Below are 100,978 nucleotides of genomic sequence, written 5' to 3' on the forward strand. Positions count from 1 at the left end.
AAGGCAGTAATTCTAAAATGTGACAGCGCTGTTGCAGCAGTGGTGGATCTGCACGACTGGTTATGGTACTGCAGGGAAGTAACTCTGTGCTTGTGTCTTTTGTGTAGGAGGTCCAGGCACAAACGGGGATACCCCACAGCAATGTAAAAAAAGATAAAAGTATGCATATAGCTATATGATTAATGCCAGTTTGTGCATGGGACCTATCTCTCTGAGCCATACACTAGTCTTTGCCAACTATGTCATGCAGACCAAGCATAGAAGCAATCTAAAGTAATGGGGCACATCTGAGGTGATTTTAGTTTACATTACAGCAACAAACTTAAGTGATATTTCTCAAACCAGAACTCTCAAAGAGTAAACGTTAAGCACATGCAAATCATTGAATTAACAACCACTTGTATGAATATGTAATTTTACATCATCCTAAGGTACCTCCACTCTGCCATTTGCCAAAAACACGTATTGCTTGGCCTGTAATTCCACCTTGCACGGCAGTTTACCAGGCCAGGTTCTGCACACGTACTGCTGTAACACCTTCTTCTGTGGGAATGCCTTTCTCCTTTCTGTGCATGGGGAGGAGGCACATATGGGCAGTGGTTACATTTCTGTTAAGAGTACCCTTTCACACCTCTGCTGACTGCAATCCTGAGAGGTGGGGAGTAGCTATCAGATATGGTAATGCTCCAGTCCTGCAAAGGCCTACATTATGTATTTAGTATTATAAAAGCTTGTATTTATCCAAGCACATCAAAACAGCAAGCATCACAGCCCAGGCCTGCTTCAGGCATGAGCAGTCCATGGCAGCACTTGGGCCTGGACCCGGCAGGGACTGAGAGGTTGGGATACAAGCAGCTGTTTTCCAGGAGGTCACTAACCAAACCCCAGCTGCTCCCCAGGACAGCCACTTTGCTGGCTGCAGCCTATGTCAGGGCAGTTAACAGACAAGAGCAGCCATGAACATCCAGGTAAAGAGGTGTCAGGTTCGGCAGTCAGAGGGATGCAGAAAGGCAGATTACCTGCAGCTAGGCAACAGTAATGCAACAGCAAGTAATATCAGGAATATGTCTTGAATCACCTGCTTCACCAACTATTTTGGCACATCCCAAGTGAACAGCTACCCACAGCCCCCCCACTCCCATACCCAGAAGTCAGCATAGATCTCTTCATGAGTGTACACATGCCAATTTTTTAATTTTCCCTCTTCTATGTTATAGCCCAATGATTAAGACTGGAACTCAAACCCTGCTTCCCCAGAGAGGATTTTATCACAGGTTTCACACCTCAGTGCACCCCAGCCACCAAGCCCCATGATATTGCAGAAGACCAGGGGATGAGAAGATGGGGAGAAAGCAGGGCACCCCTGTGCTGAAGAGACTTCAACCTGTAGAACAGAGCTGAAGAATCAGCAGCTCTTACACAAGGCTGTAGCCTGGTGGCTGGCCTGTTAGTTCAGAGAGAAGTTGGGATCCCAGCTCTGGCTCCAGGGACCATCCCTGCATTTCACGCTACACAAACATTACTTAAAACATTTCTGGGCAAACCGTAAGTCAGAAAGTGGGCTCCAGGTGGATTTTAAGCACAACGGATTGACCAGCAGAACAGTTTAAAGGTGGCTATATCTTTTGCTGAGTCTCCCTTAGTCTCTAAGCATCAGTTTGCCTATCCATCAAATATAAATTATTATTTCTTCATTTGTATCAAATACTAGGGCAACAACATCTGTTCTATGAGTAAACTATTAAATGTACAGGTGAAACTCAAGATACCTAGATTCTTTGTCGGACTTATAAAATAGACAAAGAAAGGATGGTGGAGGTAAAAAAATAGCTGCTCAGCAGAACCACGCAGAAATGAAGTGATGAAAAGGAGTCATGAAATAAATTTGAAAGACGGCACGTGTAAGATGAGCATTCATATACATAAGTAGCCCGGAAACACAAGAAAGATTTTGACTAATTCCCTATTTGCTTTGCAGCTTCACTGGTACAGGAGAAAACACACTGGTATGGGGGTACATCTACAACTCAGTGTGTTTCAAGGAGTTGTAGGCATTTAACAGTGCCATTCTCGGCTCTCCAGCACCCTCCTCTGGGCTTAAGCCAGGCAAGAACTGTCTTCCCTTTCCTATTGCTCACCACTGGCTGAATTATTACTGGTTTTCTCCTGCTGAGGCCTTAAAGAGTCTTTTTCTGGCAGAAATTCAGAGGATTCTCCCCTCAGAATTATGTCCTCTGCATAATTATTCTTTTGAACACCAGCTAAGTAATTGTATTTGTTTTGAAGCTAATCATCACTGACTTGCTCGCTATTTCCAATGCCAGGTTGTTAATCTTGAGCCTGGGTAGGAGACTGTGTGTTAAAACAATTTTACTTTGATGACTTTTTTACCTTGATGATTAGCATTCAGATCATGAGACGATGTGTTCATGTACGGGACATGATCCCATATCATAGCTTGATTCCAAGTCGATGAAAGGCTTGACAGTAACTGGGAAGCAACCACCAAGTTACTGTCATGGGTACCTCCCATAACAAGCCTTGCCAGTGTGAGCTCATGGCACACTGATCAAATGGGTGCTCCCTCGCATTTTCCTGGCTTTCTCCCCAGGTGGCTTGCAGCTGCACAGAGGGACTTGTCAGCAGATGCTTCAGACAAGTACTCTGGCATGTAAGAGGAACCTGCAAAAATCCCTTTGAAAAGAATATCTAAAATTAGTTGCTTCCAAAATACATTGTGTCACACATCACTGGATTCACCAGAGGCAGCACCTTATATACCTGCTGATGCCTAACTAGAGTTTGTCAACTTTATGGAATTATGTCCATTCCCCACCACAACAGACTTCAGCCAGCAGCTGGGCTCCTTTCCAGTCTCACTTTTCAAATCTAAAGATGCATGAACTTGAATATGAAAACAGTGACAACTTGATGTATGACCTTTTCTCCATAATTTCTGGGATAGAAAGTAATTTTGAAGCACAATGACTCCCAAGGTTTTGTGTCATCTAAGGGAAGATTCATTGGCATAGAAAATTTACTTTCTCCCTCCTCCACCTTTCCCCTGAAAAAAAACCAAAACCAAACCTTTGAAACTCTGCTTGGAGCTAGTGTTCAAAATCAAACAGTTAGAGCTGTAGAATATCACCAGATTTTAAAGTACCTTCTCAGAAAACTATGCTCAGATGTATCCATGGTTTTTGATATCACAGTTAATGCATTGCCACTCTCAGTTCAAATACTCCATAAAGCGCCTTCCCCTGAAGTCAAACTGCCTATTTATTACCTCTTTAGGTACAAGTTAATATTCCTTCCACTCTATATTTACATGAACAATTGCACAAGGATTTGAGGGAGCATGCAGACACACCCTATTGCCTTTGGGTATCACAATGGGGCGAAGAAAGTCACGTTTGGCAAAGATTCTCATTCCTCAGATGTAAAGGAAAATCCTAGATCTGCTGTGCTTTACACACAAAGAGAGAGTCTATAGTCAGATTTGAAATTCCAGCCTGTGTTCAAAAGAGTATCTCAGGCCAGACTTCTCAGTCAAGAAGTACAGAAGAGATTACTAATTTACAAGTAACCACTTTATGTATCCCAGAATTTGTACTTGAATAAACTAGTCCCCTTACTTCCTGGCAAAAATCTGTTAGCAGAAGCTGCAGTTAAGTTTCAAATACATGTAAGCCTTAAATACATGTTTCATTTATATACTTTAGTAGTCTTAAATATTTAATATCACAAGGTTTAAAAACAAGCTAAACAACTGGTAAGAATTGTTTCCTAGGACACTATCCCTGTTGATGGTTTGCTTTTCATTTAGAGATACTATAGACTTGCTAACCCCAGAGGTTACCATTTTCAATTTCTGTTACTCACTACCAGACAGAGAGACAGAGAAGAAAAACAGGTCACAGTAAGAGGCTGTTAGTCATGCAGTCCTCCTGCTTCCTTCCTTCCTGTTGCACAAGCCCGTCAACTCTTCTGCTCTAAGGAGAGAGGTCGATATGAAGGCAACTGTCATCTTTATTACCTGACAAAAGCAGCCTAGGAATAACTACAGTGTTATTGTGACACATATGGGGGTACAGACCAATGCAAAAAATATTTTCTGTAGGATATTACTTCTCAATTTATCTTTTTTTCTTCCTTTTTCAGTGCAGAACCACAGCGAACACTGGTTAGAACTGCTCTCCCAGCGGCCACAGTCTCTACAATAGTCACAGAAAACTAATATCAAATAGGATTTCTCTTATACTAACGATTTATTAGCATTGGTTTTCCTTGCTGCTTATTTTCATTGGTGACAGAGGTTCTTAAAACATTTCCTCTAGGACAGAACTTGCATTAAAGATTAAAAACTCGTCCTGGTGAAGGCTTCACTTCTGTTATAAACACAAAACCTTGCACTGGGCGCTAGAGGGCACAACAGATATCCTTTGGATACACGATATTTTAAAACGTTAATATGCTACTCCAGAGACAGAACAATGTGTACAATAAACTTTGTATTAATCCTAGGGAAAAAAAGTAAGGAAAGCTAAAATAGTTCCTGCACTGTCATATTCTAATTAATTCCTTTTCCAAGATAGATGACTGTACCTTGCACCCTAACACATGTTTTGTAATTTGTATGAAGAAAACGCACACACGCACAAGTATGGTATTAGCATTTCCACATGAATTTATACCGCAGATATTAAGGATCACAAAATTGTGTGCTGTATAATCTGATAAAGTGAGGGAAAAAAGAAAGCAAAATGTTAATCTAGTTCAGTTGCTGAAGGAATCAATCAACCTAAGTGCTATATATGTATTTTACGCTGGCATCTATAAGGTTTTTTATTGTGTTGATGACTCAATTCATTGTTGGCTTGAGTAGTCAACAAACCTGATTACTTCAGAGTAGTTTAGTTCTTGAACTTGAGAGAGTCTTACTATAATACCCAATAACGTATTCTTATCATGCAGATTTTAAAGTTAGGCCATAAATGGAGATAACTTGGAGCAATAAAATGTGTCAGTTATTTCCTCTCTCTTAGATGTATTTGAAATGCAGGATTTTCTTATCTTTCTCCTATAATCAAAATTTTTATTTTAATGCTTGCAAGATATTAGAAGAGAATGTAAATAAAAGCACTTAGTTGTTTTTAGGTATTGAGATACTCTTGTTTTGACCCTTTTTTTCTTTTTTACCACCCACTGACAAACAGCTTTTCCTTTTTCTTACAGGATACTAGTGTAGAAAGTATTATTCAGACATGTCTGGGTCACGAAGGTCTCTGTTCACAAAGCAGTATGACATGTGAAGTAGCACTGCAGATGTCCCTGTATCACTGTGTCAATATATCACAGTTTTGACCTGGAAAACTCATTTCATTTCAAAGTGTAATCTTTTGGTGCCACGCCTGCTCGTGGCTCTAGCTAGTTCCTTCTCCCTGCAGCCACTTTGTTAGCTGCAGTTTTTTAGTCTTCCTCCAGCTTCTACTGCACTTTGTTTCCTGTATAAATTTTGCTGGCACTGTCACAGCAATAAGCACGAGGCACTCTCTAAATACTTCCCAGCAGAGGGCTTTCTGGTTTATAGCTTCTGACTCATCCTGAACTATTCTACCTCAGGTATTTTATAATGCTGTTCTTACAGCACCCAGTGCCAGACAGTAATTAGCCTCACCATGGTAGTAAAATATGAAAATATCCCTTATTTTCTTGAGAATTCATAAAGAACTCTCTGAAGAGCTCTGAAAAACTAATGGGTGCTCACAAGATTGCTAAGAAATTACTGAATGTGGCTGCTGAAATCTTTATAATGAGCCTTGGCCAAAGACAAACATAAAAGGATTTTTTAAAATTTTATAAAATTATTAGAGATCATTCCAACAATATTTGAGAGAAAGGTACTTTAGGACATATTAGGAATCAACACAGGAACTAATCCTGTAAACTTTTACAACCTTACTCAGAAATGGGGGGGGGGAGGTCACCTTTACAGTGAGATCACTGCTGTCAATCTTCTGTGGAGAAATATTTAATGATTTTATGCTCTTCAAATTCATAAACTCAAGGTGGAGACTACAGCTTTCATTTGTCTAAAATGACAATGAACACCTACAGCATTGCAGTATTTTCCAGTTTTAAAAGCCTACAACAGTAAAATAAACCGTATTTCCCCTCGGACACCAGTGAAATATTTCAACATAGGTGTCTATCTATCTGATGCATCATGAATGTGTTATCTGAAGTCCTTCCTCCACAAAATATACTCCCTTTCTAATGCTGTTTTTATATTCAGGTAGACCTTTTCAAACATTGTTAACATTAATAATATATATGATACATATTGGGGAGGACAAAAGTATTTTGTGCTCCAAAAGAAAATTGGCCATTTACTTTATACATGTTATGCTCAGTCTTTACATTAAACCTCCAAAAGAGACCAAGATAATTGTCAGACGAGGAGCTATGTCAAAACCTGGGTGGGAATCAAGGAGTGTTTCTGATACTCCATGTCAGGATAAGACCAAGCATGTGTCAGCTCCCACCCAGCCCACAGAAAGCTTTGGACACACGGACTGGACAACAGCCATCATTCGCTCTGACCAGGCTCCTGATAGCAGGAGATAAGGATAGGAGGGGAAACAGGACCCCAGAGGAGGCTGCATGCCGGCAGACAGCCAGCCAATGCCCAGGCAATGTGCAGGCAGAAACAATTTCCAGTGCAGGGTGAACGCTGAGGAAGAAAGCAGGAACAGGGAAAATAAAAAAAAAAAAAAAAAAAAAAAGACATCTTGGAAATACTCTAATACTTTGAATGAAGAAAAGCTAGCAGGAACAGTGTAATTTTTTTCTTTACTGTTTCTGTGAGGTATCACATTAAATAGACTGTCAGATAATACGTAGGTACAGTATATAAACTACTAGCATTTTTCTTTTAGTTTCCCATGTCTTACCATAAATAGACTTTATGCAAGGGGGGGAAATGAAGGAAAACACATACTTTTGGCTAGGTCATTTGTATGAGCTATTAAAAACAACTCTATAAAACAACAGTAAAAGTCAAAGTCTTTGGGCTACACCCATCCCAGCTTCTTTCCTAGTTTTTCCCGGATTTCACAAAAGTGAATTCTACTTGCTAGCAGTATGCTAATACCAACAGCCGTTTAAACACTGAGTGTTTTGTCAGAAGGACTCATTATTTCTGTTACCAGAAGACATGGGAACTAACAACTCGAATCCGGGTTTCTGGAGTCCCTGCCCACCTCTTTATCACGCTGCTTCCCATATAACCAGGGGAGTGCAGTCAAGCAGAATTTGGGCTCATGTTTTATACTTAACATACGCTGGTGAGGGACAGCCGCTGCCCCGCTTTCCGGGGCTGTCGCTGCCCGTTTCCATCCCCGCGCGTGTCACCTTCTCCCTGGGAAGCCAGCGGAGGGCTGCGTGTCTCCCCGGACCCCCACACCATGCAGGGCAGTGGGTGAAAAACGCAGACGGTGCGAGGTTTGCACAGAGTTTTTTCCGCTCACCCCCCCCGGCAAGATGACACGCGGAGCTCGGCTGTTTATTTCCCGGGCCGCTGCGCCCAGTCACTTTAACTTCTGCCTCGGATTGTCCGTTTGCAAACCACAACCGACTGAGGACTCTCCGAAGGCGTCGGGCACCCATGGACGAGCCGCCCCGCTCCCCCTGCGGCGGCACCCGGGGGTGAGCAGCACCCGTTATAAGGAGACCCCGGTCAGTACGGGATACACCGCGTGTCTAAGTCACGGTTATCGCGTGCAGCGACCGCGGCGGGGGACCCGCACCCAGCGGCCGCCAAGCCTCTCACGGAGCCGCAACCGCGGGCGGCGCCCAGCCCGCCCCCACCCCCGCCCCGGCGCAGCCCTTGGGGCCGAGCCGAGCCGGGCCGGGTCGCCGGGAGGGCCGCTCCCAGCCCCGCCGCAGGGGTACGCCGGGCCGCGGGCAGCAGGTAAAAGCACCCTCGGGCTGGGGCGAGCGGTGGGGCGGCGTCACGGCTGCGGGTGTCCCGAAAAGAGGAGCAGCGCCCAGCTCTGCCCCGGGAGGCGGCGCCGTGCAGCAGCCGGTTCAGCCGCTGTGCGGCGGCGCGGAGGCCGCCGGCGCTCCCGGCCGAGAGCGGGCCAGGCCGCCGGTGGGGAGGCGCGCCGGGCTCGGACCCCCGCCGGCCGTTGGGCCTTCGGCCGCCGCAAGGCAACCCTCACGGCCCGGCCCAGCCCGGCCGCTGCCCCAGCACCCATAGGTGCGCGTCCGCCCCCTAGAGGCACACACGCATGGGCACTCGCACGGTGCTTTCCCCTCGCAGCCCATTCACAGCCACCCAGAATGGCACCTTTCCTACCGAAACAGCGGTTCGCCTTGTACCTTTTCCCGATGCTTCTCACATCAGCAAATCTGTCATTTGGGTTCACAGGCCGTATCCGATTCTCAAGACAGAAGCTACTAAGTGCTTCCAGAAAATGGCAGGTAAGAACAAATACCGGTAAAAATACTGTTCACCTCAGGCCTGGGCATGCTGGTATATGGCATATCTGTAACGTTTAGTTGGGATACTGAGGTATTGCTTTTTCAAATGACTGAAACTACTTCAGTGATGCCTTTGAAAACCCCAGTCTTTCCGAGCACTGTGTCTGAGTGCCCTCAGCTCTGCTGAAATGGAAACAAACCAGCAGCTCGCAGAGTTCATCTTCCTCATCTGTGAGCTTGTGTCATCTCCAGCCACGGAACTGCTGGTTTGCTGAGAGTTAACAGGAGCAGCAAAGAGATAACTGCTCTCAATATTCCAGAATAAGTTATGGAACGGGGGTGTGAGTAGTTTATACACATTAAACTTATGATAGCATCTGACCACAAATTTTAATAGTCTTTTGGCAAAGCTATCATTTCATGGATGCTGTACAGAAATAATCATCCCTTATAATTTAGGTTAAAATTGAGGTATTGTTTCTTCAAGCCTTCAGCTCTGGTTCTGTTAATTATCTCTTATACCTGAAACTTACCCATCACCCTGGTGGTGCACTGGGCTGTACAGCTTCTGTGTCCCCTGGAGAAACTGAAATCAGGAGATGCCTGAGTTTTTGTGTTGGCGGTCAGGAACCAAGAGCTGCATGTTTTGCAGATCCAGTAATTTTCAATAAACCCTGAAAATTTCCTTCTCTGCAGTGTTTATGTATAAATAACTACTACCCCATAAAAGTATTTCACCTTTCCCTTGTGTCCACTGATGAATGATTTTTTTAGATAATGATTAAAGTTGAATGGCCTATGTACAGTAAAATTTTGAACAAGTAAGCTCTGATACACCTTGTTACATCAGTTTAAGAAGCTCCATCCCAACATATCCGTCTTGCCACTCAGCTTACCTTAAATCCGCTCTGTCAGCAGTTTGAGATACACTAGACAGCTCACTCTCACATCTAAGAAAAAATCATCCTGCTTTCTATTGAAGTCGCTGTGATGATGCTGAAGTAGGATAGTGGCATCTTAAACACCTACCCCAATGTTGTCACTTGTGCAGCACTGAAATGGAAGATGAGGCGATCCCCACATTGCAGTAGGAAGATGCGCTGAGCTCTCTGAACTTGTTTCCACAACAGTCTGAGGGAATCTAAGCTGGCGCGGCTTTGATCCCAGCCTGCCCCTCACATTTGCGCTGTAGCTTGTCTGACCCAGCCTAGGGAACTAAACCAGCAGACAGCTCTTTTTTTTTTCTGTTGTTGGGGGTGGAGGGGGGTGGGGGTGTGGGGGGGGCAGTGGAATCCAATGAACACAAATGCTGACTCGAGGAGGGACTGGATTGTGCTGATGTAGGACAGTGTGACTTGCTATGCAATCGCGCCCACTGTCCACTGAATTTCACCTGGAAAAGCCCAGTTTAGCACAAAATCGCTGGGTGAGGGGCATTTACTGATTAGTTCCTCATGAGTCGCTCATTGCTGCCGAGCAGGAGTCAAACGCTGCCACTGTCATTCTGTTTTCACTAGTTTTGTGCTGCTTGGAGAACACACTACAGAAAAATGAAGGACCGGTTCCATAAACTCTTTCGTATCTGCCTCCTGTACTCAAGGTATCTTCTTGTTTTCTGTCTGCCTCCAGGGAGAAAAGTCCTGATAGTCTATGCACATCAAGAGCCCAGGTCCTTCAATGGATCTATGAAGAGGATTGCTGTGGAAGAATTGAGCAAGCAGGGCTGCAGTGTCACAGTTTCTGATTTATATGCAATGCAGTTTGAGCCACGAGCAACAAGAAATGATGTTGTTGGTGAGACTAGCCAAAATTACACTTTTTTCAACAATAACAACAGGACAAACTTTCACCTTGTCTAACCTGCTGCATTAACAATCCAGAACCACGCTGTTAGGTGCACTCTGAAGAATAGTTGCTGTTATTTTGTACACATATCCCTCAACTAACAAGACACAGCTTTTTATTTTCTATTAGCACTAAGTGTAGGAACTGACTGTAGGAACCCTACAAGTATCATCTTTATTTAAATAACTGTGGTCACTAGAAATACCCCCTCAATCAGAAAAATTAAATATCTGTGTAGTGCAGATTTGTAAAACAGTGTTTTGCCTTTAGACTAAAGTGAATGAGGGAAAATTATTATTTTTACAGTATTTACAATCAGCTGAAAACATGTTCTAAGAACCACCTTCTCTTAATGAACAAGATTATGAATACTTTCTACAGGTTAGCTCCAGGCACTTAACTGCTTGGGGTTTTGAGTTGTCTTGGCACCTCTCAACTACCTTGGTATTATATGATTACTAAAAATTACTAGATGATGCAGTTAAGACTGGAGAAAAACAGCGATGCTCTTGTTAGGCTTATGTAATATTTTCACTATGCTTTTACTAGCGTTTAGCCCTGATATTTTTCCAGATTAAGAAACAAACAGTCATTACATAATTTGTCACAGCTGAAACTCTTTCTTTAAAACAACAATCAAAAAGAAATAGCATAGGTCCAGTGCGCTGGCAAAACCAGGAAGAAACTTATTAATGTCCACTCCTGAATATGAATTTTGACTCATAGTAACATTACTGAGAGGGAAAAACGCATTAGCACGTGTCCACAATCAATCTCTGAAGTACACTTCTTGTGGGTGAGAAATGCCTTCAGATACCATTCTATGAGTTCAGTTTATGAGGCTACTGTCTCTCTCTTCTGCTAGAGATTGATGATCTGCTAGTTGAATCAGCAGAATGAATGTGTATGTCTGATTCAGGCATACTTGAATCAGCTTACCCAACTGTAGTGGAGTCAGCAAAGCTGGCCAGTGCTGGTTCCCCAGCCCCTGCTGAGTTTCCCAGTTACAGAGGCTGAAAAGCAGCTACATAGTGCTTGTGACTGCGTGGTGGTTTCGGTAATCCCTAAAGCAGCAGCAGAGCAATTACCAAAATTCTCTTAAATCATCCAATCTGCATCACCAGAGTCTAGAGCCAAGCTTAGGTCCTCTTACTGCACTTCATATGTTGCTATAGAAAGGCAAAAGATTTAGTACTCTGAGACACTACATTCCTCTCCAGTTTAAAATCAAATCACCATCAGCTGTGATGATGCTGAATAGCCAAAAAAAAAAAAAAAAAAAAAGTGGGGAAAAATGGAAAGCAGTAACTCAATTTAGAACTGTAGATTGCAACATGTATTTAATTTGTACTTGCTATGGTGCTAGAAACAGGGCAAGGAACGACTTCTACCTGTTTCCTTCTACCCACAGGTTGCTTGCACAACTCAGAAGAGTTCAATTATGGTGTGGAGACATGGGAAGCTTACAAGAGAGGAGGTTTGTCCAACGATGTGATTGAAGAGCAAAAGAAGGTGGAGAAAGCAGACTTACTGATTTTTCAGGTGATTATTTTAAATGGTGTTAAAAAGACTCCAGTTGTAATATACAGGGTTGAACAAAAGAAAAACTATAGTGAGAAGATAGGAACATTGAATCTAGCCAGAGTAAAAAGAGGTAGTAGCTCTGCAATCAACATAAAACAGTCTGTATCCAGTGTAGCAACTTCAAGGTGTCAGGTTTTTCTGGTGTGATGTGGATCTTAGAAAATATCAAAAATACCAGGTCATGTGTGAGCACTATTCATGCTAGCACAGTACGAGTTTTTCACACAGATAATAGCTCTACACTGGCATTTTTGGATTGTTGGAAGGTACATGATATTAGAACCTTAAAATACCTGATTAAAATTCACAGCAGTGCTTCACTTAAAAATCAACATTCAAAAGTAGTCTGGTTATGTAGGTTTTGTGAAAACTGGTCCTCACACTACCTGCACTCCAAAATGATTGCATTTAGCAACTCTGACCACAAAGTACTGAGTGCAAAATAATACTATAATTCTCAATATGAGAACCATGCCATGTTATCAGGCAGCCCAATACTATCCCTTTGTCTTGGAGCTCACACAACACAAACACAGATCTACACACTGAGATGAGACCTTAAGGCGGCCCTGACGAGTTACAGGTTTGGGATATGGTAACAGACACCAGACCAAGAGCTTTAGGGATAAACACTTTATCTCAAAGTAATGGTACAGTAACAAATACAGATCAGTAGTAAAATTATCCGGGTCATTGCCACAGCAAATCCAGTAATTCACTAACACTCAGCCAAAGTTCATATCTTGGACGCACAAAGACGTGCATGCCCACGGTTATCAGGCAGGCTGGCAGAAAGCAGGGCACGGCTTGTTTTCTGGGTGAGCAGCTGGGAGCAGCCAGTGGGCTCAGGGAATTTGGACTTTACCAACCAGACTGTCCTCATTTATTGCCGAGTTGCAGAAGCACTCTCTGGACTTGCTAATGGATCATTGCATCCCATCTCTGCTCCCCACTGTGCCAGCTCTGTCCTCGGTGTCCACAAGTCCCAGAAGTACTGTATAAGGCAATACTAGCCCCACACTTCTTTTTGTGCCTGTGTGACTGTTGGCCTTAGGCATAGGATATATATATTCCACTGTCCAATTCTAGATGAAATTTTGGATATGACCATATCTCAAGCATTTCACTGTAAGTCTTCATCATTTTTCAACAATTGCTTCTGAGATAAGTACAGTGAAATAGCCCCTGAAGGAAGCAGTTGCTCTCTGTCTGTAGAATGCTATGAAGTTGAGTATGTTCTGGTGCAGGAAAAAAAAAAAAAAAAGCCTCTCAAAGACACCATAAAGTAATTTATAATTAACTGCAGACTAAACTTACCAATTCCAAAGATAATGGTGATTGCCTAGTTTCCACATTGTTTCCATCTTGAATTAAACCACATGTGGATAAGCTTTTACAGAATTTCTTCTGTACTGCAGTGTGTACAAAGGTTTAGGGATAGTGATGCATCCTAGAACAGGAGTCCATAAAGCAATCAAGATAATGCAAATGAGACATGATAGCTTTAGGCTGTAGTCCCATGGGCTAACTGGAGGATCTAGAAGCAGAGGGTCCTACTGTTAAAAGTTTTCTTCTCAATAAAGTGATTCAGGGTCATCATGTCAGCAGGGTGCGAAACTAAGTCTTTCTTAAGATCCCATGGCATTTGTCAGCAGACTGTCAGATCAGAACTGATCACCAGATGTCAGTCCTGGTAATAAGGCTCTATATGCATTTTGGCCACACTCTCTGTTAGATCATATGTTCCTTTTGCATTTCAGCAGTAGGAGATGCAATTCTGTACAGTCTTAAGTTTGAATTAAACAGCACCTTCCTGCTTCATCATATCCCAGCTTTAATTTGTGTGGAAGCCCTCACATTCACCATGGTGTTAGTGTGCTATAGATGCTCAGGTATGTACCTGAGACTATTACAAAGCACTTCAGTTATTTTTGCCAAGCATAGTTACTGCCTTTCCTGACAGAGAGCTGGAAGAAGGCCTGTGCAAGATCTGAACAGATCAGGAGAATAGGATTTGGCCTGTAGACCAGGCCTAGGGATGGCCCAGACTCTCTGTGCTAACAAGGTAATTTCCTTTTTGCCTAGTTTCCCTTGTATTGGTTCAGCATGCCAGCAATCATGAAGGGCTGGATGGACAGAGTCTTGGTCCAAGGATTTGCTCATGAATTTCCAAATTGTTATGATTCTGGTTTGCTCAAGGTATGTTTTTGAGATTCTTTTATTAAGATCAAGATTTGTGCAATGCTCTTGAGGGTATTGATCTTTCCATTATATTTGTTTCAAGCTCTCACTTTATGCCCTTCTGAAATAATGCTTTGTTAACATGTTGAGGAACTGTCTGGCTTGCTAAAACTGTCTGAAAGGTAGTACAATAAGGATAATGCAGTGGTTCCTAAAGATTTAAGCAGTCTCTTAGAGATTTTTAGCAGGCCTACAAAATGGGCTTTATGATTTGGTATGATTTTATCAGAGTGCACTGGGATGACCTACAGCTTGCAAACAGTTTAAATCGATCCATTTCCTAAAACTATAGTCTGTCATTCTTCCCACTGCTGTAGGACTGCACAAATCAGTAGAGAGTGACATACTAGAATAGGTGACAAGATCCTGTTCTGGGATTAGATGTCTAAATTTGGGATTAAACTTAATCAGAAACCTGAAATACCCAGTGCACAAGCCTCTCTCCTGACTATCTCCTTTCAACCTTTTCCTCTTTGTAGCTTATAAATTAAGCAAGATCAGTATCTCTCTATGACAATTCATAAATTTTTAATTCTCCACAGCACTGGGAATATCCCTGGAAAATTTTGGCCCACTGTCTGATAGATCTTATTTGCTAACAACTGCAGCATCCAGAAACAATCAATAATAGTTTCACATTTATGTTCACTGTGTATCAATCTCTAATTTCTGATCTTCTTAACAATTCCAAACATTTCAGTTTGTTTGAATTTCAGAAATGGCTGCCTCTCCAAGATGAATAGGACTAATCCCCAATGATCATAGCTGCATGCTGAGTGCAGGCTCAAGGCAGTTCAGATACTGCACTGAAAAAATGTTATTTCAATTACAGAAGCTAAAACTGAGAGGATAGAAGCTGAGCGCAAGCCCATGGCTAATACCATTGTTACAGAAACAGAAGAAACACAGGGGTTTAGAACACCTGAGGAACGGTTTGTCCTCAAATTATTCCGTGACAAGCAAACCCAAGTTTGAAGGGGGACTATAGCATTCAATTTCTGTATTAAGGAAGGACAGGAAAAAGGATATTCTCAGTAACAGAGTGCTTTCCAGCCCCAGTTTTCCAAACATTGCGTAGGGGAGAACAAGGGTCAGCCCTGCTTCATACAAAAGTCAGATTGTAATTCCTTTTCTTTTCAACCTGTCTCTGCCCAAAGCCCTGACATACAGTCTGCTGTCTAGTTGTATGTCGTCAATCTTTGCCTCGAAGCTGCCACTACACAGAAGGTCTGGGAAAGAAGAGGACACCACCTCCTCTAGAAATTTCTGCTGTCCAGGTTCCCCTGAATAGTTCTTGAACTATTCAGCCACTTTTCTTTAAACATGCTTAACTCAAGCGCTGCTTTCTTAATTCTAGAACAAATTAGCCATGTTTTCTTTCACCACTGGAGGAAGCGAAGAGATGTATGCAAAAGGAAGTATCAATGGTGACATTCGCTATCTCCTGTGGCCCATGCAGGTATAAGATATGAATACTTTGTTGTTGTTTGCCTTATTTTTTATTATTCCAATTATTTTTAACAGTTGTATTATTATTTTATATGAAATATAATATAATAAGAATCGTCAGTTCCAAGCATCTGCAGGTTATAAATTGGGCCCTGAAATCCTGACACTAGAAGTCCACAGTTTTAAAGTTGTTTTGTGCGCCTTCCTCCAGATTGGAATCTGGAGAAAGCTTATACTGTTGGCCTTCTAAGTTTCTCTGGTGTTATAGGATTTCCTTTAGCCCTAGCATGCAGGGTTTCTTTTCCCCATAGCTACCTGATTCATGTAGGAGGGGAGTCACACATTATCCTGGCATTAATGTTCAGCATCCCAAAGTTAGCATGTCCTTTCTTTTTACTACCCTTTTATCAGAAGTAGCAAGCATGCTTTGAGAAATTTAGGTGGCAAGGCAAACTGTGCCAGCTACTTCTTGATATAATGCAACAGATGTGCTTAAATTCTTTGGTCTCCTACCCATTGTGATTACTAGCTGTCTGCCCTTGTGAGGCTGCAGTGCTTGCAAGTCAACGTGACAAAGAATGTGAAACACAACTGTGAATTCAGAAATACACAGAGGGAAAATGGCAAGTTGAGCTGATTTGAAAGGCACTAGCCTTCGTTCAGGATCATTTCGCTAAGCCAGAGGCAAAAGGTTAAAAAAAAATACTTTGAAGCAGATGAGAAATACACTGCAGTTCAGGAACAATCGGTGGATATTCAAACAGTACAATGAACTTCAGGTTGTCTCTGATCCTTGCAAATTTAATAGCATACAGCAGCTGAAGAGAACAGTTCTGTGGGTTTAACAGCACTTAAAAATAAATTCTACAGAGCAGAATCAATGAAGAGGGCCTTATTTTTCAGTGTATTGTATGTCATTCTGCTTAATGCCTAGCCTCCAATAGTGACTGCCAGGATAGGTAATGAGCTTTTGCCATTCATTTCCCTACTGATAAATGGTAGGTTTAGAAAACCTACCTTATATTGGGTCAGAGAAACAGTATTAGATTTGAATCTTCCACATTCTTGAATTGAAAGTGAAAGACTATTTCCTGAGGCATTTTTTTCTTTGTTTTGAGTCCAGCATGGAATTATGCACTTTTGTGGTGTCAAAGTCCTTGCACCTCACATCTGCTTCGCTCCGGAGTATGTGTCTGAAGAGAAGAGGAAGGAGATGCTGATTGCCTGGGCCCAGCGTCTAAAGACTCTTTGGAAGGAAGAACCCATAAACTGCTCTCCTGAGTGGTATTTCCAGTAATGTTCAAGTACAAGACTGCAAAGAGAAGATCTTTTTTCTCCTCTTTCTGATGCTCTATCTCTTAATTCAAATGTTTTATAAGTATCTTGAGTACTACAGCTAGCAGCTTAACTGGCAATATAGCATTTATCTTCATTGATTCCTAGGTATTCTCTTCAATGATGGGTGCAAAACTCTTTGTGAAGAATTATCCATGCTCATATAAACAGTGACATCCTGCCTACAAGTGTCTGATAACACAAGCAGTATTTAATTGCAGATTATACCATTGCTGCTTATGAAACAGTAAAGTATATTGCCAAGCCTATTTTAACACTTTTTGTACCAGCTGCCACTTTTTTTTTTATTTGCCAGGGAATATGCTGCCCATACTCAACCTTGTTATGGCCAATCCTGTTCTTTTAAATGAGAGCTCTACACTTGCACCTTTGAGCTATAAAGCCAGATCACGAATAATGCAATAGGATGTACAGTTGCACAGTGATTTAGACAGCTTGAAAGCCTTGTGGACAGCCTTAGGCTTTTCCACATATTTACAAAGCAATATTAGAGTTAGGACAGATACCAGAAAAGGAAAAAGCAAATACAAATATTGTATAGCAGTATGTGCATGTATTGCCCTTCCTATAGAATGTAGTATTTGTACATAAAAATGCAGTTTCCTAAAATCAAAGGGAATTCTCTATTTTTGTTACCCTAAGTAGAGACAAAAAGGAATTCTATCTGTTCCCTGCCCCTTCAAACAGTCAGTATTGTTGTTTGGGCCTGGAGGGCTGGGTGCATTGTCTCCAGCATCAGCATAGGTGGGCTTCCGTGGAGATCTCCAGCCAGGCAGAATGCCTACCCAGAAGCCTGCAAGAGCACTGTCAGTCTACAAGCCAGGATCAAATGGGACAAAATGACTGACTGGCTCTTAACATCCATGATTTTTACCTTGAACTTTAGCAGGATTATTTTTTGTGTTTGAGAGCTGTTAACCTTTCTGTGCATATGGCACAGAGTAGGTTACTTACTTAGCTACACAATTTCTTGCTTTGATCATCTTACCTAACAGCTGGCTTTGCACTTAGATATTAAAAGAATGTGGCCTGAATAAGAAATGGTCTTCTGAGTCACTGTCAAATGACACTTAGGCCTCTGCATACAGAGCGTGCATCTGCCATACATTCTTTGTAGCAGCCTTGTCATGCCCCACCCTTATGTTTCTTTAAGGGCTATTTGGATAATAAAGATGCTGAGGCCAGATTCTGGAGTGGCAGCATAAGCTGATACACCAGACTGGGAATTGCTACTGCAGAGAAAGAGTCACATGTTCTGTTTGTCACCATATGAAGTGAAGGCCCACCTCTAGCAGAGACAGACTTCTGGAAGCAGTGCTGCCCTAAGCTGTTGCAGATGTCTGCTTCAGTGCGTATGAGTCTGTCTTTAGGTTACACAAGCAAGAAATCTGCTTTGGCTCAACAACTCTTGTATAGGAAAAAGAAAGTGAAAGGGAATAAAATTGGAAATGTTATACACATAAGTTGTGGGGAAGGCAGGTTCTTGCCTAAAAAACTTCGGGAAAGCAACTAAGTTACCTGAAGAGAGATTGAAAGATAAATGCAAATTAAAATCGTATAGGAGAGGAATCATCTTTATGCTCACTGTGTCCAGTTACCAGACTATTCAAGAAAGAAGGAAATGGATATGAAAGCAGAAGTTGAAACTGTCAAAGCAAATGTTACTGTACTGGATCAATTGCAGAGCTTAGTGGGTTTAAATGTTAGATGCAGAACCTCAGACTGACCTATACGATGAAAATCCACTTCTTGATGCTATTTGGCAGACACGTGCCAGCTCACACACATGGTAGCATTATGTGCCCGTATGAGATTGGATATTTGAAATGCAAGCATACAAGAGCGGCTGTGCTAGGTCAGAACAAGGATCCTCCAACCCTGAGGTTTTTTTCTCCACAGTGGTTATAGGCCAGGAAGAACAAGCACTTCCCCTGAATACTGCCCTGGGCTCCAACTATATTTAGTTTGGGGGATTTCTTGAGCTATATTTGTTTTCTGTATATATGCCAAGCCAAATAAATCTCTGCTCTGAATTTTGTTCAGTCTTCTCTTGAATTCATGCCTACTTGAAGCAGCCAGTATTTTTTGGCAAAGTTCAGCATGTCACCTTTTTCCTTGCATGAATCATTGGAGTCAGGAGGGATCCTGGGGAGGGTGAAGCACCTGGTTCCCAGTAGCTTCATTTGATTCCTCCCAGTAAATGATCAGTCCCATATGTTCTTTTACACAGTGCTTGGAGTTTTGTAGATGAACATCACCTCCCTTCCTAAATAATCTCCTTTCCGGGCCATGGAATCCTGTCCTGCTCAGCTGTTCTTCCAACAGAAAGCATTGGTCACCCTTGTTGCTCTTCTCTGAACTCCTCCAGTCTCACTATTCCATTACTGAGAAGAGGGGACCAGAAGTGCACAGAGTCAACTCCGTGACTCTTGGATTCATGTGATCTTCTCTGTTCCTTTCCTAATAATATCTGACATACAATTTGCTTTAGCAAATGTTTTCATCTGTTGTAGCCCTAGATCTTGGCCATCAGTGGTAATGGTCAGCTCAGGGGCCATTATTTTATACATCAATTTAGGGTAATTTTTTTCCTCGTGCACCCCTTTACATAACTTGAATTTCACTTCCTGTCTCATTGCCCAGTCACTCAGCCATTTTTTCGGAACTCTTCACAATCTGCTTTTCTTGTCCCCCCTCCAGGTAATCCGTATCATCAGAAAACTTTCTCAGCCTCCTTGCTCATATCTTTTTCCAGATAATTTTCAACAGCTTAGATCCCTGCACTTGTAACCTCCCTCTGAGTACTGACCATTTACTGTTGCCCTCTTTGTCCTATCTTTTAAACACATCCCCATGCCATGACCTTCTTTCTCATCTGCTACCATAAAATGATACAAAACCTTGTCAAACGCCTCTTGGAAATGCAAGTAGACTGTATCAGCCAGATCACCATTCTCCACATGCGTTAACTCTCCCTAAAGTAAATTCTTCAGGAATATCATTCCAATCTGAAAGCCACTGTACAAGGGGGTATATGATGGGGGTGAAACTAAGAACCGCTATTCATCAGTAACTTTCTGCAGTCAATCTCAGTCCTTGTCTGTGTAGTCTATTCTCATACAGAAATTGTTCCGCATGCATTGTAATTCTTGTCACTTGCCTTTATTTCATGTCTAGCTCTCCTATATCTATTCAGAGAAGAGGTAATCAGAGCTGTGAGCTGTATCTCAGCTGTGGACACATAATAGACTAAACTGCATTTGCTGAAGGGTGCTGCTCTTGCAGTGCTTTGGAAACCAGTCCGCTGTGCAGCGATGGTGGGTGCTGAGCCAAGAGTTATTGTCCTTGTACTGACGTGCTTCCAGTGCCCGCTGTGCAGTACACTGTATGTTCTGGCACATGCCTTTCAGAAATTCAAGGGAGAATTTTAACATGTAGAAAACTAATAGAGAGTGGTCTGTGTGGTTAACAAGGAGAGAGAAAGGAAGAGGCAGAATTAGTTTCTCAGTAGTACTGGAAATGTTACAGACATTTTTATCAGAAGAATGATTGCCTTGCTAAATCACATTACGCTAACAGTCAAACGTAGTCCTGTCAAAACAGCATTGATTTCATCAGAATAAAGCTATAATTAGCTGAGTAACTTGTAGCTGCTTTTCAGGCTGGGGAAAAGGATATAAGGCAACATGTTTTCCTCTTCCATTTAGTCTGGGGATTTGGTTTTTGTTGCTGGTGGTCCTCCTTTCCCACACACTTTTAGGTCTTTGACAATTCATTCCAAAAATCATAATTGAATTTCTTTTATTTGATGTTCTGAAATGGCAGGTGAAACATGCTTGCAACTTCAGGAAAACACAGGGAAACAAATAGATCACCATCTGAACGATGTTATCAAGAAGCCTCATAGCCTAGAGAAACCAAGACTGATTTCTTGCATTAAGGTGCTTTTAATCCAGGTTTCAAAAAATTAACATTTAAAGACAGGTGTAGATGGTTCTTTCTTTGGTTTAATATTTGATTCCTGAAACAATGTCACTGAGGTTAGCTGCCTGCTTCCAGAAGAATATGCTCTCCAATGGACAAGCTAGCAAAAGGTTGTGCTGAAGAGAGGAACAGCCAATAATAATACATGCATAATTCATGTACAAGTTATTTGGGGTTTTTTTTTTAAATCCTACTATGCTAGTAGATATCCTAAAGCCTAAAAAGCCTACACCCCACAGAAGAAATGCAAAAATATTAGGCTTAGGGTACTCTCAAGTTTTAGTGCTGGGTAATTGTCTCACCATTCTAAGGGTATTAAAATACCTACTGTGTCCATACAAAAAATGCTCCAAGATCCATGATGTTTCCTTTTAAGTCAGGTGAGTCACTACAAAGAGTAGCTGAGAGAGCTATTCCAGCCTTAGTCACAAAACTTGAGTTAAAAATGTTTGGGGAAGTAGAGGGCTTAGTCCAGAGCAGCAGCCTTGCATTTCAGCAGCCTCATTTTAGGTCCTTTAACATAGTGGCAGTAGTTGATCATTTCACAAACAAGTCAGAGATTATCTATTTCTGCAATGCTTTTGTTGCTTCCATCTTACTCTGCTGGTGTTCATATATTTACAAGAACATTCTCCACAGAACAAAATACCAAGGAAACACCTATTGAAGAATTTGTGTCACAGTGCTTAGTGCAGGCTGATGTAAAAAAAAAAAAAAAAAATTACAGATACGGGTGAAGTTCTTTTTTTTTTTTTTAACAGTAAAATTTAGTGAAATAATGTCTCATAATCAGTTATTTCCAACCATCCTAAGACATTTTTATACTCCTCCAGATTCAGCAGTATTGGTTTAATACAGTTTGAATGCACAGGAGGAGACAGAAGACCAGTTTCTTCCCTAGGATTGTGCAGCCAAAGTACCCCATAGTTGTTTCTGAATTACCAATTACCCTTGACAAAATGAGAAAGCACTTTGTTAACATCCAATGGAGAGAATAAACCAAGACCTAACCAGCATGTCCAAGCAACAGATTGTCACAGAGGACTGCCACACCTGCAAATGCTACGTACTCCAGTGAGATGTGCAGAGCAAAGGTCGTGTCTTTACTGGAACTTAATGTGAAGCCAAGGGGAAATGAAATCCTCTCAATATACTCGACATGTACACCCTTGTATTTCTGTCATCTGTTGCTAGGCCACACCTCAGCATCCAGGGGAGACTTCAGGTGGTCATCTTCTGAACTTAACTGCAATGAAAAACTGTGGCTGTGGTCAGTCACAAACAAGGGTGATTCCCAAGTCTCCTGGGGCATTCTGCGTTCAGACTCCCCAGGGGGATACAGCCCTTCTCCCCATGCGTCAACACTGTTGCTTGCACAGTGCTGCAGTTTCTCCCACCTCAGCCTTTTGGGGGCTCAGAGAAATACAATAGAAGTTTTGTTGCATTGATGAGCCAAAGCTAGCTAAAATCATGGCTTCTTTCTGTAAAATCAGCTCTACTACATAATATCTTGACAGCTGTTGGACATCAATGAGATCAGTCAGACCAAACAATACTTCAACTTTAGATTAAAAGGTAGATTACAGAAAGATTACAGACAAATATCTCAGCAATTCACAGGAGACACTGAGAGGGAAAAACCTCTAAAGAGAAATCCGGCAGCAAACTGCAGGTGGAGAGGAAGGAGTGGAAAAACTTAAATCTCTGTAGGCAAAGCTTACTACAATACAGTCTTCAAAGTTAATACCAGGAAAATAACCCCGTGCAAAGTCACTTTCCTGTTATGGCACAAGCTTTCTGTGATTTGATTTTAGGTTTTTAAGATTCATGAGATAGGTAACCATTCCAGGTAGCCTCGGTCTAGCACTGTGGAGTTCTGACACTTTTTATTTATCGGCCCCTACAATTTTTCCAGTGATTCAATGAAACCTGCAGATTTCACATACAGCAGTTTTCATTCTGCTGACAATAAAAAACAGCTACATGTTAAAAAAATATATATTTAAAATTCTATTTACTTTTTTTTCCTGTCAGTTTTAACAATATGCCTGAGATTTTTAGTACAAAGTAAGTGAAAGTTTGGTTGAGATTAGTGAAAGTTTCAGTTAAAGAGAGAACTTGTGGGCTTATTTTATTTTCATGAACACTAAAATCAAAAATTTCTGCTCACATAAATGCATTTTTGTGAAAAGCATTAAAACTGTACCAGCCTTATTGTCCAGTTCAGGATAACCTTCCTTTCTTCTCAAATGGAATTAAGAGATTTCTCCATAAATTCAGATGCATTTTTGGATCATTTTTCCTATTCATTTCGAAAAGGAATGTAATAACTGGCAACAGTGACCCATAAGCACCAACAACTAATTGCTAATTTCTGGGGGGTTTTGCCTAGTACTTGTTGACAGAGCACTACTGAATGAGACTGAAACCTTTTTAACCACACAGTTCTTACAAATTTAGCCATTTTACTTCCTGCCTTCAGCCCACGTCTTCAGCCACATACACAATGCAAAGCTCAAAAGCAGAAAAAAAAAAAAAAACAACCTCAGAAGTAAAATGTTATCAAAAGATTTCTGTAATGTTTGAGATTGCAACAGAAGACTAAAACTGCACAATCAGCCCACCAGAGATACCACATCTGGATTTGCTTTTGCTTTATTTAGTTGACAGATGTCCCAGATTCTCTGGACTGCAGGTTTAGTAACACCCTCCTTACGATACCCTCAGTGTGGATGGACATGAAATGTCTGTGTTCAGACTACAATGAGCTTAGTTTGGCGATGCAGCATAGCCATCCTGAGTCTTCTCATTACAGGTGTGATCAGCCCTTGCATCTGGAGCTGTCAAAGCGTTAAACTCCTGGCTCAATACCAGCACATCCAGATTCACTGGAAAACAGGGATGCACAGGGCACACACCAGTTCCATTGCCAACATTGGGGTTTTTTGAGTGGAAATGATGCACTTAGCATTTTTTTGAGGGTTCCTGGAAAGAAACCATTTGTTCAGTTTGTCCCAACAAGGTGCATAAAACTGTCTCAAGTCTCAGACAGAAAACTTGAGCTTGGAGGTGATCACCAAGGCTGTTCTACCTCTCCAAAACTGCAGCTGCCTGCATGCTACTGTTTCCCATCTGTCTCTCCAAAGAGACACCTTTCAGAAAGCTAGAAGGTAGGAGCCACCTGCCCCTTGCAGATGAATGTGCTGGCCAACAGAAGGCACAAATCACACTCTGTCTTCCCCTAGAAGGGCAAATAAGGGTACATGGGTGGTTTAAAGAACTCAGATACTACGTTGCTGACCATCACAGGAAGAAATAAAGGATGAGTTCTGTACTTGGAAAACATCAGAGACCCAGAATATGCCAACATTACACACCGGTGCACCCATGTAAATCTCAAAGGCCTCATAATACTGAATGGGGTTCTTTTGTTTGCTGATGTCATTTGTATGTGGCAGGAATAGGACAGGTATAAACACAGAAACAAAAGTTCTCCACAGCTGAGGAACCCTGACCCTGAAATCCACCATGGGGCCTAGCACAGAATTAAATCAAACCCTCTGTGGCCATTCTTTCAGATCTACGGCAGGCTGGGGCCTCATTTTCCACCAGGAAACGGGACTAGGCTCCTGGACCACTTTCACCCCCTCATCACAATCAGGCTTGCCCTCCAGCTTTATAGAAAGGCTCCCTTCCTTGAACACAAGTTGTGGGCTGCAGTTGCCCTCCCACATGGATCTGCTGCTGCTGCTGTTCTGGTAGTGTCTGGTAGCACTGAGCCGCCAACTCCACAGCATCTGCAATGCACTGTGGGGAACGTGACCGTTCCCCAGAATCTGAGAGGTCATGGCAAAGAGGGTAGACACTCATCATCGCCATTGTTTCGGAAAGGCAAAGGGATCAGTCTTTTGTAAAGCAGCTGATTAGACATTATTTCTATATCAGGTTTCCTAACAAAAATGATAAATACATTAGTTACGGAATCTTCGTTGCTGTTAGGACAATGACAAACTACACAAAATCTGTCAGAAATGCCCTAGACACACCTGACCTCCGCAAGAGCATGGACTAGATGGTTTACGACAGCCCTTTCAGGTTACATATTTCTGCAGGACTGTTACCTGTTACAGTTATTCTGTTGACAAACAGAAACCCCTGCCTCCGCCCTTCCTGAACGAAAAGCTGCCTCTTGGGTACCAAAGCCACCACAGAGAAACGCATTTCCACCACGCACCGAGCTCCCGCCTGCTGTCACTCTCGGCAACGTGTCCCGCGTTGCCGCGTTCACCGCCTGCCCCACGCTCCCACGGGCGGGCGGGCAGCGGGAGCCGCCTCCCGGCCTGCCTGCCTCCCCTCTCCCGGCAGCTGGCGGGGGGAGGCTGCCGTTCCGGGAGGCGCCGGGTAGGGCCGGGGCGCGGCTCCCCGCCTCCCCCGCGGTGGGGGGCGTGCGTGATGTCGCAAGGCGCCGCTCGCTCTGCAGCCCCGGCGGCAGCAGCAGTTCCGCGGCGCCGCTGGGCGAGCCCGAGCCGCCGGCTCTACTTCCGAGCGGGTGACGGGGCGGGCGGCGGGGCGGGCCGGGCCCTCCTCCCGCCCCGCGGGGGCCGGTGAGGGCGCACCCGCACGCCGCCGGACCCTCCCGAGGGAGCCGGCAGGGCAGAGGAGAGCGGCCCGCAGCCACGGTAAGGCACCGTGGACCGGGGGGGGGGGGGGGAAGGGGGGAGGGGGGAGGGGAGGGGGGAGGGGGGGGGGGAAGGGGGGAGGGGGGAGGGGGGAGGGGGGAGGGGGGAGGACACCCGGGACGACACACACGACGGGACACCCGGGCTGCCCCGCCGAAACCGAAAGCCCCGCCGCTGCGGCGTCCGGGTCCCGGTTCCGGGGGGTGGGGGGGGGCGGGTGTGTGACAGGCCCCGGGGCGAGGTGGCCCGGTGGAGTTGCGGTGCATCCCCCCCACCCCTCGCCCCCCACCCGCCTGCGGCCCTGGGGAGGGTCTCCCGGCCACGGGGGGAAGCCCCGGGGCGCCGCGGCGGGAAGCGGTTGTGTGCGAGGAAAGGCGGCCTCGGGGGCAGGAAGCTGAGGAGGAGGAGAAGGACGACATGTCAAGTCGGCCAACGAGGAACTAGGCCACAGCGAACCCGCGTTAGGGCTTCCCGGCCCCGCGTCTCGGGCCGAGGCCACGGCCAGCGGTGCATGAGGCGCTGCCGGCTGGGCCGCCCGGGCCGGGCTCGGCCTCACTGGAGGGCTCGGCCCCGGCAGTACGAGGTGCCTCTGCCGAGACAGCCTGTTCTCAGCCCCGTACACGAATACGCGGTTTTGTGGCGGCTGCTCTCCTAAACCAGGACCGGCCGTGACACAGCCGTACCGGTGCGAGGCACTGCACAGACCTGCCCCTCCGTTCCCCTTTCCACCCGCCCTCTCTGCTCTCGTCCTACCGAAATTCGTCTTTCATGAACACCTTTGCTTCCCTCTTCTTGGCTCCTCCTCGCATTACTACAGGATCCCTTCTGTAACCTGCTGCTGATCTGATGCAGGTATTTTCTTTGCTATTTCCAAAAGGAAAAAAAAAATCGTTCCTCCATGAAAAGTTGCAACAGCTGAAAAACCTTAGCAGAGGGGAAAGGTTTAGGTGGAGTGGGTTACAGCAGTAGAGTTGAGATGCACTGGCAGCTTTTGAAACGTCTTCCACACATGCAATATTTTTGCCCTCAGCTGCAGGACCTTTCCATTTATCTCCTGTCACCCATATCAGCGATACCAGCTCTGGTTCCCATTTGTTATTCCCTTCCGTTCCTGACTGATAACTAACTGGCCACGAGCTTTGGTGCTTGCAAACTTCATCTGATTATACCCTGCAACACCTCTCAAGAGCTTGAGTGCTGTGCGTATCATTAGACCAAAAGGGCTGCAATTACTATGTCACCTTTTTTCATATTACCCTGCTAACGCTCTCAGCAATCCTCCTTAATCGTGCAGGCTACACAAAGTCTACATCAGATCAGTAATGAATCAATAGATAGAGCAAACTTCTTTTGCATGGTGATCAGGCCCGATACAACCTAGTGACCGGGTCATGATTCTTGGGAGTTTGTGTGCCCTTTGGGGGTCAGAGGGGAGAACATAACTAGGGTGTTAAAAAGAGAAATGCCACAAACCCACTTATTACATTGTATTTCCCTCTAAAGAAAACCCAAACATATCAGTGGGAAAAAAAAATCCCTCTCTTCTAGCAACCAGTGTTCCAAATTTTCATAATACACATTGGCATTTGTTAAATATGAACTCACCTTAATACAGATGTTCAGAACAGGGTATTAAAAAAAATGCTTTATAATCAAGTATACAGATGAGGGCTACCTCAGAGCACAAACTAACTCATAGAAGTACGTGTAGCTTCTGTAAGGTTAGGCTAAACCAAACTACAAAATTTCTCTTAACCACAGATATGTAATATGTGCACTGGTGTATTATAAGTACTGAGGATACATTTGAATTGCCATGTATCAACAAAAAGCCATAAGCTTGGAATGAACTTGAGCCCTTGAGCTTCCCTCCTTGATTTATCATCTGACATTTTCAGGTAACATTAGCCAATACCTCATGTTAAATAGTATACTGAAATAAGTAGTCCTTGCTTAAAAACCTGTCTAGAGATTGCTTTCCTATGATATCCATCCTATGAAAAACTCTGTGTTTGAAATAAGTCTAAAGATCAAAGAGCTTTTACTAAGACTACCTCACTACTTAATAACAACGACAACAAAGTAGTAGCATCCTAATAGTAAAGCATGCCCAATGAGGAGGGTTCTCTCCCATCTTACGAGAAAATTCCCTCTCTTGAATGTTATCCAACTCATTTCAGCAGCTATCTTACGATTTCAGGAGTTATTACTTCTGGATTTCCAAGCCTTCCAGTTACAGTGATTACATGCTGCTTGGTAGGAACAGGTATTAGCAATATAAATAGGAACAGGGTCCTATATTGTTACAGTTTGAGGCAGGGCTGGTTTTCATCAGGTTATATGGTATTAAACATCAGCCCTGAGCTATCAATATTATAATGCAACTTTAGAGATTCAGCATTAAAAAATACATATCTAATTTGCATTCACAAGCAATGCACATGCAATTCTCAAAAGAATAACTACTACCTAGATGCATAATTACTGTTAGCAGTGAAAAATTTTCATAGATATGCAACTTTGAACCAATTCTTGAAAGGGAGACCCCAGATAAAGAAGCAAGATACTAGTTCATGCTGCGCTAGTCTCACGACTGAATTTAGGCCTTTGTACCTGTGACACCCACCCTATCTGCACAATAGTCAGTACCACTCAGGAAAGCCAGAGAACCATCACCAGAAACTTCCAGGGAGATACCTGTGGGAGGAGCAGTGGGTATTCTTGGCACCGCTATGAGTCATTTGTTACTCAACTGTTTAATTAGCTGTAAAGGAATTTAAAAACAACAACAACAAACAAAACACAACAGCAATCTCCTCTCCCCTAACAATTATTAAGCATAGCAGAGCTTACCTTTTTACTAAATGAACACAGCCATGTCCTCAGTCCTGTGCTCATAATGCAGGCTAGCACTCCAGCAAAACAAAATCTGCATCCTTGTGAAGTCAGGAGAGCCAAAGAAGAAAACTCTGAGGCAAGCACACTGCTCCAGATGAGAGGATGTTCCCTGTCTGTACAACAGCCCAAGAGTATACATACACTTGGAAGAGGAAGCTCTTGCTTTCTCTCTTCTAGAGGCACAACCTTTTTTTTAATTAAGTTTATTCTTCCCTATTTTGGCTTGTCAGGATTGAACTAACTAGCCAGTTTCCAAATCTGCACATAAACATCTCTCTTCCCTCAGACACCTACTTTCTGCAGACACTTTCACTACCTCCTTAGTTCCCAGGCTGTGGAAAGAGGCTGTGGTAATTAGGCTGCAGCTGATGATCATAACAACATTGAGCAATCTTTTCAATTAGAGATTTGATGATACAGGTGTGGAGTAGTTTACAGGAGTCACTTGTTGGTCTGAAAAATTTGGGAATCCCTTTTCTACACTATTTAGAGCTCTTAATTACCCAACTGAGCCAATCTTCTGTTGCTGATAGTGCCACTTTGAAATGGTGCCTTTCTCCCAGCTCTGTGTATCTGTGCCATAGTCACCCAAGAGGAATGGAAACCAAACAGCCCTGCTAGTCTCTTGGACTTTGACTTTCTCAGCAAATGCTTTCCTTACCTGATGTAAGGTGCTTCAGGTAAAAGTTCAGTGAGGAAGAAAACAGAGCTTGTGGCTTGCACCTGTGCTAGCAGTGCAGCATGCTAGTGTGTGCCAAAGGTACCAGCTGTTTAGCCTTCTTTTAAGGTTTTACCACCCAAGAGACACATTAGGCAAGAAAGCACCACAGCTTTACCAAAGGCTTAAAATTATTCTGGCATCCACTGGGGTTTACTTAACTACCCATTACAGAGGCTCCCCCAAGCTCTCTTTTTCTCTTGCAGCACTTAGGAGATACTGCAAACATTCACAATTTTTGTTCCTCTTCTTTTTGAGGGGCAGGGGCAAAGTTGCTTTATATCCCCACCACAGTCCTTCCTAGCAGTCATCTCCTTAAATTCAGTCAGCTGTAAAAATAAGTTTTCCAGAGAAGCTGGGTTCTTTGTCTCACCCTCCGGAGAAACATTTTGTTTGTTCGTTTTAAGCTTCGAGCAAACTCTTTAGAGCTGGATTTGCAGAGATACCTAAAACATAGCTTAGAGTTATGTAAGTATCTGGGCACCTGACAGGCCCCTGTTCAGGCAGTTTAGAAAATGAGATCCCTATCAGAATTGTTAGGCACTACCAGCCTCTGGGACTGTGGCCCTTGGTTTTTCTAGGCTTCAGTTTTTGCAGGTGTGAAGTGTAGGAACAGCACCTATATACTGCATATTATACGGCTAAAAACTATTTATGAACAGCACTTTGAGATCTTCAGGTGAAGAAATGGCTTTACATCGACTTAATATAACTCTAATGGGTTGACAGGATAAATCATTGTCATCTTTAGGTCTGATCCTGTGAGAACCACAGCATCTTTGGTTTCAAACTGAGACCCTTTGTTCATAAGGGTCACGAGAGTATACGCTTGTGTCCCACTCCTTACACAGATGCTTGTTTAGTAGAACAGCTGAATGCTTGGTGATGACACTTTCTTTTCCTCCTTTATACTACAGGTCCAGAAGCACTAGGGTACTTGATTTTGTTTTAATCGTGAAGCCACAAAGACTGCAAACATGTCACTGGAAGACATCCACATGAACACCCAGGATTTGCTTGAAAAAAAACATTTAGACGCTGGAGGATTTGGAACAATTTCTTTATGCTTTCACAAGAAACATGGATATGTAGTATTAAAAAAAGTGTATACAGGACCCCAGCGCACTGAGTAAGTTACAGATCTTAGTTTTGCTTTTTATCTTCCAGTTAGTCTAAGGAATCCTCTAAACTCAGTGGAGATAAATCTAAATAAAGTGTAATAATTTCAGATCTATGATCTCGGAGATACTGTATGTGGGGAAAATACTCTAAGACAATACTAGCAGCTGTCCTACAAATTTCCCTCTTTTCCCTCATGAGCCAACTTTTTTAGTTTTAAGTCATTGTTCCAGTGAAGTTCCTGTTTTCTATTGCAAGGTGAGCACTACTGTGAGTTGTTAAGAATCGAAAGGACTCTTGCACACACATAGGAAATGCAGGAATTCAGTGGGCATATGATATTTTCAAGCTTGCAGATCATTTTTCAATACAATTTTCCAATTGTAGATGCCCACAGGGAGCTAAACACTGCTGAGCTATCAGCAGGACTTCCAACCCCACATGTATAATATCAAGAATGTAACCCTCTCCCCCTTGAGAAAAAGCAGAGTGAGCCAAGCCCACTGATCTTATTCAAGGATCAAATTAGCTGTCAATTTCAGTGGATTCAGGCCATGTTGCAGCTCTACTACCTCACAGCCATAACAATCCTAAAATTCTCCCACAAGTCATCCACTAGAGAGAGACAAAAACCCATGTTCTTCTATTTTGGGTTATGATAAATAAATTGAGTTTTTATTTTGCCAGTGGAAAGCAAATTAAGAGATTCTAGTGGTTTGCAGACTGCAGAACACAGTTAAAATGGACAAGTGTGCCAGGTTTATTTTTGGGTTTGTGTTTTTATTTTCTCACTACACAGGCTCATAAGTTTGTTATCCCTTAAAGTATTGAACCAAAAGTTTTAAGCAAATTTATAACTGAGCCTAATGCAAACAAAACAACCACTTTCTTCTGTAGTAGTACAGAGGAACACAGAAGGAGAAAGCAGCTTCCTTTTAAGTCACAGGGTAGGAAAGCATTAGCAAGCAACATAGTCTCAAGATTTTCTTACATCCTTTTGCCTGATGCCTAGAACAGGACCAATAGTAAAAATACCACCCCTTCTATTTAATATAATCCTTCTTTAACACCCTTAGTGAGCTCCCAGCTGTGTGTCTGTGACTATTGATGGGTTGTACTGAGGCCCAAGGTAAAGAGTTAGGTTTTGAATTCATCCTAAACCAGTAATGATTAGTAAATGTTACCATCATCTGGTATGTGGGTGGATCCCCTGTAATAAATCCATTTTGAACATGAACATGAATACCAGCTCTTTGGGAAAGAGACTTGTATTGTTTCCTGTACAAGAGGTAATGGAATGTGTCTTGATCTGCCATGTCCAAAGGCTCTTTCAGCCCTGCCTTGTCCTGGTCCCACCCCAGTTCAGGGATTTGGACATACACAACCAGCAGTGCACCTACAAAAAGAATGCTTTTGCACTTTCTGAAAAGCAGGCCTTAAAATTGGGCTCTGCAGACAGTCTCTGTGCAAGGCCTTTGAGCAGAGACTTGGAGAATATAACCTGGCATGAACAAAGCTGTATCAGTTCAAAACCAGCTGAAGGTGTGATTCATCCTACAGTGGCTCTAGGAATGTTGACATTTTTGGCCATCCTTTTCATTATGAAACAACAGCATTTTCATCCCTGTGTTCCTTCTAGCCTGGCACCTAAGTTCAGTATAATTTCTGTTTACAGATACAATGCTTCCCTCCTTGAAGAAGGCAGGATTATGCGCAAACTTCAGCATGACCGTGTGGTAAAACTACTAGGTATAATTTTGGAAGACGGAAACTACTCACTTGTGATGGAGTATGTGGACCGGGGGAACATGATGAAAGTGCTACAGAAAGTGAGCAGTGAATTCCTTCATCCCTTGCCCTTCCTTAGGGTTGATAAGATGCTTGAAAGGAACAGGATGTTACTGCCATCTCCAGAGAATGGAGTCTTTAGTTTCTCATTATCCTTTCTGTATTAAAGAGCCAGTGGCAGCTCTGCCTTCTCTAGAGACAGCAGAGGACAACTATGGCTTTCCCACACATCACAAAGAAGCAGGCCACAGTTATAGATTGCAAGTTATAGGAGTGTTTGTAGAGGTATGTGGAGAATTTGCTAGAGAAGAATGCTTCTCTAAATATGGAATGACTCTAGAATTACTTTAATGCAAAAATTTAGATCCAAGAAAGACCTTAGTTCTTTTTTACCATGGCTTGAGCAGAGGTGCTCTTGGGACTGAGAAAGGAACTTTCTTAAAGACATTTTTTTAATTTGATGGTTGTAGTAGCATTTTTAAATAGATGGTACTTGTTCTTTGTTTTAGTTCTCGCTGCCTTTGTCAGTGAAAGGGCGTTTCGTGCTGGAGATCACAGAAGGAATGCTTTATCTGCATGAGCAAGGCTTCGTACACAAAGACCTAAAACCAGAAAACATCCTTGTGGACACTGACTTCCACATTAAGGTACTTGTTCAAATTTAAATGGAGAAAGCTGGTGATTTGGGTTGAAGAATCCAGTTCAGCTGCATTGGTTAGTATTTCTGATTGGTAGATGAACTTCACTGTAGTCTAGCCAAGTTATCGCTACAAGAGTGTTAGCAGTGGATCACTGAAGTGTGGTGGCCTATACAGTCTCTGAGACTGAGATTTGCATAATCTTCCCTCAACTGTGGGGGGGGAAAAAAATCACTAAGGGTATTGAAAAAATGAGTAATATTGTTGAGGATTAATGAACTACCAATAACAAAACAGCTAGAAAGAAGAAACAAACCTTAACATACAGAGATTGAAACAAAATAGAATGTCTTCTGTCCTTTATTGCTGTAATTTCCTCCTGCCTTTACCTTCTCCTTTTTATTCCTTTCCTTCTTTTGCCTATTATCTTTTCCTCTTTTGTCTCCTTTTTTCCCTTAGTCATCATTTTTAAATGAAAGACAGCAGCTACAAAAAAAGCAGCAGGACACTACTTCAAAGAATGGTTTATAAGCCTGTTCCAAAGCCCTTCTATTAATTTTAGTGGGCTTTTGGATCAGGATGCATAGATATAGAGCCTACTGCTGAATAAACCTGAGTAGAATTTGCAGCAGTCCTCATCAAATGTCCTGTCTCTGGTCAAGGTGAGTTGCTAAAATAATTACCCCATTACAGTTTGAAGCTACAGAATAATTTCCTCTCCCATTTGGTATTTCTCACACATAAATTAGTGAGAAGTTGTTTGACAAGGTTAATACAGTTGCAAGTCCTAGCACAGTACGAGCAGCTTGCAGGTACTAAGTATAAACTATATATTTTTATTTACCAAAAATTAAAAAAAAGAAATAATAATCTGCTTTAAAGGTAGGTTGGATAGTTTTTTGGGTTTCAGCTTGCTTATATGGACAGGACCAAACTAGGCTATCATCACACTGCATGACAAACTGAACTGGAACCCAGGATCAAATTTAGAATTGGATCAGACTTCCTTAAGCAGCTTGGTCAAAAGTATAATTTAAGGCAGCTGTTTTATGATATATCTGCTTGAATGTGTCTAACATTGCCAATATTTATAAAGGGAAATAGTTCTTCTAGGAAAGTGCAAGTGTAGGAAGATTTATATCATGTATCTTCCTCTATCATATTAGACCTCCTCTTACTTATAGATATGAACTTGGACTCCTACTTCCTCAGCAGGATGTCTCTTACATTTTCCTCTTCCTCTGAGTACATGACCTCTAAACTTAGCCCAAAGCTTCAGAAACTCAAGAGGAACAATAAGCTAGTTAGAGGCAACAAGAGAAAAGAAAAGCCAGTTAGAAGTGAGGCATGGTGTCACCTCGGTTTCGTCTGAAGTGATTTGGTTTCACAACTCACTTTGACAGCTGCCTGTGGCCAAGAGAGGCAGTCCCATTTTCTTCCATTTTTCCTCTACTGTTGATCTCCTGTTCCTTTGTGTTAGCACTGGTGCTAATCTGACCGTCCTACCCTGATTTAGGAAGCCAAACCAGCAGATTACTATTTACCTTGTTGGCAGTGCTGCCCTTCTGTTGGGGAGCACTTGGTTCAGCAAGCCAGCTGAGTGCCTTGCACTCCGTCTTCCCAGTGTCAGGTAAGTGTCAGTGCTGGAACAGGAGGAGCAGGAGAGGGAACACATGAAAGGAGACTCTGAGGAAAGGAGGGAAGGATTGCTTTTTTCACCATCAGCCGTTAGTCTTAGTTGTAAAACTGCACCCTAAGGTTTCAGTAATGCCACCTTGTCAAGTGCACAGTACCCAGGTATCTCTGCTTTAAATTGTTCCATGCTATCCTTTCCCATGTCTCTCTGCCATACACATCACATCATTTTAGATCCTCTTCCCCTTTCTGTAGGAAGATCTACGGAAGCTGAGTTAAATGGAATCTAAATGGAAAGGGCAGTAAGGGAGGAGGGATATCTGCCCATCTCATAGATTACTTTAGATTTGAATCTTAGCTCCTTCTCATACGGATCTTCTGCTGTGAGCACTGCAAACAGTTCTTGAACGTGATTGTCAATATGAGCAAAACCAAACTTTTTTCCTTACATTACGCGATTGTTCCAAGTGGAGTTAATAATGCAGGTTCAGCCTAATAGTTCCCAGTTGGCAGTGATAAAAAAAATTAATAAAAACACCCCAGTGATAAAAAAAACCCCATAAAACAGCAGATAGTTTGTTTTCCTTTCTTGTGGCTGCGTTTTTTGCAGTGTTTCATTTTTAGATAAGTTAAGCTATCAGATAAGTCTAGCTATTCATTATAAAATTGAACACTGCATGAAATACTTGTGTATCTTCTCTTCAGCACACTCTGATGTGTCTCATTTTTCAGATTGCAGATCTCGGTGTTGCCTCCTTTAAGAACTGGAGTCGACTGACCCAAGAAGAGACTGTCCGACAGAAGCAAATCAAGAGCACTTGCCAGAATAATGCTGGGACTCTTTTCTATATGGCTCCAGAGCATTTGCGCTGTGTTAACGTAAAACCTGTGGAGAAGTCAGATGTTTACAGCTTCAGCATAGTGATCTGGGCAACTTTTGCTAACAAAGAGCCGTATGAACGTAAGTTAGTTCCAAAAGAACTCTAATCACAAAATTAAATTACAAATGTTAAGCATTTAAAGTTATAAAATCAAGATTAGTAGATTAAATCACCTGTACCCAAGAATAGCACCTGTTAGGCACCTCATGGCCAGTAAGAGGCATTAGTTGCATCATTCCTGATTTCTAAGCATGGACAAGAACATCTGAATAGAAGTGCAATTGTGAGCCCAAGCTATTCACATCCACATAGTGTGGGCATAAACCTGTCTTAACTTCTGTCAGTGAAGGCAAAGGCAGAAGTTAAGAAGAGGCCAGGATGGAAGCTTTAATGTACACTCTTTCCTGAGGTGGACTAGTTACATGTGGGTTGTTTTTTTTTTAACAGGCATGGGCACACAGCCAGTTACCACTTCTCAGCTGTGTGGTGCTAATTTCTCAACACGCAGTAATTTGCTCATGTAGAGCAATAGGAGCAGAGTGTGGAATTCCAGAGTAATGTTTATCATTTTAAATTGATTTTTTGCTAACTAAATGGCTAAGTGTTGCCTGTGTGGTCATCTTTGTGTTTGTACCCAGTGCAAAGCATAACTGAGATTCAGGCTCTAGAGAACTAGATCTGTCACCCTTACTCACACTGGGCATGTCTTACATATAAAGGTAAATCTGTGAATCTTAAAATAAATCTCTAATCCATGGAAGTTAGGGCAGTGAACTCAAATTCACTGATGCAAGAGATGTGTAGCTGTAAATCAGTCATCTATCTTTGTAATCTTCTTTTACATATCCACAAACACACAGGGAGCTGCTTCACTATTTATTTTACCTACGGAAAGGCAGCAAAACCTATGGTCAGGATCTGATAGGAAATTTTATTTTTCAGATGGTATAAATGAAGCCCAGATTTGCTTTGGCATCATGAATGGAAACAGACCAGACATAAAGGAGATTGCCGATAAATGTCCAGTGGAAATTATTGACTTAATGAAACAGTGCTGGGAGCAAGAGTCAGAGAAACGGCCAACCTTTTCAGGTAAGGCATTGCTTTGGGATTCTTTTTGTTATGTGTCCATCAATAGTTTGTAATGCAGCAAAACAAACTTGAGTGTTTTCCTCTTAAAATATAAATTTTTGCTTTGAAAATAGAAATAGCAATTCACACACCCTGTGAAGCGTGCTCCCTGTACCCTGACTAAAAATGGGATCTGGTCCAACACTTACAGATTTGAGAAATATGAGTGGATAGAGCTAAGACACTTTATACCTGCTGATAATGTGTATTCAGCATAGTGCAGTCTTCCTGCTGAAATTTATAGAAAAGCTAGCATCAAGGGACATAGTATATCTTGGGTCTGACTGAGAAAATACCCTATCTAAACTAGCTTCAAAAGCTGTCCCGGTTTAGCCTTCCATGAGCAACGCAGCAGCCTTTGACTAGGTAATCATCCTTCGTATGGTCAGATCTCAAAACCTTCGGAGTCAGTAAAAGTCTTGACTGAATGGTCTGGGAAGGAGACTAAGAGCATTCAGCAAATAAATCAAAATTATCTCCTCTTGTCTCTTCTTTCTGCCTCAATATGTACTGCAAAATAAAAAAACCCAACCAAAAAAAAAAACCGAACCCAACAAAACAACAAGCAACAAAAAAAAAAACCCTACACATAACAGGAAATGGAGGTTTCAATTTAGACAGGGGCACCAAGAGCTTCATATACAACAGGCATGTACTTAAATACTTGGAGGAAATTCGTATACCAGGAGGAACCCATCTACTATTATCATATTTAACCTTCATAATCTACTGCTAATGGATTGAGTTTATGCTTGCGCTGGGTCTTAGCTTCTAATTTTCCCATATGCAAAATACAGGAAAACATTTACTGTGTTACTAGATGATTTCAGTAATTCAGTTTTTAGCAGAGACAGGGTAGTTTATCAAGTAGCTGAATGAAATTGAATGTATCTTATTTCTTAAAATGTGGCAACCAGTCTTTTGGCCAGTCAAGTCAAGGAGAGGTTCTGTCAGCCACAGATCATAGACAGAGAGCTTTCACCCTAAAAAGCAATACAACGACAACAAAAAAAATCCCTAGAAATCATCCTGTTCTTGTTACTATATTAAGGCTAAATGAGGCATGTGAACAGATTCCAAATGTATATGTAATTTTCCTGTTTCTGACTTCATACAAGTCTTTATTCAATCCTTATCCATCAAAATTGTTAACAGTATAAATCACTTGTTTTCCACTGAAAATCACTTTCACTTAGTTCTTTTCTTTTTGCAGAAATTAGTCAAAGATACAAGCCATTTTACTATCAAAATCTAGAAAAAAATATTGAAGATGACCTGAAGGAGTTAAAAGTGAGTAACTTTCTAAGCATTTTAAAGTGTCAGTTCCCCACATCCCCTCTCCCCAACCCCAGTTACGTTCAGATTCTGCCACTTTGAGACTGATCATACTTGACTGACCCAGTTGCCTTGTGTGATAAAATGGCTGGATTTATGAATGAGGGGAGAGCAGCACATGTCATTTACCTCAACTGTAGGAAGATTTTCAACACTGTATCCCAAAATATTTTTATATTCAAGTTTGGCTGTTACTGTCTGGATGGGCAGATGAAAACAGGTTGGATGGTGAATGCCAGAGGGTTGTGGTTAGTGTGTCCTACTTCACCTGGAGGCCAGTAACAACTGCAGTAGTGCAGGGGTCTACTACACTGGGACCTTCCCTGGTTTACTCCTTTGTCAAGGACCTGGGAAGTGATGGAGCATACTCTCATAAGGTGTGCAGATGACACCACACTAGGAGGACGGACCGGTCAATACAGTCACAAGGGCAAGGCACCAGCTGCAGGCTGGAGGAAAGGGGTGACAGAAACCTTGTGAAATTCAGAAAGGACAGATGCAATGTGCTGCACCTGGAATAACCCCTGACTTCAGTGCTGGCTGGGATCTGCCTGGCCAGGGAGTAGCGCTGCTGAGAAGGACCTCAGAGTGGTGGTGAGCAGGGACCTGGGCAGCAGCCACAGCCTGCCTGGCAGCCAGGAAGGCCGGCAGCATCCCTGGCTGTACCAGCAGCGTCACAGACAGCAGATGAAGCAGATCTGCTCAGCACTTGTTGTTAGTCCTGCCATATGAATGGAGCTGAGGGACCAGGGCTATTTCAGCCCAGACATGTGATGGCTTTGGGAAGACATAAATAGCAGCCTGCCCCTATTTGTGAGGAGTTTGTTGAGAAGATAGAGCCAAGCTCTTTACAGCAGTGCATAATACAAGAACAAGAGGAGACAGTGGACATAAACTGAAACAAGAGAGATTCAAACCAGGTGGAAGAGAAAAAAACTTTTCTGCATAAGGACAGCTGAGCAGTGGAGCAAGTTACCTAAGGAGGTTGTCCAGCCGCCGTCATTGATTTTCAACACCCAACTGCACAAAGCTCTGAGCTTCCAACTCCAATCCCGTAGGTGACCCTGTTTTGAGCAGGTGGTGGGCCTGAGGTCCCCCAAGGTCTATTCCCACCTGAGTGACACTGATTCTATGATAATACTTTGCAAAAGCTCTTCATATATCCATTAAGTCTCACTGATGAAATAAAATGTTATTCCTAGAGATTAAAAAGTGGCAGAATCTGATTTAGAGTAAGTGTAAAAAACTCTGTAAATCCTGAGACCAGGAAGCTAGTTTGCAGTAATAACAACAGGGAAAATTTGAAATTGTGTTTTTCCTGAGTGTCCAAGTTGTTTTCACTTACTTTTCTGGCTGTAGGTTTATAACTTACGATAAAAAGAATCATTTCCTGACTGAAGGTAAGAAAATGAGAACTTGTTGAACAATTGGGTTGATTATGGAACCTTTTCATAACAGATTTCATCAATTTACTCACTTCAGTAGTACTGACAGCTATTGGTGAGAACTCCTGGCATTAGGGGTTTAATCTTTGCAGTAAAGTGAGGCTCAGAAGAATACATACCCAGTTATTTTAACTAAGAAAAACAACTTCCTTTGTGCAACCATTCATTTACAGTTTTCTTTAAAGCACTTCCTTCTGTCACGAAGTCTACAATTGTGCAAATGAAAATTTCTGGTTTAGAGAACATGTGACATTTATGAAGCACCAGTGACTGTTCAAAAAAGCAGTAAGAGTTTTGCAAAATGAAACTGATGAAACAAATTTCCTGGACTGATTTGACCAAACTAACTCATGATGTGAGATATAGATGTCTAATTTATGGTAGTGGCCCCAAATCAGGATCATGGCCAATTATACTCGCTGCATTATCTCTCTGCAAATATACCTCTCAAATCATAGGGACCAAAGGACTACTTAGAAAATGGGCCACGAGTCTGTTGCTTTCTCAGGAAGGAAAGCATCCGTTCCAGTCAGGGCACAGAACGTGAATACAGCATCCAAGGCAAGTCAATGTAGTGAAGTACTAGTACGGCTTCAGTGGCAATGGGAATTAGAGGGTTTGTGCATAACCTCTTTTTCCCTCCTCCCCACCAGCAATCGTGGAAGCAGAGTCCACAGCCTCCTAACTAAAAGGACCACAGAGTGGTTAAAGTTGGAAGGGACCTCTCGAGATCATCTGTTCCAACCCCCCTGCTCAAGCAGTTCAGTTAGTCAAGTAAAATCTAAGGATCTAAGGTTGTAATGCACTTTAGAGTGTCAACTTTTGCTTTCAGAAGGAAGTAGATTTTGGGGTAAGACATAGTAGATGTTGATGTTTAATCTGTGAAAGTAATTCTTGGGTTTCATTAAAAAAACCCAACAAACCTACTTTTAGAAATTATTTTACAAGTGAGAAGCACTGGGGGAAATTGAGAAATAATTTTGCCAGGTAAAAAAATTTTTTACTTCCAGTGAAGTCTAAATAATGGGAGCATCAAAAGAATAGAACAGGAATGGATTTTGCCTTCACTCGAGTGAAGTGAGGATGAGGGTTTACAGAAAGGAAGTTGTACTGCATCTTTCTGAAGATTTGCTCCAAACTTCTTGTTCCTAATAGTCTTCATAAAAGTCAGTGTGGCCATACCTGAATGTAAACCTTCTTCCTCACCTCTTCCCTGTTAAGGTACTTAATAAATACAGATCCACAAAACAGGATGCACATTTGCTACCTTTACCTCAGCAGCATCCTCTCACCGAGATTGCTTGCAGAAAGTCTAGCTGTTAAGTACAAGACAGACAATCCAAAACCACTCTGTCTGGATTAAGCTCATACTTGTGTAAGCAAGGGTATTGTTTGGCCAACTCAGAGTATTTTATACTGCAGTTGCAGTCCTTCCTCCCTTCACTGAAGAAAAGATTTTGCCCGTCTGTAGCAAGGCAATGGTTCTTTTCTGTCAGGCTGTGCTCTCTGTAAGAGCATAGGATCTCTTTCCACAGATTCACAGAATCTGTTTATCCAGGTCACTTCACTGTGAAGCTCTGCTGTCTCCTGTTCTGCAGGTACTCCCTTTGGTTAAGCTTTTGCCTATAACTTGATCATTTGTTCTTTCTTACGTGCAGAAAATGTGTCCCGAGTCAAATGAACTGCTGAATAGGATGCAATCCCTTCAAATAGATGCTGTATCAGAAGATACCAGTAATGGTCAAGTAGGTAAGTCACTTACTAACACATCATTATTCTGTGTATTTTGCCAAAGATAAAGTTGTGTACATGTACAAAGTAAGTAATCTTACCATTAAGGGGTTATGAAGAGACTCAATTATTCAGTGCTTCAGAGAGAACTGTAATCACCAAAGAGATTAAATTTGCTCCCAAAAGTCATACTTACTGTTTTGAATTTTCCACAGTCCACGGTTTGAACCCATTTCATTTCACAGTCTTCTGCTTTCCTCTCCTATGACGAACATTTTGTTTAACAGTAGATTTTTCAATGGTTACTTTGATGATTACTTTTCACACTCGATCTTTCTTCCCATCCTTTTAGTCACGCCAAGTGCTTGGTCTGTAGGCTTTAGTTTTGTAAAGACTTCCCTTTTTCCCACTCCATCCTTTCTTATGAATGCTCTGAATACAGCCAGAACACACAATTATAACATATTCCTTTGATTATGATCTTGCTCTCTATGGCATCTATCTGAGGAACATTAATAGATGAATTTTCTCTCCTTTCACATTTTCTATCAAAACTTGGATGAGTTGCATGTTTCATGGTTTTATAGAGCTGTCTCACTAATATGTGATAATACAGTTACAGTTTTGGAGTATTGTATCTGGAATTCTTTTACCAAAGTTTCTTTATGGCAAAAGATACAGGATCATATTTGCAACACTGATTTACAAGCCACAAGATCAGATTCAGTAGAAATAAAATCCTGCTAAGTTTGCTCACACCATTTGTAAGACATTATTAAATGAACAATGTTAAACTGTAACATGCAACTAATAAATCTTCCCCAAGCTAGGTTTGCCATAACTGTTCTCAGTAAAACTGATGGACTTAGTAGGGCAGCCCCACTGCGATATTTTTAAATGAATATAATTACATTTTCCTAGCAGAAATAATCACCTATGACCACAGCTGATTACAGATGCTCTTGTGTTTTAAGTACAGAAGGCTTTATTGGGAATCTACACTGCAGAAAGATACTATCTTGACAACGTGTCAGTCAAAGTCATGTTTTTTCCTCCAGTCAGTGGGCATTACTCAGGCAGTGGTAGTGAAAGAAATCCCGCAGGATCTGTTCAGACATCTCAAGCTTGCCCTGGAGAATGGAAGCCATATAGTTTATGCTAATACTGAATTGCTAACAGCTGTCACTTTTGATGAGGTTGTTTCTGTATTAGTTTATTCTTCCCATGCCCTCTCTAGCAGCAGTAACAAAAGAAGCAGAGCGAGTCAGACTGAAGGTGTATTAATATAGAGCCATCAAAAGGAACTAGTTTTGGTCCTGCCCAATATGGACTGAATTCATGTAATTTGGAAAGGAAAAAAAAACAGTTCACTGGCATTATCTGGGCTAAATAGAATCATACATACGCTTTATTCCAAATTTACAGTGGTCTGTAAGAGTCCCTTGCTTTAGGCAACGTACAGTGTTTTCTAGACAACTGTGAAGCTTTCAGGCTTTTTAAGAAAGCGTCTGTAGTCCTGCCTTTAAAAACACAAGAACAGATAGTAACAAGAAGATTTTTACATTCTTCTTTAGCCTTGGAATGCTGCAATATGATCCAGATCATAACACGATCTAGTTCAAGACTGAATTAGAGTGCCCTTTGGTAGTGAGAATTAGTTTGAAAGATGTAGATGACACAGACTATTTTATCTGGTAGGCATTACTTGTAAAAGTGTATTCTTTGGGACTATGAAGAATAAACTAGACAAAAAGGATTCATCACAAAATACCCAGGTGAGATATTTTACATAATCATTTGCAAACATGATTTTAATGACAAACCATTTGTGCTGTATGAAGTAACACCTATCACAGTGGTGTTATTTTCCATCCTGTTACACTCCAATTTTGCACTGATTAAATTCCAGTTAACACCAGTGGGGAGACACTGTTAAATCAGATCCTGCAAACGCTTCCAGGAACTGTTTGTTTCAGCAGTTGAGAACTTGATATCAATATAAGCAGAGTATGCAGTGAATTCTGACACCGCTTGACTAAGGGAGATTTTGACACTGATAGCTTGAACAAGCCTGTACTTCCTAGCTAAAAATCTGTAATACTTCTCAGTAAAGACATTCTGTAAAACAAAACCCTCAGTAAGTTTGCAGATGACACCAAGTTGGGTGGGAGTGTTGATCTGCTCGAGGGTAGGGAGGCTCTGCAGAGAGACCTGGACAGGCTGGAGCGATGGGCTAAGGCCAGCTGTAGGAGTTTCAATAAGGCCAAATGCCGGGTGCTGCACTTCGGCCACAACAACCCCCAGCAGTGCTACAGGCCTGGGGAAGAGTGGCTGGAGAGCTGCCAGTCAGAGAGGGACCTGGGGGTGTTGATTGACAGCCGGCTGAACATGAGCGAGCAGTGTGCCCAGGTGGCCAAGAAGGCCAATGGTATCCTGGCTTGTATCAGAAATAGTGTGGCCAGCAGGGACAGGGAAGTGATCTTACCCCTGTACTCGGCACTGGTGAGGCTGCACCTCGATTACTGTGTTCAGTTTTGGGCCCGTCACTACAAAAAGGACATTGAAGTACTCGAGCGTGTCCAGAGAAGGGCAACGAAGCTGGTGAAGGGTCTGGAGCATATGTCCTACGAGGAGCAGCTGAGGGAACTGGGGTTGTTTAGTCTGGAGAAGAGGAGGCTGAGGGGAGACCTCATCGCCCTCTACAGCTACCTGAAAGGAGGTTGCAGAGAGCTGGGGATGAGTCTCTTTAACCAAGTAACAAGCGATAGGACAAGAGGTAATGGCCTCAAATTGTGCCAGGGAAGGTTTAGACTGGATATTAGGAAGTATTTTTTTACAGAACGGGTTGTTAGGCATTGGAATGGGCTGCCCAGGGAGGTGGTGGAGTTGCCATCCCTGGAGGTATTTAAGAGTCGGGTTGACATAGCATTGAGGGATATGGTGTAGTTGAGAACTGTCAATGTGGGGTTAATTGTTGGACTAGATGATCTTCAAGGTCTTTTCCAACCTAGACGATTTTGTGATTCTGTGAAAACACAGTTTATACTGGAAGTAATGTTATATTTTTCACCTTTTATATATTACTGTAATATTAAAGGTAGATTAATAGAGTCTAGTGTCATCACAACAAGTTAGTTATATATTTGCATCTGGATGTATTTAAAATATTTAATTTTCCTCCCTTTCAGATCAGCCTAATTCTCTACACAGCTCTCAAGGTCCTGTGACCAGTCAGGTTAACGAAGCCATGTTTGCTGCCTCCCCTGAGAACCAGCCTGTTGAGAGTTGTGAGACCTCATTTATTCCTGCTGATAATCTAGAAAGAAAACTTCAGCTCGAATACAACTACCATGTATTCGGGAACCGGATGGATAAAGCTGTTCCACCTGTAGTATACACCCCTGAAATGAGAGAGGAAGAAAGGAGACGGAGAGTTTCCTATGATCCGTTTGCAAAGTCACCTGCTCCTCAACAGAGTGAACTGTATCCAAGAGTTGAAAAAACAGGATCAAACGCTAACCCATATTTTTGGCTACAGCCAGCTGCAACACCACCAAAATGGGGAAATGCAGATTTTTTTTATGGGCCAAACCCTAACAATCTTCTAACAGGAAGCTCAGAGGGTCTCTATGGATTGTGTTCAGCTAGTACCTTTAGCCTAAGTAAACCTCCTGTGCCTGAATCTGGCCCAAACCTGCAGTCACAGACCAGTGTAAACTGGTATCCAAAGAATGCAGACACAGAATCAGGTGAGATTCCTCCTCCTCCCCCATCACCTATGTATCTGAAGACACACTTGTTCTCTAAAAATGAAGTGGTCAAGAGTGTCTTGTAGCTTATGTAACAACCACCTGCTTATTGCTAACAGTTGATCTGTGACACAGCAAAGGTGAATTTATTTCATGAAGTTCTCTCTGTTTACTTGAAGTTAACTCAGGTTGCTAAAACGTGCTAGCTTTGACTTCATTATGCTGATTGCAGGCTATTAACTTCAAGGGAACCATTTCTAAAGCATCACTGTAATAGAGGATCATCAGGCCCAATGCCTAACCCTTCAGCTACCAACCAAGTAATAGCAGACATCAGGTACTGCTACAGCAGCTACCAAAACCAAGAGCTGCCACCAATCATTCTAAGAAAGCGAAGGAAAATTTCTGACTCTCAAAAATGTAGTACTCATACCATAGGTTCCGCTTGTGCGAAAATAACATTTGTAGCATTTCAGAAAATAGATGGGTATTTTTAGCTTGATTTGCAGCAAAGAGAATCCTGAGCTCAGGGAGCCAACAAGGAGCTAAGGCTCATAATTGGTTTCTCTAGAGAGCTCTGCCTGGTGCTGATGGGGAGCTTCTGTTGGTATTTGCTAGTGAGCTGTGGAGTAGAAAGGTATGGACACAAGGAAGACAACACTGAGCACTGGCAAAAAGTATAAATAAATAATAACTAGAGGCCTCTGAGATGTAATTTTTAACAACTAGAGGTAGCATGATATTTTTAGCGTGGCATTCTTTTCCAGATCGTCTCACAAGAAAAATCAAGGATGCTTAGCTGTTTACAGGCAGAATGCCACAAAGGTGTTACTCTGATAAATTATTTATGCAGAGTCTGTGATTAGTTGTTTATGTGAGTTTATTTAGTGAAGTTAATCTGAGAGCTGTCATGTCAGAAGGCAGGGATTAGAACTGTTGACATCACTAATAAAGTAAAATCTTCTCTTTGAAAGAAGAAAACAGTTATTATAGGGAGGCTGCATGCAATAGCGTCGCAGATACCAGACTGAGAAGCAGAAGAGCACCACATTGCACCTCTTCCATTGGCTTGTTGGATGACCATAACCCAGTCACTCTTACTGCCTCGTCATGAGTTGCAGAGCTCATCTGTGGGCATCCAAATCGATTACTGCCCTAGGCAGGAAGTTACATCTCTGCCAGACATTGCTGCCACCGGCAGAATATGCGGTGGCATCCAGTGCCTTTGTGAGAGCTGGTCACAACCAGCGTGCTAATACAAACTACAGTCAGTCTTAGCAGTAAGCAGTAGCAGCATGCTTGAGAGTTTGGTATTTTTCAGTTTGAATACCCAATACAAGGCAGCTCAGCCCATAACTACACTGTGATCCTGCAGCGCTGTCTACTAGCCAGGTGTTCATACACCCACGTGCAAGCCCACTGCCCTCACTGGCATCCAAGGATGGTTAAGGCTGTTAGTCACTGAGCAAAACCACAGTAAGGTCGTTGCTTTAACTAGAGTTATTCAAGGAGATACAATCCTGTTGATTAAAAAGCTTCTCATTTCTTTCTTTGTTTTTAAGGGCACAATGTACTCATACTGTTACAAACATGGCAATCATTTTAAGTATGTTTGCTTTTTTATTTACAAATGCTTTTGGCATTTTTTTATTTTCCCTCTTTGTTTAGGCAACAAGGATTCCACTTCTTTCACAAGGGGAAATTTTGCATACTATCCTACTGCACCCAGAGGAAGTACAGGTAAGTGCTGTAGCCTTCTTCTGTCCTGGTAGCCAACAGGCTATGCATTGCATCCTGATCAGTAAAGTGAAAAACCTCAGGATCTTGAAATAACTTATGTTATTGCTTAATACCTCTAACCGTAGCTGAAGTTATCAGTACCAGTACATAAAACTAATTCCTGTCTCTAGCAGGACCTGTACACACCATTAAATGTGTATCTGATGGATCAAGAGCAACATCTTTTACGTAAAAGAACTTTTAAAAACATGGAGGCATTGTAAGATCTCCTGTACACCTAAACCAGTCACTTTCTTAGATTAAACTTCAAGTTGCTGTGATTCTACCCAGCTCCTGAACCATACATGTCTTTGGGACATCTGTCCTCTCTTGCTCTGCATTTTTAATACAAATCTTAACTGCAGGCTTCATGCTGATCAGCCTTCCTTGGGGCACAGGTCTACAGTTCAACTGTCTTAAACCCTGACATTCTGTCCAGTCCTTCAGGAGTTGTCAATACATGCTACTTTCAAGTTGTGTTGCTTGGGGCACCCTGAACTCTTCAATTAACCCTTTCAAGGCTTGTCCAGTTTGAAAGTGGTTTACATTTACAAAGAAAACTTCCAACAGCAGGTTTCTGTCTTCGTGACTGTACGCCCCTTAGAGTCTTTAGGTGATAACCCAAACATGACAAGCAAGCAAAGTGTAGAGACTTGGGGAAGGATATTTATAAGCACAGTAACTTTTACTGTTAATACTGACAAAGCATTTGTACATGTTTTCATATCTTGTGCTAGATTCATTTTGTTACCAGATAAGAAAATAGCAAACACATGAGGTTTCTTCATTTTTTAGCTAAAATATAAACTTATTTCCTGGGTCCTTCATCTCAAAAAAACTGAAAGGATACAGGAATCATAATACTTTGAGACGCGATAAAATGTATTCTTTTTGTGCAACTTCTAGAAACTAATCATGCATATGTATAAGTATCTCTGACTAGCAGTTTCAGATTAACAAACATTAAATGCATTTAATCAGATTTTCATGCATGACCATAGATCTCCACACTTCACATCACAATTGAGTGTTTAACAAGGATGTTTATGCATCTAACCATCATTTTGGGTGATTAAATACAGAGCTTGGTCTATCATTTTAAGTATCTGTACTTCGATTTTAGACCCAGGTTGTGATATTTACCATTTAAACTAGAGTTAGAATGTTTAATGGATGATTCATCCAGAGTTCAGAAAACATTGTCAGGAGAATAAAAACCTGACATCACTTAACATGACTAGAATAGTTACTTAGTTTCATGTTATGTGTGGAAATCAGACAACTGTAGGCAAAAGGCACCAAATTAGGTGTTTAACTAATACATACAAGTAAACCACAGATGCAAGCTCCCAGAGGTGCACACAATTTAGCTGTGCAAATACATGTTGACTTTTATTACTGAGGATTCAGGCCTTAAAATAAAGGAGTAGGGTTTTTTGGTAAGATATCTCAGAAAACATTCTAGTCTTGCCTCAGAACAAATGTACAGAACAGGGGAAAAATAAGAAAAATAGTAGTGCACTGTGATTCACTGTGAAAGTAGATACCAACTGAAGAATATACTCCTAGATAGCAGGGATGAAATACATTGTGAAACAGAGAGATGCCATCAAGACAACACAGTATAACATGGAGTATAGAAACCTTATGAGCAACTAGAAATTATTTTCTGTAGTCTCACAGAACTTTGAGGTTATAACTGTAAATGTGAACTTACATCTGTGAAAAGGAAAGTTGAGAGGCAGAAGTAAGGCTTTTAAGATTTAAACAAGAAGTGCTTCCAAGTAAAGACTGACCTCTTGAAGCTGTTAGCCAACAAAAAGCAAGACTGCTACTACACATTCCTAAAGCACTGGGAATATTATTTACAGTCTAGTGACTACCAGCATGTAAGCCCTGGTGATGGCACTTTGTCATAGAATAGAATAAGGTGGGCTTTCACTAAAGTGCATTTATGTCACACTGCATGATGAAAATATGCTCACAGTTGCCAGTAAATGGCCATTTCTACATTAATTGCAATAAAAATATTTAATGAGTTCCCTTATTAGTAAAACATTTTTCCTCCTTACCTCCTCCTTATGTTACTTCTTCACATGTTGAACCGTATGCAGTTGTTCATAAAATTGTGTAAAATTCCCTTGTACAGAAGATTCAGTCAAGTACAACATAAGTAACAGTTCTGGAATTCAAATTGGATCTTACAATCACATGAAGATCGAAGAGCAAAATCCACACGTCAGCACTTCTCCTGTTGCTACAGAAGCAACTTACATGTATTACGAAGCAATGGGTATATTTGGTAAGAGAAATATCTCCCTAGTTTTGATGTATTCTTCTCATGTATTTAACTGAGAATCATTTGGTTTGGAATGTGTGAAAGCAGTACAGCTTTCTCTGTCTGATACTTGAGAAATAACTGTTTGGGTCCTTTTCTACTACATACTTAAGAGTGTATAAAATAAGTAAGGGTTTGTGCTAATACTGTTCTGTAATTCCATGTACCTCATTTGTTCTGTAGTTTCATGACCTCTTATTAGACACCAGATACAAGTGTAGTTGTATATGCATCACGAACAAGAGGAATAACAACACTCAGATTAGCAGAAGCAAGGTTAGGATTAGTGGTCCTCACCTGACTTACAGTTTAAATCATTGAATATCATGAGTTGGAAGGGCCCCATGAGCATCGAGTCCAGTGCCTGACACAACACAGGGAAACCTAAAAGTTAAACCGTATATCTAAGAGCATTGTCCAAATGCTTCTTGAACACTAACAGTCTTGGGGCCACAACTGCTTCATTCAGGTAGAGATTGGAAGATTTTAAAATTTAATTTATTGTCATTGGTCATTAGTGAATTAAATTATCCCTCTGTATCCCTAAGTAAACAAATTAATAGTGTCCCAGAATATAAAACATATAATACAGACATCAGTCAGCTGTAGAAGAACAATAGGAAGGAGCTTTTCAATTTTCCAGGTTCAGGTGATAAAACTATGACAGCCTCAGATCAAAAAGCAAGTCCAGCAACTGACCTGTGAATACATGTGTTCTTACTGGGAGTTTCTTTCCTAACATCACTGGGTAATACTGCCTCCATGAAGCCCACTTCTGATTGTATCACTAAAATTCTGTCTCCCGACATTACCAATAAGTAGTTGGGGGAGGACAGGTGAGAGTGAAAGGAGCAGAAGTGTTAAACAATGCCCTTTTCTTACACTGTTTTTCTTTTTGCAGACAATACTACTGTCCTGACCGAGAAACATCTGAATCTAGTGAGAGAAAAGTTGGCTAAACAGTGGAAGCACTGTGCTCGTAAACTGGGCTTCAGTGATCCTGAGATTGATGAAATTGATCACGACTATGAACGAGATGGACTAAAAGAAAAAGTTTACCAAATGCTGCTTAAGTGGGTAATGAGGGAAGGCTCCACAGGCGCTACAGTTGGAAAGCTTGCCAGGGCCCTCTTTGGCTGCCAAAGACTGGATCTCCTTACTAGTTTGATGCAAATCAGCGAGGAATAAGTTGACTGAGAACTGGGGAAAAATGAGGGTATTTTTTCCTGAAGACCTTCCAATAACAAGTAATAATTCTGAACAGACTTTCTGGAGCTCTCCTTTTTGCACAGACTTTTTGGAACACATTTGTTCTGCCAAGCGGTGAATACGTCTAGTAAATCAAAAAGTTTATGTCAATATAATTGGGTCTTCCAGAGGATGAAAGAAAATAAGCATCTTCCTTCCAAATAAAATGATTGTCTAAAGATAACAACAAAATGCAATAGAAATACTGATTCAAGGAGAATGTGTTACACAAAATTTCTAGATTCTATCTTGAAACACATTGGTACCCTTGTTCAGTTGTGAACAAAAGCATGTCATTTCAGCAAAGCTAATACATCAGTAATAATATGTGAAAGACTGACACACTCCTTGAAAAACTTGGACAGAAAATAAAATCAACTCGTAAACTTTGCCACAAGTGCCAACACTTACAAGAGTACTACCCCAGATTGCTCTATGATTTTTAAATTTTTTAAATCTTTTTAATAATGTTTATTAAATACAGATGTCTGGAATTACGCAGAAGAGCAGTGTAAATAAAAGCAAAAATGATTTTTGGATTAAAAAGTAGATAATTGATAAAACACTCTTCTTTCACAGGTCAATATTGCATTTTTACATTGCTTGGTAGAAAAGATCTTACATGATAAGTTTCTCACCTGCTTTATGAAATAGTGAAAAAAGAAATTCAGTCATTTATGCAATCCAAAGTAAAAATTTGGGAATATGAGAGCTCTGGGAAGGGGAAAGTACCTTATTACCACATGACAGAAGACCCATTCTCTTACTCAGTCTGGGGGCTCAGAGCATTACTAGTTTCTGAATCTCTTAGGTTGCATTTATACTAGTAAATTAAACATGCCTGGGAATGTTCCTGGGTTCTGAGGTTAACTGGCATGCTGCAGCCTGCTGCCAGGATAGCAAATTCTTTAAGCCCCCAAAATATTGTGCAAGGGCTATTTCATGGTGCTGAAGTTGTGTGAGGGAACATTGGAACAGCTCTGGAGTGTAGGCAATGGTATCCCCATGCCTAAGAATGTTCCTTGCCATTCTGACTTACTAGTATCAACATAATCTCAGTGTGCAAGATCTACGAAAGAAGAATTACCAAGCTGTAAATTTTTATGCCTAAGAATAATTAGGGCAAACTCTTCCTATGAAGAACAATACCTCCTACTTCCATCAAATCTACAAATATTTCCATCAGATGTTTTGGACCCGGTCACTCTTTATGCTGTAGAAAAAGGAGGAAGTGTTCAGTAGCTTCTGGTTGTTGTCAAAAAAAGTTTAATTCAGGTGACATTGTGGATAGTATAGGAGCCAACCAAAAACTGAAAGCTAGAAGCAATCTCTTTCAGCACAGTGCTTACTGAACTCAATCACAGAGAAGAAGATTCAGCTTTCTGGGCAGAAAATATAAAGTACTACAAGGTCTTTAGCATATTGTGGAAAACCACATTATAGGACCCAATGCCTGGAAGCTGCAGCCAGGCATGCCAAAATTAGAATGCGTATTTAATAATAGGGATGATTAACTACTGGAATAAACTACCTAGGGAGTCAGTGGATCCTCCTGATATCTTTTAATTAAGACTAATCTTGTTCCTTAAGATGGATATAGTCAAAACCAAAGCTGTAGGTCTCAATACAATGTTAACTGGGTGAAATGGAAAAGATAATGGTGTACAAGAGGTCCAAAGAAAAGAGTGCTCTCCCCTGGCCTAAAAAATTTACAGAAATGTTTAAGTATGTCAGAGAGAGATCAGCTAATATTAACTTACTGGGTTGTTCATTTCATCTACCACTTCTACTACACGCCCCCCTACACCCCAAAAAATAAATAATTTAAAAAAAAAAAAATCAAGGATAGAGTTGATTTTTGAAAAACAACCTATCATGACAGATCAAAAATGCAGGAAAATAATGGGGGCAAGGATGAAAGAGGGAGATGTATTACAGCACAGATCAGATACCCTTCATGGCAAAACAAAAGAAAGGACAGAACGGTAATTTAACATCAAACTGGCAAGCTATAAGCCCCAAGGACAGAGGTGGCAGTAATACAGCAACTGGCAGAGATTTTTCATAAGATTGGTGAGGTGCAAGCCAGGGAGAAAGAGGCAGTGGATTGCAGCAGCAGACTTCCTTCTCACGGTCTCTCCTTAAAGAACTTACACAGCAGGCGAACTCATCCACTTATGCACAAGAACATTATGTTTTCCTATTTTAAGAGAGCTTTGAGATTTCAGATCATGGATTTATTGCTAGTTGAGTTCCACTCACAGAAGGTACAAGTTTAATATATTAAAGAGTTCCTTACCTAGAATTCTTGTGTTCTTTGGAATCACTTGCTTTTGCTTTCTCCTTTACTCTAGGCAACAAGTCTAGGAGCTTTTTCTGCAGAGGCAAAGCTCAAACACTGTTTAACAGCAAATGATCAAATACCATTCAAGTACAGCCTCCACCCTGTAGCTACAGTCGTCGTTACACAGCAGCCAATCTGCTGAAATTCTTAAATGCAGAGAGGATCAGAATCCATGTAATTCACAGCAATGTTATTTGGTTAATTTTGTTACTGTGTCCCCATTAACAGTGTGCAAGCAGCTAAGAATGTTGGGGAATTTTTACTGCTTTGAAAATAGTTGCTAAATAATACCCATTAATAATACCAAATGAAAAACTCAGGACACTGTTGCAAGTATTTGATATGTGAACTTTGAACTGACATGGCAACATACTGCTCCTTTTCCTCAGAGGCCAGTTTCCAAAGAGAGGCAATACTTGAGAACTTGGCCTCTGACTGATCAAACAGCTTTAAATAAACTACATCACTTTTCTCTCATACATTTTTCATCATTATACTACAAAAAATAAAAACCTTCTTTGAGCCCTGGAGGGACATGGAAAATAGAGTTAAGAATCTCATGAGTCCTTGAAACGTGCCCAGCCTTGTACACGGTGAGAAGGAGCTACATGGAAACAAAAGAAGGATCGTCCAGTACAAGCAGGGTCACATCAGAGCTAACTAACATTTGGAAGGGCTTTCTTCCCTGGACCCTAGTGCCCTCTAGGCATTTTTTCTACCCCTTCCTCATCCCAGTCTCTGCAAAGATTACAGAAAGTGCTCCTTGCACATGCTGGGTTTCCCTCCTAGCACACCAATGAGCATCAGGAGTCAGCTGGCTGATGGTCATTTGTTCCTCACCACAAAACAGCAGCTAGGGAAAGCACGCCTCTCGAACTCTATCCTTAACCCCTGGGGAGAAGGAAAGGGAGAAGATAGGATCAAAACAGGTCCTAGGGTGCGGAGTCTAGAAGCTATCTTTGTGCTGGAGGAAGTAGTGCTTGAGAGTGAAATGGAGGAGACCAGACTCCTGACTTATGCTGGGTTTCCCTCTCCTCTCTGACTCTAAGTAGGTCACTTCCTTTCTCTTTAGCAGTTTCCTCATCTCTTTGGTACAGAGAGTAACTTCTGCCAGAACTGAGATGCGATCAGATAATAAGCATTAAAGCTTATAGAGCTCAGAGAGACGCTTGATGAGAGTTGTTTGAGCCAAAAAAATCCACGCTAATCACCTTAACAAACCAGTAATACTGCTTGGATTTTGAATGATGGGTTGCAATTCCTGTGGACCACACACACATTTCAAGTGAAGCAAACTAAAAGCAGCACCAGAAGGGTCGTCTGGGTCACTGATTTCCCTAGAAGAGATTCATACAACCCCTGCCAGTAACATATCAAGAACCATCTTCTGAATGTTACTCTTGCCCTCTCCAAGGGAGAAGCTGGGTTTGCTTTTGTGCCAGAGTATTTGGAGCCATTTCAGGTCTCTGAATCTAGAATTCCCTGAATCTGAACAAAAATTATACTAAGACTCTGCTTAAATTTACAGGATGGAGATCATATTCCACTTTGAAGTGATGAGACTACCTGTTGTGGTTTAACCCTGGCTGGCAATTAAGCACCACAAAGCTGCTCACTCATTCTTCCCTTCCTCAGTGGGATGGGGAAGAAAAATCAGGGGGGAAAAAAAGGTAAAACTCACGGGTAGAGATAAAGACAGTTTAATAGGACAGAAAAGGCAGGAAAAATAATAAGAGAATATACAAAACAAGTGATGCACAATACAATTTTTCACCAGCCACTGACTGATGCCCAGCCAATCCCCAAGCCACAGTGCCCCCCCAGCCAAATCCCCCCAGTTTATATCCTGGGCACGATGCCATATGGTATGGAATACCCCTTCAGCCTGTTTGGATCAGCTGTCCTGGCTGTGTCCCCTCTCAGCTTCTTGTGCACCCCCAGCCTCTGCTGTCAGGGCAGTGTGAGAAGCTGAAAAGTCCTTCACTTAGTATAAACACTGCTTTGCAACAACTAAAGCATCAGTGTGTTATCAACGTTATTCTCATTCTAAATCCAAAACACAGTACCATATCAGCTACTAGGAAGAAAATTCATCAACTTTATTCCAGTCAGGACCACAACACCATCTCACATTGATACTTCTGCACTTGGGCACGTTGGACTTATAATGCAGTTATTTATGAACATACAAAACATATGCAGACACTACTTAAGCTGACAGACAATTGTCCTTTGCTAGCATAAGAAAAATACATAACAAACATAATGAAAACAATTCTTAAATGAATGTCTGTGTCTTAGTTTCTTCATCAGTCTGAAATGTTCTTTGAGCCAATGTATCCAGGATCTTTTTCAACTAGCTGCTCTGCTTGTGACAAAGCGTCCTTGTCTTTGCAGTGCAAGTTCAGTTGTTCTCAACTTGGCTAATATTCTGGCTAAACAGGCCCCCTGCTACAAAAAAACATGCTGCTGCTCTCTGCACTTCACAGCTTCAGAAGTCATTCCACATCCACTCAGTCTTTCTTGTTTAGAAGGTCAATACCAAATCACAGAACACCAGCATTTTCACATCTTTGTTCTGAATTTGGCAATTCACCACTACTCAAATATTACCCCTCTGTGGACCTACAACAATGAGGTTTTGCTCTAAGGTGAAAACATTGCTCAATATCTGAGAGGCACAAGAGCCCAAGTACTAAAACAGGCATGAAAATAGCAGGATATTTCACTTCATAGAAGTAGCTAAAAGAGGCAAAAATGGTCAGTCAATGTGTACACAGACTCAAGAAGCAAAGTCTACAGCAGTACCTGGATCACTAGGGACTCCAACCAGACACAGATATGGCTGTAGCACTGCTAGAGCTGGGGCAGGAACTGATGGCGCCATGCTGAGCTGAAACAAGGCTCCTGGGCCCACGAGAGAGTGGAGGGTGTGAGGGAGACCCCAGCTGGGCCTGATCATGGCCATTAAAGCCTGTTAGTGCCCCGGTAGCCCTGACAAATGAGTTCCTCCTTGAAAGCTCCAGAGCCAAAGCCCCACTAATGGTGATGATTCTGGTGTCTTGTATGGGGTCACTGCTCCTGATACAAGAATCCCACGTGTGGGTGAAATTAATGCCTCTGGAGACCTGGAATTAGTCTTTCTGCCTGATGTTCCAGCATGTCCTAAGGCACCCACTATGTCAATAACTGACTAGGTCTTCTCTCGATTTTTCTACAACCTGAGGAAGTACAAAAATTGTAGATATACATATTTTTTTATCCAACCAGGAGTCAGAAGACTAGTCTGTCCTTGCAATTTAATAGGCATATGGAAAGATCTCACTGTTCTGCAGTTCTGTCCCTCACAAGAAGTCTGGGAAAATACCTGTGGGCTGGGAAATGGCATTTGAATCACCATTTTCACTGCTGTTCAGTTCCGTAAGGAACAAATCCATGCAGCACCGATAGTGCAGCCCAGCTGCATGGACTGTGAGGGTTCATCGTAGATCACAAAGTCCCACTGCCAGTGATGCCCTCCAGAGCCTTGGGTGGGTATCAGTGAGAAATCCTGCCACCAGCAGCAGCCAGAAGGTGCCATTAAATGCAAGTTTCTGTCTGTAGAGATTACCATAGTGGAGAGATGGGTCAACACCAAGGGGGCCAAAAAATGACAAGCCAGTGAAGAGGGAAAGGGAAATCTGTATTCAGGGACACATCACCAGCAGAGAAGTGCTACCTCTTTTAAGCATTTCTCTTTTCTTTTCTCTTTTCTCTTTTCTTTCCTTTGCCCAGAAACAGTTAGTTGCCAGAATCTGAACCATCAGCAGTAACCAAACAAATAAAAACATCTCATGGGAGCAGACAGGAGAACTAGTGCCCCAGTTGTTCTCAACTGTTTCACAGGCTGTGTAAGAGTAAACCTGTGTCTGGCTTGCTCAAAGCATTTTTCTTCTTTTCAGCCAGTAATTTATAAGGAGAACATTTCTGAGGAAATAGTTGAGCTGAAATACTTAATTCTCCCAGCTGTCCATCATTACATCCAGATCTACTTTACTAGCAAGACTGGATGTTCTGGTGAACTGAGTAGGTTGAACACAGTTTGAACCAGTGAGTTTACACGTTTTGTCCCTAGATCATCCACCACCTGCACCGAGCCTTGGCAGAGTCCCGCTTCCACAGCTGCATCTGGGGTCATTGCCCTGTGGGCCCAGGCAGCAACTCTCCCCTCGAGAGCAGCTCTCTCCTGTCACCACTCACGGCGTCGGTCATTTTCCCCCCACACATAGAAAAGGATCTTTTGCCAGTGCCATTTCTGCCCCAACTGCCACGTTAGCTTTTTCTCCCCAGGCCAAAGAAGACAGGACCCTGCCTTTGAGAGGGGTCGAACGGTCCAGGACTCGGCAGAGGAACGGCTGCTTTACAGGCCTCGTGTGCTGCAGAGCTGTGATCGAAGGCCTGGCGATGGCTCACGGTGCAGCACCTCGACTACAACTGCCTTTTCTACAAAGGGACCGCTCAGCTTCTGTCACACTGACAGTGGGGTTAACCCATCTGGAACTATCCCATCCTTTTCCTAAGTGGTACATACATCTGCTCGTCTCCCTTTTCTATCATCTGATTCTTGAGAGTTTCTGGTTTTACCTTTCTAATTACCTCTTTCCCCTGCCCTACATTGTATAGTGAACCCTTTGTACCTTATCCCTCAGTTCTTCAGCACAGTTTCTGAGAAACTGTTATGTTTCCTTCAGCCATAGTAGGTAGAAAATACGTAGGACTATTAGACTGAAAGGCATTTAACGGAACTGAAACTGCATACAAGTTTGAGAGCTTTCCCTCTGAAGCTGATAGCGATACATGAGATAGGAGCCCTTTTTTATTCATGGGAATTGCAGAATTAAAAAAAAAACAAAAAAACAAACAAAACTAAACAGTTTGCATAGCAGAAGACCAAGCTACCTATTTTTCTAAACACAGAATAGTCAGTCATCACCTCCAGCTGTTTTCCACCAGAAGGAAATGCAAACAGTGGCACTAACAACAAAGATGAGCCTCTGAAAGTGGCCTAAGAGCCAAGGAAACTGTAGGGACTTGTAGATGTCACTGGGCAAGAGTGAAGGCAGCTTGTCCTGATGATGGATTGCTTGTAATTAGCCACACTAAAGACCGTAATCTTAAATGGTTTGATCTGCTCAGGGGATAAACTGAACCAGGATGCTCACACAGTTGAGTTAATCTCTTTATACACTGGGATTTGTTGTGAGTGTCATTCACCTCTAAAACTTGTTAGTCCCATGCAAACAAATGGCAATGGAGTGGGAAGGCTGACAACTATTCACTCTCGGGGCAGTCACTGAGCTCCCGCTGGGCCGGTGTGAATATGTAACACTGACCTGTCTTGAGGAAACCCCTCTCATCCAGGTATAAGGCAGGAGACTTCGCTTGCTAGCTCTGTTTCAAGCCTGGTACCAGCTCTACAGCTTTCTGCTATTTTCCTCACTACCTTCACAGCCCTCTCCACCATCGCCCTGGCCAGCTGTGACTCAGGCTGGTCAATCCTCCTCCAGACTTGGATAGCAGACACTGGGAAAAGCGGTCAGTCTCCTTGGTGCTTTATGAGCAACCTGTGAGGAAGTCCAGAGGAAAGCAAGAGCAAGTGCTGTGGAGAATGAAGGCAGTCAGGCTGCTCCAGAGGTGGCTGGTCCTGAGTAGTATGGGCACTTGCCCGGCCAAAGCCCTTGGCCAGGAGAGGAGTGCTCTCCCCACAAGCAGGCCCTACAAGTAACACTGGCGAGGAGAGTTAATGATTCCTGCCGAGGGCCTGAGGCCAGCATGCCGAAGACAACGTCTTAGGGGAGCTGCAGTCCCCAGAGCTGCCCTCACTGTCCCAACTGCCCCAGCTGCACAGGGAGCTTTTCTCCAGGCAGACCTGGAGTCACAGATGACCACCGTGTCTTCTGCCTTCTCACAGTCCACGGAGCTCCTTGCATCGTGGGTAGAGCTGGAGGCGCAGCTTGCAACTTGGTCCCTTGTATCTCCCGGGACAGGATCTTCATTCCCTGCAGACAGCCCAGGCAGAGCTGTGTCGAGGTGGGCCTCTGCCTCCCGCAGTGCCCGGGCACAGCTGGCGGTGCCCTGAGGCACACAGAGCCCTGAAGAGAGCCCCCGCCCTCGAACAGGAGCAGCGCTTTTCCCTTCTGCGGGTGGCAGGTGGGATCACACTGCGTGTGGGGAAGAGGACTCGGGAGGACAGACCGACGACCCCCGCCGCTCCCTCACTGGCGCCCTCCGGCCGAGGCCAAACCCGCCCCTCAGCAGCGGCCGCCATCGCACCGCCCTGCCCTGAGTGACACCTCCGGCCGCCAATCACAGCGCGGGCAGCAGCCGGGCGGTTCCCGCTGGTCGCCCTCCCTCCGGCCTCCCGGGGACGGGGCTTCAGCGCCCGGTGCCCCACTGGCCGCCCTTCGTCCCAGGGCACCCCCTCAGCGGGGCGGCCGTGGTGCCCAGCGCAACGCGCTGACGGGCAGCTCCGCGCCCGCACCAGCGCGGCCCGGAGCTGACAGGGCGGAGCGGCCTCGGGGGGCAAAATGGCTCGGCGGAGCGCGGGCTGGGCTCTCCGGGCGCTGCCGCCGCTGCTGCAGCCGCTCCCGCCCCGGGGACCGGCCGCCTCCTACGGGTAAAATCCACAGCCGCTTCCTTGTCCCCTTCCCCGGCTCCCACGTCCCTCCCCTCCGCCCGGGGCCTGCGGAAGGAGACCTTCGACAGGCCCGGGGGGGTGTCACCGGGGAGGGGGGTGGTGGTGAAGAAGGCGTTTTAACAGAGAGGGTGTGCACTGTATTTGGGAGGGTGACAAGGGGGGGACGGCGGCAGTAGCCTGAGGTGCCCGCTTCTGCGGTTAGGCGGGAGGTTGGTCGGGCCCGGGAGGGAAGAGCCCTTTCCTCAGGTGCCTCCCTGTGCTGCAAGGAGCTGCACCAGCCGGGCTCCGCAGCGCCTTCTCCTCGGTGTCTGCCCTCCGCCCTCTGCGAGTCCATTTTGCTGAAGGACCTGCTTCTCTGCCACCTGCGGGTAACCTGGATGTCGCCGAGGTTGCAAAGAGAATGCCTATATGTAACGTATATAATACTGCTTATTCTGCAAATCCCATTAAGGAAAACAAATGTAATACCATAGTTTCACCCCCCCACCCCCCCCGCACAGATAAAGACTAGGTCGTATCGTAGCACAGCTGGAACAGAAGGGTAGTTCCCAGATTAAGCTGCGCTCCTACAGAGTATGAGGTGAGGTGCAGCCTCAAGCAAGGCACCGTACAAGACCTTCCTACTCTGCATCTGTGCTGTCTTGGTAAACGCAGGCAGTACATATCCCGTGCTTCCCGAAGAGCTATAAACATTAACATCACTAATGCAGTTACAAAACAGTGGGTCGTTTTGTTTTGATATCGCTTCTAATTATGCCAATCGATGGGAAATGCAGTCTTCATGAAAACTTGACAGAAGTGAAGTCATCATGCTGACAAGCACACTGGAGTGATTTCAGACTCACAGAAACTTGGTGTGAGGAAGACCAAATCTGTTTTAGGGATAGCCAGTTCCAGTACAGTTTCTCAGTGCATAAAAAAACACAACTCGTTTGTTCTTAGTCCAGAAAGTATTGAAAATACTCTCTTTGTGAAACTGCTGGATTCCATTGGACTTTACACTGAGGCACAATCCAAGAATAGAAAAGCATCACAAACTCTGCAAAATTCTCAGGCCCCTGATGTTAATAATTAATCTAAGAACTGTGTAAAAAAATCTTGCATCTGAATCAGGAACGAAGAATATACATCCCTTGTCTATTAAAACTACATGTTGGTAATCTTTTTTAAAAAAAGTGACAAGATGGTGATGATTTCTGTTTTGTTAGGAACTGGAAATGTTTTTGGCAATTATTAATCAGAAGAAAAAATAATATTTGTATAAAACTTAATAAGAGCAAGGTGCTCATTTGCTGTGGTGAGAACTATGATAAAATAACCTGTTGAAATGAATGACAAACCAAAAGATGGTATATAAAAAAAAAACCAAAAACAAAGCCCATTTTCTTTTATAAATAGAAAAAAGCAAAAATCAGATACTCAAAAAGGGGTTGAAAAGGCCATCTAAATGCTACGTGCAGAATTCAAGTTGTGTATAGCCATCTCAGGTGTGATACATGGACTTAAAGGACATTTAATGTTACAGTCAAACTAATCACTTGAATAACGATTGCATAACAATTCAGCAAAACTCACTGAAGTTATAATGACACAACGGCAAGAATACAGTTCAAAGAAATGCAGATCTGCATTTGCATTCTGGTTCTCAAATTGGATCTGTACAGGTAGAAGGAGCTGATCCCATTCTGCACAGTCACAGCTTATATTTAGGCATGTAGCATAATTGGTTATGTAGACCAAGATGATATGTAAAATCCACATGGCTTTGTGTTGAACAGGTTCTGTGGTTTATCTGCTGCTTACGTATTGGGAACCTGAGTTTGCAAGCTATTGTTCATTTTCCTTAAGTTTACGGGATTTTTTACCTTTAATCCACCATTTTAAACTCTATATGGGTGGGACTGCTTATGTGCTGCAGGTAGTTTGGAATTTATATGTTAAAACTGAATTTTTAATAAGTTGCACAATGTATATCATGGAATACAGATTGTTACATATAAGATTGGAAAATAGCATTTCTGTATGCATGTGAAATTCGCACTGATTGAATTCATAGGGCAAGAATATCTAAATCTAGGTAAACTGAGAAGTACAAGGAATGAGAGTTAACCTTTAGACAACCAAATGGCAATTTTTTTATCATATTATTACCTTTAACTAAAATGAGTTAGGTTGTTGAAAAGATGTCTTGCAACTGTTAGGGTACAAATTTGCTTGGGAGAACAGATGTAATGGTTTATATTGTTAAGAAGATATCTTCAACCTGTGCTACTTCCGTTTTCTCACTAGGTGTTTATATCTAGACGTAGTATCTCAGGTTACCTGTTTGCATTTACACATATGTGTTGCTTTGTACTGAAGGTTAATGTAAGGGTGTAAGGATCAGGGTTGAGAGGTGGCCTGTGCAGTCGGTTTCTGTGATACTTCTCCAGTGGGTGGGTTTTTCTGGTCATGTGGTATTTTCCAGTTAAGCATTATCTCCTGCTGATATTACACTGACATATATTATTATCATATTCTTCTTCTCCACCCTCATCTCAGTACAAGGTGGTTTTCATTGTAGACCCTCTGGTTCATGAGAAGCCGTAACAATAGATTGTGGTTTCTTTGGCAGATGGAGAGACTCAGTTTAGTAATAAGGTGAACACCAGCCATTTCAAAAGTTATGATGTGACAGAATGAGGTTTCTGCTCTCTAATGTATGTATTTCAATATGTTTCTGTAGCCATGTAAAGCTGCTTTTATATTCCCCTTGTTGCAGAGCAAGACTTTTTTTCTCCCCTTTAACTTCAGTAATTTAACTACATTTGTGAAACCTATGTGCAAATGCTACATAGTGGTCACAACTGAATACTTCTCTACTCCTGACAAGTTTTTTATTTAGTCTTCTGTGCATCCATGAAAGGCAAGTGACCCATTTAAATCTCACTGTATTGTCATTAATATCTAGAAAAAGTAATTATCTTCCTTGAATGACCGTGTTGTTATGAGAATCAACTGTCTGAATGTTTTCCTTTTTCTTTCCCCTTTCCCCATCCCTAGTACTTCAATAACGTCTGCCAAAATCCACGTGAATGGAGTCCACCTGCATTATCAGCAGACAGGAGAAGGAAGCCATGCAGTTCTTCTACTTCCCGGAATGCTAGGTCTGGAGATTTTGTCTTACCTTTGTAGAGCAACCATCTCTCTTGCCATCTTGTCTCAAGCTAGAATGCACAAAACTATTTTGTAATATGTTCAACACCTGATTATGGAGCTTTGTCATTAAAAAAAAATTGCTACACATACAACAGATAGGAAGAGACAGTTATTTCAAGTTGTTAACAGGTTTTAAAGATTGCATTTATCTCACCAGACACCTTTTATACAATGTCTCAACGGGTGTAATAGTCACTTTCACTTTGGGATTTAACTGTGCAAAGGGGGTGCCCAGCACAGGTGATAAATAGCTACATGAGGTGCAAAATAACACGGGGGGCAAAAAATCAGGTCAGCTATATTTGTTACAGAGACTGAATTATGCATTCCTTTTTAGAAAGTAGGTGCATTCCAATTGAATTAATATGCATATGCAGCACTTGCAGTTTAATATCATAGCGAAAAAGGCACAGTTGAGACTTGCTTTTTGCTTAAAAATGTATTTTCATGTTTTGGTTATTCAGGACAACATCATTAGGATTCTCAATGGCTTTTAGAGAGCAGAACAACAGGTTCCGCTAGCTAAGTGATATCTGTCCATCGAGATCACTGCTTTTGATAACAACCTTTTAAAATTAACACAGGCTTTTTTTTCCTGGGTTCTTGCAGTTCTAAAGAACCAATCAGACTTACTAGCAGTTCATGGCAGGCTGTCAGAGTTGGGCTCATGCTTAACAATTGCTGGGTCAAGATGATAGAATGTGAAGGACTGAAGAGCAGGAAACATTTGTTCTTCTTGGCAGCAATATTTTCAAGTCTTCGTGAAGTGGTTCTTTCTTTCAAAGAATTCTCAAGGGGAGGGTGGAAAAAAGTTAATGCTAGGGGTGCTTTATTAGTCATATGTTTTAACCTATTCATTTTAAACAGTTTTTTAAACTAGTAATCCTGTTGCCAATACTAACTTTAAATAGAAATAATGCATTTCTTCAGTTGTGAGAATATCATTATTAGGTGTACATTGCTATTGTTGAGTTAGCATTATTACAAACAGTAATAGTTAGGCTTAGATTTTAATAATGGCAAAGTTTATGGTTTAATATTTTGGGGCAACATATGGGGGTGATCTTTACATTCTGACTGTCACATACTTCTTCCCTTTGTACCGATACTAAGTTTTCAATATTGTTTTATACTACTTGCAGTATTAATACACAGGCTGCCTAACAGACTAATAAGTGTGTTGTGGGAACAAGGTAAGTGCTTTTAGGTCAACAGAATTAATCTGTCTCTAGACTAGTTGTAAACTACATTAAAACAAAAGTGATGTTTCTCTTTCTAACTAGAAAAATACTAAGAAAACCAAGAAAACAGATTCAGATATATTCTCAGCCTTGTGTATTTTTAAGTTACAAAAAATATAGTATAACAAGCATGTGCGTGATAGTGCAGAGGTTCATACAAAGCCTCTGTAAGAATGTGATTAGTATTAATCAGGTTGCATTGGTATTTTTCAAACAACCTGATATTTTGCTTCTGACACTAGCTATTAATTGATGTTGCAAGAGATCATGCCAAGCTGTAGTCAGCTCATCCTAGCGTGCTATATACAGCCTCTTTTATCATTTAGACCAGTTGATGGTGTAGGAGAAGGTATTTGAGGACATATTTCTTCAGGTTAGCAAAACAAAATCTTAAATGCCCTTAAACAGCTTTTTTAATGTAACAACAGATAGCCAATTTGATATTTGATTTACATCATTTGAATATATTAGATCTGAACAGGTTTTAAACAAGTAGCACATGATACTGTTACCACATGATCATAATGCAAATAAAAAGTAAATTGCAGTCTTACCTTCCTGCTAATGTTCATACAGTTTAGTTCAATAGACTGGAATAATTAATTTTTTTAATCCTTTGAGGGTCTGAGCCATCAATAAAAGAAACCGTTCTGCATCAGAAAAATTGCTGTATTTGACTTATTATATTTGACTTATTATATGTAACATACGTATTAGAACAATCAAAAGTTAGAGTTTTGTGCTTTTCTGGCACCACTGTCTCCTCAGGCAAAGAAAGTATTTAAAGCTCAGCTTTAAGCACCAATATTCTCGCAGAAATGTTTTATCAAATAAGAACAACTGTCTTGCACAGTGCTTTTCATCTACAAATTTGTAGCTAGAGTCAGTATATTCCTCCTCTTTCAATTTCACCTGTGCTCTCTGGATAAACACCAACGACCATGCTAGTGCTTTAAATCTGTTAAGGGTAAATCCCTACCCAAGTAACTCAGTTTAAGATTCTGTATTAAGGCATCTGTGCAGACCACAGTTTCTGGTAAGCTTACATCCCTACCAGAAATGTTTTGCTCTGAGTGTATTGCAGATAGTTCTAAAGATTGTTGTTGTGGTATGTCCTGCCTGAGAGTTGCAATTGTTAGTTACAATTAGAGATAAAGTGTACTTCAGTTGGTGGACAATCTCTTTTTTAGAATTAAGGTACAAGTTGCCCCAGGGCTCCATTTAGAGTATGTATACTATGTATTTATTATGGTGGTTACTGTAATTGAAAATGATGATGTTTCAGGGAGTGGTCAAACTGATTTTGGACCACAGCTTAAGTCTATGAATAAGCAACTTTTCACAATTGTTGCTTGGGATCCTCGGGGATACGGACAGTCCATTCCTCCATCGCGAGACTTTCCTCCAGATTTCTTTGAGAGGGATGCAAAAGATGCTGTGGATCTTATGCAGGTAAATCTATTCTGAGATTTTATTGTTTTTTATATATATCTCTATCTATATAAAAGCTGTTTTCCTAAACTCTGAGAAGAAGGAAGATTACTGTTAAGCAGGTTGTTTCCAGCAGACAGCAAGTTATGCAAAAGAGCATACAAATGAAGGCTTAAAACTGAGCAGATGCACAGTATTCTGGAAAATATTTTCTTATTCCATCTCTTCTGCAATATACCTAGAGCTTCAGCAGTGGGAATTAATTATAAAGCAATATGTTTTTATTCCAAGACCCTGCCCTAAGAGGTTTGCAGCCAAGAACCATGTAAGTTTAGGTAAAGTATGTGTAAAAACCAAAGTCTATGCTAAGTGGTTTAACTGAAGGGATTACAGTAGTGAAAGGCTCTTAGAAAATTTTCTAGCTATTAGAATCTTGGCATTTTGTCTTGAGCAGCCTATTTCAAAAACATTTGATTCTAAAAATTAACTTGACACTTTGCATTTTACAGCATATTACTGAAATAATTTTTGTGGGAAATCAAAGGGTTCCTGGGATCATACCAGGACTTAATAACTATTGTGATTATAAAATAACAGCTTTAGGTCATATTCTTTATTTCTCCGTCTTGCAGAATTTTTTATTTCAAATTTGTGTTTCTGTGTTCCTCTTTTATTCTGTCCTATAAGTGCTAACACTATTTTCTGGTTTAGTTTTAACTAATATTTTGGCTTTGTTATATTAAGCTATACAATCTCTTTGGCCATATTAAGAAAGTTGGCAGAGCATTAAAATTCCAAAAATATGAGACAAGATTCAGACAGTAAGTCCAACTGTATTTCTGTAATAAGCAGTAACCTTGCAGAAAGCCATCTGAAACAGCAAATGCAGCCTTCCTGGAATATTCTGCATAGCGAAACAAAATCAATCTGACAGCAGAATCAGGATTAAGACACAGTTTTGCCCTCTAACCATAAAAGCAATCCCTCTGCACTGTAAATCACCAATTTCTTCTGCTACGCTATCGAAGAAAACAAAGGTGCTGCCATGGATCGGTGACAAATTTTCAGTCTCAATGGTTGTAGCCTCCTTTCCTGCCTCTGTTCAAATACTAATAAATGCAAAATAGCTGCCCCCATGTAGCTTCCAGTCAAACAGAACAGCCGCCTACCAACCTTGAAAGCTGCCCAAACAAATGAGACAGCATCCTGGGGATTTTTGTAGATGTTTATTGATACAAGCATATAATAGCAAATTATTAAAATCTTCCCAAGCATGGGTAACTTGCTTCTATTTTAGCATAACATAAAGAATAGCACAAATCCCAAGGAATCATCACAACTAGGATTTTCAGAACAAAAGTGTCATAACTCCTGCAGAGGGCTTTATCATGATGTATGGTTTGCATACATCATCTGGCCTACACACGGCCAAAAAAACACATCTGTATAAGTGAGTCTTCAGAACCTTTATTCTAGGGTCCCTCATATTCTGGTATCTCTGCTGGAGCTGTGGGTGCTGCAAGGTTTCTGTGAAATAGCAAAAGTTGAAATTCTGCGGAGTATTTAGCCCCTTGATCCAGATGACTGCTCTGTATCACTGTATGTGTTCTGTGAAGGAGTTTGCTTGAAGTAAAAGGAGAGGAGTATAATGCAAATAAGTCCACTTTGCTGCACTCCATCCCAATGTCTAATACTAGCAAAGGCCAATAGCATTAAAACAATCATTATGGAAATAATTAGTGTTGATATTTAAGAGGTTCTTACTTTTTAGAGCTACTGTCCTAGTGAAAGGATGAGCTTGGCCTTCTCCAAGTTTTTGTAGATCAGCTGCAACCCTTACTTGTGATATACTCCCTGTGATCCAGTGAAAGTGTACAGTGCAGAGTGCTGTTGTATTGCAACTCACAGTTGTAAGCTACTTCTGTCATAGCACATGTGATCATTTGATTGCATTTCACATAGGCCTGGATAGAGGAGGTGATTTCAAAAGAGATTTTGTTTACTCACAGGGTGAAGCCAGGACAAAATCACCCACAAAATTCAGCTGTGCAACCAGTTCTCAGGTTATTGCCAGCGTTAGGTAGAGGCCAGTAGTGTAAGTAGTTCAAGATTAAAGCAAGGAAGCACACATACCATGTCCAACGCATCTGTTACATCACATTGTTTTGTGGAAGGCTGCAACAGATAAATTAAATTCCTCCTGCTGGAAAGGCATCCTGAGACAACCCAAGGAATGCACCAAGATAAGGGCTAGTAAACAAGAGAAATACTGGAGGCAAATAGATCTCAGTTGAAGCACTGGCAAATAGCTTGGCATGAAGAACAGAAATTTTAATCAGCTATTCCATCCATCAGCCGAGTTTCAGATCCGTAATTTGCTATTGGCAGTAGGGGAACAGCAGCAGCAACAGCAAAAACTTAAGCTTTACAAGCACCGCTGCCAACTCCTGAAACTTGCCAAGACACCAGTAACCCTTAAGCGGCACCATACTGAAAGTTGGTCACAGATAACTACTTTTCCAGCAGGCCAGGGCCAACTTGATCAGCTGCTAAAATTCAAGGTTCTCTTTTCTTGCTGTCAGCTCTTACTTTACATGTCCTTTTCTTTCCCCTACATTATTTCTTTTCTGTTTAGTAATTATAGCTTAGCAGAGTGAAATCTAATGTTGGACAACATTACAGTGAGCCTAATACCAAGGAAGAAGACAAAACCAGAAAAGCATTGCAGTGAAAGAAATTTGCTAGGTATTGAATTGACTGATAAAGTTATGCAAGCAGACTAGAAAATGCTTTTTCTCTCAAATTGTTCCCCTCATTGCTTGCATTTTCACTTTCTTCTGTCCAGAGAAGGCAGGCCTGAACTTCCAACAACAAAACACCAGGAACCAAAACAACTCAGTTCAACTAACTTGCTCTTTTTCCTCCAAGAGTACATCTAAATCACATCTAAAAGGCTGTAATTTCTGAAAAACAAAACAACACTACACCACCACCAGCCCCCAGCCCTCCCCCCAAAAGCCAAAACAATAAAAAAAACCAACCAACTTTGAAACCTATTACATTTGTCTGCAAAAAAGTTCACAAACTGAGACTTCTGTATGTAAAACTGCTGATACTGCTTAACCATTAAATATCGTCCCTCTATAACCTTCAGAATCATTTGCTCCTGAGTGCCTTTACCTTCCCCACTGAACATCACACACACAAAATCTTCTCTCCTGTCCCTGCCAATACCCTCTACTACAAATTGTAGTATATGAGGAAACAAGAGTTTCAAATTCTAGTGGAAAGCAATGTACAAGTCAGAAAGAATTAAGGTCTTAGTTGTCAATTTTTTTGCCCTGAGCCTTCCTTTTTGAGAAGGAGGAGTTTCATTATTAATGTTTTGAATTGCAATTCACCATAAAGTGACATTTAAAATGTACACTTAAAAGCCCCTGTACTTGGCACTGGTGAGGCTGCACCTCGATTACTGTGTTCAGTTTTGGGCCCGTCACTACAAAAAGGACATTGAATTACTCGAGCGTGTCCAAAGAAGGGCAACGAAGCTGGTGAAGGGTCTGGAGCACATGTCGTACAAGGAGCGGCTGAGGGACCTGGGGTTGTTTAGTCTGGAGAAGAGGAGGCTGAGGGGAGACCTCATCGCCCTCTACAGCTACCTGAAAGGAGGTTGCAGAGAGCTGGGGATGAGTCTCTTTAACCAAATAATAAGCAATAGGACAAGAGGTAATGGCCTCAAGTTGCACCAGGGAAGGTTTAGACTGGATATTAGGAAGCATTTCTTTACAGAACGGGTTGTTAGGTGTTGGAATGGGCTGCCCAGTGAGGTGGTGGAGTCCCCATCCCTGGAGGTGTTTAAGAGTCGGGTTGACATAGCATTGAGGGATATGGTGTAGTTGGGATCTGTCAGTGTTAGGTTAACGGTTGGACTATATGATCTTCAAGGTCCTTTCCAACCTAGATGATTCTGTGATTCAAAAAATGTGAATTAGGCACTAAAATTTGATACAATCCTGTAGTAAATACTTTAAGCATATTTTCGTTGTTACAGAGCAGATTTTTTTTTTTGTTTTAGATCAGCTAGCATCAGTAAATTAGATCACTGGGTTCCATTTTCAAGTCTTAAACTTCTCTTTTCTTAAGTTCATCTTGATCTTGGATTACCTGCCATCCCACACTGTGATAGGTCTTTGCCAACTTTATACTAAGAGAATTCACAGATTGTTGATACCATCAGACTCTCCAAAAAGGTCTTTACTCTTTGTTGTAAATAAACACTTAATTTCAAGAGGGCTTTTTAAAATGCAGCAAGAATCTAATATGGATACTGCCTGTTTTATTAAATAGCTATAGAAAATTTGAAGGGCAGATATAATTTATTGTTTTCTAAATATTTGACCTTTTCTTCGGTATTTTTACATATAGCAGGAAAATTATACTTTTTAATTATGAAAGCTAACTATAGTTCAACTATATAGTATTGTGTCTAAATCTGTACTGTTAGTTTTCAAGAAATATTTGATATTGCTTGTAAAACCAGATGGTGATTGACATATAACTTTCTTGCAAAATCAAGGCACTGAAATTTAAGAAGTTCTCTTTGCTGGGGTGGAGTGATGGTGGAATTACAGCACTCATTGCAGCCGCAAAGTATCCAACTCTTATCCACAAGTTGGTTGTCTGGGGAGCAAACACCAGCGTTACTCAAGAGGATGTGAGAATTTATAATGGTATGTACAAGCTGAATATCGTATCCTAAAAGAATTATTTTAATTTCTTCTTGACCTAAGGTTCTTAGTCATGTAACAGTTGAAACAGAGTTGAGAACACAACAAACCTAAAGAAACGGGACAGAAAATTTAGCAAGTTGCTGAGTATAAGGATAAATTAAAGTCATAGTGAGAAGCTCCCTAACAATTAGTCCTTACCAACAGCTGCTAAAAAACATTAGCTATAATAGCTTATCGGTAGTTTTCAGAAAGTACAATTTTTGTTGCTGTAACAGGTTCCTAAAAACAAATTGAAAATAATACTACTGATTCTAGGCTTGATTTCCTTTCTCGCATCTTGCACAATCTTTAGACAAGGTCCACAGAAAATCACTGGGCTAGCACATAACAAGTTTTGCCTCTAGGGCCTATAAAATACATAACCAGTAAGAAAACAAGCTCATAACTTACCATTTGTGTTCAGGAATTAAATGAATCATTCCAGTAAATGTCCCAGGATGCATTTCTAATTTGCATTCCTTTAGAGTTAATTATTGTGGTTACAAAACCTTTGCAAAGTAAAGAAATGTGGGATTTCTGATCCATATTCCACTCACATGAAATAGAATCTGGCCATTTGTCACTTTAAAGGAAAATAGCAAAACCTGTTAGTGAACCCATAAAGAGACCTTATTTCCTTTTGAAATTAAAAGAGTTAACCATGCAGGCTCTCAGCAAATGTAAACCAGTATAATTTCATTTAAGTGATTGGAGTTTGATTTATACCAGCTGTGAAATCTGCCTTGCTTCAGCTAAATTACAAGTGTATGTATTGCACATGTGTACTTACCTCACCTATACTAAAGCAATTTCATTGGCAGTAGTAGTATGTTTTTTAGTTCAGTAAAGAAGATGCTTTTTAGCTCTGCAAAAGTACTGCTTTATTTCTTTACATGCTGTGTCAGTATAAGCCAAGAGGCTAAAATGTAAAAAAAAAAAAAAAAGAAAAAAAAAAAAGAAGTCTTACTTGACACAGAGCACCCACAGCAATGCTGACCTTTGGCCTCTTGGTGGACTGGTGCTTTCAGCTTTCCTCTCTGGATGATGGAACTTAGAGAGTAGCAGCACAAGCCTTCTGCAAAAGGCCCATCAACACATCTCAGCTGCAGTGGAGGGTTTGGTAGGAGAGAAAGGTGTTTATTTGGTATCTATGCCCTTTCAACATTGGCTTCCCCCCACTTTTTAAATTAAGGCCAGCTGCAAGGATAAAACAGTAGATTCTATCAGGGAAACAGCTGTTCAGTAACTACTAGCCTGGGGTGAGCCAACTCCTTCCCAATCAGATGCTGTTATAAAACTTTCAGTCACTGCTACCTTGCTCATTTGGCTGGACAGGTTCTGTTTGTTAATTAGCACCTCACTCCTTTCTTCCCTTAAATCCCATTTGAAACCAATTAAAACCTTTGCTAGTGGCATATATTGCTGTTTGATGATTCAGTATTTTTCTACTATGCCAACATTGTTTTGGGCTTTATTGATACAAAGCTGTACAGCTGAAATGTAGCTTAGTGAAAGTCACCCTTGTGGATATCTGGTTTGTGAGAAGTCCTGAAAATTTTAGGGGAAAGAAAATAGGTAGATCTGATAAACAAATAACTAGAATGTCAGATTATTTGTACAGCTTTAGCCAGCCTGCCATGAGTCACAGGACTCTACTAAGTAGAGTTGCTTGTTTTTCTGTAAGACTATGGCAAATGTACCGTGATGTCAGCGTGCTGGAATGCCTTAGTAAGAGCTTCCTTCCTCTGAATAGTGGTAGGAGCCATGGAAGAACTACCATCCATGAGCCAAAGCAAAAGGCTAAAGGATATAATAAAGAATTGCCAGCTCTGGCACACTGTTATAAAACAATCCCCTTTTTATACACAAGGTACCTCCTTGAGCTCCTCTTCTGTGAGCCCTCCAAAAAGAAACATCAGAAGTTTTAGGACTGAGTCCTTTGATTTTAATTTTTTTTCTGTTGTTCCTTGTGACTGTAATAACAAGACAGTCTTCTGCAACTCAAAGATCCCAGCATAAATCATAAAACTACCTTTTTTATACCCTTTCTGTACTATGAATTATTTAAAACCATTCAGTGCAGTTTCAAGTTTGAAATACACAACTGCAGTCTGGTTTGAAAACTTACTCATATTAGGTGTTGACAATACTGGGTTATATCTTGTTGCTGGAAAGGACTTAATGTATTTCAATGTTATTTTATGTAGGCATCCGAGATGTTTCAAAATGGAGTGAAAAGGTCAAGAAACCACTGGAAGATATGTATGGACATAAGTACTTTGCAAGAACCTGTGAGGCTTGGGTAGATGGAATATCTCGCTTTGCTGAAAAATCAGGTGGTAAGGCTTTTACAATGTCAAACTGAAGCAATTATAGTAGCAGACAGTTCTGGATAAAAATCTAACAGTACTCCCAGCAGCCAGTAAAGGAAGGACTCTGCATATGGCATTAAAAGCTGGGTCTGACTCACACTCATGAATAAAGCAATTACTTTGTAGATGGTTCACAGAACCAGCAAGGTACAGGAGGAAAACACATTTATGGGAAGCATTAGCTGATGAGTCTCTCCTCTTGTTCCACCACGAAACTACATTATTAAATCATTGCTTTTGTGCAGACCGAACAGGAGGGATTCTGCTCAAGCTTTTTTCTCCTCTCCTCTCTCTCAGTGCTGAAGGATTTCCTCTTGATGACACTATTAAGATATCCCAGAAGTGAGGCGTGTTCATTCCAGTTTCTGCAAACAGGAGCTGAAACACTATTTCAAACCTCGTGGCATATGAGTAGTAAAAGAAGGAAGTTCACATTTTGAGAACTCAGAATTAGCAAAATAGATTTAAAAACTCTAATGACACTGCTTAAGTGTTTAAAAATCCTAGAATTATTAAATGTTTGTCTCTGAATATTTCTGCAATTACTCTACATAGACTTTTGCAGCCAATGATACCATGAATAATAACCTGCAGTCCTGTTTGAATTCAGGAGAATTGCTTTTAATTTGCCTAAAGCAGAAATACATAATACATAAGCAGTCCGTAATTCTCTTATATACATTTTCCTGTAGCTCTCATAATGAGACACAGGAGGTGACTATGTTAACTGGCAGCAGGTACTACAAGGAAAAGATTCCTTCATTTCGTATTTTTTCTATAAAGTTTGGCAAAGGATCAGCAACATGGTACTAGAATTTCTCCCAGTAGAGTGTTGTAACACATTACGATCCAATTTTATTTTACCCTTTCTAAAGTGCATCTCCTTAAAACTAGTTTATTCTTAACTCCAAAGCCCAGGCTGGTGAAACTCTAGCTGTGACATCCTTTTACTGCCTGTGCACATTTCAGACACTGTGAGATGGAGTGACTGTGAAAAAGAAGCCACCTGGAGACATGTAACAAGGAGCTGAATTACCTAAGTACTCTAACTAAGTCAGATATTGGGAGAAGCCTAATATTTGCTAAAAAAGATGAGCAGCAGGTTTTTTCCAGGCCTAGCTTGGAGAGGGCAACTTAGACTATGAGCAGGCCTCCTTGGAATTAAAGTTAAGACAGTGCACAAAAGGTGCAGACATGGCAAATATGAGAAAAGGGGTTGATAAAACCCATCAGAGGTAAAAGGAGGACAGCAAAGCCTTTGTTTGTCAAAAACTTATCTCAAGCTTTTTTAAATAAAAGGATTATTTGCCCCAAATGGGACAGTTTTAGTGTAAAATGCTGTAAGAAATGAACTTTTAGAAGGTTCCAACACTTAATGAAACTAAGTTGCATAAAGCTGCAAAATTCAAGATTCCTCTTGCTGTTCTGTGTTTTTGGAGTAAATATAATCTAGTGGGTATAGTGCAGAACAGTATTAGGACTGGAAACTAGGAAATAATAGTTTGACTGCCAACTATGTCCTTAGGTAAATAACCTCAATTTACTTGTTACTTGTTCAGCAAAACAGTCAACATTTGTGCAGGTGTTTGAAGACTAAGGGTGAAATGTTCTAAATGAAAATATTTGACCAGTAGAACTGTGAACTAAGACTACATAAATAACCAAACAATTAAAAAACTCTGTGAAACAGCATATGACTTTAGAGCTAAGTGTGTGTATATGAGCATTAACTGTACAGCTGTTGGTAGCTGCAAGGAGACAACTACAAATAGGAAAAAGTTAGCTCAAAGATAAATGGAACATAAAACTCGTCAAGTATGTTTTGGCCAAATATTCTCTTGCGAGAGCATGGGAAGTTGGGCAAAGAGTTTGGAAACTTCGTTAGTAATGGATGAGGAAAAAAGAAAGGGGGAAAAAAATATAAAAGTCTTCAAGGAAAAGCATTAAAATTACTTTTAGTGAGATTAAAGACTAGTAAGTATAAATTATTCTTGAGGCTCTGTAAGATGAATGGGCAGAGAGAATAACCTTTGAATAATTTTAGTCCAATTTGTATTAAATGGTTATTCGTTGCAGACGGCAAAGGATCTGGAAGGTAGAACAGGCATGAGCACAACCTAAGGTAACTTGTTGATAAAAGTAGCAAATCTTGTAACCTGACAACTGGTGTAACAAAATGTAGCATTAACATGAAGGTCATGAGACTCTAAGGCTGAAAAGAACAAAGCCAGGGAAGAGATACATGTATTTGCTTTGAACAGTCACAGAGAACCTGGGGGAAATGTAGGACAGAAGTACTTCATTCGCTCTATCTGTTTGTGCCAGTATCCATTAATGAAGCAAATTTCAGTGAAGTAACATTTTGGAGAAAGAAATGTTAATTATAGTCCTAATTACATAGTTCTGCAGATTAATTGCACGCTATCCACAAGGAGAGGCAATAGCTAGAACCCAGTGGAGTTCACAGTCCTTTACAGAAGCAGTTTCAGTCTTTTATACTATTTTAAAACAAAGTGTGACCTTCATTTATTTTCTCCCTAGGTAATATCTGCCAAGAGTTGCTGCCAGATATTAAATGTCCCACTTTTATAATTCATGGTGAGAAAGACCCTTTGGTTCCACAAGCTCACGCAGAATACATTCATAAGCACATCAAAGGCTCTCAGTAAGTTATATGATGGAGTATTTATAAACCCTTGTTGAAGAAATGAGGCAGTTCAAACCCACAGTGTAAAAAAAAAAAAAAAGTATTTGGACAGGTCATCTCAGACACAGACGGAGCAATTCTAAACTTCCCTAGCAAGTTACAATGCAAACAGTGTAGCTGGACCTTTCTTGTGATATAAAACAACATAATACTTGAAGAAGCTCCTCCCTAAAGTCCTCCAAGAGTAACCAGTTAAGATCCTTTTCCTCTTTCCACTTCACACACAGAACCACTCCCTAATATTTATCAAAACAAGCACATTTCTTCTCTGTTTCCGTTGCGGCCATTGCATTCCTTTTGCTGTAAGAGACCTAATTTCTGTCCCATTCAGCAGAGGAGTGAACTTAGATGCTGTGAATGGAGAGAGAGTGTCCCAGTTACTAGAGAGAAGCACAGGATACTAATGTTTGCTTTGCCTTGTTGATCTAAACAACCATCTCAAAGATTTTGTTTTTCCAACTGTCCCATGAATTTTCATTGAAGAAAATCAGAACGAGAAAAAAAAAATGTACAACTGTGCTCGGAGATATTACTTTATAAACAAGAAAAATCTCAGTGCACCATCTGCTTCATTTGAAAATTCCAGAAATGCTTCCTATAAAAAGCTGGGATTTCACCAGCTGAATTTTCTTCATAGATTCACACACAAATTCAGGAGTTCTATTACTACTTAATAACAGACTGTGATGATTAACACTGGAGAAGAGAATTAGGACAACAAACCCCATTTTTATGAATGCAGAGTGTAGGGAACTGTTTCATTGATGTCATCTCTGTGAAAAATTGAGTGATATATTTATCTCAAAGTCAGGCCCACTATTCATAGAAATACATTATACCATAGGAAAGATGAGAACAAGAGACCTTCCTAACAATTACATGCAGGTGTTTTATTCCATGTCTGCTAGTTAGTTACTCCCACATGCCCTGCTCAGAGCACCTATCATCCTGTTAGGTTTCACTGAGCTCTGAAATGCTCCAGATGCTGACTAAGGCAAGTCATCACCAAAACTAGACAAGGATTTGATAGCTTCTTTTTGGAAGACAAGCCAAGGAAGAAACTGCATTAGAAGTTGCTATCCAATAAAATGTAAAGTGATTTTTTTTTGCATGTCTCCATGTTGAAGTGCTCTGCTGTATGAGTATTTATCAGAAAAGAAATCAGACTAATGCTGTTCTCAGAAATTACTATTTAGGTTCATGGTCCCCCTCTTCCCTTGGTGCACTGGAGATGACGTGTTCCATTGCAAAGCCAAGGGAAAACCTTCAATTTAGCATATTTTCAGTAACACGTTTCTACCATCAGCTTTTCTTGCTTTGATTTTTATCTAGTAGTAAAGTAGAAAAAGCTTTTGCTGATTGCAGTGCAGATACATTGCTTGTTTCATGGTGAAAGAGTGTGCCATCATTCTGTATTCGCACAGTATGGCTGGAGTTAGGTAGCATTACAGTGGCTTAACAGTAGCTAATAGCATAGATGTACAAACCTATAGCACTATGTGCTGCTTGGTCTTTGAAGAAACAGACTTAATGAAATTCAGACAGAAGTGCTAGAAGAGCTGGGTATGTTCACATGCTATTGCTCTTTTCCCCAAGACAAAACAGCACTTGTCACCCACCAAAAGAAAGATCCCCCTTGCTGTAGTGGGGCTTAGATGGCACGAAGGCAACATAGCAAAGTATCAGTCAGGATGGTTTTAGCTCTGTTGCAACTGCATGTTGAAACTGTATGTGGTAGGATAAAATGATTTAAAGAATTTCCCACCCCCATATAAAGAAAAGAAGTCTTAGAAGTACATACCTGATGCATAAAGGTCAGAAAAGATAGAAAAAAATGGCAAGTAGCATTTTAGGCTTGTCACACTCGTATCAGTATTACAAAGATTAACCTACCTAAGCTTGTTATAGCTGAAGAAGTCCTGGCTTCCCTTTTTACTTTAATGCATGAATGAATGAATGGTGTTAGTTTTGGATTGTCTTTTTTCAGAAAGATTAGACAAAAACTAAAGAAGTTTGGGTGGTGACAAGAAATCTGTGTTTCTGTAGTGATCTCTTCCATGTCTTCACTGCCCAGCACACCACTGTTCTCCAAAAGAGGCAAAAGAGCTCAGGTACTTCACACCTACCTTTCAAAGATGCATCCTGCTCACCTAAGTTTTGAAATCTTATCTTCTTTGCAAACCCCCAAAAAGGTTCCTGGAAACTGAGTCTAGGACACAAAAATTTGTTTTAAGCTTATCCTCCCCAGAATGGGGCAAGTAGCATGCTTGTTGCTTCAACTGTTGCTGTGGTTCAGAACGTGAACCACATAGATAAGGATAGTACTTAAAACAAGAGTTACTTAGGTCTGTACTTGGGTAACCAAGAGCAAGGAAAAGGCAACAAATATTTTAATTACTTATGCTCACAGAATATAATGTATATTCAGTGTTTGATTTTTCTCTTTTAAGGTTGCTTCTGATGCCAGAAGGAAAGCATAATCTACACCTGCGTTTTGCGGAGGACTTCAACAGACAAGTGGAAGATTTCCTACGCTGACTTAAACTGTAAAACACCTTAGAGGCATTTGTTCTTGCCTTGTTTAGGAATTTCTAGTTGGCTTTCCATTTTCATTCAAGTTACAGGTAGGTTTGAGTCCTGTAAGAAAAAACAGGAGAGATACTTGCATGAGAACCATACATTTTGAGAACGTAAGCCTCAGTGGATCAGAGCACACCACTGTCCTGCAGGGTTTCTTTAAACTTACTTCTTGTCACACAGACCAAATAGCTGTTCTGTGTCCAATAGAGGTGTTAAAAAAGACAGAAAACATGATCTAGAATACATGCCTTTATGTGCTCTTAACATTAAAGGACAAAAACATTGTAATAACTGGGATTCAGAACTGTTACATTGAGAGATCTGTCAAAGTTACAAGTGCTGAGAGGATAATTGGGTACACAGCTTCTAGAGAACATGCTTCACCACCACTATCAGAAGTCATTCAGTACACATGCCTGCTTTACAAAAGTTCCTTTGATACCAGGGGACTTAAGCCTCATCCTCCTCTCCTTCCTCTTCAAACTCCCCCTGCTCATCAGCAGTGGCATCCTGGTATTGCTGGTATTCGGAGACCAGGTCATTCATGTTGCTCTCGGCCTCTGTGAACTCCATTTCATCCATGCCCTCGCCAGTGTACCAGTGCAAGAAAGCCTTGCGCCGGAACATGGCCGTGAACTGCTCCGAGATCCTCTTGAAGAGCTCCTGAATAGCCGTGCTGTTGCCAATGAAGGTGGCGGACATCTTGAGGCCGCGCGGGGGGATGTCGCAGACGGCCGTCTTCACGTTGTTGGGGATCCACTCCACAAAGTAGCTGCTGTTCTTGTTCTGCACGTTGAGCATCTGCTCGTCCACCTCCTTCATGGACATGCGGCCCCGGAAGATGGCGGCCACCGTCAGGTAGCGGCCGTGGCGGGGGTCGCAGGCGGCCATCATGTTCTTGGAGTCGAACATCTGCTGCGTCAGCTCGGGCACCGTCAGGGCTCGGTACTGCTGGCTGCCACGGCTGGTGAGGGGGGCGAAGCCCGGCATGAAGAAGTGCAGCCGAGGGAAAGGCACCATGTTGACCGCCAGCTTGCGCAGGTCGGCGTTCAGCTGGCCGGGGAAGCGAAGGCAGGTGGTCACGCCGCTCATGGTGGCCGACACCAGGTGGTTGAGGTCCCCGTACGTGGGAGTGGTCAGCTTCAGGGTGCGGAAGCAAATGTCATACAGGGCCTCGTTGTCAATGCAGTAGGTCTCGTCCGTGTTCTCCACCAGCTGGTGCACAGAGAGGGTGGCATTGTAGGGCTCCACCACCGTGTCCGACACCTTGGGGGAGGGCATGACGCTGAACGTGTTCATGATGCGGTCGGGGTACTCCTCCCGGATCTTGCTGATGAGGAGAGTGCCCATCCCGGAGCCCGTGCCGCCGCCCAGCGAGTGGGTCAGCTGGAAGCCCTGCAGGCAGTCACAGCTCTCCGACTCCTTCCTCACCACATCCAGGACAGAGTCCACCAGCTCGGCACCTTCCGTGTAGTGCCCCTTGGCCCAGTTGTTGCCAGCCCCGCTCTGACCTAGAGGGAGGACCAGAAGCAAGGCGCCACATCAGTGCCCCGCGGAGGAACGGAGCATCCCCCTTCTCCCGCCCCATGGGCTGCGCCCCTCGCTTCCACCCCCACTGTCCTCTTGGGGTTCGGGTCCCCCAGGGTCACTCGCGTGCTCCCTCTGAGCCTTTTCTACGCTGGGAGCTCCCGCTCTGGGGCTCCTCCCTGCCACACTCACTCACCAAAGACAAAGTTGTCGGGCCGGAAGATCTGTCCAAAGGGGCCGGAGCGCACCGAGTCCATCGTGCCGGGCTCCAGGTCCACCAGGATGGCACGGGGGACGTACTTGTTACCTGCGGGAGGAACCAGCGCCAGCGTTACGGCCCCGCAGCCAGCGCCCCAGGAGCCTGGCTGGGCTCCCTGCTGCCTCCCTGCATTTCACTGGAGACACATGCTGTCTTGATCAAGACTACCATGTTATCAGAGCCATTCTAAGAACAAAGCTCTCAGAGGAGTCACTGGCAGATGACAGCTCTTGTTCAGGGATTTTTCCAGCCTCAATGAACTGGCATGTCTGCCCCATTTGTTTAAGGACATCTGAGGAAGCAGACATGTCACTTACCAGCAGCTTCATTGTAGTAGACGTTGATCCTCTCCAGCTGCAGGTCGCTGTCCCCGTGGTAGCTGCCAGTGGGGTCGATGCCATGCTCATCGCTGATGACCTCCCAGAACTAGAAGAAATTTTTGGAAGAGGGCAGTTATTAACCACAGCTGGCCAGTGCCAATCACACACACCCAGCGCAGTCTGCGCGTGCCGTGGCCCTGACCGCTCCCTCCCATGGCAGGGCAGCTGCCCGGGGGGAAGGCAAGTGGGTGCAGCAGGGCTTCCCTGGCCACAGCAGCTGAATTAGCTGAGGGCAGACAGGCAGCTGGAGAGCAGCGAAGTGCAAGTTAATTCTTTTATAGCTTGTATCCCAAGGTTGACACTCCCAGGGAATCTCAATTTGCTCTTCTCCCATTGTCTCGCAGCGGCTTAAGACCCTGCAAGATGGCAACACCTGCAGGACCCTCAGGGGAGGGGGTCATCCGCGGCACCGAAACACCCCTCCTTCCCCTCTCGGGGGAACAACCCCTCGCCGAGGCTGCAGAGGGGCGAGGCGGCGGGGCGCTGCCGCGGGCGGGAGGGGAGGGCAGTGACCGGAGCGCGGGCACCCCCCCAGCCCCGCCGCGGCTCTCACCGCCGGGGGCGGGAGCCGCCATGCCTCAGCGAGCCCCGCGCCGCTTTTCATTCCGGAACGGGGCTGCGCGTTACCCGCGGGGGGCGATCCTGGGGCCCCGCACCGGGAAGCGCCCTCGCATACCTTGGCGCCGATCTGGTTGCCGCACTGCCCGGCCTGGATGTGCACGATCTCACGCATGGTGCCGGTGTCCGCCGCTGTCCCACTGCCGCCGATCCCTCAGCTCCTGCACTCGCCGCTGCAGCGGCCGCGCCCCGCGCCGCCACCTTAAATGGGGGGCCGCGCCCCGCCCCGCCCCGCCGGTGACGTCATGAGGGAACGGCGCGGAGCCAATGGGCGCGCGGCGGCGGGGCGGGGCTGCGGCATTGTCTCCCGCAGCGGGGGGCGGGGCGGGGCCTGAACCCGGGCCCGGCGGGCGGCGGGGAGCCGGGCCCGGGCCCCTCCGCGGGCAGAGCGCGGCTGGCTTGGGGCGCTGGAGGCCCGTTGCCTTCAGCCGGCGAGAGAAAAGCCGGAATCGGACAAGGCGTGGTGCGTCTTGGGCTGAAAAAGTGGAAAAAAACCCCACCCAAACCAAAAAAACCTAACTCCTCTTCGCATATCTGTTGGAGCTTGTCCCCTTACTTCCTCCGCCTCTGCTGCGCCGCAGCAGCAAAGCATGCACTGCTATGTTTTATTAGCACCCTCGAGCCTGTATTTCTAGCTAAGGCCTGCTTCACCGTGTTTTGATATGTTTTAAGCACAAGAATCATCTTGCCGCAGCTCAGGCACCTGAAACCAGTGGGGACTGGGTGGTGATGACGGAGCCCACAGCCACTTTCAAGCAGTGAGACCCTCCTTTAGATAGTGCTGCCAGACCTGTGCGTGTGGGGCTCTAAGTGCAGAGCAAAGAGGGCTGGCGTGAAACTTTACGCTGCTACTAAAGAATGGCTTTTACTGGGAGTGGCCCAGTGGTGACAGTAGTTTGAACACCCATAGGAATAGGATATCTTTTTTTCTGTAAGTGAAGTTATGTTCTGTCTTAATAGACACCTGCCATGCACCTCATTTTGAATAGGTTTTGGATCCCGCTTGTTCCCTCATAGAAATAAACCAAGCTAAGTACATGGTGAATGACCGAGGGAGGAGGGACAGTTCCAGAGCAATAGTGAGAACAATATATTTGAACCAACTGAGATGCACACCTGTATCTGTTGTTGCCATGGAGAGTATCCGAAATAAATTTCAGTGGTGTCTATAATGGTTTGTGCAGAAACTATTGAACTTGACTCTAAAACATTAATCAATTCACAGCTGTAAATTTTTCAGTAGTGCAAGTAACTGCCACACAGCAGGCCAGCCTAGTGGGGACAGCTTTACACTGGGACCGGGGAAGGGAGGTGACAACCCACAATCAAATGAGGAAGTGATGGACCGGGTTGGCAAAGAGGAGGCAAAACGATGTACCTCGTTTTCAAGCACAACGTGGAAGTGCCGAGGGGACAGCATGGCAGGGCAAGCTCTCACACTTCCTGGGAATCACCAGGCTTGGGTGCCTCTCTGAAGCGCCTCTACGCTAACACACACAGCCTGGGCAATCAGCGCAGGGAGTGTGAGATCTGCGTGCAGTTGCAGGGCCATGGTCTCACTGGGATCCCAGAGATGTGGCGGGGCAGCTCACACGGCTGGAGTGCTGCGATGGAGGTGGTGTCTCTCAAACAGGGTTTGGTACCCGGTGTGCAATAAGTCAACCTTACATACAGAGCCGAGGTATTTATTTATTCCATGTTTGTGCAAAGAGGGGTGCTGGGTGGTAGTTCCACAAAGCTGGCTCACAACACAAAAGAACTTCAATGTATTTATAAACTTCAAACTACACAAATACACATTTACTGAGGTGACCATTGGTTAGTTTCTTATCGCCTTGTCGCTCACTGCTTAACAACATGCCTCATCTCAATTTAGAGTGTCTTTTAATTATTCTGTGCAAACTCAAATTGGGGGGGATATCTTCTTGGTCTTAAATTGAGTCAGTGGTCACGGTCTTCCCCTGCCATCTTTACCTTTCCATCAGTTACCACCAGTTTTGGCTGACTTCATGCTTCTCAGACAATCATCCAGCCTTTGGTGCCTTCTGGGGCAGGATGTGCCCCTCTTTTCAGTCTTTTAGCTCCTCTTCAAGGGTATAATCATTACCAAAGCCTCCATCGTTTATACAAAGTATCAGGCTTACACAATAGAGCCAATGTTTAGTGGCTCTCCTTAGAAGATCACTGCAGTACATTCGATACTAAATTAAAGAGTCACTATAGCTTAAGCATTAAACCAAACATGTTTTTACTTAGTCTACAGAGGGATGCAGGCTCTTTAGGAAGGATGGGCTGGGAAGGTGAGGAAGGGGACTTGCCCTTTGTGTGAGAGAGCTGCAGAAATGCACAGAGCTTTGTCTGGGGGTGGATGATGAGCCAGCTGAGATGTAAAGTGTCAAGATTAGTTGGCAAACCAATATGTGCTACGTTCTAGTGGGTATCTGCTAAACACCTCCTGATCAGGCAGAGAAGTAGATAAGACCTTCAGACAACTGGAAGAAGTCTCATCTTCACTGGCCCTAGTCTTCAAGGGGGACTTCAACCTCCACATTGTCTGCTGTAGGGACAACACAGCAGGGCACAAGCAATTCAGTTTTGTGGAGTGCATTGATGATAACATCCTGACACAGATAATCAAGGAGTCCAAAATGGAGACATTCTGCTGGACCCGATACTTACAAGCAAGGAAGAAGTGGTCAGGGTTGTGAAGGCTCAGGGAATCCCTGGCTGCAGTGACTGTGAGATGGTGAAGTTCAAGATCCTGATAGAAGTGAACAAGGCAAATTGCAGGATCACAGTTCCCTGGTCTTCAGGAGAGCAGACTTTAGCCTCGCTAGGTATCTGGAAGAATCCTGTGGGACATGGTCCTGGAGGGAAGAAGAGTCCTGGAGAGCTGGTTGACTTCCAGTGATCACCTCCTCTGACCTCAAGAATGGTCCATGCCAACAAGCAGGAAATCAGGTAGAGGTGGCAAGAGACCTGTGTGGATGAACAAGGAGCTCCTGAGCAACAACACAAATGTGAAAAAGCAGCATTCAGGACATGGAAGTAGAGTCAGGTGATCCAGGAGCAGCATAGAGTCACTGTCCTAGTGTGCAATGTTAGGAAAGGGTTAGGGAAGTCAAAGCAAAGGATGTGAAGGACAGTGAGAAGGACTTCTACAAGTCCATGGGTCTTAATGAGATGCATGCAAGTGCCGAGGGGGCTGGCAGACAGCATTTGTGGTGGTTTAGGCCCTGCCGGGGTCTGACACCAGGTGGCCGCTGCCCCTCCCCCACAAAGGGAGTGAAATACAAAGCCCCGGGGCTGAGATAAGGAGAGGTTTAATACAACAGTGCAACAGCAACAAAGCAAACAACAACAATAACAGTAAAAACAATGAAAAGAGCAAGATATATCCCGATACAGCAGTGTGAGAGAGAGATCGCACAACACACGCGTTCCCCGAATCTCCCGCGCTCCCGCGCTTGGGCACCAAGTGGTGACATCAGCATGGTATTGAATAACCCGGCTAGAGCTTCCCCCCCACTGCTAGGGAAACTTGACCCTATCCTAGCTAAACCAGGACAGCATTGCAAGGACACTCCTGATAATCTTTGAAAGGTCAAGCCAGTCTGGGAGGTTCTCAAGGACTGGAAAAAAAAAATGGATGTCACTGCTAACTTCAAGAAGGGCAAGAAGGGGGATCCAGCAAACTACAGGCCAGCCAGCTTCATCTCAATTCCTAGAAAGATGGTGGACTGAATAATTCTGGAAACCATTTCCAAACATATTAAGGTCACAAAGGTGACTGGGAGTAGTCACCATGGATTTATGAAGCGGCAATCATGCCTGACCAACTTGATAGCCTCCTACAACAAAGTGACAGGCTTGGTAGATGAGGGAAGAGCAGTTAACACTGTTTATTTGTGAAGGCTTTTGAACTATCTCCTGTAACATCCCCACAGGCAATCTGATGAGGTATGGCCTAGATAAATGAACAGCGAGATGGAGTGAAAACTAGCTGAACTGCCAGGCTGAAGGGCTTGAGATCGGCAACACGAAGTTCAGAAGCCAGCCACTGGAGGTGTACCCAGTGATTGATCCTGGGGCCAACACTGTTTAACTTCTTCATTAATGACTTATATGGCAAGAGAAGCAAGTTTGCTGATGATACAAAACTGTGAGGAGCGGCTGATATGCCAGAGGGTCGTGCTGCCATCCAGCGGGACCCCGACAGGCTGGAGAAATGGGCTGACGGGAACTTCATACAGTTCAACAAGGGGAAGTGCGAAGTCCTGCACCTGGGGAGGAACAACCCCGTGAACCAGTACATGCTGGGGGCCACCCAGGTGGAAAGCAACTTGGCAGAAAAGGACCTGGTGATCCTGGTGGACACCAAGTTGAACATGAGTCACCTATGTGCTCTTGCAGCAGGGGTGTCCAACAGTATCCTGGGCTGTATTAGGAAGATTGTTACCAGCAGGTCAAGGAAGGGGATAAGCCATGGTGAGACACATCTGGAGTTTTGCATCCAGTTCTGGGCTCCCCAGTACAAGAGAGAGATGGACATATTGGAGTGAGTCCAATGAAAGGCCATGAAGGTGGTTAAAGAACTGCAGCATCTGTCATATGAGGAAAAGCTGAGAGCTAGCACTGATTGTCCTGGAGAAGGCTCGGGGGAATCTTATCAGTGTCCATAAAATACCTGATGGGGAGGAGTAAAGGAGATGGAGCCAGGCTCTTCTCAGAGGTGCCTAGTGACAGGAGGAGAAGCAATGGGCACAAACTGAAATACAAGAAATTCCATCTAAACATAAGAAAAAAATCTTCTTTGCTCTGGCAGAGGTTCCCCAGAGGGATTGTAGAGTCTCCATTCTTACCCTTCCAGGTGAGTAAAGGACTGGACTAGCCGATCTCCAGAGACTCTGGTCACCCTCAACAATTCTGTGATTGTGTGAAAGGGAAAGAAAAGAGTGGGAGGTTGTGTGTGACCAGCAACACGATGATTGATGGTTTATTGATCTTAGTGTCACAGTACACTATAGCATTATTTTGTAATGATAACAGCTTCAAAACCAGCAGATTTTTGCAAAGGTGATCTAATAATTAATGTGGTAGATCATTACCACTATCAGGAAGAAAGGTAACTGTAGCCAGAATGAACAGAATTGTTTACATATTACTCAGGTTAGCTGTGCTTAACACAACATAAATCAATGTATAATGTTACCAGTTTCACTCATTTTTTTCATCTACAGCAGGAAATACTAGTGGCTAAAGAAGTACTATAGCTTTGCGTGGCATTTGGCTGCTGTTACCTTGGGAAAATACTTTGGCCACATTTTCAAAAGTGGCTCTCAGTTTGCTCTAGTGAGTTGACTGGCTTATCAACTGTGGCCCTTTTTCTCCCCTAGTACAGAAACATCAACTGCTATGAAGTGTCACAAGCATGGACTGGCTCAAGCTTTGCAACACGTGGAATTACATGTGACGTTATTACACATGGCTTTTGCAATCACACAATATGCAGATTTGTGCTGGCACTGAGATATTTTCACCAAATTCTCCTGACGTTTGTGTTCTTTATATCCCAGCTGTTGTCAGTATTTTCCTTTGACACATTTCTGCAATGCTTAATCACATGTAGCCTTTGTTATTGCTCACACAACTCATGCATATACATTTCTATTTGCTATAGGCACAACCCACCCTTTTGGGCAGCAGTAGGCAGTTACATCTCCTCACTGGTGGTGGAACTGCAACACAACTGCATCTCTGGCATCTCTGTGGGATCCACACAGGCACTGAAGAGCTTTTTGGGTGCCAAAGTACTCCCAGCAATCTACAAAGGAGCAGCTTGAATCATTCTGATTCCCCTCCTGAAGGCACCTGGGCACTCCCCGAGATGTCATCTTCCCACATGGCACACAATGGTCTCCTAGGGCTTTATAGTTATTCCACTACGGATTCTGAGCTTTTACTAAGAAACTATTTCTTAGATGCTATAGTACTGATCTCTTTGCAGATCCCCACTGTTTTTTGGGGTTGTAGCTCCAAGTTTTTAAACTGAGTACCTAAAGGATATTCATGTGTGTAAGTTCCCTCATCTACAGCAATGCTGAACGTCCATGAACACACAGTGAAGCAAATTAAGTCGATTACTTGAATGTCAATTCACAACCCTCCATTTTGGCAAACACTTTAAGAAGGCTATCGATATTATTTAAATAGATATGGGAGTTCCCTATTGTATTTTTGAATATAGCTCCATAAATTCTAAGTGTTCAGAATAGCAAATGAAAGTCAAAACTCTCCCATTCATACAAAGGCAGTGCATGTCCCCAGGACTGCCCACGTGCCCCTCGGCAGCCCAAACTCCACCGGCAGCGCTGCAGCCTGCGCCCTGCCTACATCCAACCCTGCCTTCCCAGTTTCCAAGGCAACGGCAGAGCCCGGGCGATGGATGCACAAGGGAGACGCCAGGGATCCCACAACATTTTCACGTATGTCCGTGATTTCCCATTGTTTGAAAAGGAATCGCAAATGTACAAATATGAAAGCTGCTCAAGCACACAAAATGTCTGCCTATAGCTTTATTCTCACTTATTTGTGATGGGTGACGTCATGTATTGCTCAGGCGTTTGTATCAGAGGCTACATGACTTTTTGAGTCTTTCTGTTGGTACTCGAATGAACGGGTTCTGTTCATTAACTTAGTTGCCTTCTACCTGGTAACTACAATAATCCCACCTGACGAGGACCATCTGAGGTCACCTTTGAAACCTGGTGCTTAATCTCTTGCAATATGTGTTAAGATAGAAGAATAATTCTGCCAGCAAGAGGGTGGAATAATTGTGAAGGTATTTTTAATTCTAGTAATAAAATACCAAAAAGGAAAATCTATTTTTATTTCAAAATTACAACCCACTGCAGGCACTAGAAACAATTAAATACTACAACACTAAGCATGCTTTTATGAATGAGCAAAGGCAGTTTCATTGCTGAATCCTCTGTACTTTGTTTATTGTACCTGGGGGTTTTGTGTGTTTGGCCCAGAGCAAAAGAGGAGAGAGGATGCGTGTGAGAGAACATCACATGACAGAACAATTTAGGGCACTGTCAATTCTGAAATGACCCATGCTCCTTTTGAGGGAAGAATTGTCTCCTCATGAACCTAATATTTCTTCCACACCCTATGGTTTCTCTTGTGAACTTAGATTACAACCTCCAAGAATCAGGGATTTCTGTGAATGTGGTTTTACAGGACACAGCAAATAAAACCTCACTCGTCCAACTTCCAAAGCTACCATAATAAACACGATCACATGTCGCAAAATGACTCCAGAAAGGGAAAAATATGATGATCATCATCAGGCAGCAATTTACTGAGAAGAAAAGCAAAACAATGCAGCCTCTCATTATTTCCGCTTGGCACACCAGATGTGATGGGTAGCAGCCAGATGGCTCCTGCCCCCCATCCAGGCTGCATCTACCTTTTAAGATTGCTCAGTAGATGAAATACATCTGCTATCTCTATGAACTACGTCCTCCAGTCAAGATTGACTAAGATTCTAGCATCAGTATAAATGAAATGCTGGTATCATGTATTCCAGGGTAACTTATTTCCTGCACATCACCAAGAACAAGGCACCAATAGCAACTTTGATCTGCTAGTCACCATTTCTTTTGTTCCTTAGCCTCCTTGCTTTATCTTGCAGTTCGATAGTTACTTGCAACTCAAACTGACACCAAGCAAACTCTAAACTTCATCTTATGATGTCTGCTAAGAGCTGCAATAGTCTGTGGTGGGATTCAACATACATTGTTTAGAATTGCCCAGGTTCCCCATGGGAGAGTTCAGGGTGCTGTTGCACTAGGTGGCTGGATTGGCCAAACAGCTTGCTCTGCCCTCTCCTGCTTCGAGCTCCCTGCCTTTTTGTCCTCCTTTGTAGCAGTTCTCCCTCTGGCACACTCCCCGATTCAAGAAAAACCTTCTTCCCCCCCCTTTACTGTCCCTAACTGTGGAATTTAAGGAGATGAACTGACTGATACTCAGACATGCCCTGGAGCTGCCTAAAGGAAATAACACAAAGGTAACAACTGAAGCAGGACAAGGGGAATAGGACCATCCTTTTTAGCATCTTAAGGATACCGAATCAGCCCAGCTCATGGAGCTACCCACTTCGGCAAGTGGTAGTTTTCTCAATGCCCTGGAAATCTCTAATCCAAGCTTGCTCTTTCTTCCTGACTGCTAGGGTGGAGCTGGAATCATAGCTGGAATTTGCAAAAAACAGCCATACAACTGATTAGTTAATTTTAAGACCAGCATTATGCTGGATGCAGAGAAGCAGACTGTAAGAAGTCAATGCTTGAATTTAATTTCATCTTTGTAAAGCTTGTTGTGAGACCATTTCAATCCTGCTTGAAAACACTGTTTAATTATTCACTACAAAGGCAGGCAGTATCTTTCTATTACATTCAAGGAAAACATGGATACATTTTTTAGTGCAAAACAACAGAGAACTGTTTACGGAACAAGCTACACAACCTCTGCCAGGGTAGCCATTCCATCCTCTGGAGCAAGTGTTTTCACATTCTGCTTAAGATGGATTATTATTAACATTTCTGTTTGCAATGATGGAGGCATTCTTGCCAAAAAGAAGAAAAAATATGCCTTAAACTTACCAAGGAACCCAAGTGAGAAAAATAATCTTTATTATAAAATTTGACGTATGGATAAATTGAGACCAGTTAGAAAATCTCTACCCTACAAGAATCAAATGCTAATAAACAAGAATTTAACAACGCTAACTTGATTTCCTCCCTTACGAGTGCAATTCCGTCCATAAGGGAAAAACTACTTTAAGTAGGGAGGATGGAATGACCTACTCTTAAATTATTTCTTTTTTTTGCTTAGATACTGTAAATAGATAGCCTTCTTATAGACATACTTTAAAAAGACACAATTTTTCTTTCTGGCAGATTCACAAATAAAGTACTTGAAATAGGATTGGAGCTAGGAGCAGGGAAACAGTTCACTTGTTAAATTGCTCAGGGAGAGAAAAGTCAACACCTGCACTGTGTCCTTTGCTGGCAGAATGGCTGGAGGGGGGGCCAGGGTTTCACGGCTGGTCCCAATACCCTTTCAGCGTCTCAGATTCAAATGAGTGCTTAGAGGGCTCCAGCTAGACCAGTGTCCAGTATATTCAGAGCCAAGAAACGTCTTTTTCCAAAATGCACCATAGCCTCAGGCACTCTCCTGTGATCAAATGCTTCCATTTTGAATTTTTATGTAGGCAAGCTAAAGATAACAATCATCTAAAATGGAAGTGTCTGAGATCCAATAGTTTGCTCTTCCCAGTCTTAAACAACAAACCAACCAGGACAAGCAATTGCTAGAGTATCAAAAGGCAGGTGCTTAGCATGAATGCATTTTAGATTGGAAGGGGAAAAATTTTCAAAAATCTTTTAAGTCACATACAAGTTCAGCTCATAATACTTATTTATAAAGGTTCGAGTTGAAGAAAGGGGGAAAAAATAACTGTACTTGGATTACCTCAGGCACATATAACACATCAAAAGTGTCACAAACTTTGTTCTGTGGAAAAGTAGGAGCAGCTGAAAAATACATGGGAAGATTGAGAAGGGAATTATTTGTAAATGAGAAAACAGTACCTCCCCTACAATGAGCAGTTTCAGGGGAACAGCATTACCTATAGTTCCTACATAGGCTACCACATCTGAATGGTCCCTAAAAGTATATGCTCATTATGCTTTAATGTGGAATGGAAAAGTAGAATAACATCCCTTGGGAAAAAGGGTGTCTACCAAATATAGGGGGTAGAGTCACATGATTTCCCCAGAGAGGATTTTATCTCCTCATAGCTTTAGCAAACAAAAATATTCAGCCTCATTAAACAGAAAGCAATAATTGAAGCAAAGCAGAAATTAATATAGCTATTCTATTAATAGAAATTAATAACAGCACTTCTTTTTCCAAAATATAAAATATAAAAAATATATAGTAAGACAATGAGGTGGGAGGTTGGTTGGATTTTGGTTTTTTTTTTTTTTTTTGGAAGGTGATTTCAATGGAACAATCACGAAACTTGCCGTACTCAAATCCAGTACCAGGTTTCATCCTGATCTTACACACGACTTTGCTGTGGGGCTTAGAGAGCAAAGGACAAAGGAAGCAAGAAGAGAACTCTTTCTGGTGCAGCAAGTATTGCTAGATGCTCCAACTCTTTCTGGTGATATAAGAAAACTTGTCCCTCTTGCACCACTCTGCCACACTCCCTCAGGGCACCAGGGCTGTGTTTTGCAGTAGTGCGTTGCAACACTGTCCCATAAGGACTCTGTCAGCCCATCACAGTTTCTTTATGCACAGATACCTAGAAGGACCTACTAGCACTATGCTCTTTTGAAGTATGTGGCATGTGGTAATACCATACATGAGCAGATTTCCCTGTACAGAAGATTAGAGGTTTACCCCATTTTTGTAGAGAATTGTCTGGAGGAGAGACCAAAGATCTGGATTCCCTTCTTTATCCAGGTTATAAATCCTATTGCTACTTTGGTTTCTTGACCTCATATCTTCTGGAAAGATACACCTGTCAGCTGGGTGGGCCTCAGATTTGATTCTTAGATTATCACATCACTGTGACCATTGTATGTTTAATGCAACCCAATTTCTGATGTGTATGCTCACGTGACATATGTTGGGAAGAGGACAATCCTTATTGCTCCTACCTGATAGACTGAAAAACATGTAGGCCTGTATTCTCAACAGATACTTATGTGTTTTGAAGAACCAGACCACATGTTGTACTTTCCTTCTGCTGTTGGTACAATGACTTAGACTGAGGTCCTAGAACTAAAGGAGGAAGGAAAATTAGGAGAGATGGCATCTCAGTCCTACCACAGCTCATTCTATTCCTATTTAAATTAAACCAACATAGTACCTAGCTGCTTTTACAGCCTTATTTAGCTTTACCATCTTGCATCTACCAGCAGACAAACGTTGAGTTGTTTGTCTTGGTCAAGACATTGTGCTAATGTGCTTAAAAATGCCACACATTTAACAAAGGGAACAAAAAAAAAGTGATTGTTCCCTTCCCCAACACCATCAGCTCTGTCAGAGGAGAATGCTTCACCTGCAGGCCATCACTGATATGTTGAAACAAAAATATATTGCTTGGTATTATTAACTTCTATCTCAACACAAATGAGTCATTTTAAGAGGTTTAGGCTGCACACCACTAAGTCTGTACTATCTATCCTCATTTCTTCCGGACAGGATACCTCATGCAAGACCTTTAGTCTTAGAGGTGGTGTTCATCACATGGGCAAATACAAATCAACACCCAGCAGAGTTTAAGGCAGTCAGATTACCTAATCTGAAATCCTTTCACTGGTTCTTCTTTCTCTGTGAAACAGAAAAAGTGCAACTACAAGCACTTGCGAAGACATCTGTTTGTTGTTTGGCATACATCAGTCAGTGTCCATTTTTTATAGTGAATGGTCTCCTGGGTAATAGATACAGCTAAAGCTCAAAGATCCAACAGAAAAAAAAATAGTACTGCAGCCCTCAGGCCCAGTATGAGACTCATCCTCCCTTATAGTTGATTTACTGTTCCTACTGAGGAGTTTGGAACCTCCCCTCTAAATCTTCTATTAGCCCCTCTTTCTGTATTTCCCTCAACCCCTACTAAAATGATGGTTTGATTTTTTTAATAATTATGACTGGGAAATAAGCAGTACAGAATTTATGAAAGGACATGTTTCTGTCTAGATTATCCCTATTTATGGTTTCTCTTCCTCTAGAAAAAACAATACAAACAACAGCAAGCAATGTAGGATGATGTCCTACTTACTAGTAAGGGAGCTGTAGTGAAATGTCGCTTGAGTAGCTATATTTAAGGGTTAGCTAGAGACAGAGTATAATTACACTAAGAATTAGAAGCTAGACATGCTCAACACTAGCAAAACCTGCTACAGTCCCATGGCAGAAAGGAAGATCTTTACTATCAAAGACCAGGTTCTCAACTTTTAGTTAAACTTCGTTTAAATTCATTTGCTGACTCCCCTTGTCAGCTTTACAAAGCTGTATGATAAACAGTTTCAAGTGTAACCCAGCTAGATAGTTTCAAGGGAAGGTTACTCTGACAACCAGATAAGTTGTTATTTCCCCAAAGGGCCTGGGGCAGCATGTATTAACTCAGTTACTGAAACAACCTCAATTTATTTAATGCTTAATCGTGCTCAGCTGCTAAGAAATACAAGTACTACTGTGGGTATATACAGCTGTATTCATTTACTGACAGTTCAGGCAGTTAAAGTGCTTCTCACCCCTCTTTACAGGGTGTACACCAGAAGTGAAGCCTGTAGATGAAAAAAGCTATAGCAAGTGCGTGTTGTCCTGCACACTGGGTTAATAGGGCCATCAGCAAAGGAACAGGGTACACTCAGAGCAGTGTCTGCAGGCAGTGGAGTCAATTAACAAGAGCCAAAACAGACAAGATATTAGTCATGCACAGCAGCTCCCTTTTAAGTCTTTATTCCAGTAATACCTTGCAAACATTTCATTAAAGGATCACAAAAGAGGTTGCACACATGTGGATGCCAGCTCTTTCAAGGCAGTAAGGACCACAGTAATTGTGGCATTGGTAGCAGTTCTCAAAGCAACACATTTTTTAGTACAGGAGCACTCCCCTAAGTGGTGTTTGGGTGAACTAAGGACTAAGCTTACATATTGGGTAACTGCTACACTCCGTGGGGGATTTTACTCTTGTTTTGTAGGAGTCAAAGTCTCATAGACCTTGTAACTACCGGTGACTGTATTGTAGACTCACTCAGGGTTCTCACACCCTTTAAGTATGTGGCAACGAAATCCTCCCTCCCTCACTGTAAGGAAACCACACTTACCTTTGCAGAGATGAATGCACCTGCCTGGGTAGAAGTCCACTTCCTGCTGCAGGGACCAAGAGCATCAGACAACAACAGCCCTGTAAATGTGTAACTCAGAAGTGGGAAGCTGTGATTGCCAGGGCATCTACAGGTGACTACGGCAAGGTCCTATGCATGTTCTGGGTAGCCTTTTGAGCCATGTTATCTAGAAATCTGCCCATCACCTCTTATCTCACAAAAGGAATTGATTGCCCTAAAGAGTCAATCCCTCTGAAGTTAAGGGCAGCTTAGTGGCTATTTTTGGGCAACACTCAAGAATTTATGCTTAAAAGTTCAAGTTCTTAATCAAGTTCTCAAGTTGTCTTCTAGTACAGACCCATGCTTCTCTGCATGGACTTTTTATATTTAGAGAGGAAGGTTAGGGGAAAGATAGGACAGCTCAAGATACAAGTCAAATCACAGGCAGCCACCCATGTGCGTGTACTATAGGCCCTGGAACAAGTTAAATAAGAACTGCTGAATGGCAGTGGGGAAGCCTGCAGCTATCCTGTCAAATCAGTTTTGACAGCTTGTAATGTGGAATTCAATACCTTCTCACTGACCTCACTACCATGTATGTCCATAAATAGGAGTTCAGGATTCTCAAGTGCAGTGTCTTGTTTCTATTAGCTAAGGCAGATTTCTCCCCAACAATAGATTAGCTGTTAGACACAGGAGCATCTAACAGTGAACCCCCAGTTCCCATAAATTAGCTACCATCTTAAGCTGAGCAACTGCAGTTCCCTAATGGTGCTAAACCCAGTCTGAGAAATCTTGTTTTATTGAGTTTATCCTTTTACTGAGGTTAAGGATTAAACTGAGAATTGAAGCTACAGTAAACTACCCCAAGAGTTATTTTCTTAATCTAGAGAGAAATAAGGCAGAGGAGACAGTTTAGGACACAAAAAGCCTTTATGTTTGAGAAGTTAACCATTTCAACAGAAGACTCTGAAGTATTTTTGCAACTACTGTTACATTGGACAGTCAAGGATACAAAACTGCTGACAGAAGCAACAGTGGAGAGCACCAAATTAAAAAATGCATGCTTCAGCACAACTGCACAGATTCCTCCTCTCAATGAACACTTGCCTGCTCAGACTATACTTAACTCCTACCCATTTCAACTTTACGCCTCATCCTCCTCTCCTTCCTCTTCAAACTCCCCCTGCTCATCAGCAGTGGCATCCTGGTATTGCTGGTATTCGGAGACCAGGTCATTCATGTTGCTCTCGGCCTCCGTGAACTCCATTTCATCCATGCCCTCGCCAGTGTACCAGTGCAAGAAAGCCTTGCGCCGGAACATGGCCGTGAACTGCTCCGAGATCCTCTTGAAGAGCTCCTGAATAGCCGTGCTGTTGCCAATGAAGGTGGCGGACATCTTGAGGCCGCGCGGGGGGATGTCGCAGACGGCCGTCTTCACGTTGTTGGGGATCCACTCCACAAAGTAGCTGCTGTTCTTGTTCTGCACGTTGAGCATCTGCTCGTCCACCTCCTTCATGGACATGCGGCCCCGGAAGATGGCGGCCACCGTCAGGTAGCGGCCGTGGCGGGGGTCGCAGGCGGCCATCATGTTCTTGGAGTCGAACATCTGCTGCGTCAGCTCGGGCACCGTCAGGGCTCGGTACTGCTGGCTGCCACGGCTGGTGAGGGGGGCGAAGCCCGGCATGAAGAAGTGCAGCCGAGGGAAAGGCACCATGTTGACCGCCAGCTTGCGCAGGTCGGCGTTCAGCTGGCCGGGGAAGCGAAGGCAGGTGGTCACGCCGCTCATGGTGGCCGACACCAGGTGGTTGAGGTCCCCGTACGTGGGAGTGGTCAGCTTCAGGGTGCGGAAGCAAATGTCATACAGGGCCTCGTTGTCAATGCAGTAGGTCTCGTCCGTGTTCTCCACCAGCTGGTGCACAGAGAGGGTGGCATTGTAGGGCTCCACCACCGTGTCCGACACCTTGGGGGAGGGCATGACGCTGAACGTGTTCATGATGCGGTCGGGGTACTCCTCCCGGATCTTGCTGATGAGGAGAGTGCCCATCCCGGAGCCCGTGCCGCCGCCCAGCGAGTGGGTCAGCTGGAAGCCCTGCAGGCAGTCACAGCTCTCCGACTCCTTCCTCACCACATCCAGGACAGAGTCCACCAGCTCGGCACCTTCCGTGTAGTGCCCCTTGGCCCAGTTGTTGCCAGCCCCGCTCTGACCTAGAGGGAGGACCAGAAGCAAGGCGCCACATCAGTGCCCCGCGGAGGAACGGAGCATCCCCCTTCTCCCGCCCCATGGGCTGCGCCCCTCGCTTCCACCCCCACTGTCCTCTTGGGGTTCGGGTCCCCCAGGGTCACTCGCGTGCTCCCTCTGAGCCTTTTCTACGCTGGGAGCTCCCGCTCTGGGGCTCCTCCCTGCCACACTCACTCACCAAAGACAAAGTTGTCGGGCCGGAAGATCTGTCCAAAGGGGCCGGAGCGCACCGAGTCCATCGTGCCGGGCTCCAGGTCCACCAGGATGGCACGGGGGACGTACTTGTTACCTGCGGGAGGAACCAGCGCCAGCGTTATGGCCCCGCAGCCGCAGCCAGCGCCCCAGGAGCCCGGCTGGGCTCCCTGCCGCCTCCCTGCGATTCGCTGCCCAAGACAGGGAGGTGAGGGAATTTGGAGGGAGGTAGTCAGGGATGGGAATACAAAGCAGCCACCTAAGCTGTGTACGGGCATCACCCACTACAGGGAGGGCGGGGGAACAGCCCCCACGGCAGAATGGGCAGGGGGCACCCCTGCCTGCCCCCCCCCCCCCGCCAGCGGCACTTGGCCGGGAAGCTCGTTACAAAGGGGCGTTACCGGTGGCTTCATTGTAGTAGACGTTGATCCTCTCCAGCTGCAGGTCGCTGTCCCCGTGGTAGCTGCCGGTGGGGTCGATGCCATGCTCATCGCTGATGACCTCCCAGAACTGCAGGGACCGCGCGGGGGCGGGGGGGGGCGCGGCGGGGGTCAGCGCCGCCACGCCCCGCCTGCGCCCCCTGGCCAAAGCCCCGCGACGTGGCGCGCAGGGATTCGCCGCGCGTGGGGGCGGCCCCGCCAGACGCAGCCGCTACCGCGCCCCTCACACCCCCCCCCCCCCCCCTCCCCAGCGGGAGAGGTGTGGCACCGGCTCGGCGCCCCCTTCCTCCCCCCGCCCGGCACCCCCACAGCCCGCGAGGGGCGGGTGAACGGCCGGGCTGCACACCACCCTCACCCCCCCCGCCCCCCCCCCCCGCAAAAAAAGCCGCGCCGCGCCCACGCCCTGGAAGTCCCCCGCGACGCGACGAGCCGCCCCGCGCGGACCCTCCCGCGGCGGGTCGCGCCCGGCGGCGCTCGGTAGCGGGAAGGCGGGTGGGGCTCCCGGCAGCACTCTCCCGGGACACGCGGAGCCCGGCAGCGCGGACACCGCCCCGCAGCCGGCCCCAGCCGCGGGCAGACGACCGCGGGGCCGGCCCGTACCTTGGCGCCGATCTGGTTGCCGCACTGCCCGGCCTGGATGTGCACGATCTCACGCATGGTGCCGGTGTCCGCCGCTGTCCCGCTGCCGCCGATCCCTCCGCCACCCGCTCCCGCACTCGCCGCTGCAGCGGCCGCGCCCCGCGCCGCCACCTTAAATGGGGGGCCGCGCCCCGCCCCGCCGGTGACGTCATGCGGGAACGGCGCGGAGCCAATGGGCGCGCGGCGACGGGGCGGGGCTGCGGCATTGTCTCCCGCAGCGGGGGGCGGGGCGGGGCGTTGGGGGCGGGGCAGGGGGCGGGGCTCCCTGGGAGCGGCTCCCTGGGAGCGGCCCCGGTGCCGCCGCCGCCGCCCCGGTTGGCCGCTGACAGCGGGGACAAAGGCGCAGAGTGCGGCGGCGGCACGGTGGCCTGGGGCGCCCATGCGTGAGCCGGCCCCGCCGCCGCGCTGCCGGCGGCCGCCGTTTCTCCGCCCTCCCACGGCCGCCGCAGCCTTTTGTTCCCGGGGCCGAGCGGCTTTCCCTGCCGCAGCAGCGGGCGTTGCCGCCGGGGGGAGGGAGGGGGAGGGGGAGGGGGAGCCCGGCGGCTGCCACCGCCCCCGCCCCCCGCTGATGCCTCCGCTCACACGGCGCCGGCGGGAGACTCCCCTCCCCGCGGGGACACCGCCAGGCGCCGGTGGCTGCCGCCCCTCTGCCGGCGCAAGTCCGCACCGGCGGGCAGGAGCCCCGCGCCCCGACCCGGTTCATCTGCCCCGGCAGGACGCGGGGGGGTTCCCCCCAGCACGGGCTGTGCCCTGTAACCCCTCGTCCGCCCACCCTGTCCCCCGGGCGATCCCTGCCTGTCGCTCCCCAGGGCCGAGCTCAGCTTTCCTCTCCCCGCCTCGAAAGGTCGGGTTCAGTCCCCGGAGCTGAGCCAGGAGCCGCCCTCTGGCAACGCGACCGGCTGCGCGCTGTCCCCGCTCCGGCTACGGCCACCAGCGACCCCCAGCCAGACAATAGACGGCGCGGGTGCTGCTGCACAGGGCCCGGGGGCTTGGGGGGGTATTTTCCCTCATCTCTGCAGCAGTCGGGTCTTGCAAAAGCTCGCAGCACGTCGTCGCTTCGTTGCGGGTTTACACCCGCTGAGGGATGAAGAAAGGAAAGGAGTTGGAAAGGGCGGGGGGGGCGCAAGGGAAGGCTGAACACGTGCGCCCCGGAGATGCTTCCCCGGTACGGCACCGCGGGCATTACAACGGCGGCAGAGGGCGGGCAGGGCACATGCCCGCGCCGCCAGAGGAGGAGGAAGAGGAGGGCGGCGGGAGGAAGGGCGGCACGGTCCGCGCCGCGCCCGGTGCCCTTTGGTGCGGGCAGCGCGGCGTGTCGGCTCCTCGTCGGTGTCGGCTGTTTCCCAGCGCCGCTCGCCCCGGCGTGTGTCGCCGTGGGGGGGTGCGGCACCCCCGAGGGGCTGCCCAGACCCCCGGGAAGCGCCGGCTGGCTCCCCGCAGCCAGCGCCGGGCGGCACCCCACTAAACCCGGCCTTACTGACCCACTAGATAGAGGCTACAGCTATTCTAGGGCTGCAGATAAAAGTCCATCACCGCTTCCGACCCGTATTTCTTCAACACGCTCTTCTTTCCTTTGTTCTATCCATGTGCCGATCCCCCTAATCTTTCTAACCTCATTTATGCAGATCGATGAGCCAGCCCACGGATCACTCCAGAGCCGATTTTACATTCTTCCAGGACAACCTGCAGAACAACCCGTTTTCCTCTGGCTGATGTGCCGAAGCATCCACACCTTTCTTTTGTTCGCCTTACGGGAAGAAGGCATCCCAGCTCCAAAAGGGGATGCTGGAAAATACGTTCTCAGGTTCGTCTCTTCAGCAGCGATTTTGAGAAAAATAAACCTGATCACCTGCGCTCCCTGTGAAATCTGTTTTTACTGGTCTAAGCCAGGAGCCGTTTAATTATTTGGTTGACTACACTTCACAAATAATGTGTAGCTTTAATTCCAAGCGAACATTTTTTTTTCGTGGCATGTTAACTGCATAATCAACATCCCCATCTACAATTACTTGTTTAAAAATAACTTGCAGATTAGCAACTCCGGTGGACCACTGACCGCTTCAGGTAATGAGGCAAAGTAACATCGGTCTTTCCCACGGCTGCTGTGGGTGTGCTCCTGAAAACAGTCGCAGCCAAACTCTGTTACAGCAGAGCTGGTGCAAAATACAGGTACCGTGACTGCTCACCACCATCATTTCCAAGAATTCTGTGTATCGTACACTGCATATTAGTTATTTACTCGAAGAATTATTGACATTTCAGTGAGAAAGGGAGTAGCTGATTTGACACATCCTCCATACCTGCGTTAAGCTCATTCCTAACAGCTTGAGGCTTCGAAGGAAGCCATTTTAAAATTCAATTCGAGGAAAACAGATATTAACACTGGAGGAAAGAAACCCACCCCAACTGCTTTATCTTAAAATAAATTAATTCATATTTTTGAAGGGTGGGGGGGATTCAAGTACATCTTCTGTATAGAGCTTGTTGAGACTGGAAGAAAAAAAAAACAACGTGAAATGTTTGTTTCTAAAGTAAATTGCTCTGTTACTGAGGGATGAAGGAGGAAATCCAGGTCTAGCTTTTCTGCAGCCCCTACTTAAGACCCTTTAGAGGCGAACAGCAGCCATTCTGGTCACTTTGGAAGAGACTGCAGACAGGGTCCAGCTTAATTCGAAGGTAAGCATTTGAAATGGAGGGTTTCTCAAAGGTTCAGCGTATCTTACTGCGGATTACTAGCAGGGAAATGAACTGTTGGGCTATTAGCTGCCGGTGCCTCTCTCTCCCCTCTCTGTATTTGTCTCACATCGATGTGTCTGTCAGAGCAGCCCATGCCCCAGCTCTGGGGCCGGCCCTGGCTGGATTCCTCCATCCCCGGTCTCCCCGGCAACCACCCCCCCCCACCCCCCCCACCCCCCCGCCATCCTGAGCAGAAACGAGCTGCACAAAAAAGAAAGGAACAAAAAAAGCCTGCAACATTTTCACTCGGCCTGCTGATTTCCCAGGGTGTAAAAGCAGCGTGGCCAGGGGAGTGCAGAAATGGCAGCGGCTGAGTGGGTGAAATGCTGGCCCGCAGGGCTGTAATGCAGCTGTCCTCGCCGAACATAAGAGAGGAGGAATAACGTGACCTCAGTCAAGAGTCTGTTTAATGAAGCTCAGAGAATCCAGTGTTACCTCTCCCCCCCTCACTTTCATGGTTCCCATCCTCCCAGCTCCAAGGTTGGGTGTGATCACTGTCACAACCTCCGTCTTAAGCTACTGAAGTGGCCACTGATTAAAGTTCCAACTCCCTTGCAGGGTGCAGAAGGTTGCAAAAGACAGCTAACAAAAGCCCAAGGGAAGGACTCTGTCATTTTACTTTATAATAGGAAATAAGTGCATTTGTGTGATGTACTGCAGTGCAGTTTGCGGGTCATTAGAAGGTTTTTCCTAAAGAGAAACTGGCTCTTCCTTTCAGAAAACACGTACACATCCCATGGCTCAACATCCCATTTCATGGGTCGCGTTCTTGTCTGTGGCTCCTCTCAGAAGGACATGAATGACTTAAAGACCTTGAAGATATGCCCAAACCCACAAGAGTGGCACCCAGGCTTTCCATATCTTGCAAGGTGGGATGCTGTAGTATATAAAAATGAGAAAGAAATTTGGACTCTCACAAGTTGAGGTCCTACGCCACAGACCAGGCTAGACAGTAGGTGACCTGCAGCTAGGGCGGCTCGTTAGGTCACTCAGGGCAAACCAGCATTTTGCTCCTCAGCGTGCATCACTGTAACTTGGAGAAGGGCCAGGAAGGGGCAGGCTGGGAGAACCCTGGGTACATTTGGGAGGAATTCAGGGTGGTGCCCACAGAGAGGGAACATTTTATATCTATGCAAACAATTTTTTTCTTCGGGATCTCCTTTTCTGTGTGTCTTCATGGTTTTACATACGGGTTGCTTGCAGGCTAAGCCGACGGCTGGACCCACCTGTGCCAGCTGGTGGGAAAGGACAAGGCTGTTAGCAGCCGTGGCTGTGTGCTGTGACCCTCGGTAGCCTTGCCCCCAACAAAAGCCCTGGCTGTAACTTGCCCCAGCTGTACAGCCTCAGCCCAGGCTCTCGAGAAAAATTCTAAGCTATGGGAAAGTCAGCAATGCAGCACCCCGCCTGATAAGAAAAGGTATGAATGCAGGCAGAGACAGGATTATAGGAATACGATCATCAGTAGCTCAAGGACAGGGGATAATCAACAGCAGCTCAGAAAGCTGTGAGATCCTAAAGGAAGAAAATAGGGAAGCAGCATAAAACTGCAGCACATCAACACTGAGGATGCATTTGTGGGAGCAGCAAAGGCCAGCTCTCCTCCCTCTGCCCACATCTGCCCAGCCAGCACATCAGTGGCTGTCTCTGCCCGTCGGTGCAATGCG

General features: G+C 43.6%; 5 protein-coding genes across 8 annotated transcripts; 3 read left to right on the forward strand and 2 right to left on the reverse strand.

Moving 5' to 3' along the window:
- Window positions 1–7,443: 7,443 nt before the first annotated feature.
- Window positions 7,444–18,992, forward strand: NQO2 (N-ribosyldihydronicotinamide:quinone dehydrogenase 2). 2 transcript variants are annotated; one of them, XM_074827291.1, is made up of 7 exons: window positions 7,444–7,737; window positions 8,432–8,484; window positions 10,114–10,278; window positions 11,741–11,871; window positions 13,999–14,112; window positions 15,512–15,613; window positions 16,727–18,992. In XM_074827291.1, the coding sequence occupies exons 2-7, from the start codon at window positions 8,478–8,480 to the stop codon at window positions 16,898–16,900; spliced, it is 693 nt and encodes a 230-aa protein (XP_074683392.1). In that variant the 5' UTR covers window positions 7,444–7,737; window positions 8,432–8,477; the 3' UTR covers window positions 16,901–18,992. The 2 variants fall into 2 exon arrangements, with proteins under 2 accessions (XP_074683392.1, XP_074683401.1); XM_074827300.1 differs by lacking the exon at window positions 7,444–7,737 and adding an exon at window positions 7,901–7,972.
- A 6,426-nt stretch (window positions 18,993–25,418) lies between these two features.
- RIPK1 (receptor interacting serine/threonine kinase 1) lies at window positions 25,419–50,620 on the forward strand. 2 transcript variants are annotated; one of them, XM_074827225.1, is made up of 12 exons: window positions 25,419–25,622; window positions 30,156–30,367; window positions 32,033–32,186; window positions 32,655–32,792; window positions 35,151–35,379; window positions 36,242–36,391; window positions 37,644–37,720; window positions 40,869–40,959; window positions 44,130–44,690; window positions 46,359–46,430; window positions 48,619–48,771; window positions 49,709–50,620. In XM_074827225.1, the coding sequence occupies exons 2-12, from the start codon at window positions 30,216–30,218 to the stop codon at window positions 49,993–49,995; spliced, it is 2,064 nt and encodes a 687-aa protein (XP_074683326.1). In that variant the 5' UTR covers window positions 25,419–25,622; window positions 30,156–30,215; the 3' UTR covers window positions 49,996–50,620. The 2 variants fall into 2 exon arrangements, with proteins under 2 accessions (XP_074683326.1, XP_074683335.1); XM_074827234.1 differs by lacking the exon at window positions 44,130–44,690 and having other exon boundaries at window positions 25,421–25,622.
- Window positions 50,621–58,770: 8,150 nt separating this feature from the next.
- Window positions 58,771–77,664, forward strand: BPHL (biphenyl hydrolase like). 2 transcript variants are annotated; one of them, XM_074827257.1, is made up of 7 exons: window positions 58,771–59,054; window positions 62,118–62,221; window positions 64,800–64,966; window positions 69,522–69,675; window positions 71,922–72,053; window positions 74,628–74,751; window positions 77,244–77,664. In XM_074827257.1, exons 1-7 carry the CDS (start codon window positions 58,966–58,968, stop codon window positions 77,329–77,331), a joined length of 858 nt encoding a protein of 285 aa, XP_074683358.1. In that variant the 5' UTR covers window positions 58,771–58,965; the 3' UTR covers window positions 77,332–77,664. The 2 variants fall into 2 exon arrangements, with proteins under 2 accessions (XP_074683358.1, XP_074683368.1); XM_074827267.1 differs by having other exon boundaries at window positions 71,922–72,050.
- LOC141924562 (tubulin beta-1 chain) lies at window positions 77,610–80,328 on the reverse strand. Its single transcript, XM_074827245.1, has 4 exons — window positions 80,216–80,328; window positions 79,477–79,585; window positions 79,097–79,207; window positions 77,610–78,884 (listed from the first exon to the last, which is right to left on the reverse strand). Exons 1-4 carry the CDS (start codon window positions 80,270–80,272, stop codon window positions 77,824–77,826), a joined length of 1,338 nt encoding a protein of 445 aa, XP_074683346.1. The 5' UTR covers window positions 80,273–80,328; the 3' UTR covers window positions 77,610–77,823.
- Window positions 80,329–93,979: 13,651 nt separating this feature from the next.
- LOC141924576 (tubulin beta-2 chain) lies at window positions 93,980–96,695 on the reverse strand. Its single transcript, XM_074827277.1, has 4 exons — window positions 96,540–96,695; window positions 95,901–96,009; window positions 95,486–95,596; window positions 93,980–95,273 (listed from the first exon to the last, which is right to left on the reverse strand). The coding sequence occupies exons 1-4, from the start codon at window positions 96,594–96,596 to the stop codon at window positions 94,213–94,215; spliced, it is 1,338 nt and encodes a 445-aa protein (XP_074683378.1). The 5' UTR covers window positions 96,597–96,695; the 3' UTR covers window positions 93,980–94,212.
- Window positions 96,696–100,978: the final 4,283 nt, after the last annotated feature.

This window comes from Strix aluco, chromosome 1 (assembly GCF_031877795.1).
Source record: "Strix aluco isolate bStrAlu1 chromosome 1, bStrAlu1.hap1, whole genome shotgun sequence".
In the NCBI taxonomy this organism is placed as follows: domain Eukaryota; kingdom Metazoa; phylum Chordata; class Aves; order Strigiformes; family Strigidae; genus Strix; species Strix aluco.

Excerpts from the sequence above, each read along its gene's own strand:
- LOC141924576 (XM_074827277.1), bottom strand. The coding sequence starts at position 96,596 with ATGCGTGAGATCGTGCACATCCAGGCCGGGCAGTGCGGCAACCAGATC. Across the intron at positions 96,010-96,539 it reads GCAACCAGATCGGCGCCAAG|TTCTGGGAGGTCATCAGCGA; the intron begins GTACGGGCCGGC and ends CGGTCCCTGCAG. Across the intron at positions 95,597-95,900 it reads CTACTACAATGAAGCCACCG|GTAACAAGTACGTCCCCCGT; the intron begins GTAACGCCCCTT and ends TTCCTCCCGCAG.
- RIPK1 (XM_074827225.1), top strand. The coding sequence starts at position 30,216 with ATGTCACTGGAAGACATCCACATGAACACCCAGGATTTGCTTGAAAAA. Across the intron at positions 30,368-32,032 it reads ACAGGACCCCAGCGCACTGA|ATACAATGCTTCCCTCCTTG; the intron begins GTAAGTTACAGA and ends TTCTGTTTACAG. Across the intron at positions 36,392-37,643 it reads GAAACGGCCAACCTTTTCAG|AAATTAGTCAAAGATACAAG; the intron begins GTAAGGCATTGC and ends TTCTTTTTGCAG.
- NQO2 (XM_074827291.1), top strand. Across the intron at positions 10,279-11,740 it reads AACAAGAAATGATGTTGTTG|GTTGCTTGCACAACTCAGAA; the intron begins GTGAGACTAGCC and ends TTCTACCCACAG. Across the intron at positions 11,872-13,998 it reads CAGACTTACTGATTTTTCAG|TTTCCCTTGTATTGGTTCAG; the intron begins GTGATTATTTTA and ends CTTTTTGCCTAG.
- LOC141924562 (XM_074827245.1), bottom strand. The coding sequence starts at position 80,272 with ATGCGTGAGATCGTGCACATCCAGGCCGGGCAGTGCGGCAACCAGATC. Across the intron at positions 79,586-80,215 it reads GCAACCAGATCGGCGCCAAG|TTCTGGGAGGTCATCAGCGA; the intron begins GTATGCGAGGGC and ends AATTTCTTCTAG. Across the intron at positions 79,208-79,476 it reads CTACTACAATGAAGCTGCTG|GTAACAAGTACGTCCCCCGT; the intron begins GTAAGTGACATG and ends TTCCTCCCGCAG.
- BPHL (XM_074827257.1), top strand. The coding sequence starts at position 58,966 with ATGGCTCGGCGGAGCGCGGGCTGGGCTCTCCGGGCGCTGCCGCCGCTG. Across the intron at positions 64,967-69,521 it reads ATGCTGTGGATCTTATGCAG|GCACTGAAATTTAAGAAGTT; the intron begins GTAAATCTATTC and ends TGCAAAATCAAG. Across the intron at positions 69,676-71,921 it reads GGATGTGAGAATTTATAATG|GCATCCGAGATGTTTCAAAA; the intron begins GTATGTACAAGC and ends TATTTTATGTAG.